This window comes from Schistocerca serialis, chromosome 4, assembly GCF_023864345.2.
Source record: "Schistocerca serialis cubense isolate TAMUIC-IGC-003099 chromosome 4, iqSchSeri2.2, whole genome shotgun sequence".
NCBI lineage: Eukaryota > Metazoa > Arthropoda > Insecta > Orthoptera > Acrididae > Schistocerca > Schistocerca serialis.
Window position 1 is genome coordinate 622,893,507 of NC_064641.1, and position 121,896 is coordinate 623,015,402.

Below are 121,896 nucleotides of genomic sequence, written 5' to 3' on the forward strand. Positions count from 1 at the left end.
GACTGATGACTTTAGCAGTTAAGTTCCATAAGATTTTACACACATTTTTTTTAAAACACACAAGCTGGATGCACGTTCAGCGAATGGTAATAACGTTTGTGCACGCTTCGTTTCTCTCCCTGATGCATATCTCACTCAGAAAAGAATTTCTCCTGCAGTACATAGTAACCATCTGCCCTTGGTCGTTACGAAGTGGAAATGATTGATGTCCAGGAGGAAAACTATGTATCAGTAGTTTCAGAGTCTGCAAAATAATAATGGCAATGCTCTCAACCTTGTAACCCGCAGCACAGACATTTCCGAGGTCAACTATCAGCAGAGGTTACGCTGCTACGGCTCTATAAATTAAAACTGAAGACCAAACACACAAGACTGCGTAATCAAGACTTACCCAAAGCTGTTTCAAGCAGCACGTAAGGTCCCCGCTCACGTGATGTCATGCACACTATTCTTGCTCTACATAATGTGTATGGTGATTACGTTAGTCAGTATCTCCACCCACGGCTGACATTGTAGTGTTCTCAGCTTTGTAAGCGGCCAGATGTCAGTCTGAAACAAGCTTCTTTACCACGAATGCCGGATTCATTTGTGCTTATTCATTTAGTTATCTCCAGGTCTATTCTCTACAATCTATGATCGCTATTCATCATATATTTCAATTAATGTACAATGTTTACTCAACCTTTTAGAAGTTCATATGTTGACAGATGTGAAAATTACCGAACTATCAGTGTAATAAGTCACGGCTGCAAAATAGTAACGCGAATTCTTTACAGACGAATGGAAAAGCTGGTAGAAGCCGACCTCGGGGAAGATCAGTTTGGATTCCGTAGAAATATTGGAACAGTGAGGCAATACTGACCCTACGATGTATCTTAGAAGATAGATAAAGGAAAAGCAAACCCACGTTTCTAGCATTTGTAGACTTAGAGAAAGCTTTTGACAATGTTGAGTGGAATACTCTCTTTCAAATTCTAAAGGTGGCAGGGGTAAAATACATGGAGCGAAAGGCTATTTACAATTTGTACAGAAACTAGATGGCAGTTATAAGAGTCGAGGGACATGAAAGGGAAGCAGTGGTTGGGAAGGGAGTGAGACATGGTTGTAGTCTCTCCCCGATGCTATTCAATCTGTATATTGAGCAAGCAGTAAAGGAAACAAAAGAAAAGTTCGGAATAGGTGGCTCAAATGGCTCTGAGAACTATGCGACTTAACTTCTGAGGTCATCAGTCGCCTAGAACTTAGAACTAATTAAACCTAACTAACCTAAGGACATCACACACATCCATGCCCGAGGCAGGATTCGAACCTGCGACCGTAGCGGTCGCACGGTTCCAGACTGTAGCGCCTAGAACCGCACGGCCACTCCGGCCGGCTCGGAGTAGGTATTAACATCCATGGAGAAGAAATAAAAACTTTGAGGTTCGCCGATGACATTGTAATTCTGTCAGAGACAGCAAAGGACTTGGAAGAGCAGTTGAACGGAATGGTCAGTGTCTTGAATGGAGGGTATAAGATGAACATCAACAGAAACAAAACGAGGATAATAGATTGTTGTCGAATTAAGTAGGTAATGCTGAGAGAATTTGATTAGGAAATGAGACACTTAAAGTAGCAAAGGAGTTTTTCCATTTGGCGAGCTAAATAACTGATGGTGGTCGAAGTAGGGAGGGTATAAAACGTAGACTGCCACTGGCAAGGAAAGCGTTTCTGAAGAAGAGAAATTTGTTAACATCGAGTATAGATTTAAGTGTCAGGAAGTCGTTTCTGAAAGTATTTGTATGGAGTGTAGCCGTGTACGGAAGTGAAACATGAACGATAAATAGTTTGGACAAGAAGAGAATAGAAGCTTTCGAAATGTGGTGGTACAGAAGAATGCTGAAAATTAGATGGGTAGATCACGCAAATAATGAGGAGGTATTGAATAAAATTGGGGAGAAGAGGAGTTTGTGGCAGAACTTGAGTAGAAGAAGGGATCAGTTTGTAGGACATGTTCTGAGGCATCAAATGATCACCAATTTAGTTTTGGAGGGCAGCGTGGAGGGTAAAAATCATAGATGGAGACCAAGAGATGAACACATTAAGCAGATTCAGAAGGATGTAGTTTGCAGTAGGTACTGGGAGATGAAGAAGCTTGCACAGGATAGAGTAGCATGGAGAGCTGCATCAAACCAGTCTCAGGACTGAAGACCACAACAACAACATGTCTAAAGCTCGTTAAAGATGCAACTCGTATGTTCACAAATTGAGTAAGATCAAATATTGTTTTGTACCGTACTTGGAGGGTTGTGCGGGATATTAAGATGCAGTGGAATGTAAATAAAGCGTACGAGCTACAGTAAGGGATGAGCGGAGCAATGAGTATTCGCGAAATAAGCGCCTATCAAATGCAGGTATGGTGCAGTTCTGGCTGCTTTTAATAACCTCATCGATGCCTTGCGATCTGCAGAGAGCAGTTTTCGGTCGCAGCTCCCGTTTCAGTTAAGCTAGTATCTCCGACATATAATATAGCGTATTGCTCTGAATCGCCAAGTTTGTGATGCACTTTGTAGAAGCAAAGATGGAAATTCCTACTCGTAATTCGAGGCTGATGTCTCGTAAGTGTTTGCGTCCTCCTAAGTGGTAACATGCAACGAGAAGCTGTTTAAAGTGATTTCCCGGATTCATTTTATGGTTTGTGGACTCCACGTTTTCTGGAGTATCTTCGACTCATTCCTGGATGCTTTTGTTACTTAACAACCAAAGAACACCGACAGTGAAGTTTTATGCAGAAATTCTTGTAAGCTGCGATACTTTTCAGCAAGAAAGGAGTGGAGGATCTGCTGCTCACGTAATTCTAATTCTCAAAAGGAAAATAATATTTTTGTTACTTTCCTACTATTAGAAACGAAGCTTACACAATTCACATCGAGGTCAACTAAGGTGGAAGTATCTACCGAGGACAATACGTAGAGGATATAAGTAACACAATGGCCAATCTTAATTTAAAATGGCCATATTACCAAGTAGACAACATAACATCGTTCTGTTACACTGAATGAACGGAAATGTGTTACTTATGAGTGGTTAATTGTATGTGTGAAATGGAAGAATGAATTCAAATTTGCTGTGCAACACAAAATCAATAAAGCTGTACTCAATTACTCTCAATATACCTTTATTCAAACGTGCAAAGACCAGGATCAAAGAACATAAATGCACATCGTTCTCTGGCTTTAAATTTGACACAAGTATATAGTACCAATGTTGTTGAATAACAAGTGTGCATGCATCCAGAAATGCAGTCAATCACTCGAAATATAATGAAGCGTCCAATCCATTCGACCAGTATAATATTGTAAAAAACCCTTTCGAAACATGTGTAACAGCCGTTAGTTTCCAAACCAGTATGGGCTGCGGTTAGCGACCAACCGGATCAAAGCACATTTAATATACGTTCGTACGCACGCCCTATAATAGCGGTCAGCAAATGCGTCCACTTCGGTAAATTATTTATTTATTACGTGAGGTATTACAATCTGCGAAAAATGACAAATGCAACGATTGGATGGTTACATATGTGACCACTGATTTATACAAATTGACAGAGAACTGGTAGGTAAGGATGTGGAGCAAACACTATGTTTATATTTTAGTACTGTTGGGGTGGCAATGGAACCGACCTAAGATGGTATTACAGTGGAACAGCATTTTATACTTAAGGATACAAAATGTAACACGTGTATTTTACAGCTGAGAGCTCGAACGTATTCAGCAATGTGTTTTAAAAATCTCCGATAGGCTGGATCCCACCTCGTTGCAGAATTCCGAAATAGTGTGGCGACGATGACGAGCGATGCTGGAAATCGACGATTCTGTATTGAAAATGTCTCCAGATACTTATCTTATTACGAGTCCAGTTACGGACTACAAGTATTCATAAAACAGGTTGTTAATTTCAGCCAACGACGACCATCTTTAGGTCTAAAAATATACATGCAGAGGTAGGTTGATGTAGCAATATAACCAAATTACACAAATAGGGGATAAGTCATGAATTCAGCCACCAGGAAATGTTCCCATACCTGAGTAATGCAGTATACTAAACGTATCGTGTCGTTACATGCATTGATGATACAGTCACAATGAGTAGCCACAAAAAGTTCGTTACAGAGTTACAAAATTTGAGTACCATAACCACCACTGCAGTATACATGTTGACACTTTAAGGAAACTAGTATACGTACTATGCTTAAGAGCCAATGAAACTGGTACACCTGCCTCATATCGTGTAGCGCTCCCGCGAGCAAGCAGAAGTACCGCAACACGACGTGGCATGGACTCGACCAATGTCTGAAGTAGTGCTCGAGAGAACTGACACCATGAATCCTGCAGAGCTGTCCATTATAAGTAAGAGTACGAGGTGGTGGAGATCTGTTCTGAACATCGCGTTGCAAGGCATCCCGGTTTTGCTCAATAATGTTCATGTCTGTGGAGTTTGGCGGCCAGCGGAAGTATTTAAACTCAGAAGAGTGTTCCTGGAGCCATTCTGTAGCAATTCTGGACGTGAGGGGTGTCACATTGTCCTGCTGGAATTGCCCATGTCCGTCGGAATATACAATGGACATGACTCGATGCAGGTGATTAGACAGGATGCTTACGTACGTGTCATGTGTCAGAGTGGTATCCAGACGTATTAGGGGTCAGATATCACACCAACTGCACACGCCCCACACCATTACATAGCCTCCACCAGCTTGAACAGTCCTCTGCTGATATGCACGGTCCGTGGATTCATGAGGTTTTTTCCGTACACGTACAAGTGCATCCGCTCGATACAATTTGAAACGAGACACGTCCGATCAGGCAACATGTTTCCAGTCATCAACAGTCCAGTGTCGGTGTTGACGGGCCCAGGCGAGGCGTAAAGCTTTGTGTCTTGTAGTCATTAAGGGTACACAATTGGGACTTCGGTTCCGAAAGCCCATATCGATGGTGTTTCATTGAAAGGTTGGCTAGCTGACACTTGTTGATGGTTCGGCATTGAAAACTGCAGCAGTTTGCGGAAAGGTTGCACTTCTGTCATGTTGAACGATCCTCTTCAGCCGACGTTGGTCCAGTTCTTGCAGGATCTTTTTCTGGCTGCAGTGATGTCAGACATTTGATGTATTACCGGACTCCTGATATTCAATGTTCACTCGTGAATGGTCGTACGGGAAAATTCCCACTTCATCGCTACCTCGGAGATGCTGTGTCCCACCGCTCGTGCGCCGAATATAACACCACGTCCTCACTCACTTAAATCTTGATAACCTGCCAGTGTAGCAGCAGTAACCGATCTGACAACTGAGCAGACACTTGTCTTATATAGGAGTTGCCGACCGCAGTGCAGTATTTTGCCTGTTTACGTATCTCTATATTTGAATGCGCATTTCTAAACCAGTTTCTTTGGCGCTTCAGTGTATATCTTTTGTGGTTAATGATGAGACTCCATTATAAATCCAATACTGTCGCATCTGTTATCGTGAGCTGGATGACGTGGGATTGCATTTTCTGAGTGTGCGTGATATGAAATACGCAGCTCTGACGTATTTCCGGAGAATACTCGTCTACACAGTGTGCTACCCTTTGGCACCCGCTAAACAGTTTCATTTCAATGACTGATACGTCACACTTCCAAGTTTATTCTCCTGCGGTCACAGTCCTAGAAATGTTCAAATCGGATATTGTATGCACGCTTTGTTCCACCAGTGAATCATCGATTTTCGTCGTCTGGACACACGAAAACTGTCTTGGATCATATATGAATAAAAACGAGGGACACAGTTCACAGTTCGTTCCATATTAATCATTGTCTTTCTGCAGTTCTCATTCACGAGTTTCAAAAATTGATTTATGTTTTATCTTCAGGCAGGTAAAACCATCCCACCGACCACGCCGTCACGCCAATAAACCGCGCCCCCTTTTCACTGACCGACCTTAACACTCGGTTGTTCAGTTTCGATAGTGAAAAACAGTCTCCCTTATAGCAAACATGTGTAAAAATACACTGAAAAATTTATTTTCAGGTAGACATAATATTTGAATGTAGTACATTTTTTTACTAAATGTAACGAACAAAACAAAGTAATAAAAGGAAAAAGAAAGTATTTGTATAGGCTTACCAGAGCTGTAGATTTACCAGAAAGAGAGTTATCTTCGAAACTTTGTTGCTTGTGAGGTGTGAAAAACCACATTGCAACCATCTTTCCACATGAGTTGAGGCTTCTAGGCATTGCTGTTAACCTTCATGTCTGATGCGACGAAAACACGGTGTGAAAGGCCAGCAAATTAACAGACTGACGCGTTGTAATTCTAGTCCCTCGATACGCCTTATTTAATGTAATTTGAGTAACCGGTCAGAAATCATCATAAAATCTCTGTCTACAAACTTCTTACAATTATCTGTATAATCTAGTAGGTTTTTAGAATTGTTTTATCGGATTGTCTCCTACAGTGAGCGCCATTATATTTGTAACTGATAATACAATTCTATGAAATAAAAGGTTTATTACTTTTACTATGTGAAAGGTTACAGACTTGCTAAGGTTGCAGTTTATGTCTGGGAAACATGCATGGATAGCCGGTGACCACTAGTATCCTGCCGTATTACTGCAGCACGTTGGAAAATCGCTTAAAATTATACGAAACCTTTTTAGTTTTGTTTTACACCACATACGGAAGCTACACTGAGCGTTGAGGGTAGCAACCAAAACAACTCACTGAATCGATAGAAGTACAATTGACAACGAGTTTTTCACTCTGCAGTGAAGTTGGCGCTGATATGAAACTTCCTGGCAGATTAAAACTGTGTGCCGGCGGAGACTCGAACTAGGGACCTTTGCCTTTCGCAGGCGAGTGCTCTACCGACCCCGGTACGCAAGCACGTCTGGCGATCAGCCAGCGCAGATTTACTGTACCTCAGCTCCGACACTCCAAACTTCTCAGCAGCTCTCCTGAGAAACTTTGTGAACTAGCTGTGAAGGTGTATGTTTGTTGAGTTTGGGTGGCTCAGCTGGTAGAGCACTTGCTCGCGACAGGTCCCGAATTCGAGTTCTGATCCAATACACAGTTTTCATCTGCCAGGAAGGTTTCCCACACAGATCTGATGGTGAAAGGTGGATTCCAAAACCCTGAGGAAGCTGGTAATCTTATAGACAATGAATGACATTGCACGCTTCTGAGAAGCCATCGTTAAGAATAATGGATAGATTAAGACCAGGTAATCAAGTATTACTAATTTCGCACAATTTTGTATACGTTTTGCTACCTGCTTCATATTAAAGACAGATTTACAATTGCTCTAGAAAGATGTAAAACTTCTAATTCTTTTCTCATAATAACGTCGCTAAAGTTTGTAAGAGGCATTTTGGTTTTATCAGATCTCGCAACAGAGCCTTTGTGGAGTCAAGCCGATTAACGATGGTTGGTGTGCTCTTCATCACTCGTTCGTGACAGAGATGATGTTAGGTCGATGCGGAATGGATCTTTCTTGGAACAGCCGTGTTTGAAGCTCGGTGCTTGTCAGAACAGTGACGCACCGCTATTGAACTAAACTTTGCCATCCTTAGTCTCACATATCTTTCGCTCTTCATAGAAAGTCGATAGCTTGTATCACACGATGACTAGTTTCTCCCTCGTGTTTGGCCTCTTCAGTCAAGATATGCAATTTCATCTCTGCAATTTACTTTTATCCAGCAGAGGCTCATATTCTGATGGGCTGACTTATTCTTCCACCACATTCAGTGATTGAGGAAAGGAAGTGCTGATCTGGTAGCCGAAGCCACGGTAATCGATTATTCCACCTGTTCGTAAGCATATTCGAGACCAAATAGTAATGATGTCAGATTTGGTGCTAGAATAATGATCTCAGGTGGATGTTTTTAATACATTGGTTCCCAGCAAACGTCCACGCATCCTCCTACGCTTAACGGCGCATCGGTGCTGGCAGAGTTTTTAGAAGCAATACAGTTCTTCATTTGGTTGAGGTGGGTGTGCAGAACACATTTCTTGATGACCACACGAATCTTAAATGACATTTTTTACTGGTCTGTGGGTTGGTTGCGAAGGACCAGTGACTCCGCCACCGAAGTTACTACATATAAGTTCCCTTGAATATTTCTTCTGAAGACGCATATTGTACGACAGGGAATCAGAAAGTCTATTCTCATACTTTTAATCAGCCAAAATAAGGTACATAACGCAATTACAAATACGTGTTCTATTCTATGTATCTTATACTACTTTTCCACATGGCCCCTATACAGTTCAGACATTTTTCCCGTTGCGATACTAAATCTGAGATGCCCTTGTGGGGAAGTGGTACGCCTGACTGTGGAACTTCCATCACATTGCTTTCTTGATTACATCGTTGCATCATAATCGTTGTCCCGCCAGTAACTTCTTCAGAGGACAGAAAACGTGGAGTTCGCTAGGGGGTGATACAGACTACATGGTGGGTGGGCCAGACTCTCCCAGTGAAATGACCGGAACTTGTCGACGGTTCTGATCACCACAGGTGGCCTCCCATTGTCGTGGAAGACAACCACGTCGTCCACATCGAGAATCTTCTTCTTGATGTCTGCTGCAGAAGTGAGAGGTTTGAACAACAACTGCACTTAGAGGACCGTTCGTCCCTTTCTCCATAGGAAATGAATCACACTTCGTGTGAAGCGCAATCGCCGTCTTCAACAACTGACAGTAGCGCCATGCCGCGGAGCTACCGGCACATATGGCCGGGCCGTGCCAAGAAGAATGCTCCTTTGGGAGCGGATATGTTGGGTCGCATTAACAGTCGTAATTTGAGTGAAAAAGGAGAGCAAAGACTTAATGATTCGCTATCGTGTAACAGCAGTCTCTTACAACGTAAGACGACATGAAAAAAATGAAGATCCTGTCGAAAGCGAGGTTGTTGGAGGAAAATCTCAGTTAGGGGAGGATATGGTCTGTGTCTCTTGAAAACCACCTGTCCGTCATTTTCCGTAAACGACTTAGAGAAATCGTTGGTCGGACGGGGATTTGAACCAACCTCTTCCCGAATACGAGTCCGATGTGTTCTCACTGCTTCGCCTCGCTCAGTCAGAAAGACTGAACTCGACAATCATGTTGACCGTTCCTATATGCAGAGATAAAAGGGTGGACAAAAAGCCCAAAAAACAACGCATTACCTTGCCTAATAAGGTGTACGAAAGCCGTTGGTATTCAAATCAGCTTCCCGTCGTCTAGGAACGAATAAATACAGATCCCGTACAGTTTTCAAAGAAACCTTACACCACTATGTCTGCAAAATAGTGGCCAGTTCAGGCAGTGGTGACCGATGACCTCAGCAGTTTGGTCCCTTAGGAACTCACCCATTCAGGCAGTGACGATGGAGAAGGATAGCAATCACGCACCCTCCTCTTCCAAGTAGAAAAGGAAAACTCAATAATATTGAGTTTTGGTGACTTTAGTGTTCAGGAAAGATGAGAGAATGCATCCTCAAACTCACGAAACCAGTCCTGGGCTATGTTAGCTCTGTGAACACGGACCCCGTCGTCCAGGAAAACAGCATCACCATTCGGGAACGAAACTGTACCAAGGGTGGACATGATGACCTAAAATGCTCACATAATCCTTGGCAGTAAAGCGATCTTGCAGAGTAATCATCGGGCGCATGGAATACCTTGATATGGCTGTCCAATTCATCACCAAACCCCGTCATGTTTCACTCGTGAGACGTAAACTCGGCAAGAAGTTAGAAACAGTGTGAATCAAGACTTATCCGACTCTTTGCCCTTGCTCCGTAATTCAGGTTCTATGGCTGCGGCACCAAGTGTTCCGGAAACGGACAATGGCATCACTGACGAGTGGTTTTGGAATTATAGTTGGCCCTGTAATTCCTGCTTCTGGAGCACTCTTCGCGAGGTTTTGGTGCTGACAGAATTCGCAAGTCCGACATTCAGTTCTGCCGTGAATTTTGCAGCTGCCGTCCTCTTATTTTTCTTCACAATCCTCTTCAATGTACGTCCGTCACAGTCATTCAACAGCAGTTTCGTTAGCGTTTTGACTTAGCGGATGTTGTTTTGCTGTTTCCATGTCTGTGGTATAAAGCTTCGATACGGTGCATCTTGAAACACAAAACACTTCCGATACTTCGGTTACGGAAGCATATACCATGAGAACCTATGAACACAAACAGTTTGTCCACATAATGCACTCCCAGTTACGCAGAACACTGTTCTTACCACAACTGACACTTGCAACGAATTGAGGACATTTTATAGGTACCGTTTGTGGTCAAATATAACAGCGTGACCTCCAGGCTTGGCTAGCATATGTATACAGGGTGGTCAAAACAGTCTGCAAAGGTTGTAAGGGTAGGTTGTACTGAGAAATATTGCTCATAAAAAATTCGATACGTCGCGCCGTTACCGAGTTAAGTAGAACTGCAATTAGCCATCAACTCACAGAGCGTGCAAGGTCAAGCGGTCCGCCAGATACCGGTAGTGTCAGTTCTTATAGCGTAGCTGAAAGCGCGCGAGGTCTTAGGAAACCAAACGAAAACACTTTTGACGGCACCGTCTCGGCGAACAGCTTGAGTTTATGCCCGCAACAACCTGATTGACTAACTCCAATGCTAACTAACTCCGAATCGGCGCGTATGGAATTTTTTCTTAACAGTTATTTGTCAGCATAATCTACCCTGTTACACCCTTACAACTTTTCAGACAGTCTGACCATCCGGAATATTTTGCAAGCAGGCATTTCTTGCAGTGTTCCCGTATTTTTATCCAATCCCTCTATGTCGGGGTTCTCATAGTGGCACAACAGTGCTTAGAATAAGTCACAAAAAAATTTTGAACACCTGCTGCCATAGACCGAAACATAAATTTTTATTAATTGCTAATAATTTGTTAAAATTGTGGAACTGCAAGTAAGTTTGAAGTCTTCAGTTTACAGTAGCGTGCATTAATGTGAACTTAACCATTTTATTCTCACGTTTTGGTTTTCCCAAAACACATTTTGCCGGAAATGATGTGACGCACAGGTTCCGAGAAAACGCGCTTACACGGTAAGTCCGACGTAAACAAGTATCAAGGCGAACTCTGCTCGCACCAGAGTCCATAGTATTGTTTGTATTGTAAAACGTAGGTCGAGATTAATTTCAGCAGGAATATCTGCCCTTCTGTCATCTCTTACACGTCTTCCGCCGTGTTTGTTACGAGGACACTGAATGTAGCCTCTGTTTCGAATCCGTGCCTACAGCAGTAGAAAAACATTTCGATGGCTGTCGTGAACGATTTTGATACGTTTGTGCGTAAATCCTTTGTACTTGTAGGAAATACTACCGACATTATCGGAATAGTGTTGTTGTTAAGCAATGATGCGTGTGGCCAGTGTTTGGCTGGATAACCGTCTGGGTACGCCATGTGCTGTACGGCAGACGGGTGGAGGGATAGTGGCGTAAAGTTTTTGATCACCAATACTGAAACAAGCAGGTCTCACACTTCACGAAGGAGAGGTGCTAGTTAGGTGGCTGAACGTGTCCTTCGGAGCCTCCCAGCCAATCATGCCATCGACATTACTTTTTTACTTCTTAAAGGTATCCAGTCGAACTAACTCATAAGCTGAGCACTATTAAAGGATGATATAAAAGCCTACTGGTGTGTAATTATCTGGAAACCAAAAGCCGTCGTGTGAACCGGTTTCGTGGTATTCACACTATCTCTCCGATCTGTGCTCCATATTATTTTTAGGAAATAAATGGCCAGAAAACTGAAGGTTTTGCCTGTCATTTTCTCGCATTTTAATAGAGATGTTTCGGCCATTTTCCAGACTTGAATATCAATTCTGGATTGCACATGAATTACCTACGAAGGGATATAGATAGTCTTTTTTCTCACGCTCCATTTGCGAGTGGAACAGGAAAGGAGATGGCTACTAGTTGTACAAGATATCGTCCCCCATGCACCTTACGTTAGCTTGTGTAACATGTGAGGAGCTGCAAGTTTGATGTATGTTTCACATATCGGCTGAGTCGGTAGCTAATCGTTCCAGTATGCAGTTCACAATGTTTGGCAGCACAGGTAGCGTAGAGTTACTGTCACACAGACAGTGCAGTCTTTTTGTCTTACGTCATACTGTGAGGTATTAACGTTGTTACTTACATATTTGTTTTGAAAACTAAAATATCTCGCCAGTTTAGCATCTGAGATAATAATTGATCTTGCCTTTTGGTAGGTAGGGAGAAGTTAAATCAAATACATAATTTAAAAGGTTAAGCCCTGGCAGCATCTACTGCATGACTAAACTTTGGTGTAAACAGGATATGCCTTGTAGAAACAACGTGTGTAAAGCAAATGTTTGTGTTATCTGTTTCAAGTCCAGACAGCTTCATAAGTGAATAACTGAAAAATTATACACGGATCTGACTGCGACGACACCTCCATTGCCTTATCTACAAGCCCAAAGAAAACCTGAATGACTCACACATTTGTTACTATCTCCACAGACCTCCAGTGAATTACGACCATGACTCACATTAAAGCTTGTACCGCATGTAGTCTCTGCTCACTGAACGTACGTCAAGCTGAAAATTACAAAAATAAAATAAATAAATAAACATCGCTTTCCTTCTGGAGAAGACTGTAGCAGGGAGAGGACTGCACAGTAATTCTTAGAATATTAAGGGGCTGGCATCGGCTTAAGGTGGTCTTTGGTAATGGATGGTGAGAAAATGTTACTGTGATTCAGGAGGCAATCAGTCGACAGACCAAAATTACTTTGTATGTATCTGTTTATGTAAAAAAGAAATACTTGAGCAGGCGCTGCTGACTATGCTGTCACCAACCAGCAATGAGAGTAGCATAAACAATACGTAAGTCCTATGACCAAAGTTCAGAGTACAAAATTTCAGTATCTCACACAGGAATGACAAGAAGAAAACGGTACGATTTTTACACTTAGGGGGAATTAACACAGGGAAACTAACTTCCAGTTTTCGTTGTCTCTCCTAAAGACTTATTCAAAAATGTATCACAGTGTACCATTCACTGAAACACAACATTATTAATTACATATCACAACATTGACTTCGGGCCCGGGATCACAAACTCGTCCACTTGCTGGATCTGTCAGAAAACAATGAAAACCAAGTAAAACCTAACACAAAATGGACTTTGACTCTCCTGTACCATTGCCCAGATGTAGAACTTACAAAGGTGCTCAAAGTTGTGGCCTGGTACCGATGCACTGGTGCACTCGTTGAATGAATGAATTGTTTACAGCTTTCAATGTTGCCTGCTGAAGAGAATTACAAGAAATTCTTACATTTCCTCTGGAGTTGTTGGAATATCGCGATAGACAACGTCTTTAATGCATCGCCAAAGAAAAAAGTGCAGAGGATTTAAATCAGGAGACCTAGCAGGTCAAGTAACTGTTCCTCATCGACCAATCCATCTGGCAGGATACCTTCGTTTCAGAACACGATGTGCACGCAAGGCATTACGTGCTGAACATCCATCGTGTTGATACCACATAAGCATTCTGCATCTTAGCGGCACTTGATCCAAAAGAAGAGGAAGAATTCGTCTGAGAAAGTGGTTCAAAATGGTTCAAATGGCTCTGAGCACTATGGGATTTAACATCTATGGTCATCAGTCCCCTAGAACTTAGAACTACTTAAACCTAACTAACCTAAGGATATCACACAACACCCAGTCATCACGAGGCAGAGAAAAATCCCTGACCCCGCCGGGAATCGAACCCAGGAACCCGGGCGTGGGAAGCGAGAACGCTACCGCACGACCACCTGAGAAAGTTGACATTCGCTGTGCCGTTTAGACTACTATTGATGAAATAAGGGCTAATAATTGTAGTACCAAGCATCCCACACCAGACGTTAACTCTCCACTGACGCTGACGTTCCACTTGTCTAAGCCATTGTGGATTGTGCAATAATGCATGTTCCATGTATTTACCTGTCCTTTGCTTGAGAAGGAACAGTCGTCGGTAAAGAGAACATTGGGAAAGAAGTTCTGATTGGCGTGGATTTGCTGCTGTGCCCACTGACAGAACTGTACGCGATTCTGGAAATCATTCCCATGCAATTCTTGATGTAGGTGTACATGGTAAGGATTGAACCTGTGACGTGTAAGAATACGATGTACACTGGTTTTAGGAATACCAATCTCATATTCAAGCTGTCGTGTGCTCACATGTGGATTCATAGCAACGGAAGCGAGAACAGTAACTTAGCAGCTTCGTCTGTGCGAGTGCTACGACAATTGAGTTGTCGTGGGTTGAAACTCCCCGTTTCCTGAAGCGTCGCATCAAGACGAGAAAATATCCGTCGGGAAGATGGGTTCTTGTCGGGATATCGCTCTCTGTACAGTTCGGCTGCCTAGGTTGCATTTCGCCTACCTTCAACAACAACAACAACAACAACAACAAAAGAAACGTTATGTCGATGTAGTTTGTAGGAAGGATAGCCTTTACTGTATGCCTACTCTACACAATAGTATTTAAAAGGACTAAACTACTGTACTAAATGTACCCATACATACGAAAACAGTATTGCAATTACTGTTATGCTAACTTACATTCCTCATAGATGAGTAGCATTTCTACCTTCTCTTCGTTGGTGTACATTCTACTCACACAACTCATCAACTAACGATGGCTGACGGAATGACGGGTGTGCATTCTACTTATGTTTACATTTGTCCTCTGTCAACGTCAGCTCGTGGATGTGTTCCATTACCTGCACTAAGCTCCGGAAGCGTCAACGTCAATGTTGTGTTATCTAATTAATAACGCTGTGTTTCAGTGAATGGTACACTGTGATACTTCCTCTTTAGGAGAGGAAATGAATTACCGAATAAAAAATACATTTAAAAAAGTCATACCGCTGTTCATATCTTTGTAGAAAAACAAAGCTACAACGAAGGCAGCCATGCTCATTGATGTCCCCCTGACGGCTAAAGAACATTTGCTTGAAACATTTTGTAATTTGCATCTGGACAAACAGTTATTTAGGGTGGTCAAGACAAATGGGACACCCTGTATATTCCTCATGCCATTAGCTGTCCATCATTAATCTTTTTAAGTTAAAATGGACTCAGTTCATATATTTTTATTTTTCTGTTACTTTTGTTATCTTTTTATGAGCACTCATGGCTGAAGAGTGGAGTATTGTACTGCTGACAGCCCATCTCCCGCCCGTATTGGGGCATGGGAGATGAAATAAGAATAAAGAAAAAAATGGCTTTGTGATGTTGGTTATCTTGTTATTGCTAAATACCCACAGTCCATTGCAGATACAATTTATTTTTGTGTGAATTTTACAAGTGTAGTACCTTAACATAGCGTCCACGGTAGTGGTAGGTTGTCCAATCAGTAGCACGCGCGCAGTGTTCCTGACTTTGCTTGCATAGTTCATTTTGCTTGTTGCTGGCAATGACGGACTGTGAGCTGACTACCAGCAGGCAAACTGTTATGTTTTGGGCGGTACAGAGACTCCTGAAGACGACGCGGCGAGGCCTGCGGCCGTGTCTTCCGACGTCGCAGTGGTGCATGGTGAGACGGCTCTTAGCGGCATTAGCAGACTTCTCGAACTTTGCGGTCGCGGAAAGTGGACTTCTCCCCAGCCTGGTATTTGCTTAAACAGTGATGAATTGTTATTGTTCTATTCCCTGCAGTTATTTAAAAAATAGCACATTCGTAGTTAAACTTAAGCCAAGGAGTGTGGTAGCGGCGATAGGCTCCACTTTGCATGAGTTAGATGAGTCAGCAGTATGCATGTGACGTTTCTGTGCATGGAATTTTCTCCGGTGAGACTCCTGGGCGATTTAGTAAAAGCAGTATGCACGAATTCTCCATACTTCTCGGAGGGAGAGCCTTTCACTCCCAATGTGGTGTTAAAGATATAAAGCGGAACGAACCAAACTTAGAGGTAGGAGGAGCGATGACCACACACCACTGAATGAATAGTAGCGGAGAAAATCACGTCGCAGGGCTCGACCTGTACAAACATCCTTTGTCTCAGACGTCGTATTGCCAATATTCCGGAACTTGGATTCTGATGCCGTGGAGACCGCTACGGTCGCAGATTCGAATCCTGCCTCGGGCATGGATGTGTGTGATGTCCTTAGATTAGTTAGGTTTAAGTAGTTCTAAGTTCTAGGGGACTGATGACCTCAGATGTTAAGTCCCATAGTGCTGAGAGCCAGCCATCTGTCCCAGTGGTCCAAGTCAACCAGCATTACAATGCACTATTTTGAACTTCCCGCCAAGTTATACTTTATACGACGACAACCCTAATTCCAGACTAGAGCAGCTGGTGCCGAAAAATGTTGAATTTTCCACTGAAATTTAAAGTCTTGCCTTTTTATACATACGGTAATTGCCTTTGTCAGAGGGTTGAAGGTGGGGGAGAGGAGGACAGCCCAGGCTCATCGATGACTTCCCTTCCCAGCCCACTTAATAACAAATAGATTGCACTGTATTGGCCTTTGTTATCAAAAACATTTAAAGCGCATCTAAATGTCGACCATTTCAATTCAGTTAAATGAATTAACTATGTATGGAAATACTTTAACAACAGCACTAGTATGGCAGTATTCAGGGACGGTGCTATCGACGCGAGCACAGATGAGGTACAATTTCAAACCGGCAGATACATCAGCAACAATGAGGCAGTTTGACATATTTTGAGTTTCCCAAATCACAGTCGGCACCCAAATGTTGTTTATCTTAGTGTTCACTCTGTAAATGGTCAAATAATATATTTCACTTAAGAGAACGCACGACTTATTACTGCCGACAACTCTGACAGAATTTTGGTGCAGTGCCAAGACGATGTAGTTGGAAAAATCATTAAAGTACAACACATGCAATGTTATGTCGAAAAGATTTCAACGACTTAAACAAAACACGCTAGTTCAAGGTAGTAAAACCATCAGAATCTAATATCGTCTGAGGCAATGGGCTGTATTCAAATAATACCTAAGGCTACTACCTGAGAATGCTGTTAATTAATATGAAAGATCCAGCTTCATTTGTAAATTTGAAAGTGATTGATGACTTCGAATCCCAGACATACAGAGGTTGGTTGGTTGATGTGGGGGAGGGGAACCAAACACCGACGTCATCGGTCCCATCGGATTAGCGGAGGATGGGGAAAGAAGTTGACCGCGCCCTTTGAAAGGAACCATCCCGGCATTTGCCTCAAGCGATTTAGCGAAATCACGGAAAACCTAAATCAGGATGGCTGGAGGCGGGTTTGAATCGTCCTTCTCCCGAATGCGAGTCCATTATGTTAACCACTGCGCCACCTCGCTCGGTCAGAGGCTGGTATCCCACAGCAATCCGGTGTGTCTCTAGACGCATCTTTTGCCTGGAATCTCATTGAATGGAGTATAATTGTTTCCAGTGACGAGTCCCGCTTAGAACTGAGCCTCGATGACCAACGAAAACCTGTCTGGAGACGTCCCAGACAGTTATGGGATACCAACCTGACTGTCGCCGGCCATACTGCCTACAGCCAGGAGTGATGGTCTAGGGAGCCAATTTATCTTCATAGCAGGGCCCCTTTGGTTGTCATCCGTTTCACCCTTACAGCACAGCGATATGACAATGATATCCTACTCCCCGTTTTGTTGCCCCCCAGGGCAAACCATCATGGGCTTACATTTCATCAAGATGATGCCCATTCGCAAACGGCCAGAGTTTCCACTGCCTGTCTCAGCGTTTTCCAAACCCTACCTAGGCCAAAAAGCTCATTGGATCTCTCTCCAGCTGAGAACGTTTGGAGCATTATGAGCAGGCCCTCTAGTGAGCTTGGGATGGGAAAAGTACTGCAAATTTTCTATTTGCAGACAGATTGTCTGGATGAAACCGCTATAACAGATAAGCGCCTTATCGAACCCTTAGAGATTTACGAGGAAATGCACAACCGATCGGTGGAGCTCTCGTTTTCATAGCAGACGACACCCGACAGACACTAACCATTGTACCAAAAGCGAGGACACGTGCATGCACTCACATGAAAGACCAATATGTGAACACATCCACGCCGGAATGAGCTGTTAATTGAAAAGTTTCAACTGATGCCGTCGTAAAATATATTTCATTTGTACTAAACTTCTATTTTAGTGTTTCGTCTATCGAACAGTTAAATGAGAAATATTTTCCAGATATTGCCACAATTTACAAAAATCATCAATGACTTTGGAAACATATTTTTTTTAGCAGAAAAAACGCCGACATCAATGCGATCAACTACATCATCCATGAACAAATTGTGCGCGACTCTGTCTCCTGCAAATCGATTTACAGCGTCATGAATGCGGACGACATTTCAAAACATCCAATTGAGTTTTTTTAATTCCCACTGCATACCTTATCTCTCAAATTCAGGGCATCAATAATTCTTTTGCCCAACATTAACCCAATTCTGCCGGTCGGGTTGGCCGAGCGATTCTAGGCGCTACAGTCTGGAACCGCGTGACCGCTACGGTCGCAGGTTCGAATCCTGCCTCGGGCATGGATGTGTGTGATGTCCTTAGGTTAGTTAGGTTTAAGTAGTTGTACGTTCTAGGGGACTGATGACCTCGGCAGTTAAGTCTCAAAGTGCTCAGAGCCATTTGAATCATTTGTGAACCCAGTTCAGTTGTGCAATGGAACCAGGCTCACTGTCAAGAAAACGTATGCCAAACATAATCGAAGCGACAACTCTGAGCCGGCCGCGGTGGCCGAGTGGTTCTAGGTGCTTCAGTCCGGAATCGCGCGACTGCTACGATCGCAGGTTCAAATCCTGCCTCAGGCATGGATGTGTGTGATGTCCTTAGGTTAGTTACGTTTAAGTAGTTCTAAGTTCTATGGGACTGATGACCTCAGATGTTAATTCCCATAGTGCTCAGAGCCATTTCAACCATTTTGACAACTCTTAATGACAAGTCAAACGGAGATATCATTTCAACGTCTACAGTTTCCTGTTCACCTAGCATTTTGAATGACTATCAATAAAGCAAACGGTCAGTCGCCTTAAGTGTACGGATTACATATGGAAAATCCACGCTTTCCACATGGTCAGTTATATGTTAAGTTCTCACGAGTGGGACAGACGAAAAATTTGTCTTTTCACAGGACCTAAAGACCATAAATATTGTCTATGCCAAAGCAGTTGAAGAAACTTACTCACATATAACGCAATGAAGAGGAAATCATTGTTTTATATACTTTCTTCATATATAAGTGAATGTTTCGTTTATGTTTACCTACTTCCAATAAATTACAGCACAATTTAAAGAGGCATTGAAAGGCATGCTGGCCATTAGATAGTGCCTGATCTAACGCTCGCTGAATCTCAGACGAATATCTACAGATCATTTGCGTTAACGCCTCCTGTGATGTGGAAGGCGGAGGCGCGCACCGACGGTGCCGTGTAGAGGGGTTTGACCCACACACTAATACGTGTCGCTACACAGAGACAGTAGCTGCCGTTATCTCAGCCTCCAAACGCCACCGGGGCAATTACATAAAGCTACCACTATTTGGCGTGTCAACAAACAACGAAGGAGGTGGGATTGGTCCTCAGTGTCTACCCAGAGGTTTTAAAGACCACAACGGCCTGTGAGATCCAGATACCACAAGTCTCCAGTAACAGACACCGGATCTCACGTAGCGGTCACCCCTGACTGCGACCACCAATAACGACTGGTAAGCTATCAAGAACCACAATTCATTATGGAGTAATTAAGCATTTTGGCTTGCAGAGAAAAAGAAGTTTTGAAAGTAGCTGAGTACCCTGATCATCTCAGAAAAATGAAAGTGCTGCTAGATTCTCGTACAGCCATGTATCATACATGCCAAATTAGGGATGATACTATCAGAATCAGTAGAGGCATACGTTACTATAGCGGATACAGTAACAAATTTGTAAATATATTATTATCGCTGTGTCAAAAGTTAGCAAATGCCACCATTTTACGTAAGCAGGAGAATAATTTCGAACCCTTTGACTCCATTGCCAGATAAACGAACGCCCCAATGAGTCTAATCAAAATAAATAGCGGCTCTCCCCGTTGGAAGTTCGAGTCCTCCCTCGGGCATGGTGTTTGTGTTGTCCTTAGCGTAAGCTAGTTCAAGTTCGATTAAGTAGTGTCTAAGCTTAGGGGCAGATGACCTCAGCAGTTTGGTCCCATAAGATCTTATAACAATTTCTAATTTCCAAAATAAATAAATAAGTAAAATAAAGTAAATCAAAACAGCAGACAGAAGGTATTTAGACATTCGGGAATTCATAAGAGTATGGGGAAACTATGCGGAGAGCCTATAGAAAAATCAGTTATTTTTGTAAGACGTCTGTTCCATTCCTATTTCGATATGTGATGTTGCGCGTGAGATCAGAGACTGAAGTAATACAAAACTGAGCTGCGACATAGGTTGCTCTTAAGTGATGGGCTACTATAGTATTTTCTAACCATACTGCAAAGAGTAGGCGGTATGTCGTACGACAATGAGAGAGGATTACTGTTTCGGGTTATTGTGGCTAGTGGGAACGAATGGAGGGGAAGGACAACGTGGGAGAAAGTTCTTATTTGACGAAGTTCTCCCTTAATATAGCTACTGCATAGTGTTACACACTCCAGTGTCTATGTTATTATTGCAGATTGCTTTCATAAGGGTTCAGATATATACTCGTATGTGCGAGACTGATGAAATTATTATCCCAGCATGTTCCAGTAGTGAAAGTCTGGAATACGTCCGCAGCTCGTGGTCGTGCGGTAGAGTTCTCGCTTCCCGCGCCCGAGTTCCCGGGTTCGATTCCCGGCGGGGTCAGGGATTTTCTCTGCCTCGTGATGACTGGGTGTTGTGTGATGTCCTTAGGTTAGTTAGGTTTAAGTAGTTCTAAGTTCCGGGGGACTGATGACCATAGGTGTTAAGTCCCATAGGTCTCAGAGCCATTTGAACCATTTTTTGAAAGTCTGGAATAATGTGAGGAAAGTGTTTCATTGAGGTGAAAAGGAACAGAAAGAATAATTAAATGAAGACATTGAGATTATTATACTGTCTGTTATATTACATGTCTTGTTTCTATCTGATGTGATCTTGGAACATAGTTAGTGAAAAGACAGTGATTTAAGTAGCAATTATTTGACACGACAAATATGAGTTTTGCCTATTTGGTACCGCCCACACCGTTAAAGGTTTGACGAACAATGGTTTTCTGTAATCAGTTAACACGATAACATTATTCAACTGTAATATCGTGGAAGCAGGGCTAGTTGCAGTACGAAACGTAGTGTAGTAATGGGTAAAAATAAAGACTTGGCGAATAACATGAACTGGCCTCTGCGAAATCAGATTACTTGTAATTTCAGAGTTCGCCATAATTTTTTAAAGTGTTTGATCACTGCGTAACACGATATAATCACGAATAGAAGTAATAGCAAAATGCTGATGGAAGTGTTACAGAATTTACTGTCAACCTATCGCTTGTCTCGAACTCAGTAACTGTCTGACAGAATGGCTCGTAAGTTTAGTGACCTCCAACTTACTGTGCCGTAATCCTTCGGATACACTTGTTTTCGCATAAAGCTTTTGGCATTAACCAGGAAGTGATCTGATAAAACTTTGACTGCGCTATTATTCGCTAACTGTATTAAACAGACTAAGATAACGTTTATTTAGTGCATTTCTATCGTAAGGGTTATCAGTAAAAATAAATAAACAATTTTAAACAACCTGCATATCGGTGAATTTTTTCTGCGCCGAATTACACAACAAAACGTTGCTATCATTATTTGTGGTTGATATTAAACTGTAGAATAAAGAGTTGTGCATACCAAATACTCGAACAGTGCTCAAGAACTGGTCCCACTAGCTTTCTATACGCCGTCTGCTTTATGGATGAGCTACACTTTCCCAAAATTCTCCCAATAAGAAGAAGTCTAGCATACTCCTTCCCTACTACCAACCCGACGTGCACATTCCATTTCATATAGCTTTGCCTTACTAGACCTAGATATTTAATGGATGTGCGTGTGTCAAACTGCCCCCTACTAATGCCATATTCGAATGTTACAGTACTGTTTTTCCTACTCAACCGCATTAACTTATGTTGTTCTGCATTCACAGTAAACTGCCATTCTTCACATCAACTATAAATTTGGTCTAAGTCAACTTGTACATTCCTACTGTCACTCAACGACTATACCTCCTCATACACCACAGCGCCATCATCAGACGGCTGTAAATTGCTGCTCATGCTCTGTGTCAGGTCGTTTTTGTATATAGAGAATAAAAGCGGTCTTATCACACTTTCCTGGGGCACTCCTGATGTTACCTCTGTCTCGAATGAACACTTCCCGTTGAGGACAAAGTACTGGGTTCTGTTACTTAAAAAGTCTTCGAGCCAGTCACGTACCTGGGCACCTAACCCGTACGGTCGCACAGTCTGCACTTACTTGGCCCATATTCCCTGTACGACCGTCGTACTGAAGCTCAACGATGTCCATTCACTGTCTAAGTGGGACGCTAACAATTGCTTATCTGCTTTTTTGTAGCATAAATACTCTCCCTGCCTTCTAGTTGAATTTATTAACTTTGGTAACCACCGTTGCTATGATGACATCACGATCTGTAAAATTTGTCTCCATACTGAAATATGATGGACGGATATGACAGGCGAGAGAAGGTCGATATAAGAAGCAGACGTGCGCAAGCGAAGAGAGGATTACCTGCCAAAAGAAGTCTAGTAATGACAAACGTAAATCTTAATTTGAGAAATAAATTGTTGGGATTGTATTGATGTCACTCAAGGATGTGGGAAAACAAAAAAGAATGTCGAAGCGTTTGATATGAATTGTTAGGAAAATTTCGAAAATCCGCAAAATCGGATAGGAAAGGGATTTGTAGAAAACCGTGTCTAGATGCAGGAACAGGATTATGGGACATGTATTAAGTTATGACTGTATTAAAGGGAGCTCCAGGGAGCAGAAAATGGAACTTATATGAGAAACAAATAAGGACACTGATGTAAGTACTATGATGAAGAGGTAGGTATAGGAGTGGAATTCGTGGTGAGCGGCATTTAACATTCAAAAGACTGATCAAAACAGATAAACGCACTCTAACTCTCCCTAATGAATGACGACTTAAAAAAGGAACACTTTTGGACAACGTTTGTTTCTTGGAGAAACTACAGGCTGCAGCAGCGGCTGGCTACAGGTAGCCAGCATAAAATACTCGTAAACAAACGGACGCAGCTTCATCTGGCACTGTGCCGTGAGTCTGTTGTGAAAGCATCTGTTATCTGTAAGCTCCCAAACAAGGTTCAGACTCCCTTATATACCCTTTGGTATGAGTACGCTGTGTAGGTATACGCATTTGTAGCGTACCGCTGGGTACTGGAATCGGTGCGGGAATTTGTATCGCGTCACTTCGCTCACTTGCTTAGCCTCTGCACACTACTGTTACTGGCGTAGCACATGTAAAGCTGAGGAACACATAAAATTTAAGAAATTGTTTTCCTCTGGTGGGTCACTACTGGGTGCTGCAACTCAGAAATTAGAATTTACCTTTTTTTGAAACTCATTATCTGGCGGTTATCTATAGCTTCTAGAGGTTGTGACCTAAATAGACAGTGATCTTAACGGTAAAATTAGGTTTATTTTCTTAAGGTCTTAACAAGTACGTGAGTTTAGAGTAAGTTGTCTCACGAGAGAAAAGCTGTCATGCACCGATCTAGTTCAGCGATTACATATCGAACTATAAATTATGTTTAACGTAATAGCACCTACATCTGTAGCTGCTACGTTAGTGTTCAACACAGCTCTAGAAGCACGTGCACAATTTCATTAAATAAGTAGATGCCCGTTACGAATATTTCACGAGAGCTAAGACGTGCAAAGTACGTTCGACTCTACAAATTTAGTCCACTATAGTCTCAATGCAAGTTACTGAAAAAAAACATGGTTCAAACGGCTCTGAGCACTATGGGACTCAACATCTGTGGTCATCAGTCCCCTTGAACTTAGAACTACTTAAAACTAACTAACCTAAGGACATCACACACATCCATGCCCGAGGCAGGATTCGAACCTGCGACCGTAGCGGTCACGCGGTTCCAGACTGAAGCGCCTAGAGCCGCACGGCCACACCGGCCGGGTCAAGTTACTGAAAAATGAGTAAATTTGCGTCTTTTTTCTTAAAGACAAGTGATCTTCCGACCCCCTTCCGTACCTCTTAAAAGTTACATAAAATAATTATCGTTTTTTCCTTGTGGACCTGCATTCAGCAGGGCTTTTATTGTTTGATGGGGATTAATTTCAAATGCAGCAAGTCTGCTATTACACACAGGCTTTCCTATTATAATCCTAAACAAGCCTGAAAACTGTCACTGAAAATCGACGGCAACAGATTTCAGCGACCCAGTTCATACCTCGGCTGCCCATTTAGTAGTGAAAGCTGACACAGTGCACTTCCACCCAATTCACAACGCTCCAGGCATTTGTCCGTATTCTGTTAGTCGTCGGTCGCCATAGGAACCGGCACATGAATTTCAAAGTTTTACACTTCAACAAGCAGTGAGGATTACGTCGTGATGTCACACTGTCGTTTATTGGAACTTACTGTAGTCTGGCGTAGCGCCGGCCTACCGTTAGGTGGAGCCACTGGACTCGCCTCGTTACAACTGGAGTCCAAATCTCCATAGGGCTGTCCTTTGGTAGATTCTTTCCTTCTTTTCCCTAGATTACTTAGGGAGAATTCAAGATTGTTCACACAGAAAATATAGGGGCCGATGTTCTACTACAACACAATCTAGTGCTCCGTTTCTAATGACCTTATCGTCGAGAGTAGATTAAACTCTAATCGTCCCTCTTAATGAGCGTAAGGAGTGTAGGTGACTAATTGCTGAAACGACTCTGTGGGCAGTTAGTGAGTCCAATCTTGTATTCGTGATTCCTAAGAGAACGATAGGTAGTGGGATGTGGTATATTCACAGATTCCACAAATAAAGATGGCTCTTGAAACATCGTAAATAGATTTTATCTGTTTAGTTTGCTTCTCTACTAATGGGTCGATTAGTTCAATATTTTTCAGTATCTCTGTGGTATTCTCTCATGAGCCAAACCTGTGACCACTCGTTCACCCCTTGTTTGGGTACTTCAATATTCCCTGTTAGTACTATCTGATATCGGACCCATACACTTGATCAAAGTTATACGATAGGTCGTCCAAGCGTTTTGTAAACAATACTCTTTATATCCAGAATGAATTTTCACTCTGGAACGGAGTCTGCGCTGATCTGAAACACCCTAGAAAATTAAAACGTTTTGCCGGAACAGGACTTGAACGCTGGGCTTTTACTCTTCGTGAACAAGTGCTCAGCCGAGCTAGCTATCCAAGCACGGCTCACGACCCACCGTGCATAGATAGCTCAGTTGGTGCACCACTTGCTTCGGTACACAGTTGTAATCTGACAGGAAGCTTCAATCTCCTTTGCAGACTGACTGCATTTCCGTAGCAGTCTACCTACCACACGAAGTCTGCCACCTTCACCTATGACCGAGACTTTATGGTGGTTCTATTTCATATCCCTAATGTGACATTACGTAATCGATGTGCTACTGAGTAGCTGATTCTCTCCATCCAGCATAACACATGAGCAAACCAACTACGACGTTACCTGATGTTACTCGCACTTTAGATAACTGGGTTATGCATGGTCCTGTTTACAAAAATAGCTCGATAATGCCGTAGAGTTGAGCCACACACGTCATTTTTCATGCCTATCAGCAAACTCACTGTGAATAATAGCCTGTAGCTGTGATCCTGCAGTCAAATAATGGCTACAACTGGAAGTTAATAAAATAAACAGAAATATTAAATAAAAAATAAATGAATAATTAATAAAAAGGGTTCTATTCCAACGTCTGTAAATGATGTAGATGACACTAGAGAACTAAGATGAATAATCATCACTTACCACTTCCGGGCTGAGATGCCGTGGTCCATACATAAGACTCTCCCCTGACGTTTCGCCTTCGACTGCTGAAGGCATCCTTCGAGATCAATCGGCGAACTGCGACGAGAGCGCGAGTGAGCGTCGTATATATAAGACATCCAGAGGGCGCCGCTGTCAATCACGTGACGTCGGCTGTGCTATGATCTCTGATATTGCCAGCTCTCTCAATTGAAATTAATCGATTGTCACGCTGTTGCTGCAATGTTGACATCCATATCTTATCCAGCTTAACGGCTTCATCTTTTCTATTAAAATTATTGCAGTGTTTGGCAATCTCAATGGATTCTCTGTACATTCGCGCATAATAATGCGACGTCTTTGCTATGACGGTTGTCTCACTAAACTTTATTTAATGATCACCTCTCTGAAACACACACATGTTCCGCTACAGCCGATTTATCAATATGTCCGAGGCGGCAGTTCCTTTTATGTTCGCCCAGACGGGTGTTGTCGCTTCTTTTTGTAGTAACTATATAGACCTTTCCACAACTACACGGAATTTTATAGACGCCTGGTGTAGCTAGAGGATGTCGTTTATCTTTTGCGGATCTTAAACATTCTTTTATTTTAGTGGTGGGTCTGAAGACAGTTTCCACATCGTACTTGCTTAAAATTTATCCAATTCGATCAGTGATCTTACTGATGAATGGTAAGAATACTTTCCCCTTGGGTTGGTGTCGATCCTCGTCCGTCCTGGTTGTCAGTCTAGGGCGTAGTGCACGATCTGTCTCTGTTGGAATACCCATTCTTCTTGAAGGTCGCTCTGAGGTGTTCAACCTCATCATCTAAGTCAGGGGCGGGCAAACGTTGCACGCGGCTCATGAGCGCACAGCGCTGCACGTGTGCTGCTCGTGTGCAGGCGTCCACCGGGGCTGTGGCGACAGCCGGCAGGTTGCGGCAGTGTAGTGCCAGGCTAAGCTGTGGACGTTGATGCGAAGCGAGCACTATGTAGTGAACGTTGTATTTCAATAAACGGAGAAGTGGAGATTTGCTATCTTTTAAAAAGTAATGAGAGAATCACTTTTTCTTTATGCAAAAACGTGAAAATTCGAAATGTTTAATATGTGGCAGTATTCTCGCTGGTCAACGGAAGTTTAGTATTGAAGGCCATTATAATAAATTTCACAAGGACGAGTACAATTTATTGTCGGATTCTGAGCGGATGGGGCATTGACTGAGCTTAAGAAGACCGATCTGACGATACCAGATGAATCTGTCGTAGTTGGCTGGCCGGAGTGGCCGAGCGGTTCTAGGCACTATAGTCTGGAACCGCGCGACCGCTATGGTCGCAGGTTCGAATCCTGCCTCGGGCATGGATGTGTTTGATGTCCTTAGGGTAGTTAGGTTTAAGTAGTTCTAAGTTCTAGGGACTGATGACCACAGCAGTTAAGTCCCATAGTGCTCAGAGCCATTTGAATTTGTCGTAGTTGCTGTTGTCACGAGAGATCTGCGACTTTCCCTCGTCATGTCTCTCATCTAACTGATCTAACATTTTATGGAGCACTGTTTTCAAGTTTTCAGGACGACAACAATAATAGCCCAGCGGTATGTGCAAGTTATAAGACTGCGCTTAATATAGCGAGAGCTGGAAAACCATTTGCTGAATTAATAAGTCTCGGTTAAGAGCAAACATCAGTGATGAAAATTTACGTAACTGTTTGTGTTTGTCTGTATGTAGAAATTTTGTTCCAGATATTAAACGTATTGTAAACTCCACCTGTGATAATTAAATAAAACGAATCGTAGGTAGTAGGTACTCTTTCAAACCATGATTTCTTTCAAGCACTCCTACTAACCTTATTCATTCACTCAATAAAGCAAGCTAGGAAACAAAACGCATTACAGAGGAAGGAGCGGACAGAAGGTATGGTGGGGATGGGAGATAAGCGGGTGGCCAGCTTGCCCCTGTGTGCACGCGGAACACCTGTCAACTGCACGCGTGCAAGTGCACCGCACTTGTGCAGCATTCCTGCCCGCCCCTGATCTAAGTGAACTGGTTCACATATTTTGTGCGGCCTGTCTATTAATGTTTTAATCACTCCTCTTTTATGTCTTGGGTGGTGATTGGAATCTTTCCGCAGATAACGATCAGTGTGTGTGTCTTTTCTGAAAACCTTATGACCCAATGATCCGTCCTCTCGTTTGATTCCGGTTACATCTAAGAAGTTCAGGTGACCATTGATTTCCTTATTCATAGTGAATTGAATTCTTGGACCACAGCATCTCAGCCCGGAAGTGTTAAGTGATGACAACACCTGACGTGAAAGCCTTCATTCTATGATGAATAATGTTTATTTAAGAATGTTAATATCAAATATATGGAAAGTGGTCCTACGATAACTAATTGTAATACCTACAGGGAATAACCTTACGACGTGCAATGAAGTAACATTAAGAGAGGTCTGAGAAAGGCAGCAGAATGCCCTAGCTAAATAGTCATCCAAGATACGCGGGAAACTAAGTCCATTTAGTGATCGCAATAAACGAAAATATTCGCAAGCTCACAATAATTAAGAGTTCGGCATGACAATCTATACATTAACACGTGAGAGATAACAAGTACGAACCCATACTCAGTGTATCTCTATTCTGTACTGCAAGTGGAAAAGTTAAAAAAATTCTCCATTGGAGTATATTTGAACCTCACGAAAGTCCATGAAAAAGTTAAAGTATTTAGCGGTCGTTCATCGCCCAGAATCACCCACATGACCGAATAACCCATGTTACCACCGACAGGTCTGCCTTCCGCTACACCTCAATGTAAGGTGTCCCAAATCGCTCCCTGACTGTGGCAGTGTTCTGCTACTGTTTAACTCTCATTTTCTGATGGCCATTTCCACCATAAATACATAGTTCTTTTGTTCTAGAGACGTGAGATCTCACTTGACCACTTTCCATACTACAGTATTGTTTTACAACACTATTTAACTAAAAAAATGTTATAAACATTCAGTCACACTCAGACCATTCACAGTACATACAAATAAATGTTTGTTCAGAAGTAAATAAGACAGAATCCCTGATCAAGAGCCCTCATGTTAAATTACAACAAATTGTTTTTTAAACAATTATTTACGTCTGCTTGATAGAAGCGTCTCTAGACACTCTTTTCAATAGCAATGTATAAGACTTGCGACTGACAATTTCTTAAGTTACCATGGCTTTTTAATACCGATTGTAATCATATATAATGTTATTGTAAAAAATAGTAAGACGTTCATTAAATAATTACAGAAGTATGACAAGATATGAGGTATTCATGTCATGTTCAGTTGGTGTGTTATTGTGGAGGATATGTTGTTCTGGCAAATAAGAGTATTTGCATAAAGAAAACATATAAAACATAATACACTCCTGGAAATTGAAATAAGAACACCGTGAATTCATTGTCCCAGGAAGGGGAAACTTTATTGACACATTCCTGGGGTCAGATACATCACATGATCACACTGACAGAACCACAGGCACATAGACACAGGCAACAGAGCATGCACAATGTCGGCACTAGTACAGTGTATATCCACCTTTCGCAGCAATGCAGGCTGCTATTCTCCCATGGAGACGATCGTAGAGATGCTGGATGTAGTCCTGTGGAACGGCTTGCCATGCCATTTCCACCTGGCGCCTCAGTTGGACCAGCGTTCGTGCTGGACGTGCAGACCGCGTGAGACGACGCTTCATCCAGTCCCAAACATGCTCAATGGGGGACAGATCCGGAGATCTTGCTGGCCGGGGTAGTTGACTTACACCTTCTAGAGCACGTTGGGTGGCCCGGGATACATGCGGACGTGCATTGTCCTGTTGGAACAGCAAGTTCCCTTGCCGGTCTAGGAATGGTAGAACGATGGGTTCGATGACGGTTTGGATGTACCGTGCACTATTCAGTGTCCCCTCGACGATCACCAGTGGTGTACGGCCAGTGTAGGAGATCGCTCCCCACACCATGATGCCGGGTGTTGGCCCTGTGTGCCTCGGTCGTATGCAGTCCTGATTGTGGCGCTCACCTGCACGGCGCCAAACACGCATACGACCATCATTGGCACCAAGGCAGAAGCGACTCTCATCGCTGAAGACGACACGTCTCCATTCGTCCCTCCATTCACGCCTGTCGCGACACCACTGGAGGCGGGCTGCACGATGTTGGGGCGTGAGCGGAAGACGGCCTAACGGTGTGCGGGACCGTAGCCCAGGTTCATGGAGACGGTTGCGAATGGTCCTCGCCGATACCCCAGGAGCAACAGTGTCCCTAATTTGCTGGGAAGTGGCGGTGCGGTCCCCTACGGCACTGCGTAGGATCCTACGGTCTTGGCGTGCATCCGTGCGTCGCTGCGGTCCGGTCCCAGGTCGACGGGCACGTGCACCTTCCGCCGACCACTGGCGACAACATCGATGTACTGTGGAGACCTCACGCCCCACGTGTTGAGCAATTCGGCGGTACGTCCACCCGGCCTCCCGCATGCCCACTATACGCCCTCGCTCAAAGTCCGTCAACTGCACATACGGTTCACGTCCACGCTGTCGCGGCATGCTACCAGTGTTAAAGACTGCGATGGAGCTCCGTATGCCACGGCAAACTGGCTGACACTGACGGCGGCGGTGCACAAATGCTGCGCAGCTAGCACCATTCGACGGCCAACACTGCGGTTCCTGGTGTGTCCGCTGTGCCGTGCATGTGATCATTGCTTGTACAGCCCTCTCGCAGTGTCCGGAGCAAGTATGGTGGGTCTGACACACCGGTGTCAATGTGTTCTTTTTTCCATTTCCAGGAGTGTACATCAATTAATGAAATAGTTACAGATGCTTAGCTTTCAGGGTTGATAGCTATAGTGCAATACTGTCATTTGAGATATCGTTTGTTGAAATCGCTTAAGCGTTGAAAAGGTGTTAATCTTAATGTTCATTGTGAAAATATTTAGTCACTATAAAATATTAACATCTTTAGTATTTGAGATATTGAGGACATATTGCTTGACTGGTGCACCTCATTTCTCTGAGATCGCAGAAGTATTCAGATTAGCTTAATTGTTTAACTGTGATTTATTGTAAGTAGCCATATTTCAGACAAACTTACACTCTTTCATTTCTCGTGTATCCGGCTATGTGAGCAACCGACGTCCACATGCTCTCTAGTGTCCCATTTCCAGCTATGCCGACAGCCTTTGTAGCTGGGCAGAGCTTTGGCAGTCGCTTCGGCTGGACCGGCCGCGGCGTGCCCAGTGCCCTGGGCCCGCTGGCTACTATTCAGCTGCGCAAGGAAATTCTTCTCCTCCCAGTTGTAGGTGGCAGAATGATTCCCCCCCTCCCCCCCCTCACATTACAATACGAAGTGTTACAACTTGGTATTTCTATGAGTAGGCCGCACTCAGTTGCGACCCGTTTGTATTGTAGCTGCAATATACTTTGCTTTCTCGTTTTATTAAGTGCACATTTTTACACATATGAACATTTAAGCAAATTGGCAATCTTCGCACCACTTTGAAATTTTATCAAGATCTGATAGAATATTTGTACATCAGTTTTTAGACTATACTTCATTAAAAGTAACTGCATCCTCTGCACAAATCTGAGGTTACTATTTATATTGTCTACAAGGCCATTAATGTACAGTATAGTGCATGAATAGCTCCCTTGGCACTACAGTGTAATACATGAACAGCCCCCAGTTCACACTTGGCGTTATTTCTTCATCTGTAAATGACTCTCCATCCACGGTATCATGCTGTGTCAGCTCTAGCGAGAAATCCTCACTCCAGTCACAATTTTCGCTTGATATCCCGTATGATCGCCTATTCGATAATAAATGTATGTGTGGAACTAGGTCAAATGATTTTCGAATCTCAAGTAATACTGCATCTACTTGACGGCCCTGTTCATGTAAGAAAAATGCATGTTGGGTCACTCGTAATCGATGTATTCGGAATATGTTGTACATTACTTCGTACACAATGGTAAGCAGAGGTGGAGCAGTCGCTTTCATCGTAGAGAAGCTGGAAAGGTGCAGAAATGATCAGCGAACACGTAAATATGGTAAATAGAAGTTTTACTTAACTTGCAGCTTTCTCCAAGTGTTGCGAAGGAAACCAAACGTCGAACAGAAATAAAGTCAAGATATTATAAGCAGCAAGATTCATGCAGTGCAAGGCTTCTGCCACTAATGAATGAGCGAACTGTCAAACGCTAAGACCAAGACTGCTGAAGACTGTCACTGAGAGTGTCCCGTGTAGCTGCTGTTGGCAGCCCTATACCTGGTAGCACAGGAGCCACTGAAGGCGTGGCTCAGTGGGCATGCATCATTGGATCCACCAGGTCCCCGCGAGACCGCTGTCGACGTCTGCCGCAAACATGCGTTTCCGTTGCCAATTGTGAAACGCCAGCGGTGCTGGTATCGATCTGTGATACCACAGAATCCATGCTGGTCGGCATGGAGGAGATCATTTTGTCCGAGATACGCTACCTCACTACGTTCGAACTCAGAATTTGTTCTAAGTTTCTACAACACTACTGATCGCTAATTTTGTAATTCCCCTCTTTCACCCTTCTTGTAAATGGGTGTGACCCACGATTTTTTCCAATAACAGGACATGGGGCTTTGTTCAACGGATGTACGGTATACTCTGGTTAAAAGAGGGGTTAAATCAGCTTCAAATTGGATACAAACTGTGATAGATTCAATCGGGCCCAGTAGCCACATCAGCAGAGTCAAGTGGATGTGCCACAGGCAGGGGCAGTTTCTGTTTATACACATGATTTAGTTTAGTTCTTCTTCTCACGAATTACTGCAAATAAGTTCAAAAATGGTTCAAATGGCTCTGAGCACTATGGGACTTAACTTCTGAGGTCATCAGTCCCCTAGAACTTAGAACTACTTGAACCTAACTAACCGAAGGACATCACACACATCCATGACCAAGGCAGGATTCGAACCTGCGACCGTAGCGGTCGCGCGGTTCCAGACTGTAGCGCCTAGAACCGCTCGGCCACTCGGCCGGCTTGCAAATAAGTAACTTGTATATATCTATTTTACTGTGTAGACAAGTGTATACTAACTTTTTGCAAGTTTCAGCGTAAATGTTAGTGCATGTGCGTTGCGTGAGCTGACTGTAGAGTGCAGTAAAAATCAAAAGTAGTATGGTAGCAGTATCTACAAATACATTGTAGCCAGCGGCTTCTGGGGTTAATGTTATATTCCTTGTGTTATAGACGAATATTGATTAAATCTGGGTGAGCCTATGCCCGTTGTGTAAAGGTGCAGGGAAACTGATCACTGTCTATAAACAGCTGGAAGCTGTGTTGGTCACGGTCGACAGACTTCTCGCTGCTGCCCTGGAAAGCGGTGGTGTGGAAGCTCTAGAAACGAATGCTCTAGCACCTCTAGTACCGGCAGCTTTACCTATGATCGCTGACGTCAGCACTTTCTGATTCCATCGACACTTTTCCTGACAATGAGTGGCTAAAAAGCACGTTTGAGCATAGACGGGTTATATGTCGGGAGTGGCGTCGATATTCTTGAAAGGTCTGGACAAGAGCAGAGGGTTGGATTGCTTGTCACTGGCAGCTCCAACGTGAGAAGAGCGACGGTACAACTAAAGGAAACAGGGGACAGTTCACGAAGGAAGACCAGGATTCATTCTGTTTGCTTGCTAGGATGTCATGTCAGTGTCTGGAGGAGACTCTGCCGGTAGTGAATAAGCGCAGCTGCAAATCGTCGCTCATATAGGCACATATGAAGCCTGACTCCTGGGTTCAGAGGCCATTCTCGGTTCCTACACGCGGCTGTCTCCTTTGGTGAAGGTGTCTTGCACGGAGAGGCAGCAGACCTCCGTTTAGCAACATCGTTCGAAGAAGCAGTCGCCATCCTCTGGTTAAATCAGAAACTCAAACCATTCTGTGGGGATCTTAGAAGTAGATTTTTCGACCAGCGGTATTGGGTGGGGATTTTATGCCGCTCTTAGTATGTCAGGCGTGAACTACATGCAGGAAGCGTTGCTAGTGTAGAAGAGTGTTTGTGGCGTGCAGGTGTGGGTGTTTTAGGATAGAGAAATTCCTCCGCAAGCCCGAAAAGATGCGTTCTAATTTCAGGCAGGGAAGAATACTATCCATTAATTAAAGACAGCAGCGTTCGTCACAGAAGATCGGAGAAAGAAACTGGCAGGAGCGCCCATGTAAGGTTCCCAGAACTAGTCTCTCTTATAAACGTTAACAGTGATGTAAGGGACAGAAAGGTGGCTGAAGCAGGATGGTAATAACAGTGAAATTTTAGATATGTATCGCAAACGTTGGTTGGACACCGTTGGTGGAGTCTATTTATAACTGTAAAAATTACGATAACATCTAGTGAGGATAGTACAGATAGCGAATTCAAAACAATTTGGTGAAGATATGTACTGAAGATACATCAAACAGTTAAGAGTATAGATCCCCTGTCTCAGGAGCAGTAATAGTGAAATTTTTGCCAGGAAACGTGGAAGAAGAATTCACGTAAACTTCTACGTCATGTTGTGGTATTAAATGGAAATTTCAACTAACCAGCTACAGATTGCGGGACTGAAATGATGAAGGCGGGTGGTAGGAACAGGAAATCGTGTGAAATTGTCTAAATGCCTTATCCCAAATTTACCTTGAGCAGCTAATCAAACAACCAACTCGAGTATATAAAATATCCTGGTCAGTGAACTTTCCGGCTCAGTTATCGTGGAACAGCGAATCAGTTAACATAAGATCGTTACAGCATCACTAAACACACCTGTAAATGGAATGTAAAGAAGTGTAGGAAGAGACTTCTTTTTATCAGGAGCATGGAAAACAAATTTCATATTACTTGATCGGTCAATATGAAATGTTCTTCCCAGGACCGAAAATTCTGAGTATCAAAGGCCAAAGCTCAATAGTGTTATACAGTACGTCTTAGGCAGTTATGTGCTATGCAAAGTGGTGAGGGATAGGAAAGAACCGCCTGTTTTGTCATCCATACTAGAAAGCTGCTACGGAAGCGTAGAGAGCTGTGCTGCAAATTTGAACAATAGCCAAAGCCTCACAGACCAAGAAAAACTGAACGAAAGCAAAACTGGCGTAAGGAGAGCCGTGTAAAAGCGTCGAACGAAGTCGAAAATAAAATGTTATCTACCGATTTTACAGAAAATACTGAGGTTTTATGTTAAATCAGTCAGCTGATCGAAGCCACCGAGGCCACCTTTCCAGACAATATGTGACCACAATGGCAACGAAAACAAAACCTAAATATTAAAGCCTTTTCCCAAAACTGTTTCACTGAAGAATAGCGACTATGCTTCCTCCTTCAAAATATCTCACGAATATCAGAATGTTAGATACAGAAATAAGTAGCCACAAGACAGAAAAGCATCTCAAATGGCTCAGGAAAGGTAGTGATTTAAGTGCGATTCTGCTCATGGTATGAGAAAGTATTTGCTCCTGTTCTAGCAGCAGTGTATCGCAGGTCAGTGGACGAGCGGGACATTCCTGTTCGGTGTAAAAATGCACAGGTCATTCCTCCGTCTTTTCTAGGACTGTCGAACAGACCCACAGATCTACAGGCTCATATCTCTAACGTAAGTGTGACGTAGGATTTTGGTACCTGTTTAATGCTCGCGTATTATGGCATTCCTGGAGACCAAAAATCTATTCTGTTGGAAACAATATGAATTTTGAAAACAAAGATCGAGTGAATGCCAACTCCTTACGTTCCTCCGCGAGATCCAAGAAGTATGGATATCGGCGCCCAGGTTTATGTCATGTTCCTTGACTTCCGAAAGAGGCTCAATATAGTTTCACCTATCACCAATAATTCTCTTTTGGTAAAAACGAGGTGTCACAAACAGACAATGCTTTTTTCAAATTATATGACGAGTTAATCATTTGCTTTTAAGTGTATACTGTCACTTATGAGAGATATTTTTTCGCAAGATATTCTTGCCATTTGTTATTTTTCTTTAATTAATATAGTTTCAGAATATAGTTCATCTTTGCAGATACCGTGTACCGCATTAAATTTGTTATGACAATGACTTTTTATCCAGTCATATGATTTCTTCCATTTCCACGCCACTGACATTTCGGCAGTCTGCTCCAGACACAAACTTCACTACTATGAAAACGCGTACTGATAAACGTGGACGAAAAATTGAAATAAAAGCGTCTTATTAGCACAATCAGAAGCACATATTTGAAATGTAATAATAGTGACGACAGGCGATAAGAAAGTACGGTTAACAATAATGATATAACAACGCCAGTCTGCTCAGGACTCAATGCGTCCGGCTTTGTCGACTTGGTTGGTCCCACAGACTGCTTTTACTCAACAGAAATCGGTGAGTAATTCAACGGATACGTAAAACTATAACCGACTGTAACCAGTAACCAACTGAATCGATTGTTTTCATTTGGTTGTTCCTATCACTATGCTAGTTGTAAGTCGCCCATTCCTTTAGTTGCCGGTAGGGATCTCCCTGATGGAGCTTGATCCCTAGTTCATTGAAAAACTGCGAGAATATGCTGAAAATTTAAATTTTCAACACAACTGAAAACCATCGCACTGGCATCAGCGTGTAAGAGCATTTCTTAATTGCCCTTAAAGAGCTCAGTTAGACTGAACTACATGGCCAGTTCCTCTTGCTGCCTTCCTTGCTGCCCAAACTTCCCTCATTCGCTCGCTGTGTTTCTGTTTCCGGTCCTCTGACCATGCTTCTTGTCGGCTTCGTATCTTCGGTTTCATCTTGGTTGCCTTTTTGGTTGCCCATACTTCTATCATCTTCCAGTTGTGGTCTTGTTTGCGTTCTTCGGTCTATTTTACGCCTGTTCGTTTGTCACAATGTATCTAATGTAGTTTACTTTTCTTAATGAAGTTTCTGAATTTTGGCCTGTCGTTTATTGTGTCTGGTGTCATGCTGAGTTGGTTCAGGTCGTTTTTTACCTCTGCCACCCATTTGTTGTTTCTAGTGTTTACCCGGTCAAAGATCTGTTTGGTCAGTCTGTGTTATGGAGTTTGACAATCATATGACCCTTTTTTTTAAGTGCATCTCGAGGAGGGCACACTAAACAATCTGAAAGGTGAACGAAAACTTTGAACATAAACATAAATGCAAATATTGCCCCAAGGTTGTATGTGTATGTGTGTACCTACGCAAAATCGGATGGTTCTTTTGAAAATAAAAACTTTGTAGTTGCAAGCGTAACTTAAAATTTTAAATTCACCCCAAGCTTCTAACATCACTCATGAAGAAGACATACTTATTGAAAACGGTTACATAGGACACCAAAATAAATATTTTTCTCTTTGTCATACTTGCCTGTGAGCTGTATTTAATCCTGTAGAGAATGTATTTTCTTTTCAATCGTAATGACTGATTTGTTGTTCTAACGGCTCCTGTTGCACAAATAGAGGGCGTACTTCACTCTTCAGTTATAGTAGCTGTTCCACGTTCACATTTATTTGTATGTCTTGAACCACCGCAGCATTTGTTTACTATTGGAGCGATAGACCTGGAGTCAGTACACCGATGTGGATGGTGCTTACTACATAGCGATGGGGTCTTCTATATCAACAGTTCACACGTTTGGAGTTAGTTTAATACACCTGACACATTTATCCGCACTCATCAAGTGCGGTACTACGTGAATATGTGGGTTGGTGTTGTGGGCGATTTTTGATTGGGCCATATCTCCTACCTAGTCCATTAAACGGTTGTCGTTATTACAATTTCCTCGTCAGAGCATTGCCAGAATCTCTAGATGACGTGCCACTCGCTACAAGACAGCTTATGTGGTTCCAGCGTGATGGGGTGCCGTCACATTTCAGTCTAGTTAGTCGATTCTTGAACACACTTTCAAGAAAGGTCGATTGGCAGAGGGTCCTGTGCCATGACCTGCTCTGGCCTTTTTTGGTGTGGGAACAGATGCGCATTCTTGTTTACAAAACTGCTGTTGAATCCCTGGAAGATCTGGTTTCCCAGATAGTAGCAGCAGCAGGAAATATTAAAGACACTGCTGCAGTCTTTGACCTTGCTAGGCAGAACATTTCCATCAGGTGTAACCTTTGTTTACAAATCAGTGGGGGCATTTTTGACCCCCCTAGTGTACATGAAATAATCGTGTCTTATTAACGTTATTGTCTCTTGGTAATAAAGATTAAAAATTGTTTGTGTTAGTTTTTGTCTACTGTAGGGTTTGATGTCCTGATAAAATTGTGGTTCATAGGAAAACTTATTACAAGTGTTTTAGATGTCCCTTGTAAACTCGAAGAGTTTGTTGGTTTAATTAATTTTCATCCAGAGGATACTGCTTTTACAGGTTTAAAAAAATTGACACTAGAGAAAGATACTTATTTTGATACCTCGTTCAACTTCCCAGAGTCTGTCGGTTTAAATAGATTTCGCCCTGCTTAGGGTACACATAAAGCACCGCTATCCTTCCAAAAGCCATAATTTTATAACTGTTAGAGAAAGAGTATCGCGTTTGGTTGTAAAACATTTAGCATCTCTGAAAGTTTCTTTCAGCTATGCCAGATATTCAATGTGATTCCCACTCGTCGCCCGTAGAACAACAAGGCAATATTCGAGCTCTGCCCTTGTACGATTCAGCCTTGCACCATCAACAATTCTAATTTCTGCACTGATTCTTGCAATAAGGGTAGCAATGTCACTTACTGCTGTTGTGTACACGCTTAACTCCACAAAAAGAAGTGTAAGGGGATGACATCGGGAGAGAGCGGACTCCATGTCATGGGACCATCACAAACCATCCATCTATCAGGAAATATGTCATTCAGCACATACCTTATGTTAAAAATCCACTGTGGAGGTGCACCATTACGCTGGAACATGTTGGAAGGCTGCAGCCTTTCAATATATGACAGCAGGAACTGCTCGAGCATGTCCACGTAAACATTCTGGTTTTCTCTCCGAGGAACCACCTCATTATGCTTGTTTTTACCAATGGTGTGCCATCATGCTGGCGTCGATAATTCCGCAGTACTGTTGTCACAGATTTTGGTTCTGCATTCCAGATGATAAATTGTGGCTTCTCCTGGTCTGCCGCCATTTTGATGCACTCCAAGTCAATCTGCAATAAAGCACAAAAGGATTAAAACACTTTTGGAGCTGCTTAACGTTTTACAAGAAGTCACGATGCTCTACCCGTAGTAGTTTCGAAATTATAATCTTTTTAAAAATGATGCCACGACTTTATGGACATGCTTCATGAAACAAACCGAGCGAAGTGGCGCAGTGGTTAGCACAGTGGACTCGCATTTGGGAGGACGACGCTTCAAAGCAACGTCTGGCCAATATAATTTAATTTTAATTTTAATAATCAACAGCCTCAGTTGCACCGTTTACCTAGGTTTCAGTCGGGATAACCCAACCTTCTTCGAATAACAGTAACTACTGTTTGTCCATAGTGGACATCGTCAAGCTAAAACGACAAATCCATAAATTATCGTCAAACTATAAAACTTATCTGGAACTGCCTCGGCCCCACTTCGCGACCGCGATACGCAGTTCCAGATAAGTTTTATAGTTTGACGATAATTTATGGATCTGTCGTTTTAGCTTGGCGACGTCCACTATGGACAAACGGTGGTTACAGTTATTCTGAAGAAGGTTGGGTTATCCCGACTGAAATCTAGGTACATTCTAGTTAAACGGCGCAACTGAGGCTGTTCATTATTAAAATTAAAATTAATATTTATACAGCTGCTGACAGGGCCGCGAAATGTTGACAATATAATTTAGGTTTTCTGCGATTTCCCTAAATCGCCTCAGGCAAATGCCGGGGTGGCTCCTCTGAAAGGGTGTGGATTTTCTTCCCCATTCTTCCCTAATACGAGTTTGTGATCCGTTTCTGATGACCTCAATGTCGACGGGACGTTAAATACTAATTTTCTCCTCCTACTCTTTGAAACACCTTGTGACCTTGTGCTTTTATTTCATTTCGTGTTATGAGAATACCCACTCGATACTTAAATCTAATTTATCAAACATTCGAAGTACTTCCAACAAGGCTATTTTTCAAGTGTTGACATTTTCGTCTGCTTCATTACTGCTTCAGAGGTACTAAAGAGAGTCAATACTGAAAAGTTCCTAAACTAAAAAGTTTCTCTTTTAGCAAGCTGACTCATTGTGTGTCCATATTATGGAACAATGCGTACCCAGTGCAACAACCTACATTCACAATAGTGTGTTGTGCAAATAAACGCCAACACACAGCAGTTCAAGGTAATAAACATCGTTATCTTGTTTTTCATCGTACGGAACAGATAGCGGAAGTGACTTTTGGTAGCACAATTAGCTACAAGGCGGTTGCTGTATAGGATTCTTATTAGCTACAGTACGAAAGTATACTCCTTCTGCTGCGAGGAAATATAGAGAGATTAGCTGTTTATAGGAACAAAATCGGTGTTCTCTAACGTTTTGACTCTATTCAGGATGCTAAATTGCTATTACAAAAGTAATCGCGTTAATTCAAGATCACTTTTGGTTGGAACAGTGGAGATCGTACATGTATGTGCTGCATTCGGCATCCTAATCGGGTTGTAAACAGCCTCTCCCCGTGTCTGTCATACAAAGAATGCTTCAGTTAATGTGAAATCCAGTCACAATCAGGTCGTTGTAGGCCTACACTTATTGGAGCACACTAGTGTTATGAAGAATGTGTGAACCTGGAAAACCATACGAAAATAAGATCAAAATCAAACAAGTCAAACGTTTACAGTAACAAGCAAGAATGATGTCGTGAAGACAATATTACATTGCGAGATGTTCCGTGATTCACTCATACAAAAGGTTAGTAGGTAATCGCAATGACTGCCATGATCGTTTTCGTGGTGATATTTCAGTACATACAGGGAGAAATTATTCTCTAACCCATGATGGCTACTTACAGATATTACCCCCAAAATTCAATCTATTTGTAGAGAGGGCTATATGTGTTTTTTGGATACGATGTCCGACCGGAAAGAATAGAGACTCCACGTGTTGCTAAGGAACTGTTAAATGTGAGCTATCAGAGCCAAACTGTTTCTAAATCTTGAACTGTGTTCTCACGCTGTGAAAAGTTCCAACTGGCACAATTTACTTGATAGAAGCGGACGGGCAGTTTACTGAGGACGTAAAACAGTGGAGCTGTTAGCACACTCACGAGAAATAGAAATGCAGGCATACACTGCCTGACAAAAAAAGTAAAGCATTTAGAAGACATGGTCGGATGGAAACGTAACTTCTTACAAATACATGCCATCCACGGCAATTACAATACTCTGATGATTCCAATACTAAGACAGGTAGAACGGCCACCAGAGTGCATTATTGTTGGCAGTGGTTAAGATTGTTACCAGGCCTATATAAGAGGTGATTATGTCGTCCAAAACTTTCAGGGGTTATGGAGAAGGACAAATATGTCAATTTGAGGTAAGGTACCCTGGTCTAGGAACAACAGAGGTGTAAGTTATAAATGAAAATCGTCCAGATACCTCCGACAATGGAATACATGTACTAGTATTGTTTTTACTAAAATTACAGACTCAGGCAACTTTTAGCTGTGGTAGATGGACCAAAACAAGAATAAATGTCTAGTTAAATGCATAAGAGTTATGAGCACGTGTTCAGCAGAAGAGCTGTTTCATAGAGGAGACGAAGAAGTCCTCATAGCTCACAGCACTTTAGAGCTCACGTTTACTGGTCTTTTTTCCTTATTTTGGTCCATACTACTACGTATCAAAATATGAAAAACAACGAGCCTTCAGTAAAAAAGATGTTTCTGACATTAGCGAAGATGAAAAAATAATTCATAGTGCATGTGTACCAGACGTTACTTTCTTGTTGTAATCGATACTACCACATTTGAAAGTCTGTTGATGGAGCCAAAAATGGTTCAAATGGCTCTGAGCACTATGGGACTTAACTTCTGAGGTCATCAGTCCCCTAGAACTTAGAACTACTTAAACGTAACTAACCTAAGGAGATCACACACGTAAGTTCCCGAGGCAGGATTCGAACCTGCGACCGTAGAGGTGGCGCGGTTCCAGACTGAAGCGCCTAGAACCGCTCGGTCACAACAGCCGGCTTGGTGGAGTCCTGGTGCACCGCGTATATCCTGGTGTGCAAAACTAAGGACAGAAGTAACTTTCGTGTGATGCTTGACTGCCAAGTGACATAGCTCGATGGAACTTGGACCACACATAGAAGGAACTACTATAGCATAATGCGCCCGCCCGTTTAGCCGTGCGGTCTAACGTGCGGCTCGGACGTGTGTGGAAGTCCGGTGAGCCGGCCAGTCTGTGGATGGTTTTTAGGCGGTTTTCCATCTGCCCTGACGAATGCGGGCTGGTTCCCCTTATTCCGCCTCAGCTACACTATCTCGGCGATATTGCGCAAACAAGTCCTCCACGTACGCGTACACCACCATTACTCTACCACGCAAACATAGGGGCTACACTCGTCTGGTGTGAGACGTTCCCTGGGGGGGGTGCACCGGGGGGCCGAACCGCACAATAACTCTGAAAGATTGGTTCGGTGTGGGGCGGCGGAAGGGTGAAGTGGAGTGCGGTAGTCGTCGTGGGGTTGTGGACCTCTGTGGCTACGATGGGGACGGAGCCTCTCCGTCGTTTCTAAGCCCCCGGTTAATATGCAATACATACAATACAAGAGTATAGTGCAGTACAAAAGGTAACTGATATAAATACTCAAGGAGATGAACAGAAACGACATTTTCGCTCAAAGGCAACAATTACACTGAAGTCACCACGTTTCATGATTGCCCCTGGACATCACAAAAGGCCAGATATCGTTCTTAATACCGTTGTTAATGCCCGCTCTGCTGCGTTCTTCTGTTGCTGGCCACAAAATTGATAAGGAGTTCTTACGGTAGGGCGCTCGATTACTACACTAGTGTGGTTGGCAACTGCCGAATGGCCGTTGATGGATGTGAACATCCTGCAATACATCCCCCCCCCCTCCCGCCCACCCCCCTTCCCTGGGTCCCACAGGTATTCTATGGGATTTCAGATGCAAGAACGGGCAAGCCGATCCATTCGTCCAATATCCTCTCCACCTGCGCAGTCGGATGTGGTAGCGCATTGACATCCACGAAAATAAAGTAAGGGCCGAATAACAACCCCGAAAAGACACACATGGGGAAGTGTACAGTGCCACAATAAGGTTGGCCAGTGAATGTATTGTGTTCAAAGATTTCGAGGTCATTACGCCCATAAAACACACTGCCTCTTCACACCATGGCACCTGTATCACCGAAAACGTCACGTTCGACAATGTTCCTGGGTGCATCACATGCTCCCACATTTCGCCGTATAAGGGTGACTTCAGCGTAATTATTGCCTTTGAACTATACTGTTGCAGTTCTTTCTATTTATGATGTGTGTTGGAGTGTTGCTTTGGGGGAGGAGACCAAACAGCTAAGTAATCGGTCTCATCGGATTATGGAAGGAAGACGGCCGTACCCTTTCAAAGGAACCATCCCGGCATTTGCCTGAAGCGACTTAGGGAAATCACAGAAAACCCAAATCAGGATGGCCGGATGCATGATTGAACCGTCGTCCCTCCCGAATGCCAGTCCAGTGTGCTAACCACTGTGCCACGTCGCTCGGTCTATTTATGATCTAACTTTCATTGAGCTATGTTAATTGGCAGTGACAGGTCATGCTCAAGGGGAAACGACAGGGTGACAGACGAAAATATTTTTCTCATTCAGCATTTTTTTCTCCATACTGGAATGTAGTAGACAAATGAGGTTTCCTGCAGTGAATGAAGCATTCATTGAAATTTTTTGTATTTTTTATTGAGAAATGTAATGTATTCAATGTGTAATTGGGATTTTCCCTATGCAGCTCTGAAAGGAGGTAGATCGACGGTTGTCGCTGTAATTTCAGTTGTGATTATTTGAAACTTGAAATTAATATTTCACCGTTATCTGTACAGATGCAATTTTGGTTCATTGTAGAGATTTGCAAGGTAAAAAATTGGCGAAATTATAGATATTTGAAAAAATGGCAAATATTAAATATCAGCATAAAAAATCGGCTATGATGACCTGAAGAGAATTCAGTTTGTTTCAAGAAAGACCAAAAATCATTAAAATCGGCTGAAAATTGTAGCGTCGGCGACAACCATGCCGAAAAACATGGTTTTGAGTACAACGCGTTTTAAGCTTCACAACTGTTTGCCATGTAAGAAAAAGGGGCAAAGCTTGAAACTTACGGGATATCATTGATGTCTGGTCCGTAGTAACTATCGCCCCGGCTAGTGGATGGTCGCTTTCTGGTACTTTGAAATGATAAGCCCTCATTTTCGTCCTCAAATCCAGTTTCGTCGCTGAGCGCATAGCCGCTGGCGTCTCTGCCTTCACATAATCTGAAACAAAATTGTATCCTTTTTTGTGAAAGTATCATTGATAAGATTGTTCTAAATTAATTATTCAGCAAATCTGCATCTGACTGCGTCTGTGAACTTGTTTCTTGCACTTCTCCATTTTGCCAAAAATGCAACATGTATTTGACTCAGCAATCAAGTTTAAGAGAATATTGCAGTTTGTGCAATGGCATTAAGATGGTACTGGAAAATTAACTTTTGGCCCTGATGTTTACTTGGTTCTTTCATTGGTGGGTAACTTTACTTTCTTACTCATTTTCATATTCAGTACAAGCAAAGGATGTGGATTATGATTCAGGCTGTTAGATTTAAACACAATGTTGATCTCAATATATATATATATATATATATATATATATATATATATATATATATATATATATATTGTTAAAATTTGAAGTCATACACAAAACCTACCATTTCAAACATTTTTGTAGCTCGAATCACTCTTACAAAAAATTTTACAAAACGCTTACTGCGTCAAACCTTGGACATACAGATCCTAACTATGAACATTATCTAACAAAAACCAATTTGAAATGATTATCTATCTTCTCTCATTTATCTGCTAAAGTTTGGTCAGGGGCAGCGACCTACCTTAACGCTGCCACCACACGTCTGCTTCCTCCGGGCACCTACCTGCGACTCTCCAGTTTTTTTAATGCGCGCGCCCGGCTCTCTTAACCATCAAAGATCCTCCTACTCAAAGATATTATACTTGTTCCATCTTGCGGTTGGCAACAACCGACTATTTTCTGGAGGTACCCTGATCGGACCTTAGCACATATCTTTCAAACCGGCGCATTTAATCACCAATTTTGATTTGAAGGGCATTTGCCACGTGCATTAATGCAGTATGGCCAATATTGAATAGACCGGCTGACAAATTAAAAGCAATGTTGACAATTTCTCTCCCGCTGGATGTTATTTTTAGAGCGTACCTCCAAATGAGACTATTGAAACTTTCGTTCATTTTGAGTAAAACCGCGCAAACAACACTCCAGCAAATCAGGTTTACTCAAATAGGTATAAACAGGGATCATGGCAACGATAACGACTTGTGGCAGTCGCGTTTTGTGTTTATAACTTTCCATTTCACCTTTTGCTTTAGCTTCAAACTCTCACAGAATCATTATTTTTTGGAGTTCGCTCGTAATATTTTGGGAAATAATTCTTCAATGTATAAACATTCGAATTACGTAATAAAAAATTTTCTTGTTTTTTTTTTTTTTTTTACCGTCACCCTATCGTTCCCCGTTAAAGTGTGAATATGAGTATAGTTAACGCTACAGCCACGTTAGTTTAGAACGAGTTAGAAGCACCCCAGTTTGTAAGAGGGTGTATGTGTCACGTCCGTCCCCCTATCTCCCTTTCCCTCCCCTTGAGAACACAGGAAAGGTGCAAAATTGCAACATAAGGAAGGGAAGAAAACATCTGATTATTTGCGCGAATACAGTACGGAGAAGAAAACATTATTAAATTTATACCTGTTCGTGGCATGTACAGAACGCAAACTTTAGTATACAAAGATGCCACTTTCGGCAGTAATAATGACTCTGACAAGGCTAGGCATCAAAGCTAATTCGGTTATATGCCAGAGGTCATCAATCATAGTGGCTGAAAAGTAGTGGCTTGCCTGCTTCTTGGCAACCCATCTCTAGATATTTTCAGTTAGCGAGAGATACGGAGAACGTGCTGACCAGGGAAAAAGTTGCGCGTTCAGTGAGTCGAGGTAGGTGAGGGAGGATTACTGGCAACATGTGGTTTCGCTTTGACCAGTTAAACCGAAATTCGTATGAAACGACGGTGTCGTGATACTCCAGTCCTCCGTGTTCAAATGGTTCAAATAGCTCTGAACACTATGGGACTTAACATCTTAGGTCATCAGTCCCCTAGAACTTAGAACTACACTCCTGGAAATTGAAATAAGAACACCGTGAATTCATTGTCCCAGGAAGGGGAAACTTTATTGACACATTCCTGGGGTCAGATACATCACATGATCACACTGACAGAACCACAGGCACATAGACACAGGCAACAGAGCATGCACAATGTCGGCACTAGTACAGTGTATATCCACCTTTCGCAGCAATGCAGGCTGCTATTCTCCCATGGAGACGATCGTAGAGATGCTGGATGTAGTCCTGTGGAACGGCTTGCCATGCCATTTCCACCTGGCGCCTCAGTTGGACCAGCGTTCGTGCTGGACGTGCAGACCGCGTGAGACGACGCTTCATCCAGTCCCAAACATGCTCAATGGGGGACAGATCCGGAGATCTTGCTGGCCAGGGTAGTTGACTTACACCTTCTAGAGCACGTTGGGTGGCACGGGATACATGTGGACGTGCATTGTCCTGTTGGAACAGCAAGTTCCCTTGCCGGTCTAGGAATGGTAGAACGATGGGTTCGATGACGGTTTGGATGTACCGTGCACTATTCAGTGTCCCCTCGACGATCACCAGTGGTGTACGGCCAGTGTAGGAGATCGCTCCCCACACCATGATGCCGGGTGTTGGCCCTGTGTGCCTCGGTCGTATGCAGTCCTGATTGTGGCGCTCACCTGCACGGCGCCAAACACGCATACGACCATCATTGGCACCAAGGCAGAAGCGACTCTCATCGCTGAAGACGACACGTCTCCATTCGTCCCTCCATTCACGCCTGTCGCGACACCACTGGAGGCGGGCTGCACGATGTTGGGGCGTGAGCGGAAGACGGCCTAACGGTGTGCGGGACCGTAGCCCAGCTTCATGGAGACGGTTGCGAATGGTCCTCACGGATACCCCAGGAGCAACAGTGTCCCTAATTTGCTGGGAAGTGGCGGTGCGGTCCCCTACGGCACTGCGTAGGATCCTACGGTCTTGGCGTGCATCCGTGCGTCGCTGCGGTCCGGTCCCAGGTCGACGGGCACGTGCACCTTCCGCCGACCACTGGCGACAACATCGATGTACTGTGGAGACCTCACGCCCCACGTGTTGAGCAATTCGGCGGTACGTCCACCCGGCCTCCCGCATGCCCACTATACGCCCTCGCTCAAAGTCCGTCAACTGCACATACGGTTCACGTCCACGCTGTCGCGGCATGCTACCAGTGTTAAAGACTGCGATGGAGCTCCGTATGCCACGGCAAACTGGCTGACACTGACGGCGGCGGTGCACAAATGCTGCGCAGCTAGCGCCATTCGACGGCCAACACCGCGGTTCCTGGAGTGTCCGCTGTGCCGTGCGTGTGATCATTGCTTGTACAGCCCTCTCGCAGTGTCCGGAGCAAGTATGGTGGGTCTGACACACCGGTGTCAATGTGTTCTTTTTTCCATTTCCAGGAGTGTACTTAAACCTAACTAACATAAGGACATCACACACATTCATGCCCGAGGCAGGATTCGAACCTGCGACAGTAGCAGTCCTGCGGTTCCGGACTGCAGCGCCTAGAACCGCAAGACTACCGCGACCGGCTACTCCGTGTTGTAGCCGGTGCTGCGCTGTCGGCTCACCTTTCTCTGCTCCCGCTTCAAGAGGAGCCGCAGCTGACAGTCCACGGTGCTCCAGGTGCCACCGCGCCGAAGTGCGGACATTTGTCTAGTTGCAAACAATATCACTATTCAAGGTACTTTACTGGCTGTCCGATCCTGCACGGCTGCACAAGCAATAAGTTATGTCCGTTCTCTCAGGCGCTAGTCGTGTGAGCGTGGCGCGTATGGCTCTCCTGAACCCGCCCTTACCATATTCGAATGTCAGGAGCGGAATGGCGACCAACGAGAATAGCAACATCACAGAACGTTATCCCTATGAGTACCAATGATTTCTTGAGCTCGTTGTTTTAAACTACGTGCAAATGCAATCACATTTCCACATTTTAAGTGAAATGAACTGCGGTGCCTGTAAAATACTTTTGCTCAATATGACGACCGCTTTCAATCAATTGAAGACTCATCCTTACGTGATCTGTACAGAAATTGATAAAGAAAACTATTAATTTTTGTACATATCACTTTAGGACGCGTCTTCAGTTCATGGATAACTGGTCGTGACTTTAAATAAAACTATTTTACAGTCAGTAGTCTCCGTCTGAAGCTACTATTTTGTATTATTTATTTCTCTTTAAAGTGGCGTTGCCTTTGCCATGAAACCACCGATGCTACTGCAAGACAGAGACATTTAGTGGTACACTGAGTTTCCTCTGTGTAATCATTCTTTTTTCTTTCAGTGATTGTATTGAGGAAATCATTGACAGTGAAAGTAAGTGTATTTACAGTAACTGTAAAGTAAGGTTGAGTTCGTTCTATTGCTGTTATGAGTGGTTTAGAAATGAAACCACTGGCGCAGTATGTAATTTTGATACAAATTTATAAATTTTTGGCTCATTTTTGCTTATTGCGTAGGACTCTAATTTGTTTCAGGCACTATGAATACTTGGAAGTTTCGAGATGTGTGTTTGTAACTAGGAAAAAAGCGACATTGTCTTCAGATATATCTCAATTGATGGATGGTTGAAAACTTTATGTCCAGTGGCTACAAAGGGATACCACAACTTTAAAGGCATTGATTGTTTACTTTCCGCCTATTTCTTCTTGTATTCGTTGTCTGCTGTGACTATAAGGGTTACCCCTTGCAAACTTTTAAAATTCAATTTTTTTTAAATATTTGTGACTCAAAGGTTAAAGTGCAGTTTCGTCAGACCACTGGCATTGTCGAACTCCGACGTGTGTTTGTAGAAGTTCCTTCTTTCTGCACGAGGCATAACACTGTCTTTTCACAACCAAATCAACATACTCATTCAATTTCTGAATGAGAAACCCGTACGTAAATGCAGTTGCCAATACTTATATGAAGTTCGCTCTGTCGCAATGCAATTTTATCATTTGCGCAGACTAGCACACATTATACGCCATGCCATTTCGACGTTTGTTGCATACGGTATACACATTGTTCCAGTTTTAATGACCAGCGGTGCAGTTCTTTGTGTTTTATGTCTGGGTTTTTCTTTCTGTTACAGCTGTCCCGCCATAGCGACAGACAAAGATGCTGATCGACGCACAGAAACAGCAGAAGAAGGAAGCTGAGGATCAAAACCATGAGAACGGAGGTCTGCAGCAGGGACCGGAGGCCCCGGAGAGCGACAAACTCCAGGGGAAGGCCAAGACGTCCACTGGCCACAAGCAGAAGGAGGGTCCGGCCACGGGCGGCGGACACCCTCCGGCTCCCGACGGTGGCTGGGGGTGGGTCGTGGCCGCCGCCGTCGCCTTCAGCGCCGTGAGTAGCACAGCGCACTGAACCCTCGCCTGCTCTACTCACAACCACACCAGCCTCGCTCTGTAGCGCAACCAGCCCAACCACCTTTCCTAAAGGCAGTGCCACTATTCAGCTATCTGCGTGGATAAAAGGCAAAGTCCCTACTCACTGACTCACACACTGACTCATCATCGCCCATCCCAAACCACTAATGACGGAAACTTGAAATTTGCACAGGGCGCTGATCTCATACTGTAGACGTCATGTAAGAAGGGACTTTTCGAAATTCCATCCCTATCAGTGTCAAATAGGGGTAGAAATTTTTTTGAATATATGTCGCTTTTAAGGCAATTTTGAAGCCAGGCCTTTGAAAATTGGTACTTCTTTTTCAGTCTGTAATAAAGAAATATGTGTTTCAGCAGTTTTGTAAATTTAACGTCTGTAAGTGTAAAGTATATTTTGAAGATAAGACATTGTTAAAGAACTACTTTAGTAGTTTTGAAGCTAAATCAAAGAAAATTGGTATTAGACTTCAAAATTGCAAATAATAAAATGCGTCCTTCAATGTTTTTGGAAATTCAAACCATGAGGGGGTCAAATAGGGGATGAAATGTTTTATGAAAATATTTCATTGTGCAAATATTTTTAAAACCAAATCTTCGAAAATTTTACTGTTTTTGGATATTCATCTTCTAAAGGAATGAGGTACAGGCAGACTGATTCGCTGACTCGTCATTTTCCAGCCCAAACCGCTAAGTGTAGAAACTTGAAATTTGGAGAGAGTGTGCATCTTATACTGTAGGCAAAGTTTAACAGGGGATTGTTCGAAATCCCATTCCTAAGGGCGTGAAATAAGGGCTGAACATGTTTTGAAAGTATCTAAAGTATCTCTCTATTAAGGTAATCTTGAAGCTAAAACTACGAAAATTGGTATTTGGTTCCCGTCAGAAATAAAAAATTACTTGTCTCAGAATTTTTGTAAGTTCGACATCTAAGTGGGTAAAACAGTGGGTGATACCTTTTTAGAGCATAAATAATTATTAAAGAACAACTAAAGCAGTTTGAACTTACTGTTATGAAAGTTAGTATTTGACTTCTCGATTAGAAATAAAAAATACGCGTCTCATTGTTTTCGGAATTTCAGTCCCATAAGGGAGTGAAATAGGGGGAAAAAAGTTTTATGAAATTATTTAATTACGAAAACATTGTCAAAGCTAACATGAAAATTTGTATTTGGCTTCTGTGTTAGAAACAAAAAAATATGAGTTTTACTCTTTTTCGGAAATCCAGCTCCTGATGGAGTGAAACGCAGGTTGAAAATTTTTAAGAAAATATTTCGTTGTATGACATCATTTTTAAAGCTGAGTCTGTGGAAACTGGTATTTGACTTCTCGGTTGGATACAAAGAAATGCGTGATACAGGATGAAAGTTTCTGTGGAAACATTACAAGAACTCAAAAGGGATGATTAACAAAAACCTCGGACTCCAACTACCATAATCTCTTTTCATCATAAATACATTCAGAAAAGACCATGCTTCTTTGGCATTAATTAGCGTGAAACGTTTACAAGGCGTTGCAATTTGTAAACATAAAAATTCGATTAAAGAAAAAATATGTGTGCAGACCAATCAGTCTAAGCGAGCTAAGCTATGGACAGTAAGCTAGTTGTCACATAAACACATCGGTCAATACATTAGTCATCCCCATGAGATATCACGCTGTTACCGTGTAACATCGCCCCTAGCATTGGTAAGTGTCTCACTTCTGTGACGAAGCGAGTCCACGTACTTTTTCTCTTTTTCAGCTAAGCCGTATCTTGTTGACACACTCATTGAAGACTTTCTTTTTTTCTTTTCGTCACCAGTCTTCTGAATGCTTTGATGCGGCTCCCCAAGAATTGTTACATTCTCTTCATCTCAGAGTAGCACTTACGCCCTACGTCCTCAGTTACTTGTTGTAAGTATTCCAATCTCTGCCTTTGCCTACAACAGCTCCCTCTAGTACCACGGAGGTTATTCGCTGATGCCTTAGCACATGTCATATCACCTTATGCCATCTTCTTATCTACGTTTCGCACACTTCCCTTTCTTTGCAGGTTCTGTGGAGAACTTCATTTCATATGTCTGCCTAATTTTCAACATCCTTCTCTAGCTCCACATCTTATATGCTTCGATTTTCTTTTTTTCCGATTCCCACAAAGTCCATGCTTTACTACCGTACAATGCTATGGTCCATACGTACAGTCTCAGAAATTGACTTCTCAAATTATTTCTTTTCTGCTTGACATTATCAATTTAGGGAGCGATCGAGATTAATGTCGAAACAGAAGTGCAACTTCAAACAGCTAAGATCACTTGTGTGCAGTATTTATTGCGATTACCGGTTTAGTAAAATACGTTGTCATCATCAGATCTGTAAAGCATAGATGAACATATTCAAGCACACTGAGATCAGATGTGCAGGGTCACAGTACAGTGTTACATAAACATGGACTATACCATGGAATATAACATATCCTTTTCCGTACATTGTTTACTTGAGAATCCCAGTCTTCATTCTGCTAACATGAGTTCGTGTAATCAGTGCAATATATACGTTATTTTATGTAATAGTTATTGTTCTTCAGTTCATGAAGTATCGTTATCATATGACAGGTGTAATATGCATATGATGAAAATTCAGTGAAGTGTGCTGTACAAGGCATGTTATATTCCATGGTATAGTTCACGTTTATATAGAACTGTATTACGACCTCTTCCATCTGATCACGATAGCCTTGAATATGTTGATGTATGATTAACAAATCTGACAATGCAAACGCAATTTGCTGAAACTATCATCACAATAAATGCTATACAACAGCGTTCTTGGCGGCTTGGAGTTGTGTTTCTGTTTCTACTCAAATTATTTCTTGTGTTTGATACTAGTAGAATTCTTTCGGCCATGAAAGCCTTCTTTGCCTGTTCTTGTATACTCTTTATGTTTTCCTAGCTTTGTGGGACATGTTTTCCAAGCTAGCAGAATTTCTTAACTTCATCTACTTCCTTGTTACCAAATTTGATGTTAAGTTAATCGTTAATCTCATTTCTGACATTACTTATTATTTTCGTCTTTCTTCGGTTTACTGTGAGCCCATCTTCAGTACTTAGATTGTCCATTCCATTCAACCCGCCCTTAATTCGTCTTCACGATCACTGAGGATGTCAGTGGCCATAAGCAAATATTATCATTGACATCCTTTCACCCTGAATTTTAATCCTACTCCTGAAACTTTCTTTCATCACCGTCATTGCTTCTTGGACATATTCGAGCACGACATTGTTAGTCTAAAAACTTATTGCCCCCCCCCCCCTGGTTATTATACATATCGTATGTTACCAGTCTTTCCCTATGATTTATTTCTATTTTTATTAGAATTTCCAACATTTTGTAGCGTTTTGCATGGTTTAAGCCTCTATCCAAGCCAACAAATTGTATGAACGTGTCATGATTTTTTTAAAACCTAGTTTCCATTGTCAACTCAGAACTTCCTCTCTAGTGCCTTTACCTTTCCTAAAGCCAAATTGATCGTCAACTAACTAGTCCTTCTCCATTATGCTGTATATTATTCTTGTCAGCAGTTATGATACATGAGTTGCTAGCTGGTAGTCTCATACTTGCTGCCCTTGCCGTCTTCAGGGTAGTTTGGATGATATTTTTTGGGAAAGTCTGATGGTATTTCTCGGGTATTGGGTATTCCACATGTCAACTTGGGTAGTCGTTTGGTTGCCACATCCCCAAAATATTTAAGAAATTTCGAAGCGATGCCTCTTATACCTTATTTCATCACAAGTCTGTCAAAGTAACGTTGAACTCTGACTAATACTGGATTCCCAATGACTTCCCTATTTACTGCCATTTCTTCTTGTATCAGGCCATCAGATAGTCCCTCCCTCTCGTAGAGGCCTTAAGTGTACTCTTTTTCCCTATCCGCTCTCTTCTCAGTGTTTAACAATGCATCACCGATTGTTAGAAAGGCTAAATTGCAAGAATGGTACTTGTGAATATCAGGGTTCCACATTAAAGTCTCTACCGCATACAGTTTTCAACTTATTACGAAGTATTCTCTGCTACAGAGAAAATTCATTGTAGCTCGGTTTTTCTTGCTGTTTAAATATCTCTTTACGCTGATTTTTGATGTTCACTGCTTGGAATTTGATTTCGGTGCAGCAAACGTCTTACAGTTACAATTTACAAATACTTCCCATTATCTCCTTCATCATTTAGAAACTACTTTTACTGGCGCATAGAGAAAATGTCTGAAGTTTTGCCTTAGAAATGACATTATAGTTTCACTTCCTTCTTTGATTCTGGGTGCTTCTACCTTAGTAGAAGATGTACTTGCACTGCTACACCATCTTTCATCTTAATCTGTTCCTTCATATATATATATATATATATATATATATATATATATATATATATATATATATATATATAAAGCAAATAATCGTACTGGCACCGCATTTCCTCGTTTCCAGGCTGTTAGACAGTGTGTCCTTCAGACATAAGTAATCTTTGAGTATTTTCTATTTATTAGACACAAACCTCTTCTCCGCAGCCTCACCTGTGTACTTATTTGACACATATATCGAACACACCTCCTCCTCCCTTCTGTACATTCACCTATTCCACTGTCTGTTCACCTCATCCTCCTCACTTCCTACACCCCCTCTCTCTCTGACCATATCTTTCTCCCTCCTTCCTCAGACGACATCCTCCTTCCCCTCTCTTTTTCCATCTCTGCCTCCCCCTTTTCCTTTTCCGTCTGCACATTATTGCTCTAACTTACTGCCTGCCTCATGTTTCTCCCCTCCTCCCCCTCTCTTTCCTCTTCGCCCTGCTTTGTTCATCACCTCCTCTATCCATCTCAGCCTGTCCCAGTCACGCTCATCAGCATGTGTAGCCCCTGCAATACTTTTCAATAAAGTAGGCTGATACTACTCCCACAACACACATTTCATGCAGGATAAGTTAGACATTAGGGGCTTGAAAATCATTTATTTTCCCCTGACATACAGGCCACTATGCAAAGCACGTTGATAAAGCAGGCTCATACTACTCTAACACAACACACCTGTCTTGTATGACAGCCTACATGTTACGTTCTGGAAAACTGTTTCTCGCCCAAGACATGTAGGCTCTCCTACAAAGTAGACTGATTTGGCAGAGCAAACCCAAAGTCAGATGTCTGTCATGCAGGCGAGACTATATGATAGGGACTGAAAAAAAAATTTGTTTGTATCTGCACTTCTATTGGAGAGAGGAAGTTATAAAGCCCACAGTGCTCATACTCGTGATACCTGTTGTTCCTTTGCCAAATTTGGTTAAAATCTATCTACGGACTTAACAGCTCAAACATACACACATACTTACACCCTGATTTACTTCTGTAATGGGTTTTTGCTGAAGTAGTTTAACCATCCATTTTTCTAATGTCTTTCTTTACAATACATCATAATTTAGTAATCTGAGGCTTCTCATCTCCTAGGGATAGTGTTTCGATTCTATGGAGGCTGGATGTCTTGCTAGTTTTCATCCCAGTCTCCTAGCAATATATTTCACAGTTAAATTCGTTAGAGACAAAGTGCGTGTTCAGTTGTGGGTGAATGGGTACTGGAAGAACAGATAAATTAAAAAAAAAAATATCCTGCTGTCCACCTAGAGCGACTTAGTGTCAAGATTCCCTGAAGGGGATTTGAACCACTTTCCTCTTAAATATGAAGACTACCTCGTAACTGCTACACCACATCTTTGGTTTAATACACAGAGATGTAGAACTATCTACTTCATCTCTTCAGTATACGATATATGGATGGTGGCAATACAATTTATTTCATTGTTTTCACAGTATCATATCAGAATAAATAACACTGACTTAACGCCGAAGAGAGAATGTAACGGGAAATCATGAGTAAGAGGTGAATATGCTGTAGTACAGTTCCGTAACTCTTTGTGATCGTTAACTGGAGATATGGCAACTAGACATTAGATTGAGAATGTGCTATAAACCTACATCGTACACCAATTTACGGTGTGTGGTGAAGGGTGCTCCATATATCACTGTCCCTGTCACCTTTCCTGTTCCAGTCGCGGATGGTCCGCTATATGAACAATTAGCGGTAAGCCTCCTCTTGAGCAAGAATTTCTCTAATTTTACCTTCGGGATCTTTTCGCGAGAAAAGGAGGAAGCAATATATTGCTCTTCTAGGAACGTAGTTTCGAAACTTTAACAGCAAACCATACCGTGTTGCAGAATGCCTCTCTTTCAGCATTCCCTATTAGAGTTGGTTGATCGTCTCTGTGACGCTATCGTGCTTACTAAATGAACCCGTAACAAAATGTGCTTTTCTTCTTTGGATCTTCTCCATTTCCTCTATCAGTCCCATATAGCACAAATCTCAGACTGGTGAGTTGTTTCAAAGTACAGGGCTATTACAAATGATTGAAGCGATTTCATAAATTCACTGTAGCTCCATTCATTGACATATGGTCCCGACACACTACAGATACGTAGAAAAACTCATAAAGGTTTGTTCGGCTGAAGCCACACTTCAGGTTTCTGCCGCCAGAGCGCTCGAGATCGCAGTGAGACAAAATGGCGACAGGAGCCGAGAAAGCGTATGTCGTGCTTGAAATGCACTCACATCAGTCAGTCATAACAGTGCAACGACACTTCAGGACGAAGTTCAACAAAGATCCACCAACTGCTAACTCCATTCGGCGATGGTATGCGCAGTTTAAAGCTTCTGCATGCCTCTGTAAGGGGAAATCAACGGGTCGGCCTGCAGTGAGCGAAGAAACGGTTGAACGCGTGCGGGCAAGTTTCACGCATAGTGATGTGAAAGATTCAGTGTTTAAACCTCCTCTACCAAGAAACGTGCCAGAACTGCGAGCTCGCATCAACAATGCTTTCGAACTCATTGATGGGGACATGCTGCGCCGAGTGTGGGAGGAACTTGATTATCAGCTTGATGTCTGCCGAATCACTAAAGGGGCACATATCGAACATTTGTGAATGCCTAAAAAAACTTTTTGAGTTTTTGTATGTGTGTGCAAAGCATTGTGAAAATATCTCAAATAATAAAGTTATTGTAGAGCTGTGAAATCGCTTCAATCATTTGTAATAACCCTGTATTGGTCGAAAGAGTGTTTTGTAAGCTACCTCCGTCGTAAGTGAATTACACTTCCTGAAGATATTTCCATTGAATATGTCTGGTATCTGCCTTACCTGCGAGTGGAGAACACGTGTGAACCCAAGACAGCGGTTTTTAATTTTTTTACACAAAAAATAGAAGTTATACAGAGGAAGTAACTACAAAGGTGGATGTAGCACTTGTCTACATCAAACTTTTATTTGCGTCATATCACATGACTTGAAATTTCGCTTGCCGTGTTTCGTACTACACAAGTTGTGTGGAGCGATTAGTTTTATGCTATCATTCTACTTTAAATCACTTTGTACGCACAATTCCATGTATTTTATGGATGTGATCGTTTGCACGGATTCTTCTGGAATCATATAATTAAACAATAAAAGAGCTTTCTACCTATTTGTCCATAATACGTTAAATTTGTTGATGATGAAGTCACTCATTTCGGCACCTGTCATTTTGACTGTTGTGTGAAAATTTAAAGAAGGATGCACAGTACGATGTTTCTCAATGAAACCGTTTTGGAATCAACAGCTTAAGTTTTTCGGATTTTACCTGTCACTCACCGTGTCGAGCGTCTAGACAAATGCTTTAATCCGTTTACTGATTTAACATCAGACCAAACCTTATTAGGATTTTCTGTCAGAACGGTTTTACTTTCGGATTCGGTGAACGCTTCACGGGAGACCATCCTCAAACTACTTTTGGTTTCATTCAATTTTTGTTTGTCTATGAGACTTCAATTACATTTTCAATGAAACTCTTTTCACTCAGGTAGAAGCTATCCAACGCGGCTGCCAAAAACTGATAACTTTGCTTGGCATCAATATGTCTACAGCGTATTATACAGAACTGTTGAACTTTGCCCTTGTGTACTCACCGGTTTCATGTTGGTCACTCAGATAATGTGAAATACATTTATTATTGCAGTTGTTAAGCAGAAATGTAGGCAATGGCTGATGAGTTTAACGCCAGATAAGATGATATTCTCTAAATTGTATCGAGGATTTTCATTTGCAGGCGTTGATGATTATACCCATCCTGTCATTCCCGTTCGTCTTCGCGGACTACCTGCAGCAGCTCGGCGAGGGTGCCGAGGCGATGACCACCATTGTCAGCGTCTGGACCTGCGTCAGTTCATTCATAGGTATGCTGTTCTCTGCTGTGTAAATGCTAAGCAGTCGAGGGTGCCCACTTTGCAGGCCATTATATATATATATTTTTTTTCATATCAGGCAGTTTCAGGTTCAGCAGTCACCAATTACTGTATGAGGTGAGGCTCCTACTTCACTGCAATTACAGGCGCCCATCCATAACAGATTACAGCATTGACCCCATGGTGCAGAGTACACTGAGGTGACAAAAGTTAAGGGATAGCGATATGTACACACACCGACGGCGGTAATATCGCGAACACAAGGTAGAAAAGGGCACTGCATTGGCGGGTCTGTCATTTGTACTCAGGTTATTCATGTCAAAAGGTTTCTGGCGTGAGCATGACCGCACGGCATCCCTCCCAGCTGGCCGCGCGGTATAACGCGCTGCTTTCCGAGCGGGAAGGCTTGCCGGCCCCCGGCACGAATCCGCCCCGTGGATTAGTGTCCATTGGCGGCCGAACCGCACCATAACTCTGGGTTCGGTGTGGGTTGGCGGCGGGGTGGGTGGACTGCTGTGACCTGTTGTGGGGTTGTGAACCATTAAGGCTACGGCGGGACGAAGGTTCTCCGTCCTTTCTATGTCCTCGGTTCAATACACAGTACAATGGCCGCACGGTCGACTTTGAACGTTGAATAGCAGTTGAAACTACACTCCTGGAAATGGAAAAAAGAACACATTGACACCGGTGTGTCAGACCCACCATACTTGCTCCGGACACTGCGAGAGGGCTGTACAAGCGATGATCACACGCACGGCACAGGGGACACACCAGGAACCGCGGTGTTGGCCGTCGAATGGCGCTAGCTGCGCAGCATTTGTGCACCGCCGCCGTCAGTGTCAGCCAGTTTGCCGTGGCATACGGAGCTCCATCGCAGTCTTTAACACTGGTAGCATGCCGCGACAGCGTGGACGTGAACCGTATGTGCAGTTGACGGACTTTGAGCGAGGGCATATAGTGGGCATGCGGGAGGCCGGGTGGACGTACCGCCGAATTGCTCAACACGTGGGGCGTGAGGTCTCCATAGTACATCGATGTTGTCGCCAGTGGTCGGCGGAAGGTGCACGTGCCCGTCGACCTGGGACCGGACCGCAGCGACGCACGGATGCACGCCAAGACCGTAGGATCCTACGCAGTGCCGTAGGGGACCGCACCGCCACTTCCCAGCAAATTAGGGACACTGTTGCTCCTGGGGTATCGGCGAGGACCATTCGCAACCGTCTCCATGAAGCTGGGCTACGGTCCCGCACACCGTTAGGCCGTCTTCCGCTCACGCCCCAACATCGTGCAGCCCGCCTCCAGTGGTGTCGCGACAGGCGTGAATGGAGGGACGAATGGAGACGTGTCGTCTTCAGCGATGAGAGTCGCTTCTGCCTTGGTGCCAATGATGGTCGTATGCGTGTTTGGCGCCGTGCAGGTGAGCGCCACAATCAGGACTGCATACGACCGAGGCACACAGGGCCAACACCTGGCATCATGGTGTGGGGAGCGATCTCCTACACTGGCCGTACACCACTGGTGATCGTCGAGGGGACACTGAATAGTACATCCAAACCGTCATCGAACCCATCGTTCTACCATTCCTAGACCGGCAAGGGAACTTGCTGTTCCAACAGGACAATGCACGTCCGCATGTATCCCGTGCCACCCAACGTGCTCTAGAAGGTGTAAGTCAACTACCCTGGCCAGCAAGATCTCCGGATCTGTCCCCCACTGAGCATGTTTGGGACTGGATGAAGCGTCGTCTCACGCGGTCTGCACGTCCAGCACGAACGCTGGTCCAACTGAGGCGCCAGGTGGAAATGGCATGGCGAGCCGTTCCACAGGACTACATCCAGCATCTCTACGATCGTCTCCATGGGAGAATAGCAGCCTGCATTGCTGCGAAAGGTGGATATACACTGTACTAGTGCCGACATTGTGCATGCTCTGTTGCCTGTGTCTATGTGCCTGTGGTTCTGTCAGTGTGATCATGTGATGTATCTGACCCCAGGAATGTGTCAATAAAGTTTCCCCTTCCTGGGACAATGAATTCACGGTGTTCTTATTTCAATTTCCAGGAGTGTAAATGCAAGAGACATCGTTAGGGAATCCAGTATTCCGAGATCGACAGTGTCAAGAGTGTGCCGAGAATACCACACTTCAGGCGTTACTTCTCACCGCGGACAACACAGTGGCCGCTGGCCCTCAATTAACTACCGAGAGCAGTGACGTTTGCATAGAGTTGACAGTGCTAACAGACAAGCAACACTGCGCAGAAATCAATGTGGAACGTACGACGAACGTATTTGTTAGGACAGGGCGGCGATATTTGGCGTTAGTGGGTTATGACAGCAGAATACCGACGCGAGTGCCTTTACTAACAGCACGACATCGCTTGCAGTGCCTCTTCCGGTGTCGTGACCATATTGGTTGGACCATAGACGGACTGGTCAGACGACTCCTGATTTCATTTGGTAAGAGCTGAGTGTGGTGCAGACTATTAAGCCAAGTTGTGAAAAAGGCACTTTGCAAGCTGGTGGTGGCTCCATAATGGTGTGAGCTGTGTATACAAGGAATGGACTGGGTCCTAAGGTTCAGCTGAACGGATCATTGATTGGACATTGATTATGTTTGGCCACTTGGAGACCAATTGCAGCCTTTCATGGAATTCATGTTCAAAACAACTATGCATCACGTCACTGGGCTACAACAGTTCGCGACTGGTTTGAAGATCATTTTGGATAATTCGAGCGAATGATTTGGCCATTCAGATTGCCCGACATGAATGCCACTGAACACTGATGAGACAAAATCGGGAGGTCAGTTCATGCACAAAATCCTTCACCGGCAACACTTTAACAGCTATGAATGGCTGTACAGGTGTGGCTCAGTATTTCTGCACAGAACTTGAAACGACTTGCTGAGTACAGGCCACGTCGAGGTGCTGCACTACGCGAGGAAAATTGATGTCCGACACGATATTAGGAGGCTCCCATGACTTTTGCCACCTCAGTGTATATTACTGTCTCCTAAAATTATGAATATCAGAGTCCAGACATGGCCCACCATCTCCAGTGACTCAATCCTCTGGTGAGGACTATGCGTGCATCTCGGACGACTAGGCAACTTCAAAATTCGTAGATCAGTTATTAACGACACCAGACCGGTATTCCTCATTCATTTGTGTGTAGGGCTTTTTGACTGCGTGGTCTCCGTTTCTCCATGCCTTCTACGACACCATTTAATGCCCGTTTGCTGTCATTGGTCAGATGCGATGTATCATTCCGCCAAGCCGTTACGGTAGTTTTCATGTGACACGGGTGGTGCGAGACCCGGAAGGATGCAGAATACTTTGCGGTGTCGCCTCTCCAGTGTCTGTCTGTACCACGCCTCGCGCCCCAGCCGTTGCCTACCATGCTAACTGGCAACGCTGGGGAGAGCGCCACGTTGGGCCACTGTTTGTACTTCTGACTCTCTCTAGTGTTCCACATGGTGTAGTCGAGCGATGTTTGGGTTATTAAAGTACGGAATTACAACTCAAACATTTATTAAGTAAACACTTACAATTTATAAGTGAAAAATTTAAGGGAAAATCTTAATTCCTACGGAATAGAGCAAAAATATTACATAAATACAGTCATATGAAGAGTATCACTGGCAGCTACTTATACAGAGGGTGCGTCCACAGGCTACAAGACGTCAGTTGACATAATTTGTAGTCAAATGTACAGTTCGATTTTAGAAATGGTTTAACAACTGAAACTGTTATATTCTCTTTTCTCTAGGGGGCTCTGGACGGATTAAATAAAAGGTTGCGAACGCTAGGCGTCTTCTATGATTTAACTAAGGCGTTCGTTTGTGTTGACCGCAAAATATGGCTGCAGAAGTTGGACCATTATGGAATAAGGAGAGTAGTTCACTACTGGTCACCTCTTACTTTAAGGATAGACAGTAGATGGTCATCTTCTGGAGGTTTGCGACTGGCTACCACGTACAATCCCAACGGGGCACAGTTAAGGGGGGGGGGGGGGGGTGGATGGTGGGGTGACCTGGGGTCGGTGCTGGAGCTGTTACTGTTACTTATTTATATATAAATGATATGCCTTCAGTATTACTGGTGATTCTAAAATATTTTTGTTTGTTGATGACATCAGCTTGGTAATGGAGGATGTTGTGTGCAATATTGACACAGTATTAAATAATGCAGTTCAAGACATAAATTCAAAGCCTGTAGAAAAGAAATTGATACTAAATTACAGTAAAACTCAGTTTTTGCATTTGGTAACAAGGAATTCAACAATTCAACAAAATCTTTTGTTTGATTATACAGAAGGGGCATGTGATTGGTGAGACTGACCAGTTCAAGCTCCTGGGCGTCGAGGTACCTGTCGTGGAAGGCTCATATTCAGAATCTTGTTCGAAAACTAAATTCTGCCTCATTTACTATTAGAAGAGTATTATCTTCCTTCCTGCCCCTCCCCAGATATGGATATTATAGCCCAGTTCAATCGAAGTTAGCTTTTCAGAATACATTAATAAACCCACAAACTACACTCTGCACAGTAATTATTCTACACAAGACAATATGCCTTACAACAGAACTCTTTCAGAACAAGGCTCAACATGTAACAAGCATTTCCATAAAATAACAGAAAATTACGCCCCATTAAACCACTATTATGACCAGCCCCACTTACGTTCTGGAACCCCAAGGCAAAGTGGCAAAGATAGAACTACTAACCACTACAATATCTGTCTTAAAATACATTACATGAAATTTTAACATCACACTCTCTGGCCACGACTATGGTCCAGGATATTAAATCAATTTAATACATGAAGCACTTGGGTAAAACTTATGTTAATATGTCACTTCTTACAACTGGACCGTACAAGATCAACGCCCAACACCCACAGTGGCAGCAACTTCATAAACTTCAGCTCCAGTGCTCAGCTAGTTATGTCAGCAACATCCACTGCCATACGGAAGGCTCTGTTACGTCTGCAATCTCAGAACAATTTTCCTTATTTAACCCCGTACACACGAGTTCGGAAACGAAACCTCAGAACAGCGAGTAAGAAATCCACAATCCCGGAGGACACAGTATAGATTAAACAAGCCACATTAGGTAACAGAAGAAACATACCGCATGTGTTTAATACTCCTTGGAATGCCGTATAACTAATCGAAAAGATTTCCACTCCTCGAAGTTCAACCCACTCTAATACTCCAAGGTGTCGTAGCTAATTAGACAGCAATTCGTAGAATGCTGGGCGCTAATTCGGATTCCAGTAGAAATGCTATCCAGCAGCGTGCCGCAGAAAACGTGGCCGAGAGTCAAACGACTACGACGCCTAACTTCCCGTTGCTGCATCAACTAACCGGAGCCTGCAGTTTTCAAGTACAGTATTCCGACATGATCACACCAGACTGCCTGCTCTGGCTGTCCGGTCGCCCTTCAACCAGTCGCTTACAGCTGGCGCCACCGCACGAAGTCGAGGAACCTCATGACTACTAGAATCTGAAGCCAAGCACCACACTAGATAAACTTATATCTGCTCAGCAAACTGTCGCTATTGCTTCTCAATTTCATACCTGCGTTTTTTCATGGCAGCTCTAACGAAAGCTACATTCTTAAAGTACCTCGATCATACCTATACTAATATGAAAATCAGCGCTAAATGTTCCACGTCATCCAGAAAGTGCACGCTTCAGCGAAACGCAGCAGAACGACGTTTCTGGTATTGGTAACGGAGCGTCACATGCTACACTGCCCTATGCACCAAGCATCACCCCGTCACCTTTCTCCTTGCATGCACAAAGCCAGGATGCTACCAGGCAAAACTGTAATAAGTAACACCCAAAAACCTCTAAAGAGCACTTTTTTATGTAAAAGCCTTTAACGCAGCAGTTAAGGTCTTATTTAATTGTATAGAATTTTACTATACGATTTAGGGTCTAAGTAGTGACCTTCCCTGGTTTTACAAGAGTAGCACTAAATTACCTATGGCTGGTAGCGGTAATAAATTATAGACACAAACCTTCTTCGTGAACCAGTCTGTCTATTGGTGAAAACCTGTCACAGTTGCCACTGTAGTACCTGAAATTAGCCTTTACATACAGATAGAAAAACGCAGCGGGACGCTTTAATTTACTAACATACAAAGATGAATTCATTAGATGACAAACTGAAATGAATATAAATCATGAAGATATTCTACATGATATATTAACATTGATTTGAACAACTATATTTTTTAAAGAAATGAGCGAAAAGTTGAGATTCATGTTGATGCAAAGACCAGTAATTCAATACTGAATTTCAAATATGTAACCAAAAAGTCGAGATGTTTGTTAGGAAAATGTAAAAAGGACGAAAGGAATGCATGAGAAAAAGGAGTCACCTATATTTCATTAAAATGCATTTTCGAAAATAATCAGCCTTAAAATGAAGGTTTTATGTATTCTTATTGCCGAACACGATGGACTTCGCTCTGGGTAGTTCCTCGTGGTCGTCTGGAGCCCGGTCTGCTTGCGACATTCCCGTGACCACCGCTGCCAATAATCATGCACAGTAGCTACATTCCTACCAAGACTTCCTTCAGTATCACAGAAGACACACGCAGCTTCTCTTAGTATTATTACACGACCTCATTAAAACTCAGTCAAGTGTTGATAAAGGCCTGTTTATCGTCTTAAAGGCATTCTTTACTAACATCAACTCACCACGTCCAATCTCAAAGATAAATAACGGTTACGACCGTTACAGCGCGTATTCAAAGAAATCTGATTTGCATCTTTATATTGGCGCTACCAGTGCCGCTCTTATGCGACTCTCGCGAAATCTTTCAGATGTTGAAACACGCCTACCAACTTTTGTTTATGTCTTACAACTCCTTCATGGTGGTTCAATCCTTTTTTCCATCAGTGCATATTCGAAGCAGGCGCCACCCGATCTTCTGTTCCCTATGTCTAACAAGGGCATATTCCAGTATCGGTTCGTAATATGTAATCTAACAAACTTAAAGGTATTATAACATTTCTTGGGGACGTCATGCGAAACATACTGTTACGTAAGCATGGGGATATTGTCTTGACAACGTTACCCATATCCTTAAATAACACTTTGTACTTTTTCTAGTAAAATACGGCTCTCAGTACTCAGTGAGTCTTTTCTACAACAGATAAAGACTGAAAACAGAGTATTAGTTATGATAAAAAGCTGTTGGTATCAGAAATTACAGTTAAATCTGAATATGTACCAAACAATAAGTTACATGAACAATAGCGGGAGAGAGAGAGAGAGAGAGGAAGAGGGAGAGACAGAGAGAGAGAGAAATACGTAAGCAGTGTGAGTGCTCACTGATCTGACCTAACTCGCATTTACTGTAAATCCGTTTGCTGAAATGTTGCTTACTTCATTGAAGCGGCTACCAGAGACAAAAATTTTAACGGATTGAGAAGTGTCTTGCGTTAACCAGGGCATTAGGTTAAACCCTGCGTCATATCTGTAATAATCAATTGATTTCTATCAGGCACAAAAGACGACCTTTCATCGAAACGATGCAGTCACCTCATTTCAGGTAAACCACACCACAATGATATACTGTGTCTTTAGGGTTGGTTACTTCCACGCAAGAAAGGCATTTTGTTTTGGCAGATTTGTAATCTATAATCGAAGAATATTTTGCCTCTGCGTGTTTCAGGACTCTTATGCAACACACTCTTCAGGAGATTCTCCTTCAGACAGATTGCAATGATGGGCGGCCTGCTATACGGATTAGGAAACGGGTGCATTGCACTTGGGACGTCTCTCGTGCAGTTCATACTTTGCTCTGTTATCATGGGTAAGTACAATGATTGCCCCAGTAACTATCTATATTACATTGCACTTGAATAAATTAAAAATGGTAGAACTTTGTGATTATCCTTCATCGTGAGCATTAAGGCATATATGATACACTAATGGCATGTAGCGGGATGCGTGTGTGACACACTCACACGTACTTCAATAGTTGATTGTTTAAATGTCTTGACACTGTCTGAAGTTTCACTTGTTTTCTTTATTTGTTGGGCTATTGCAAAATTTCGGTTTTAGGCTATTTTCAAGGATGCTAATAAAAGGAAGCTATACGAACTCAGTGCCTTAGTAGTAGGTTAAAAGTTAAATACAGTATAAAATCAAATCCTTAAATATGTTAGGACTAATTAAAATTCACCGCACAAAAATTCAGCAGTGGCACGTTATCCCATACTGCTGTATGCGCATGTTATATACCAGGCCACACATATTTATTATTAATCCAACATGACGGTACAGTTAGGAGTTGGGATATTCGTTATACTTAACGGCCATGAAAAGCGAGCGCTTACATCGTGAAAGCCCCCGTGTTCACCTTCACAGGATAGGTCTCGGCCGGCCGGTGTGGCAGAGCGGTTCTAGGCGCTTCAGTCTGGAACCGCGTGACCGCTACGGTCGCAGGTTCGAATCCTGCCTCGGGTATGGATGTGTGTGATGTCCTTTGGTTAGTTAGGTTTAAGTAGTTCTAAGTTCTAGGGGACTGATGACCTCAGATATTGAGTCCCATAGTGCTCAGAGCCATTTGAACCATTTTTGATAGGTCTCAACTTGTTGGAGGGATTCAGAAGACGATGTAATCACACGGTTTTCTCATGTAGAAGGTGAACTGGGACCATATGCTGTAAGTTGAGCGCTGCGTTTGGAACTGAATGAATTTAGACTAAGCCCCAGTTCATGAAGCTAAGTACTGTTACATGAATGTTCATGATCCAATTATCAGTTTGTAAATGCTACCTGACTGCGAAGTGAGCAAAAGAACTAATCACAATAACAAACACATACAAAAATCCACCCAACGTCAAACAGATATGTGTAGATTGTGGAACTGAACATCCAAGAGGGTGTAATCACTTATAAATGCCTCTCAGAAATGTAGAGTGTAAATGTGGTTAGCTTGCAGCTAAGCACGGTGAGATGGGCTGATTCTCCTTTAATGTAATCACAATATTCTTATCTGAAAATAAACCGGAATGATGTAGCACTGAAAATAAATATCTCACCAAAGTAATTGAATACGGTACTGATGTAGCTCAGGGAGAAATCTGAACGTGCTGTTGCAAAAGCTAGATGCCTCATATTATGTTCTGTGCAATTACATGTAAACGTCAAAATACATTCTATAAAAATCCGCCACAGCAAATCTCCGTCCCGGCGTCATCGACGAAACTCTCCTTGATCTGACCTGAAAATTATACATGTAGAGGGTGGGATATTTATTAGTAATTCATGGGAGGAAGTGTGCATGACTGAACTACTTCATTATATGAACCGTAGATAATCAGTTAATTAACAGTAGAGGATATTAGCAACACGTGTATCCAACATGGTGTCGCGTAACACGTGCTTCAAGATTACTCACGAAAATTACGAAAATGATTGAAGAGAGCATACATGAGAACCACTAATCAGAAAACTCCAAATAGTCAAACGGTTCATATGCACCACTTGGGCTTTACAGTACGTGAATGTGAACGTGAACAGGATTTCTGGCAATCAAAGAAATGCGAGTTTTCTATATACGCCTTCCAGTAACACAGTAAAGAGCCTGAGATGCAAGAGAGGATGACGGAAATTGAGTGCGCAAAGCATTAGATTGAATCACTACGACACGGTACTGTAAACAGCTTCCAATTTGCGAAAAATAATCTACCTCTGGACCTCTGAAATACCACGTGACTAAATACTAGACCGCACTCGCAATTGATCACCACTGCAACAAACGAACTGATAGCAATTAAGAGTGCAAATACCAATATCTCCCGGCTGAAATATATTACGCGTCGCACACTAACAATCACTGCAAATAACGGTGACTAAGTAGTTAACCGTGCTCGCAATTCATTATGGAAAGTACGCCCGAGTCTTCTTGCCCACATTTCACCCCTTCTTGTGATGCCTACGTGATGGATCTCATAACCACGACGCTCAGGGTTGAAATAACGCCCTTTTCTTATGAGTGGTCGACGAAAATATTCCAGATTCACCGCCGCTCAAAATAGACAAGAGGATGCCCCAGGCAGTGCTCGTAAAGGGCATCAATAAAATCATTCCTTACCCTGGGAAGTTCATTCCCATGCATTTCGCAGTCGAAAACAACAGTTCACAAGCCGATGAGCAACAGGACGATATTCTTGACAACCTTTGATACAATTTACACCTCCTTGATGATTAAACCCTTCTCTAAAGGTATTATGGGGCTGTAAACCCACTGAACATTATCTCACCCCTTTGGAATGTAGCGTGAGTGCACATTTTGCTCTCATGTACAAGTTGGAACCACAAGGGACCGTACAAAACCATTCGTCGAAATTTGAGCATTAGCTGAAACAGCAAACGGTACCTATACCTTTTCAGCCCTCCTGTTCGGCGTATACCTGTGGCGAGATAACAGGAAGAGATGAAGGAGGGTGCGACTTGTGCACAAGCGTGAATAAAATGGCGTGGAGTACCACTAATAAGAGCCCCCAGTTCACCAAAAGCCCCGGTGACTCGCGCTCACCTTTGTTGACAATTTTAGAAGTGAACCTGTAAAGGGAGAACCTGTGAGACAGCGTAGCCGCCTGCAGGCAACACCACTAGAATGCGCTGGTGCAGACTGTCTGTGCCCGGACGCCCCTCCAATTCCAGATGTGCTCCAAGAGTATCCATCCCAGCAGTAAGCATTCGGTCTCTCTCTCTCCTAAGTAACAACATTGTTAGATTCTTACTGTAATTATTACAGTATGTGTGGAAATTTAGTATCAGTTTCGGGAAGGTGAAATACTACACACATCAAAAGAAGTTTTTCATCACCTCGTTTCCGAGAGTTCTGGTACCTGTACAGAAAATTATAATAGAGATCAACACAAACATCATATTGCTCATGAAAAACACTCATTGCATGTTGTACCACCATACAGCGAGACCTTCACAGGTGGTCGTCCAGATTGCTGTATACACTGGTACCTTTAATACCCAGCAGCACGTGCCCTCTTTCATTGATGCATGCTTGTATTTGTCGTGGCATACTATCCACAAGTTCATTGAGGCACTGTTGGTCCAGATTGTCCAACTCCTCAAAGGCGATTCGGCGTAGATCCCTCATAGTGGTTGGTGGGCCACATCGTCCATATACAGCCATTTTCAATCTATCCCAGGCATGTTCGATAGAATTCATGTCTGGAGAACGTGCTGGCCATTCTAGTCGAGCGATGTCGTTATCCTGAAGGAAGTCATTCACAAGATGTGAACGATGGGGACGCGAATTGTCGCCCTTGAAGACGAATGCCTCGCTAACACGCTGCCGACGTGGTTCCATTATCAGTCGGACGATTGCATTCACGTATAGTACAGCCGTTACGGCGCCTTCCATGACCACCAGCGCCCTCCGTCGGTCTCACATAATGCCACCCAAAAACCTTGCTGCACTCTCTGGGAAGTGTGTCTAAGGCATTCAGCCTGACCGGGTTGCCTCCAGACACGTCTCCGACGATTGTCTGGTTGAAGGCATATGCGACACTCATCGGTGAATAGAACGTGATGCCAATCCTGAGCGATCCATTCGGCATATTTCGGGCCCATCTGTACCGTGCTGCATGGTTCCGTGATTGCAAAGATGGACCTCGCCATGAACGTCGGGAGTGAAGTTGCGCATCATGCAGCCTCTTGCGGACAGTTTGAGTCGTAACATGACGTCCTGTGACTATACGAAAAGCATTATTCAGCTTAGTGGCGTTGCTGTCAGCGTTCCTCCGAGCCATAATCCGCAGGTAGCGGTCATCCAGTGCAGTAGTAGCACTTGGGCGGCCTGAGCGAGGCATGTCATCGACAGTTCCTGTCTCTCTGTATCTCCTCTATGTACGAACAACATCGCTTTGGTTCACTACGAATCGCCTGGACACTTCCTGACACAAAGTAACAATCTGGACGCAATCGAACCGTGGTACTGACCGTCTAGGTATGGTTGAACTGCAGACAACACGAGCCGTGTACCTCCTTCCTTGTGGTGTGCCTTGAACTGATCGTCTGTCGGACCCCCTCCGTCTAATATTTGCTGCTCTTGTATGGTTATTTATATCTTTGGGTGGGTTTAGTGACATCTCTGAACAGCCAAAGGGACTGTCAACGTCTATCTTCAGGAGTTCTGGGAACTGGGGCGATGCAAGACTTTTTTGATGTGTGTATATTAGATTAAATAACAGTGTTTTACTGTTTTCGTCCAATGTATTCGTTCAGTAGAAAAAAATCATTTATCGTTATTTTGCAGGTGCTGGTTCTGGACTCATCGCACCAGCGATTTTCACCTCAATCAATTCATATTTCGACCGCAAAAGGACTTTTGTCATGGGCTTCGTACAGTTCGCAATAGGCGTGGGAGGAGTCGGAGTGCCCTTAATGACACAAAAACTAGTTGCTGCTCTCGGCTTCAGAACCACTCAGTTTATAATCAGCGCGCTTGTACTGTTGATTATACCCGCAGCTCTCCCTATGAAACCTTTAAGATATGAGGGGAATGACGGGGGTGCCGACACCCATCGTAAGTCGGCAGACCAGGAATCCGGACCTCATGTTGCCGGGGAAGAAAGGAAGGGAATTATTGGAAAGATGGCAGGAGTGGATTATGTGAATGAGGAAGCCAATCAAGTCAGTGAGGAGCAGAAAGAGGCTTCCAACGGCCCTATTAATCTGGACGAAGAGGAGAGAATGCCTGCGGATGACCTGGTGACGCAGCGAGAAGAAGAAAAACGGGATCTTATCGAGAAAAGCAACAATTCTAATGTGAGTACAATGACCCTGCCACACACAGTTTTCTATTTCTTTATTTACTTGAAATTTAAATACCAAAATCACAGTATAGTACTAAAGCTGTAAGTAGTAACTACTTACGGATTCCTTAGTCCTAAGGCTTAGCATAATCGTAAAGAAATCAATAGCTCCTAGCGGACTGGTAAAGGATTTCATTATTGTACAGTTCACTGTGAAATGCAATGAAAATTTTACTTTATGTCCCGCATAATATTTAAACATAAAGTAATGCATATATAATTTTCTGGGTGGCTGATCTTTATAGCTTTCTTTTATATATATATATATATATATATATATATATATATATATATATATATATATAAAAGAAAGCTATAAAGATCAGCCACCCAGAAAATTATATATGCATTATATATATATATATATATATATATATATATATATATATATATATATATATATATATATATATATATATATATATTGCATTTAAGAAAATCGCAACCATTTTCAGGCACTGTTCAACATCTTTTGTAGATAGGTAATACATGATCTAAGCATATTGCAGTCGTAGTCAAATTAATCTTCCTAGAGAAAATATATGCTAAAATGCTGTGTAAACAGAAAACTAGTGCAAGTGTAACATCGTTTTCTTCCTGATACTTATATATAAATGAAACAAGTAGAAAGTAGTAAAACTATGGTGTTACATAATTCTGTAAAAGGCATACATGACGGGAAGAAAAGTTTGGGTCAGGCTTGTGAGGCTGCCAAGAATGGAACAGTCTGTGGCAGTATATACCATAATTTATAAGGACAATTCAAACAACTATAAAACACTATAAAAACAGCTACTGATAGTACATATCACTTCTTGACAACTGTAAAGGAACAGAGACATTATTGGACAGGAATAATCAGGGGCACGACGTAAAACACTGTACGCGCGTGATAGCTGTAGAGTGGCATGCTCGTTATGAAAAATGGTACAGATTTCAGCACATGGGAAAGCAGGATAACAGGCATAAATAACGTACATGTTTGACTCAAGTCAGAATTGCACATTTTGCACCTGTTATGCAGGCTGCCTACCAAGTTGTTGACGATTCATTGTGGGATATTGATCCACTTCTCTCTATTGTGCGGTTAGGAGAGGGGGTGTTCGCCTGCGTAGAACGTCCCAGGCTTGCTCTATAGGTTTAAGGTCCGTGGAGTAAGCAGGCCATTCCATATGTTCAATAGTTTCACTTTCCAGTGTGTCCGACACTTCAGGGGTACAGTCGTCCACAAACAGGAAGTCGGGACCTACAGCGCCCCTAAACAGACGGACATAAACCAGAATAATCTCCCCTTGCAATACAACTGTGTTGTAACGGTACCTCTGTCAAAGACATGCAACGGTGTTCGGCCGTCGTGGATAACGCATGCCAACACCAAAACGCCAAGACCATTCCGATAACGTTCATGAGCATTCTGTGGTGTGTAACGTGTTCCCCTCTTTTTCCACACTAATTGCTGGCCAGAATCACTTGCCACAGTGAAGCAGTATTCGTCGGAGAACATCACTCTGGACCACTGTTGCTGACCCCAACAAACATGCTCGTTACACCACCGATCTCTTTGTCGGTGATGGCGTCGTTGAAGTGGGATGCATTTAACAGGCTTTCGAGCATACAAACCAGCCTGATTTAATTGCCGTGACACGGCTACAGTAACTGTAGCAAAGTCTGCACCTATCTGCTTAGGAGTGAGATATCTGTTCCGCTAGGGCTACGTATCGATCCTCCTGCGGTGTGGTGTTCCGTGAACGGCCACCGACATGCTTTCGCATAGCATATCCATCTTCAGCGGCCGTTTTTAATAGCGAGATCACACTTTTGAAAGCAGCTGTTACTCTGGCCGCACTAGTGACACTTCGATCGGCTACGAGCCACGCAGCTGCTTATCCATGTTCGTAAGCAAGCAAATGATGTCTTGTAGACATGTTGCCGTACCGCACCAATCGGTTTCACAATAACTTCTGGCAAACACCGTACTGCATGAACTGTCGAACGTAATACAGAGCGTTCATGCACAGGCTTCGCTGTAGTTAACACGTCACGACCTCTACATTTCCTTTTGTTATAATTAGCTGGGTGTTCGTAACAATTGGGAGTTGTTTCTTAGGAAGTGACAGTTGTTTCTTATCATTTCTACTAGAACCTTATTCACATCTTAAATCACTTCTGTTGTGGCGTAACAAGTTTGCTACGCCACACTGGGAAGGGAGCCGAAAGAAAGGCACGCGTACACACACGCCGACTGGCGTCAAGTCTGGAACAGGATAACTATTGAATGGTAGCAAGAAAAGTACGTAGCTGCTTTATACTTAACTTTTATTCTTTGATGAATACAGCGTTCTTCTTGAGACATTTATACGATAACTCTCAAACTAGGTAAGGCTAATGGCGCCTTGCTAGGTCGTAGCCATGGACTTAGCAGAAGGCTATTCTAACTGTCTCTCGGCAAATGAGAGGAAGGCTTCGTCCGTATTGTCGCTAGCAATGTCGTCGTACAACTGGGGCGAGTGCTCTATCGTATATCGAGACCTGCCTTGTGGTGGCGCTAGGTCTGCGATCACACAGTGGCGACACGCGGGTCCGACATGTACTAAATGGACCGCGGCCGATTTAAGCTACCACCTAGCAAGTGTGGTGTCTGGCGGTGACACCACAACTTCATTCGTAATTCTTCGTTTGGTAGTCGAAGAAATTAAACGTCAGTCAATTGCTCTTATAACCTCTCATTTTATAATGAATCTATCCTTAAACAACCGTAAGTCAGAAAATGAAATCACATTTCACCTCCAATTTTTGTTCATATCGACGGTTTTAGATATAAAACAAGCCACAACTAAACATATAACCAGCAATGAATAAACCAACAGCTGTATTTTCATCTCCGACTTATTCCAGGGGCAACCGGTTATGGCATTTTATTATGTCATCATAAGACCCTATGTGGTGGCACAGTGACTGAGCTTGTACTGCCAGAGAAAGTATCAAGCAGAACCGAACTAAAAATCGGTACCAGCGTATAGTTCGCTTTTGCATGATACTTTCTCTGGCAATATAAGCTCAGCCACTACGTTACCATCGAGCGAGGTGGCGCAGTGGTTAGCACACTGGACTCGCATTCGGGAATGGTTCAAATGGCTCTGAGCACTATGGGACTTAACTTCTGAGGTCATCAGTCCCCTAGAACTTAGAACTGCTTAAACCTAACTAACCTAAGGACATCACACACACCCACGCCCGAGGCAGGATTCGAACCTGCGACCATAGCGGTCGCGCGGTTCGAGACTATAGCGCCTAGAACCGCTCGGCCACCTCGGCCGGCCGCATTCGGGAGGACGACGGTTCAATCCCGGGTCCGACCGTCCTGATTTAGCTGTTCCATGATTTCCCTAAATCACTTCCGGCAAATGCCGGGATGGTTCCTCTGAAAGGGCACGGCCGACTTCCTTCGCTAATCCGATGAGACCGATGACCTCGCTGTTTGGTGTCTTCCCCCAAACAACCAACCCAACTATGTTACCGTAGAGGGTCTGATGATGGCACACTGGAATACGGAAACCGGTTGCCTTTGGAATAAATCAGATATATAGTAGTACCAAACTCTATGGTTTGGATTCGTATACCAAATAATCTACAGATTCTCTGCAGCTGATGCCTGTTGGATGTCCAAAGATAATCTGATCATTAGGACCAACAATTCGTATGTGCCACACGCATTACAACCAGCTATTTCAGAACAGCATATAGTTATCGCCAGATGCGTCAATGTTGGCAGTTTCTATAATATGACGCTGTTGGTCTGTCTACTGGCTCGCAGCGTCGTTGTCTACTAAGACAGTGCCAATGTATTGCTCACAGCGGCTGATCAGTTTTCAGCGTCGTACACAGCTTTTTACTGGGAACCATATTTGCTTTTCGCAAGGAACACTTGCTTTTCTCTTATAATGAAGCGGTGCTTAACATTAGAGAACTCACTATCTTATTAACTGTGTTAACATAAATGAACAGAAAAGTAGAGTACAGACCTCAATTAACAACGATCAATATTTACACTTCTTTCACGTTAGCTGTCCCACAGATAAAGACAGTATAGTCACTAAGATACCGCACATTTTTTAAGCGTGCCTGTATCGAATGTTGGTGCTACCATGTAGACCACTGCAAAACATCTTCTTTCACTCTGAACTAATGGTTTTTCGCTAGAAAAAGGAAGCCGTACATCTTTCTCAAATCGAGGAAACATGGAAAGAGAACTGACTAAGCCGTTAACTCTCCCTAGTAAAACACAATGGGGACTGATGACCTCAGATGTTAAGTCCCGCCGCGGTGGTCTCGCGGTTCTAGGCGCTCAGTCCGGAACCGCACGACTGCTACGGTCGCAGATTCGAATCCTGCCTCGGGCATGGATCTGTGTGATGTCCGTAGGTTAGTTAGGTTTAAGTAGTTCTAAGTTCTAGGGGACTGATGACCTCAGAAGTTAAGTCTCATAGTGCTCAGAGCCATTTTTTTTGTTAAGTCCCATAGTGCTCAGAGCCGAAACACAGTGTGGGCATTTTGTGTTAATGTTATTGTTGGGAGGATAACTGACTTTGTTTATTTCGCTACACATATCCGTTCTATAGTAATGTGAATCGAAAATAGATCAGTACAACGCATCTCTGATTACTGTAGTTTATGAACAATAACAATCAGTTTAATAATTAATTGTTGCAAAATATTAATACGACTAGTTGACGCTATCCTGAAGGAGAATGATTTAGAATTCCAGAGAAACGCAAGAACACTAGAGGCAATATTGATCTTACGATTTGTCTGAGAAGATACACTCCTGGAAATTGAAATAAGAACACCGTGAATTCATTATCCCAGGAAGGGGAAACTTTATTGACACATTCCTGGGGTCAGATACATCACATGATCACACTGACAGAACCACAGGCACATAGACACAGGCAACAGAGCATGCACAATGTCGGCACTAGTACAGTGTATATCCACCTTTCGCAGCAATGCAGGCTGCTATTCTCCCATGGAGACGATCGTAGAGATGCTGGATGTAGTCCTGTGGAACGGCTTGCCATGCCATTTCCACCTGGCGCCTCAGTTGGACCAGCGTTCGTGCTGGACGTGCAGACCGCGTGAGACGACGCTTCATCCAGTCCCAAACATGCTCAATGGGGGACAGATCCGGAGATCTTGCTGGCTAAGGTAGTTGACTTACACCTTCTAGAGCACGTTGGGTGGCACGGGATACATGCGGACGTGCATTGTCCTGTTGGAACAGCAAGTTCCCTTGCCGGTCTAGGAATGGTAGAACGATGGGTTCGATGACGGTTTGGATGTACCGTGCACTATTCAGTGTCCTCTCGACGATCACCAGTGGTGTACGGCCAGTGTAGGAGATCGCTCCCCACACCATGATGCCGGGTGTTGGCCCTGTGTGCCTCGGTCGTATGCAGTCCTGATTGTGGCGCTCACCTGCACGGCGCCAAACACGCGTACGACCATCATTGGCACCAAGGCAGAAGCGACTCTCATCGCTGAAGACGACACGTCTCCATTCGTCCCTCCATTCACGCCTGTCGCGACACCACTGGAGGCGGGCTGCACGATGTTGGGGCGTGAGCGGAAGACGGCCTAACGGTGTGCGGGACTGTAGCCCAGCTTCATGGAGACGGTTGCGAATGGTCCTTGCCGATACCCCAGGAGCAACAGTGTCCCTAATTTGCTGGGAAGTGGCGGTGCGGTCCCCTACGGCACTGCGTAGGATCCTACGGTCTTGGCGTGCATCCGTGCGTCACTGCGGTCCGGTCCCAGGTCGACGGGCACGTGCACCTTCCGCCGACCACTGGCGACAACATCGATGTACTGTGGAGACCTCACGCCCCACGTGTTGAGCAATTCGGCGGTACGTCCACCCGGCCTCCCGCATGCCCACTATACGCCCTCGCTCAAAGTCCGTCAACTGCACATACGGTTCACGTCCACGCTGTCGCGGCATGCTACCAGTGTTAAAGACTGCGATGGAGCTCCGTATGCCACGGCAAACTGGCTGACACTGACGGCGGCGGTGCACAAATGCTGCGCAGCTAGTGCCATTCGACGGCCAACACCGCGGTTCCTGGTGTGTCCGCTGTGCCGTGCGTGTGATCATTGCTTGTACAGCCCTCTCGCAGTGTCCGGAGCAAGTATGGTGGGTCTGACACACCGGTGTCAATGTGTTCTTTTTTCCATTTCCAGGAGTGTAGATTGAAGAAAAAGCATTTGGCTATTTGAACTGGAACACACTCTTTGGAATTCTGAAATTATCAGGGATGAAATAAAGGGTGAACGATTATTTATGACATGTGCGGAAACCAGAAGCGGTTATAAGAGTTGAAGGACATGAAAGGGAAGACTTAGTTGAAACGTCAGTGACATGGGTTTGTAGCGTGACTCCCATGTTATTAATTGCCTACATTGAACTGGTAGTGAAGGGAACTGAAGACAAATTTGGAACAAGTGTTAATATTTCAGGCATAAGAAATAAAGTTTTTTATCTTTCAGTAAGGGTCCACAGCTTCTACAGTTTTTAAAGAATTTCAATTTCTTTTCAGTATTTTATCATGCAATTGCAATTTCGGCATTAAGCCATTAAAGTATGAGATTTTCAGAATGTACTTTATTACCGATATTCCAGACAAGTCGTTCGAGCATACTTGTAGATACGTACTTGGTATTAACCTTGGAATGAGGGGCGAATCGCGAATCGAATATACATTTAAATGTGATGAATAACGCACCCAGCCACACTAGGTTAAATAGTTTACAAGACTTTTGTTTTAACTGAAATATTCTTATACACTGCCGGAGCTGAAGCTGCTTTTGAAAACACTGAAGTAACTGGAAACTTTAGCCATCTGAAGATGGGTATGAATGCCCGAAGCTGTTTATGGCTCTAATATAAAAACATTTGTGGTCGGTAGACAACATTCATTAACGGCTGCGGAGTTCACAAGATCTAGCATGGATAAAATGACCATTACATTTAGATGTTGGTAAGCCATTTCTGAAAGTTGTTGGGTAGAGCGTAGCCATATATGGAAGTGAAATTTGGACGATAAACAGTGCAGACAAGAAGATGTATAAACTTTTTAAACGAAATATTACAGAATACTGCTGAAGATTAGATGGATAGGTAGAATAATCACTGAAGACGGCGTTGATGACACAGCCTGACGCAAAGAAATGTTTGTTGGATAGGACAGATCCTGAGGCATCAAGAATTGTTAATTTGGTAATGGAGAGACGTCGGGGGACAGAGAATGATTTTACTAGGCGGTCAAGGTTCGAGTGTACCAAGAAGGTTCAAATGGATGTAGGTCCCAGTAAGTGTGTTGAGATGAACCGACTTGTACAGCGCTAACTAGCATGGTGAGTTCCATCAAACAAGTCCTCGGACTGAGGACCACAGCAGCACCAACAAAAAACCGAGTGAGATGAGTCAGTAGTCAGCACAAATGACTCACGTTCGGGAGGAGTATGACTCAAAGCCCTGTGCGGGCATCTATCTGTAGGTTTCACTGATCGATCAGGGGGAGTGCTGGAACGATTCCTTTCAAATGAAAGCGTCCTATTTCATTCACTACAATGGCCTTATTCCAGGTAGTGCTCCGTTTCTAATGACCTCTTGGTCGACGGCCCGATTAATTTTTTGAGTATCGTTCCTTCTTTGATCAACAAGAAATAATCATGGCCGGCTACATACTGATGAAGGAAACTGAATAAAAATGTAATACATCTGATGAAAAATACAATTTCAACTTACTTTCCTAACAGCCTAAGTACTGACTTTAAGGATTAAGTTAAGAGATCTTCGAAAGAAAAGAAAACTGTAGTTTAACGAAATGTTGGTAACGTGGTTATAAGAGTCGGAACATTGACTCATATTGGGCAGGTTTTTTATCCTTTTGCAATGGGATCACATCGTCATATGCACCTTAAATGTCTTAAAATCTTCCACGGCCACCAAACAACATGTGACACGGCGATAATTAGTGTTCTGGAAGTCCCTTGTCAACATTCTGTATCCCAGGTGAGAGGGTGATAATGAGGTTTCTCCAGTATCGCAAAAAGTGTCAGTAGGATGTGTGGTGCCAATACAAGGAATAAATTAGGCACATATCTCGCCTGGGTTGTGTCAGTATGGCTGCTCTCTTGAATGCACTTCCATTTATGCACAAATAATTTATGGAGAGTGACATCGCTGGTGGTGTTGTTAGCGCTGCACGCCTTCCGGCTGGAATCGAGCGAGGTAACGCAAAGACAAGACACTGGATTCGAAAGAAGAAAGGTTAGAGTTTAATGTCCCATAGCCAGTGAAGCCATTAGAGGCGGAGTGCAATCTCATATTAGACAAGAAAGGGGATGAGTATCGCCCTCGTAATTTACAGAGGAACTATCTCGGTATATACCTTAATCGATTTAGGGTAATAACCGAAAACCTAAATCTGGATGGGTTGAAAAGGGTTTGAACAATAATACTCCCGAAAGCGAGTCCACTAACCCTTGCCCCATCTCACTCGGTACATGACACGTATTTGGTAGGACGGCCATCCATCTACGTCTACAGCTACACCTAATACGCAAGCCAACGTGTGGTGCGTGGCGGAGGGATTCGTGTACCACTACTTGTCATTTCCTTTCCTGTCCCACTCGCAAAAAGAGCTATGGAAAAACGGTTGTGTATATGCCTCCATATGAGCCCTAATTTCTGTTATCTTATCTTCGTGGTCCTGACGCGCAGTGTTTGTTGGCTGTAGTAGAATCGTTCGGAATTCAGATTCAAATGCCGGTTCTCTAAATTTTCTCAATAATAGTTCTCAAAAAGAACGCCGTCTTCCCTCCAGTAATTCCCATTTCAGTTCAAGAAGCATCTCCGTAACGCTGACGTGTTGTTCGAACTTGTTGTTGTTGTGGTCTTCAGTCCTGACACTGGTTTGATGCAGCTCTCCATGCTACTCTATCCTGTGCAAGCTTCTTCATCTCCCAATACTTACTGCAACCTACATCCTTCTAAATCTGCTTAGTGTATTCATCTCTTGGTCTCCCTCTACGATTTTTACCCTCCACGCTGCCCTCCAATGCTAAATTTGTGATCCCTTGATACCTCAGAACATGTCCTACCAACTGGTCTCTTCTTCTTGTCAAGTTGTGTCACAAACTCCTCTTCTCCCCAATTCTATTCAGTACCTCCCGATTAGTTATGTGATCTACCCATCTAATCTTCAGCATTCTTCTGTAGCACCACATTTCGAAAGCTTCTATTCTCTTCTTGTCCAAACTATTTATCGCCCATGTTTCACTTCCATACATGGCTACACTCCATACAAATACTTTCAGAAACGTTTTCCTGACACGTAAATATATACTCGATGTTAACAAATTTCTCTTCTTCAGAAACGCTTTCCTTGCCATTGCCAGTCTACATTTTATATCATCTCTACTTCAACCATCATCAGTTATTTTGCTCCCCAAATAGCAAAACTCCTTTACTACTTTAAGTGTCTTATTTCCTAATCTAATTCCCTCAGCATCATCCGACTTAATTCGACTACATTCCATTATCCTTGTTTTGCTTTTGTTGATGTTCATCTTATATCCTCCGTTCAAGACACTGTCCATTCCGTTCAACTGCTCTTCCAAGTCCTTTGCTGTCTCTGACAGAATGACAACGTCATCGGCGAACCTCAAAGTTTTTATTTCTTCTCCATGGATTTTAATACCTACTCCGAATTTTTTTTTGTTTCCTTTACTGCTTGCTCATTATACAGATTGAACAACATCGGGGATAGGCTACAACCCTTTCTCACTCCCTTCCCAACCACTGCTCCCTTTCATGCCCCTCGACTCTTATAACTGCCATCTGGTTTCTGTACAAAATGTAAATAGCCTTTCGCTCCCTGTATTTTACCCCTGCCACCTTCAGAATTTGAAAAAGAGTATTCCAGTCAACATTGTCAAAAGCTTTCTCTAAGACTACAAATGCTAGAAACGTAGGTTAGCCTTTCCTTAATCTTTCTTCTAAGATAAGTCGTAAGGTCAAATGGTTCAAATGACTCTGAGCACTGTGGGACTTAACATCTATGGTCATCCGTCCCCTAGAACTTAGAACTACTTAAACCTAACTAACCTAAGGACATCACACAACACCCAGTCATCACGAGGCAGAGAAAATCCCTGACCCCGCCGGTGAGTCGTAAGTCGTAAGGTCAGCATTGCCTCACGTGTTCCAATATTTCTACGGAACCCAAACTGATCTTCCCCAAGGGTGGCTTCTACTAGTTTTTCCAATCGTCTGTAAAGAATTGGCGTTAGTATTTTAAGCTGTGGCTTATTGAACTGATTGTTCGGTAATTTTCACACCTGTCAAAACCTGCTTTCTTTGGGATTGCAATTATTATATTCTTCTTGAAGTCTGAGGGTATTTCGCCTGTCTCATACATCTTGCTCACCAGATGGTAGAGTTTTTTCAGCACTGGCTCTCCCAAGGTCGTCAGTAGTTCTAATGGAATGTCGTATACTCCCGGGGCCTTGTTTCGACTCAGGTCTTTCAGTGCTCTGTCAAACTCTTCACGCAGTATCATATCTCCCATTTCATCTTCATCTATATCCTCTTCCATTTCCATAATATTGTCCTCAAGTACTTCGACCTTGTATAGACCCTCTATATACTCCTTCCACCTTTCTGCTTTCCCTTCTTTGCTTAGAACTGGGTTTCCATCTGAGCTCTTGATATTCATACAGGTGGTTCTCCTTTCTCCAAAGGTCTTTTTAATTTTCCTGTAGGCAGTATCTATCCTACTCCTAGTGAGATAAGCCTCTATATCCTTACATTTGTCCTCTAGCCATCCCTGCTTAACCATTTTGCACTTCCTATCCATCTCATTTTTGAGACGTTTGTATTCCTTTTTGCCTGCTTCATTTACTGCGTTTTTATATTTTCTCTTTTCATCAATTAAATTAAATACTTCTTCTGTTACCCAAGGATTTCTACTAGCCCTTGTCTTTTTACCTACTCGATTTTCTGCTGCCTTCCCTCCTTCATCCCTCAGAGCTACCCATTCTTCTTCTACTGTATTTCTTTCCCCCATTCCTGTCAATTGTTCCCTTATGCTCTCCCTGAAACTCTGTACAACCTCTGGTTTAGTCAGTTTATCCAGGTCCCATCTCCTTAAATTCCCACCTTTTTGCAGTTTCTTCAGTTTTAATCTACAGTTCATAACAAATAGATTGTGGTCAGAGTCCACATCTGCCACTGGAAATGTCTTACGATTTAATACCTGGTTCCTAAATCTCTGTCTTACCATTATATAATCTATCTGATACCATCTAGTATTTACAGGATTCTTCCATGTGTACAACCTTCTTTTATGATTCTTGAAACAAGTGTTAACTATGATTAAGTTATGCTCTGCGCAAAATTCTACCAGACGGCTTCCTCTTTCATTTCTTTCCCCCAATCCATATTCACCTACTGTGTTTCCTTCTCTCCATTTTCCTACTCTCGAATTCCAGTCACCCATGACTATTAAATTTTCGTCTACCTTCACTACCTGAATAATTTCTTTTATCTCATCATACATTTCTTCAATTTCTTCATCATCTGCAGAGCTAGTTGGCATATAAACTTGTACTACTGTAGTAGGTGTTTGCTTCGTGTCTATCTTGGCCACAATAATGCGTTCATTATGCTGTTTGTAGTAGCTTACCCGCACTCCTATTTTTTTTATTCATTACTAAACCTACGCCGGCCGTAGTGGCCGAGCGGTTCTAGGCGCTTCAGTCTGGAACCGCGCGACCGCTACGGTCGCAGTTTCGAATCCTGCCTCGGGCATGGATGTGTGTGATGTCCTTAGGTTAGTTAGGTTTAAGTAGATTCTTAGTTCTAGGGGACTGATGACCTCAGATGTTCAGTCTCATAGTGCTCAGAGCCATTTGAACCATTAAAACTACTAATGCATTACCCCTATTTGATTTTGTATTTATAACCCTGTATTCACCTGACCAAAAGCCTTGTTCCTCCTGCCACCGAACTTCACTAATTCCCACTATATCTAAATTTCACCTATCCCTTTTTAGGTTTTCTAACCTGCCTGCCCGATTAAGGGATCTGACATTCCACGCTCTGATCCGTAGAACACGTTTTTTGATAACGACGTCCTCTTGAGTAGTCCCCGCCCGGAGATCCGAATGGGGGACTATTTTACCTCCGGAATATTTTACCCAAGAGGACGCCATCATCATTTAACCATACAGTAAAGCTGCATGCCCTCGAGAAAAATTACGGCTGTAGTTTCCCCTTGCTTTCAGCTGTTCGCAGTACCAGCACAGCAAGGCCGTTTTGGCTAGTGTACAAGGCCAGATCAGTCAATCATTCAGATTGTTGCACCTGCAACTACTGAAAAGGCTGCTGCCCCTCTTCAGGTACCACACGTTTGTCTGGCCTCTTAATAGATAACCCTCCGTTTTGGTTGCACCTACGATACGGCCATCTGTATCGCTGAGGCATGCAAGCCTCCCCACCAACGGCAAGGTCCATGGTTGATGGGGGGGGGGGGGGGTGTTCGAACTTACAGGTAACAAATCTAGCAGCCCGCACCTGAATTGCTTCGATGTCTGCCTTCAGTCCAGATTTAGGTTACTCGTTGTAGGCGTATTGTCATATGTCTGGCTTAGTTGTGGAGAATCTTTGCGGGCATCTGCGTCTGTACTGAGTCGAGGGTGGGACACGGCGTAACCTCCCCACAGAATTCCTTCACATTTGGCGTAACCTCAAAACAGAAAAATTCCTAAACTTCTCAACAGTAAAAATTATAATTAAGTCGTTCACATTCAGTGTAACGTCTCAACAAAAAATTAATTCAGTAACCTGGTGATAATACAATGTAACTAACCTCTCAATTAAATTGTCGCTCACTTGTAACTTTTCAATAATTGACTGTGAATTTAACCTGGTAAATTTTGGACGTCAGCAGTGCTGCGTCATGGCCCTGAAAGATCATTCTGAATAAAAAAAAAAAAAGAAAAATTCTTACCTCAATGAAGTCGCCGGATAACGCATATATATCTGCTCTTACAATAAATTTTTCTGGCACAGCCCTGTGCAATGCTGGCCGATAGATTTGTCATTTATGAAAGGAAACAACTGATTTTTCTTTTGCAATAATCGGGATGATCATGGATTGGAGAAATTAGCAAATTCTTTAAAATTGAAATGAATGGTTGTTAAAAGTTATTTTCTTTTATGAGAAAGATTATTATTAGGACATTTTTAAAACATTTACATGGGAATTGAGATAACAATACTACTTATGCGCGAGGCTACTTTTTTACCTTATACAATAATGGTCAGGCTCCGGCATCGCTGCACCACGACCGGCCCAGCCAACACGATACACCAGACCAGACTGCTCGCTAGCAACAACTTACTGCTACAGCTACACAGTTCCTCCTGCAGTCAACACTGCTCTCTGGTCTGAGATTCTCTTTTACCTTACATATCGCAGGCAGCGCGTGAGCAATACATCGAAATTACGTCTGCTCGGACCTCTTACAACGGTACTGTTATGTTGTGTAGTGTGTAGCTCTTCATGTAGAAGCATTGTTAGTATTCAGATTGAAGTGTTGCTACAAGTGCTATTACAGTAAAGTGATGACATATTGAAATGGTTCAGAGGAAAGTGCGGCAAGAAGTAATTGAAAATGAGCAGTCGCGTTAATAACATATTTATGTATCCTCTCGTTGCGTATCGCATAGCATCGATCATCCGTGCCGTGTTCGGTCTCCAAGAATGAACAAATGTGAATCAGTAATACTATTTACCACAAAAGAGTGCAATCATGTGCCAATGATTTTTAGCGAGCGTGAGAACGTGCGTTCGATCATCGCGTTCCGCATCATCAACCATCAGCCGCGCCGCGACGGTTACGCGCACGCTCGTACAAGTGAGAACTGAGAACTGAAAAACTAACTTTACGAACAGTGTTATATCATTACAAGGAGGACGATTACCAGATATCTGTATGTGCGACGAGCGTAAGAACTTTCGTTCGATCATTCGGCTTTCGCATCATCAACAATCACCCGCGTCGTGTCGGTTACGCGTACGCTCGTCCGAATGATATTTTGGACTGTTAATCATCAATATTGTTAATTGGGATAACATTTACTATTTAGAGTGTAAAGTTGTAAACAGTGCAACCTGTGGTTTCCATATCATCTCAGAATATAGATGTTCATACCAGACATAGGACAGAGTTGTGTTTTAACGTTGAGTGGCTCCCCTAAACCCGCTTGCATATTTCGATAGATAATTTCAGGCAAGCTAGCAGCAGTGTGGAGCAGAACATTACGACCGCCGCGGGATTGCCAGGCACGTGGTGTGAACAGGGCGCACGGTCAAGAAAAGTAGGAACGACACCACCAGTTTAAGGTACCCCCCCACCCATTTGTACCCACCGGCGTGTTACATCGTGGTCTCCTTACAGAGATTAAGCCCAAAGCCGGGAAGGCGCATTCGAAAGAGCACGACGTATTTCCTTCTCCGACCTTCCCTAATACCAGCTTCATCAACGCCATGTTACACTTAGAGGAAAGAATCCTCAACAAGATTTAAGATGAGGGAGTACGCTCGTCATTCTGGGGGAACCATGTTCCAATGATCATCCTGTATTCATCCTTGCTTAACTGGACATTATTGTCTATCAGAACTGAACCTAGGGCATAATATATCAAGAACAAGACACATATGCTGTTGAAGGCTGTCATTCTCAGTCATATAAACCGCAGTACCAATAGCATTCTTTGTAGGCACATGGACTGACAATCGTGCTCCGCTCCTAACATGATACTACCAGAAATCACTACTCTTGCGGCTCCACGTCCGTCTCCACCCATTTCCAAAATAATGGCAAGCTTGTAACGAGTCTCTGGTGTGTCAGATGATTCACCCCTCGGGGCAAACCTTGACTCAGCCGTGAAATGGACGCTTCCCTACAGCTCATAATTGTACTACAAAGGGCAAGACATCTGACCACATGGCTCTCCTGCGTGAGGGAAGGTGAATCTGAAACCTTACCCTGGATGCAGCGCAACCTTCCCAGTTTAATCAGCTACTACTGAAGCGCCTTCTGTGTGTGATGTATTTTTGCAGGAGCGGCGGCGCAGCAGCAGCGTGGCAAGGATCAGCGACGCCGTCCGGCGTCCACGCATCTCTATCGCCAGCTTCAACAGCATCCCTTTCCCGGAACAGGCCATGCAGACGACGGAGAACCAGTCCAAAAGGTTAGAGTGCTCTCTGTTCTCATTGGTACGTCGTCAGGAAGCAATAATCAATTGACGACACCATCATAAGAGACTAACATCAAGGGAAGTCTCAACAGAAGTATATCCACAAGAAAATATTAGATTACGTTTGACTAAAGAATCGGTGAACAAACACTAGAAATCGATTGATGTCAAGTACCTGGGATAATCTGTGTAGAGCACTTTAACGTGTAACAAGTATGTATATCCCTCGATGGGCCAGATACAGATATTTGATATACCTTTCTACTATCTGATCAGAAGTATCAGGACACTCCCAAAAACATACGTTTTTCATATTAAGTACATTGTGCTGCCATCTAGTGCCAGGTACTCCAAACCAGCGACCTCAATAATCATTAGACATCGTGAGAGAGCAGAATGGGGCTCTCCGCGGAACTCACCGACTTCGAACGTTGTCAGGTGATTGGGTGTCACTTGTGTCATACGTCTGTACGCAAGATATCCACACTCCTAAACATCCCTAGGTCCACTGTTTCCGATGTGATAGACGTACAGCACAAAAGCGTACAGTCGGACTTCGTCTGTTGACTGACAGAGACCGCCGACAGTTGAAGAGGGTCGTAATGTGTAATTGGCAGACATCTATCCAGGAGCGTAAACAATGGGCGATTGATCAGTGGAAAAACGTTGTATAGAGTGATTAATCACGGTACACAAGGTGGCGATCCGACGGCAGGGTGTGGGTATAGCGACTTCCCGGTGAAAGTCATCTGCCAGCGTGTGTAGTGCCAACAGTAAAATTCGGATGCGGTGGTGTTATGGTGTGGTCATGCTTTTCATGGAGAGGCTTGCACCCCTTCTTGTTCTTCGTGGTACTATAACAGCACAGGCCTAAATTGATTTTTAAGCACCTTCTTGCTTCCCGCTGTTGAAGAGCAATTCGGCAATGGCGATTGCATCTTCCAACACGATCGAGCATGTTCATAATGCACGGCATGTGGCGGAGTGGTTACACGACAGAGACATCCCTGTAATGGACTGGCCTGCACAGAGTCCTGAAAAAAAAATTTTCAAATGTGTGTGTAATCTTATGGGACTTAACTGCTAAGGTCATCAGTCCCTAAGCTTACACACTACTTAACCTAAATTATCCTAAGGACAAACACACACACACCTATGCCTGAGGAAGGCCTCGAACCTTCGCCTGGACCAGCCGCACAGTCCATGACTGCAGCGCCCCAGACAGCTCGGCTAATCCCGCGCGGCACAGAGTCCTGACGAGAATCCTATAGAACACCTTTTAGATGTTTTGGAACGCCGACCTCGTCCCAGGCCTCACCTACCGAAATCGTTACCTCTGCTCAGTGCAGCACTCCGTGAAGAATGGGCTGCCATCCCCTAAGAAACCTTCCAGCACCTGTTTGAACGCATGCCTGCGAGAGTGGAAGCTGTTATCAGGGATAAGGGTGGGCCAACTCCATATTGAATTCCAGCATTACCGATGGAGGGCGCCACGAACTTGTAAGTCATTTTCAGCCAGGTGTCCGGATACTTTTGATCAAATAGTGTATGTGTGTGTGTGTGTGTCACTTCTGTGGGTCATCAGGTGCATTTTCTCTGATGTTTCGGATGTAGTGGGAGTCAGCCCAAACAAATCGTGCTCCCCTCGTCTTTCATACGATGTCCTGCGTCGAAGTAAAACGTCTGTATGTTTGCCATCACAAATAAAACGATTTTTGAATGGCAATTTTACGTGCACATTCGATAGAGTGGGGCGAAATTAGTCCAGTACATTATTCGTTTTATCCGTATGTATTAACAGAAACTCTAAAACACGAAGAATAATCAGTACTCCATCAGCGACTCTGCAGCGCTTCTGCATGGCAGCAGTCAGTGTGGGCCAGGGCGGTGGAGTCACTGCAGGAGTACTGGCTATTCCTCGTGCTTTACTGTCTCTGTTAACACACATCGATAAGACGAATATCGCCCTGTCGAAAGAGCGCGTAAATTTCCACTTAAATGAATTTGTTTGAAACGTGAAACAAACCGATACTTTCCACCTACGCTGGGAGCAGCATGGAAGACGTGATGAGCTGTATTTGTTTGGACTGATTCGAACTATCTGCTGAAACAAAATGCGCCTGACATCTCCTAGGAGAGACATACACTCTGTGTATATAATTAAAGGGCCACTTATCTGAAAGCTTCTAGCTGTCTCCCATTGCATGCGATGTTTAAAATTTGACTTTCTCTGTAACGGTGCAAAAACATGGTGCCCTGCAACGTCACCTTCAGGCTCGGCGACGCTTCAAACAGGAAGATGTGAAAGTAAGGACAGAGGTCGAAGTTCATGTGAATTGTAAGGTGAGCAAACGATATCACATTGGCAGCCTGTTTCTCACAGTTCTTTCCAACGCCACCGTGGACGTGTCAGACGACTGGAAGTTAGTCGCACTCCGAATGTGATGCCTAGTGTGGAAATCACGCGGGGCTATTTGTGGGTGGCCCAGGAAAATATCTGAGACACGCTGCCGTTCAGAACGAAAAGAAAAGTCCTCAAGAGGTGGCATAAAGAACGTCATTTTCACACATTTTGCGGTCGAAAAGGACAGTTCGCATTCTGATGAGCAACAGGACGGCTTTTTTGACAACCGCCGGCCGAAGTGGCCGCGCGGTTCTGGCGCTGCAGTCTGGAACCGCGAGACCGCTACGGTCGCAGGTTCGAATCCTGCCTCGGGCATGGATGTGTGTGATGTCCTTAGGTTAGTTAGGTTTAACTAGTTCTAAGTTCTAGGGGACTAATGACCTCAGCAGTTGAGTCCCATAGTGCTCAGAGCCATTTTTTTGACAACCTTTGACACTGTTGACACCCCCCGAACGATTCAGCCATTCTCTAAGGACATCGTGGACCAGCAACACCACTGCACGTGATCTTCCTCCTCTGAAGTGTAAAGCGACCGCAATTTTGCTCTTGTATACAGAGTGGAAGCGGTGGGGACCGTTCAGACCATTCGAAGAAGTTTGAATGGGGTCCAAATAAAGCAAAGAATGTTTATGCTTTTTCAGCCTTTCTGTTCCCACCTACTTGTGACATGTGCACGGGGGGCTGTGAAATTGAAACTGGCGTGAATATACCGACAATGGGTCCCTTTAAGACCTCCCAGTTCTATCGACACTATCTGTTCCACTTGCACACCTTCCCTGGGCACCTGAAAAATGTTACTTTACGCAGACAGGCCATTCACCGACATCTAAGGGTCGGCAGTATAGGGAACCCTTTCGACACCTATCAGAGTGTGCATGTGGCCAGAACGCGCTAGTGCCAGACATACCTGATGGCTCCCCACACCAATAGTATTACCTCTGTGCCTCTCCTAAATGATGTCAATGCAACCTTTCCCCAGGTCGGAAACGGTAGGGAAGAAACGCGGGTCATCGCTGAACACAGTGCGATAGCATTTACCAGCAGCGCTTCAAACGCAGTCATTTGTATTGTGGTGTTGGCGGTAACCTAGGCAGGGAACAGAAATTCCTTAAACCGTTACTGCTTGCCTTTGACTAATCGTATGGGGTGATACAGAATGTAGAACTTTTCTTGGGTAGCAGGCGCAGACGTGAAAGGGTTAGGATGTTCGTGATGGACAATACGGTGATCCTCCGACATGATCGATCGGAAGTTTGATGACGAGTATGCCCACCCTAACGTTTCCAAGCAGACTTGTATCAGGTCACTGTCCCCCTTCCAAATCTGAACACTGCAAGTTTCAACTATCCGACCAAATGGAGACCCACAATAAGGCCCTTTTAAATCCTCCCTGGTATTGATAACGGTATCCTACGCAAGTACCTGGAACAACAATGTCCTTCACAGTAATCATGCAATATCTAATGCACTTTATGCCTCTTAATAGCCTACTAGGCCTGGTACCTAGGTTAAACACGAACAACACCAATCTAATTCGCTGGTCATTCTGCCACTGACTGGGAATTGCAATTCCACTCATTTACGTACACACTGATGGTGTGCATATGTATGAAGTTAGATTGAAATCTTACCAGGTGTTCTGGACGCTTCATTTTTTCCCCAAGCAGTTTACTTTGCTCTCTATTGCAATGTAATGCTCTGAAACAACTAATCTCTAAGCAGATGTTTCTCTGCAGGTACCTTGAGCTCAGTGAACACTGAAAATTTTAAATAAACTGTGAAATCTAGGTGAGTTGACACCATTGGAGCAATGTAACTTGGCTGATCAATATTACTGAACATGGCTGGTGAAATTTCAGAAATATTGGTTTATTCAGACGGTCACAGAATAAAAAAAGAAACGCAAAATCCCATTACACTCTAAACTTGCACTTTTCATTGCCGTTTCTAGCCAACTCCACAACACTCTCCAGCTAGTTCCCATTCCCATCCGATAAATAGGTTACATGAGTGCTACTATTTTTGCAATATCCGATCGCTTGCGAAATTAAAACCACAGTTAAAATCCGATGACCCTTTCTGAGCGTACATAGAGCACGTAAAGGTGCCAAACAGTAAAGAGTCCCGCCAAATGCGAAGCGCGTACTGTTATTCGATTTCTTCATGCTGAGTGGTTCAGGCAGCCCACATTATGCAACTTTCATGCATGACAGCAAAGTGCGGCAATGGTGCAGGAACTTTTAACCAGGAAGTACATACCATATGTTTATGACGCAGGCGGTCAGGGAAGTAAGCGAGAGTCAGCCGATGACGTTGTATAGCTAGTAGAATTGGCGATTCGACAGAATCGCCTACTAAGGGCAATTCAGAAGTGAAGAGGAATGTTGTCATCAGGCATCGTCCTTCTTCATGAATGCTGGGTGGCACACTACAGCAATAAAAAAGACGCTCCTGCAGATTTCTCTATACGGAGTGTTTGGTCACCCACCACACAACCCGCACTTGGCTCCCTTTGATTCTCATCTCGTTGACCACATGAATGCCTGGCTTTGATCGCAGTATTTTCCCACAGACGGCGAGCTGCAGACTAGCATAGATCAGTGGTATAAAGCATAGACTGCCTTCTCTGACGTGGGTTTTGGAATGTTGGTACCACACTTACGTATATGTCTCCGAAGGAGCGGTGACTATGTAGAAAACTATCTGGAAGGTGTAGGCGAATGTTTCAAATACAATATTTTTGATTTTCACTGTGATTTCCATTTCGCGACCGATCAGACCTTGGAAAAAAATATCCCTCATAGAATGACAACTACTGCAACTGATAGTTTGTTCTCCATAAAGTGTAATCAGGCTTTTGATGTCTCTGTCAACACATTGAATTTCATACATCAGGCTTTTGATGTCTCTGTCAACACATTGAATTTCATACTATCAGAAGCCGGTACACAACAAAATGTGGACGAAAAAGAAAATTAAAGATCACTACTTCACTGAAATATCATCGATCCAAATACAGCGCCTGATTTTTGTTAAATACATTACTTGTGAGAGAAATTATAGAAACGTGGTCTCGTCAGTCAAGTAGCCCAGTAGACTGAGAGCAGGGCAAATGGACTCCCACTTAGGAATATGTAGCAAAGGATTTCCAGTTTCACGATCCACCTGATAGTGAACTAGGGAATAATACTGAAAACTTAGGTCGAAGCCAGGGGATCAGACTTACTTTAATCAATTTTTTTAACAATGTTGTCCTTTGTAGCGAGATGTGTGTGTGTGTGTGTGTGTGTGTGTGTGTGTGTGTGCTTTCCTACTACAAACCATCCAAACCTCAAATTCTACTGCTTGCACAACTGAGAGCGCCAGCTCTATAGTAGAACGCACACGTACTAACTTGGCCCGCACCTGCCCAGACAGCGTGTTAGTGGTGGAGACAGCAATAGTAGTAGGGTCTCCGTTATGAACGAAGACAGTGCGGTACGGGACGTGCTGTTCAACAGCTGAAGCTATGCAGAAAATTTTATCTCATATAACTTGTAAGCTACAGCTCGCGAGCATGCACACTATTGTATTAAAAAGCTATGACAGTACACTCAATAATTCGATAAATTTTGAAATTCAATGTACAATCTAAGACTATTCGACGATATTGCCAGCAAAGCTTGAACAATGGCCGAACGAGAAGTCTAGAAGGAAGTAGTCGACCTAGACAGACGACAGAACCTGAGCACCGAGCAATGGTCAGAGAGGCAGTCGGAGCCCCGAATTCATCGTTATCATCGATCAAACGCGCAACTGGTGCTTCAGTGACCACAAGGACCGTTAATGGACGGCTCACAGAAAGGAGGCTGAGCGCAAGGCTCCATTTGCTCCAACTATCATTGACCCTGTACACCAACAAGGCCGCACATTCGCCCTGGAATCTCAGTGACTGCAGTAGAACTAAATGACGGTTCCCGTTCCGAATCGATCCCTGATGACCAGTGAAGACGTGTCTAGGGACGACTGGACATAGGTGGAATACCAAGCTGACTGGTGGATTGCCATACATTCCGACAAGCAGGAGCGATGGTCAGGGATGGTATTTCATTTCATAGCAGAACTCGTTGGTTGTCATCCGTGGCACACTTACAAATGTTTCTAATGGCTCTAAGCACCATGGGACTTAACATCTGAGGTCATCAGCCCCCTAGTCTTAGAACTACTTAAACCCAACTAACCTAAGGACATCACACACATCCATGCCCGAGGAAGGATTCGAACCTGCGACCGTAGCAGTCGCGCGGTTCCGGACTGAAGCGCCTAGAACCGCTCGGCCACAACGAACGGCCGGCACGCTTACAGCACAACGGTACGTCGACGATATTCTACGCCCCGTTTTGTTGCTCTTTATGGCAAGCCATATTGGTCTTATATTTCAACAAGATAATGCCCGCCCGCACACGCTTACCTAAGTTCTTGCCAAATCATACATCGGCCAGAAAGGTCGCCGAATCGCACCCCAATTGATAATATGACCGTTGTGGGCAGGGCCTCCAACCAGCTTGGGATTTTGACGATCTAACGAGCAAATTGCACAGAATTTGGCTGGACATCCAACAATCCTATCAGTCAATACCAAGCCGAATAACTCCTTGCATAAGGGTCAGAAGTGGACCAACGTGTTACTGACTTCCTCTATTTGTGAAGCTCTTTCCCTTGAACAACTCGTACAATTTTTCTGAAATTGCAATTATTTGTTCGTCTGCAAATGTGCAGCACATCTGCCGATTGTCGTTCCATTCGGGTAACTCCATCGTGGTGCCTCGTTTCACTTGCCTTAGAGCAGGGGTTCTCAAACCTTTTGACCTTCGGACGCATTAAATGACCTCAAATAATTATGGGTACACTGCATACACATTTCTGAGGAGTATTTGACAACAATCAGTACAGGAAACAAATACTGTGAACTTTATTTTGAATTTCGCGTCCAGACTACAGAAAATACAACTTGCATCAATAAAAAACATACATTATCACAATACGAACAAATAACTCTGTATAAAACTGTAAGAGAATCTTGAAGCACGAGTGTCACCCAAATGCCTCTTACCCTGCCAAGACGAAAGGCAAGAGAAACTATTAAACAAACATTCCGAATAGGGAGAATAAGCCACCTTATTTCCTTAACCTAACTGAATAATCCGACAAAACGTAAGGACTCGTTCCGTGTTAAACCTGACGTGAAATGAGTAAAATTGAGTAGCTATATGTTCTTTTATATTTGGGCATATGTTTTCCTAAAATATTACAGGGAGCACCCTGAAATGTTCTAGTGCGCACCAGTGCACCCTGCCGCACATTTTGAGAACCACTACCTTAGTGTGCAAATAATTCCTAAGTATGACAGCGACAAAGAATCAAATAAACAAATTATTAACGAAGCAAAAACCCATCGATCGTGCGCTGCCAGAAAGGAGTGTTGTGAAACAAAAAAGGTGTGAAAGATGTAGTATTGTGGTGTGTATGGCTTTCTAATATATCAACAAAGTAAAATAAACATGTGCCATGCAGAAATAATATGTAAGTCCTCTGACATCTTGTTTGTTCAACTACCTAAAAGCAAAATTTTCGTGGCCTTCTTCGGTGTAATGAAGCGTTGAAAAGTGCAGGCGGTGAACAAAAATAGGGAAACACCAAACGCGCAACATATTACTATGCCTAAAACGGTGTAGGAAAACCGTTGGTATTCAAAACAGCTTTCAGTCGTCTCATAATGGATAAATACAGGTCCTGTATGATTTTCAAGTATATCTTACACCGTCCTTCCTGCAAACTAGCGGAAACTTCAGGTAACTATTATCTGTCTCTCCAAATAAACCACAAAGGCTGAACAATTTTGAGATCTGGTGATTTTAGGGGGTAGAGAAAGTGTGACAGTTCATTCTTCAGTTCACATAACCAGTCCTGCACGATGCGAACTGTGGAAAGGGGGCCCTGTCTCTTTAGAACACAGCCTAACCATTGGGGAACAAATATTGTAACATAGGATATACCTGTTCAGCAGCATATCTTAGGCAGTAATGTGACGTTACAGAGTAACGACAGAGCCATGAAGTATATGGTTGCCTGAATCGTCACCAAACACCCGCCACGTTTCACTGTTGTCAGCGAGCAGTCTGCGTCGTAGGCTTGGAACGGTGTATGACACATGTAAATTCGAGAACGTGGTTCTCTCATTAGAAATAAAACCACATTATAGAAAGGTTGCATTGTGTTGCAGGAGAAGTCATTTACACTTTTTATTTGATGAACAAAACAGACGTTGGAAGCTATGAGCAACAAGCGTCAACCGACTAAATTCCGTAGCTTCTTAGTTCAGGTTTTTTGGTTTGCGTTTGGTTTCCGTGTTACGAGCATTTGGAACAGTGTGCGAGGTTTTGGAAATCCAGTTCACCTTGCAGTGTCCCGCTTATGGAGATTCCTATGCGTTGATTTGATGCTGGCAAGATTCGCGAGTGCGATATTCAATTCTGGACTGATTTTGCAACTGTCGTCCTCTTATTTTTCGTCACTCGACACACGCTTTCATCCGTGATTTGACTAAGAGGGTGATGTTTTTCCGCTTTCCCTGTATGCAGGATAAATCTTCGATATGGTGCCTCTCGAAACACGAAACACTTCGGCTGTATTGGTTACAAAAGCCCCCACCATACGAGCACCAACAACTTGCCCACGTTCGAATTCACTCAGCTCCGGAGTAATTCACTCACAACATGACAGAACACTGTTCTGGCCGTAACTGACACGCACAAGGTATTGTGGGTACTGCACAGGTTCGTTGTCAAATACAACAGCACCACCCGCAGTGATGAGTAGCGTCTGCATTTATGTTCAAGCATGCATCGCTCGCGGTTTTTTTCCAACACCTGTACTCGCTGCGACGCTTTATTCGCGTTATAGAGCGGCTGCAATAGTCAGTGGTTCCTGCAAGAACAATTTCTAAAGAAATCTTCGCTTCCCCATTTGCCTCTTCGGATAAAAATTTAACAGTATAGCGTATGATCACACGTGTCCGATAATGAAGCGACTAGAGCACTCGAAGTGAGTAGGTCGGCTAGAGGCAGTCAACTGACGCGGCCTTTCCTTGGGAACAGCGGGATGGACTCGCCCAGCGTTGACGAGAAGGTGTTTAAGCACCGGTGCCTCGTTGTTTTGCGTGAGCTCTAACTCAATTCTCGCGAACGTGAACCGATCAGAGACAATCATTCGCACTGGACAGTCTTCAGCTTCAGTAGAGCAGCTGATAGCCCACGGGGCGAGACCAAAACGACTCAGTTTCTAACGACAACTTAAAATATCTTATCCAAATCGGATATTTTTTGTAATATGAAGAACAGTTCGGATAAGGTTTTATGTAGCTTTTACTACCGCTTTAGGCCGGGTTTGGCCTTCTTAAGATGTTAACCAAAACACAGTAGCCTACATTTGCTACAGGTGGTGTCAGTTGGTGTGTATCATGGCGCACCAATCATAACAGTTTAATAAAACGTGACCTACACTATTTTGTTCACAAAATAACAAAAAGGATCAACGACTTCTCCTGCGACACATTTCAACCTTTCTAAGGATATCATCAAGTTCTTAGTGATGGTGTTCGTAAACTAAACCCAAGAGATTTTTCTAAAGCACTATGAATATGACGAGAAAAACTAGAAAATATAATGCTGTGGTCAAGGTTTTTTCAATTGTGCTGCTTTTATCAACTTCAAGACATATTTATATATAATTGGTAGAATAGAATCATGCATAGACACAAAAAAATTCAATCACTTCATCCGCAATCCTTCATCAAATTACTTAGTAAACAAAACAAAAACTATAAAACAACTGAGTCATCCAAATTTGGTTTCGAGTGTGATGTTCCATCATAAGATGACATTTCGAGCCTTCATGAAATTTAAGATTTTCTCTTAGTACAACTAACGTTCTTGACCCCCACCGCCAAAATACACAATAAGCCGTACAAGGTATTTAACACACATTATATTTGTAGGATGGAACTACTGTACATAAACACTATGTGATCAAACGTATCCAGGCACCTGGCTGAAAATGACTTACAAGTTCGTGGCGCCCTTCATCAGTAATGCTGGAATTCAATATGGTGTTGGCCCAACCTTAGCCTCGATGACAACTTCACTCTCGCAGGCATACGTTCAATCAGGTGCTGGAAGGTTTCTTGGGGAATGACAGTCCATTCTTCACGGAATGCTGCACTGAAGAAAGGTATCGATGTCGGTCGGTGAAGCCTGGCACGAAGTCGGCGTTCCAAAACTTCCCATAGGTGTTCTGTCGGATTCAGGTCAGGACTCTGTGCAGGCCAGTCCATTACAGGGATGTTATTGTCGTGTAACCACTCCGCCACAGGCCGTGCATTATGAACAGTTGTTCGATCGTGTAGAAAGATGCAGCCGCCATCCCCAAATTGTCCTTCAACAGTTGGAAGCAAGAAGGCGCTTAAAACATCAGTGTAGGCCTGTGCTGTGATAGTGCCACGCAAAACAACAAGAGGTGCAAGCACCTCCGTGAAAAACACGACCACACCATAACACCACCGCCTCCGAATTTTACTGTGGGCACTGCACACGCTGGCAGATGATGTTCACTGGGCATTCGCCATATCCACACCCTGCCATCGGATCGCCACCTAGTGTACCGTATTCGACACTTCAAACAATGCTTTTTCAGTGTTCAATCGTCCAATGTTTACGCTCTTTACACCAAGCGAGGCGTCGTTTGGCATTTACCGGCGTGATGTGTGGCTTATGAACAGCCGTTCGACCCTGAAATCCAAGTTTCCTCACCTCCCACCTACCTGTCATAGTACTTGCAGTGGATCCTGATGCAGTTTGGAATTCCTGTGTGATGGTATGGATAGATGTCTGCCTATTATACATTACGAACCTCTTCAACTGTCGGCGGTTTCTATCAGTCAACAAATGAGGTCGGCCTGTACCCTTTTGTGCTGTATATGTCCCTTCATGTTTCCACTTTACTGTCACATCGGAAACATTGGGCCTAGGGATGTTTAGGAATGTGGAAATCTCACGTACAGACGTATGACACAAGTGACACCCAATCACCTGACAACGTTCGAAGTCGGTGACTTCCGCGGAGATCCCCATTCTGGTCTCTCACGATGTCTAATGATTATTGAGGTCGCTGGTTTGGAGTACCTGGCAGTAGGTGGCATCACAATGCACCTAATATGAAAACCGTATGTTTTCGTGGGTGTCCGGATACTTTTGACCACATAGTATACATATAACGTAGTCCAATAGATTTGGTGTCAACTGAAAATAATAATTGTATGTGCCAACTTTTTCCATCATAGAATCTTTCCCAGGCGTTGGAAACGGTTCTTAGTATAATGGTTCAGTAGAAAATTGCGCTTAACAGTGGAGCTATATCACTGGCAAATTCACTATATAAACGGACAGAGCTCCCGTCAGAGTCTGTAAACTGTCGTAGGTTTAACGCTTTCGGTGGCTTCTCAACGTTTTACGTTAGCTCCAGTGGCTAGTTACGCGTTCCTTTTACACACAACAAGGGTCTGCGAAGTAGTGTAGAGTGCCTAGATTCGCTGTCCCCGCCCAGATGCTGCATGGAATCGAACGTAAGTTTATATCGGTATGTTGAAAGCTCATCCGATGTTACACAACGCTGTCAGTAGAAGCCGAAGCTTTCGCTGAGAAGTATGCTTTAAAGCAGTGAAGACTTTTGCAGCTGTCCTCCTCATAGCTCCCATGGAGTGCTGACAAAGTGATTCTGATTAGAAAGAAGGTTGAATACGACTGCTTGTTGTAAAGAACATGTGAGTGTTTAACTGAATAACTGAAGCCGTGCCTCACTGACGTTAGAAGTAAAGACTATCACAACAGGAACAACCGCGGTGTATCACCAAACGAAATATGTATACGTTTAAAGAGTGTAGACCGCAGATAGCTGTGAGGAAAGTAAAAACGAAATAAAAACTCTACGTTAACATCAGTATTGAGAAAGAGATGTTATTGCGGCCTTGAAGAGACTTGGTGCTGGCAATGAGGATGTTTGCGTACTAGTAGTTTTTGAAGGATATTGATTAACCATTGGCATGGATTCTTACAAGGGGACCGCGTTCACTCGTCCGATCGATTTCGTCCAGATTTGTGATATTTGAGGGCCTTGGCTTGAAATGAAAGTGACAGAAATAGAAGCCCCAAATTCCCAAACTTTCAGAAAAAATAGAATTTTTGGCTCGGGTCGGGCGAGGTATGAACCATTTATGGCAGCGTATTTGCCAGCCGCTGATTGTTGCAGCGAAAACAGTACAGAACGGTGATACGAAGGCCACGGGGTCGAGTTCCAGTGCGGAAATTTCTTTTACTTCGACGTCTTACGTTACTTACATTTCAAATAACCCGAAATAATTCTCAATATATTTTATTTGTTACTATTAACAAGAAAAGGGTGAAAAGGAAAGGCAAAGGAAAGTTACGACTGAAAAATAATTTCTAAGAGCTGTATGTAATGCAGGTTTTGTAATGTTTACTGAGGTTCTACAAAAACTGTAACTGATGAGCGAATATTCATAAAGATGTTTACTCAAGACATTCTGTGAACTTGAAGCACAAATTGACATGTATTTTCGCGTGTTTCGGACTTCCCATATAAATCTCGTATGTGCGAGTCACGTCACCTAAGATTTGGTTGATCTCCTGAGGTATAACCCATTTTCATACACTGGAAGGATACGTTAGGTTTCGTAGTCCTTAGTCTTAGTGACGACAATGCGATCTCTCCATAGCTCTCTACAGGGGCAGCTTAGATGAATGGTATCGTCAACTGAAAATGATTGGAAAAAGCACTCACTCTGTCTCCCTACCAGCAGTCTCTTTCAGGTATTTTCCCTGAAAAGCAACTCCTGCTTGCAACTCATTGACAGAAACACTTTTAATGGGTTGGCAACTGTCTACATGAAATGAAGCACAACTTTAGATATACGATGTCTCTTCAAAAATTATCGGACCATCATCTTTCCTGCGTAAATCAAAGGAGGGCGGGAGACTTCCTTCGCTGGAGTTGTGGCTGGGAACAACGAACGCAGCTACGCCTTTGTTCCCGCCTACAGAAATCTTCAGTCTCTGGCAGCTGGCCTATGAGTGACGGCGTGTAGTGAGCGCTCGGGAGATAGTTGCCGTTGCCAAAAGATTGTGCAATCGGAGTAAAGAGGGAAATCTTAGCTATATCACCTCATGATTATTCCATAGCCAGGGTTTTGAATGTGGTGATCAGTACCTGTGCAGCAACCAGTAGAGCATGAATGTGATTAATGGGAACCATTCCGATTTAACTCTTGTGATCACTTTTACTTACTCCTACCATCTCGGAACACCAGGGGCTGATGTCCAATACTGTTCTAATATGGAATCACGTCCGTATGAAGTAAATGATCCGGGACTGAAGTACCATGAACCGAATGAAATGAGCAAAATGAAAGAGAAGTAATCAGTCTTTGCCTCCGCAGTATAGCAATACCAACAACAGTGACATTTAGCACAAAACAGTACCCATTCCCCTCTACAGGTCCAACTGATGTGAGTCTGCTTTCTAAGGATAGTAGACGCGAAAAAGAGACTGAGCGGCTGCAGAGGCGTATTTGTTATGGTACCTCACGCCACTTCTTTTTAACGGCAGTCTTCCAAGAGATCCCTCCGCACAGTGGTCATTTCTGTAATGTGAAGAAAGATAACGCTTTTGAAATGAACCGTCCGCCAAACTTACTTAACGTCTTAAATTATAGAATGTGAGATGATAACTGTGCAGCAACCGGTAAGACAGTTCTGTAGTTCCTCAGGAACATACTGGTATGGATAGATGAACTTTAATCATTTGAACTGCAGTAAAATTATCCTATCAATTAATATGAATTATTAATACAAGTAATCCGCAAGCATTCCTCAATCATTCCTTATAATTGCTAATTTCCTTTAATGGTTCGCCATCTCCATTTCTCACATCATAGTTTCCGAATCACGTTCCCACTTATATTTTCACTGGTGTCTGTAACGCTGCAGCTTGAAATTTTACTCATGAAGACATTTTTACTGTTTTTGTTTAGTCTTTACCTGCAGTGCTATTTCGCCAATTACATTGATATTTAATGTATTATAATTACATATTCATTTTTTATGTTATCATTGAGTTCACCACACCATTTCTTAATTACATATGTCACTCTAATTAGAAGACATATATTATTCATGTGCCGAGAGAGATCATAATTGGCAATTCATCCAAGTTAGCTTTGTGGAGTGCTTCGTTGGAAATAACAACTAACCAGGCAAGAGATTACACTGGGTACAATAACCAATTCAGTGCCCATACTTACAATAGGCTGGAAATAGCACAACTCACCTTCAGAAATTCCACCTGTAAATCTTTTATACCATCGCTGACCGGTCGCTATAGGGCAATTATTTATTTTATGAAGTAACCAGGTGACCAACTGTGATAATTCTCATTTATTGTTCCGTCTGATTTATATATATTTTATTAGATTACATGGTTCGATCACTCTAGATCGTCCATAGATCTAAGTACTTGTGTCTTGTCTATTCAGAATCACACTTCAGATATTTATATCTGAAAATGATTCAGAACGACCAAAACATGAAATCTAATAAAAATGTGCAACTGAGACAGAACAATAAATGACAATTATCTTAAATATCTAAAACTGTTGCTGAATCTTTGGAGATGATTATGTAGACTATAGTGACAACTAACTATCGCTATTCTCTGTTGCACAGCTTTTAGATTATAATAATGATCAAGATGGTGAAGCAGGCAGTAACTTCCTATCCATATGTCAATACCAGATATGTTCCGTCATAAGAAAAATAAGTAAAACTTTGATGTGCTGTTAGAATGACAGATTTAGTTCATAATTTCTATTCGAATCGTATATGACGTAGTAACAGGTAAAAGTATTTCCTTTATAACAACATCCAAGAAAATGTTACTGATATTTGTGCGTTACTGATAGTTGTTTTCTAGTCTAACCTTAATTACACTTGTACGAACAGAGATTTAGATACCACATTAAAGCTGAATGGGTTAAGCCTTCACAGCTCCTTTAACGAACTGGGAAAGATGTTACATTTATAAGTCAAAACTAAACTTTCTGCAAAACAGCATAGAAATGGGAAGTAATATGTGTAAAATACAGATCTCAATAACTGCAATGTTAACATTACAAAAGTCGGATGTATTTTCTTGTTGAAATGTGATAGGCACATAAAGGCAGCTTTTCTTCTTCACGAAACTAAAATAAGTATGTGTAATGTTGTCCTAGAACAACTGAAAATTTCTATGCTGCTTCCAATCAGCAGACTGCAGTAGCTTTAGATCATCTGCAGCAAGTCATACCCAAGCTCAACACGACAAGTACGGCGGTACCAAATTCATATTACTCCCACTGCATTGAATGCAGCCTTGTATTATCAGATTATGGTCAGAGCCTTAACATGGCTTGTGCGCCTCCTTATTCTTCGACCTGAGGCAGTTTAACATCAGTTGTTGGATTTTTCACTACTTGGGACCACTGCAGCTGTTTGAAGTTCACTGAATTCAGCAGTGGCTACACGGTGACTGATGATGCTCTTCCTGGAAGCTATGTGCCAGGAGGTGCAAAGAGTGGCAGTCTTTATCGTGGTAGAAGACCAAGTTCGAAAATAGTGTTATTTTTCTCTCCTGGCAAGATTAATTCGTACAGTTTCAGTTCATACATACCTAGTTATGATTCAGTTTCATTAAATGTTCACGATGTTTCCTTTACAGTGTAGAAACAATAAATTCAAACGTAAGTAATACTGGCAATGCTCAGTAATCAATCTCCCAAAAAGAATAGATAGACATTGTTAACATGGATAAACAACGTCAGAATATAAGTGCGTATAGCGCTGTTGCGTTACAACTTTTTCCCGCATATCGAGTTACTAATAATACATATTTTACTAGTTAGCTCTCACCTTGTACAACTTACGCCAAGTATGCAAAAAATGCTAACAAGAAAAAGTCAACAAAAAGCATAAGCCGTAACTTGGATAAAGTTTCTTGAAATAGTATCATATTTCTCCTGTTGCAGCAAACACATTTTACTATGAAAATCTTTTAAATTGTGTATTTTTCTTTGTAGGTGGTGGTCAGTAATTATAGACCTGTTGGATCTGCGGCTAATGCAAGACCTCCGATTCACTAACGTCCTGATCGGCACGTCGCTGGTCTTCTTCGTAGACATGATGTTCATGACGTTGCTGCCGCTGTACCTGTTTCACAACAACCTCAGCCGCGAGGAATCCGCATTCTGCATGTCAGTTGCGGGCGTGGCGGACCTGCTAGGGCGATTCACCCTTGTAGTAATAGGGGCCTGTTGCGTCCCCAACAACAGAATCTTATTCCTCATCAGTGCTGCTGTGTCTGTTCTCCTCAGAACAAGTGAGTATATCAGCGAACCAAAAGCTTACGATTTCATGATCCACAACTCACAGGTATTGTTGCCATTTTGTGACATGGTACACCGCTGCTTAAGAACGAGTTGACCTATAACAGCTGACAGAATTATTATGTCTTATACCAAACACACAGAAAACACTAACAACTAAAAAAAGGAGCAGTAACGAGATAATTTCTTTGATACTTGATAATATTATTTTTCTAGTGTATATAAGCATTCTGCGATGACCTGTGCTGCGTACGAAAAAAATTGTTTGGATTTATTATGTCAGAAGGAATGAATGAAATTTGTCTACGTAAAGAGTGTCGTTTTCATTCGAATACCATCTGTTGGTCGCATCATAGAAGGAAATTTAACGTCTACGATGAATAAAAGGCATTCGATAATGTCCTAATGGCCGAAGCACCTGCTCAGATAGACTTCGTAGCGCTAGAAGATATCATTAAAATCAAACATCCATTGTATTTGTTGTATGGTATTACTTTTATTGTGTTAACCGATTTTCGGCTTACAAGGCCATCTTCAGTCATTTACTGAGTATTGTCACTAATGAAGTTACAATGTTTGTAAACTACAGTGGAAGAGAAGTTACACATCTAGATTGAAGCAGAAACGTGCAGCAAATAACATCTTTGACAGCTGCTGGAAATGCAATGTAAAAAGTAAAAATTTGAGCAGTAAATAAATAAAAACGAAGTATACAGGAAAAAACTTTAACAAAAAACAGGAACAACAAACCTACATAACAGTTTAAATTAATAAACAAAACCAATAAAATCAAATTAGTGTATTGTTCAGCTTTTTTACATTTTAAAATACAGTACCACCACACTCTCAAAGATAGCATTTACTGTATGTTCCCTCCACTCCCCCAGTTTCCTGCATCTACTCCTTTCTATTTATCTTTTTGATATTGCTTACGTTCCTGATACATTCTGTAATTAAATTGATAATTCTTTCTTCTTGTAGTTGGTTTGTGTATTACTGTCCATGTATTATACCTCCTCAAGTAACTTTGTGAAGTATTAGTTATATTTTCTTTTATTGGCTTTGTTTGTTAAGATAACCTTATGTGGGCTTCCTGTTCCTGTTCCTGTTTTCCCCTTTTAACTCGGTTTTTATTTATTTACTATTCAACCTTTACATTTTACATTACATTACCACCACACTGTCAAAGATGTTATTCGTTGTACATTTTTGCTACAACCTAGATGTGTAACTTCTTTCCATTATTGTTTAGAAACACTGTAAGTTCTTTGGTAAATGTCTGGAGATGGCCTTGTAAGCCGGAAACCGGTTAACACAATAAAAGTAATACTGTAGAACAAAAGCAAACTAGCGCTTTTGATTTATTATAATGTTGTTCTAGCAAGAACCGACGGAAGATTCAGTTAACATAGATTGTATTTTGCGTAGCTCTTCGCACGTGTCTTCCCATTTTAGTTCTCCTCCTTACAGGGCAGTAAATGAAAAAAAAAGAAATAAAAGAAAAGAATACAAGATAAAGGTTATGTAGAAGGGTCAAAATAATGCAATACGTATTTTTTCGTATGTTGTCCAGTCTAACTTTTAATGGGTAAAAAACACACGGCAAGGTAATGTGACATGTTAGGAAAATCTTCGAAAACACGAAATATATGTTGTTGTTGTTGTGGTCTTCAGCCCTGAGACTGGTTTGATGCAGCTCTCCACGCTACTCTATCCTGTGCAAGCTTCTTCATCTCCCAGTACCTACTGCAGCCTACATCCTTCTAAATCTGCTTAGTGTATTCATCTCTTGGTCTCCCTCTACGATTTTTACCCTCCACGCTGCCCTCCAATACTAAATTGGTGATCCCTTGATGCCTCAGAACATGTCCTACCAACCGATCCCTTCTTCTAGTCAAGTTGTGCCACAAATTCCTCTTATCCTCAATCCTATTCAATACCTACTCATTAGTTATGTGGTCTACCCATCTAATCTTCAGCATTCTTCTGTAGCACCACATTTCGAAAGCTTCTATTCTCTTTTTGTCCAAACTATTTATCGTCCACGTTTCACTTCCATACATGGCTACACTCCATACAAATACTTTCAGAAACGACTTCCTGACACTTACATCTATACTCGATGTTAACAAATTTCTCTTCTCTAAGCCTACAAATGTTAGAAACGTAGGTTTGCCTTTCCTTAATCTAGCTTATAACAAAAGTCGTAGGGTCAGTATTGCCTCACGTGTTCCCATATTTCTACGGAATCCAAACTGATTATCCCCGAGGTCGGCTTCTACCAGTTTTTCCATTCGTCTGTAAAGAATTCGGGTTAGTGTTTTGCAGCCCTGACTTATTAAACTGATAGTTCGGTAATTTTCACATCTGTCAACACCTACTTTCTTTCGAATTGGAATTATTATATTCTTCTTGAAGTCCGAGGGCATTTCGCCTGTCGACCGAGCGAGGTGGCGCAGTGGTTAGCACACTGGACTCGCATTCGGGAGGACGACGGTTCAATCCCGCGTCCGGCCATCCTGATTTAGGTTTTCCGTGATTTCCCTAAATCGCTCCAGGCAAATGCCGGGATGGTTTCTTTGAAAGGGCACGGCCGAATTCTCTCCCCGTCCTTCCCTAGTCCAATGAGACCGATGACCTCGCTGTTTGGTCTCTTCCCCAAAACAACCCCCCCGACCCCCCCGGTTCGCCTGTCTCATTCATTTTGTTCAGCAGATGTCAGTAGTTCTTATGGAATGTTGTCTACTCCCGGGCCCTTGTTTCGACTTAGGTCTTTCAGTGCTCTGTCAAACTCTTCACGCAGTATCATATTTCCCCTTTCATCTTCATCTACATCCTCTTCCATTTCCATAATATTCTCCGCAAGTACATCGCCCTTGTATAGACCCTCTATATGCTCCTAAACCTTTCTGCTTTCCCTTCTTTGCTTAGAACTAGGTTTGCATCTGAGCTCTTCTCATTCATACAAGTGGTTCTCTTTTCTCCAGAGGTCTCTAATTTTCCTGTAGGCAGTATCTATCTTACCCCTAGTGAGATAAGCCTCTACATCCTTACATTTGTCCTCTAGCCATCCCTGCTTAGCCATTTTGCACTTCCTGTCGATCTCATTTTTGAGACGTTTGTATTCCTTTTTGCCTGTTTCATTAATTGCATTTTTATATTTTCTCCTTTCATCAATTAGGTTCAATATATCTTCCGTTACCTAAGGATTTCTACTAGCCCTCGTCTTTTACCTACTTGATCCTCTGCTGCCTTCACTATTTCATCCCTCAAAGCTACCCATTCTTCTTCTACTGTATTTCTTTTCACCATTCGTGTCAGTTGTTCCCTCATGCTCTCCCTGAAACTCTGTACAACTATTGGTTTAGTCAGTTTATCCACGTTCCATCTCCTTAAATTCCTATCTTTTTGTAGTTTCTTCAGTTTTAATCTACAGTTCATAACCAATAGATTGTGGTCAGAGTCCACATCTGCCCCTGGAAATGTCTTACAATTTAAAACCTGGTTCCTAAATCTCTGTCTTACCGTTATACAATCTATCTCATACCTTCTAGTATCTCCAGGATTCTTACATGTATACAACCTTCTTCTATGATTCTAGAACCAAGTGTTAGCTATGATTAAGTTATGCTCTGTGCAAAATTCTACCAGACGGCTTCCTCTTTCATTTCTCTCCCCCAATCCGTATTCACCTACTACGTTTCCTTCTCTCCCTTTTCTTACTACCGAATTCCAGTCACCCATGACTATTAAATTTTCGTCTCCCTTCACTATCTGAATAATTTCTTTTATTTCGTCATACATTTCTTCAATTTCTTCGCCATCTGCAGAGCTAGTTGACATACAAACTTATACTACTGTAGTAGGCGTGGGCTTCGTGTCTATCTTGGCCACAATAATGCGTTCACTATGCTGTTTGTGGTAGCTTACCCGCACTCCTACTTTTTTATTCATTATTAAACCTAGTCCTGCATTACCCCTATTTGATTTTGTATTTATAATCCGGTATTCACCTGACCAAAAGTCTTGTTTCTCCTGCACACCGAACTTAACTAACTCCCACTATATCTAACTTTAACCTATCCATTTCCCTTTTTAAATTTTCTAACCTACCTGCCCGATTAAGGGATGTGACATTCCACGCTCCGATCCGTAGAACGCCAGTTTTCGTTCTCCTGATAACGACGTCCTCTTGAGTAGTCCCCGCCCGGAGATCCGAATAGGGGACTATTTTACGTCCGGAATATTTTACCCAAGAGGACGCCATCATCATTTAACCATACAGTAAAGCTGCATGCCCTCGAGAAAAATTACGGCTGTAGTTTCCCCTTGCTTTCAGCCGTTGGCAGTACCAGCACAGCAAGGCCGTTTTGGTTAGTGTTACAAGGCCAGATCAGTCAATCATCCAGATTGTTGCCCCTGCAACTACTGAAAAGGCTGCTGCCCCTCTTCAGGAACAACACTTTTGTCTGGCCTCTTAACAGATACCCCTCCGTTGTGGTTGCACCTACGGTACGGCTATCTGTATTGCTGAGGCACCCAAGCCTCCCCACCAACGGCAAGATCAAATGGTTCAAATGGCTCTGAGCACTATGGGACTTAACTTCTATGGTCATCAGTCCCCTAGAACTTAGAACTACTTAGACCTAACTAACCTAAGGACATCACACAACACCCAGCCATCACGAGGCAGAGAAAATCCCTGACCCCGCCGGGAATCGAACCCGGGAACCCGGGCGTGGGAAGCGAGAACGCTACCGCACGACCACGAGATGCGGGCAACGGCAAGATCCGTGGTTCATGGGGTGGGGGGAGGGGAGTGGGCATTATCGAATATAGTGTTCAAAAGTCTTTCGAGGAGGAGGCAGACTTGAAAAAGACCTTGAGATACGCGAAGATTACAGATGGATAGCCTCACTGTGGCTTAGAAACGAGGTATTGGATAGTAAGGCGTACAGGTATGAGTACAAGGAAGATAACTGCTGGAAACTTTGGGTAATCTAACGAATCAAGTGGACCAGCGGAAGAAGGAAATTAAAAAATATGCATAAAAAGAGAGGAATAGAGCGATATATAATTCAAAAGCCACTTAGTAGTGAAATTTGTACGAAGTGCAAGGAACCCAAGGCGCAATGGCTGCAGGAAAAATGGGAAGAAATAGGAAACGAAATAGTCAATCGTCGTTAAGCACAGAGAAAAGTCAAAACAAACTTCCGTGAATTGAAACGAAAACGTCAAAATTAAGAATGCACGAGGGATTCCATCATTAAACCCAGAGAAGAGAACAGATAGGCGGGAAAAGTACCTTGAAAGCCTCTGTGATGGGGAGGAATTGCCTGATGACATAACAGTAGAGGAATTGGGAGTTGATATCGAAAACATAAAGTATCCAGTTGTACAGCCAGGGATTAACTGAGGTTTGTAAGACTTGCTGTAAGATAAAACTAAGTGGGAGAAGTGGAAACAAAACGACTACTCATGTTGGTTTGTAGAATCTACCAGTCTGGAGACATGTCATCAGGCTTTCGGAAAAGTATCATACACAGTCGCAAAGAGAGTAATGACATATAAGAGCGAGGATTGTCGCACAACTAACAGCTAATGCGTCGACAGTGTGACAAGAATAATATACAGAATAATGGAGAAGAAAACTGACAATCAGTTAAACGACGACGATTTTCGATGTAGGAAAGGTAAAAGTATGGAGGTAGACTTCTGACGCTGTGCTTGATAATGGAAGCAAGATTTAAGAACATCAAGACACTTTCATCGGATTTGTCAACTTGGGAAGAGCGTTCAGCATTGTAAAAAGGTGAAATGATACGTATGAACTGTACGGAAAGAGGGGTAATGTATAACATGCACAAGAATTACGACGCGACACTAATTGTGGAAAACAAAGTGCTCGGATTAGAAAGGGTTTAAGAAATCCATGTAGTGTTTCGTCTCAACTGTTCGACCTGTAGACTGAAGAAGCAATGACGGAAATGAACGAAGGTTTAGGAGTGAGATTCCGATTCCGTGTGAGATGATATCAATGCTAAGATTCATTGATGACGTTGCTATTCTCACAGCAGAAGAACTGCTTAATAGAACAAACAGCTAATGATCACTGGAGACTGATAGACAGTAACCTGAAGAAAGATGACAATAACGAGAAGTAGCAGATATGAAATTGGCATTAACTTAGCAATAACATTGGGAACCACAAAGTAGACAAAGTGAAGGAATTTGGTAAACTGAAAAAAAGGACACATAACAGACAAAGGAAGGTGGACACACAATGTAGACCAACATATACAATGAGGGCATTCCTGAATAAATGAAGTCTGCTAGTATAAATCACAGGCATTAATTTTAGGAATAAATTGCAAAGAACGCACGTTTCAAGCACTGTATGGTACTGAATCATGGACAGTGTGAAAGTCGGAAAAGAAGTGGATAAAAGCATTTGAGATGTGATGGATAGAAGGAAGTTGAAAATTAGGTAGACTTATAAGGTATGGAGAGATTATCTGCAGAACCCGTGAAGAAAGGAACATATGGAAAATACTTAAAAGAGCAAGGAACAAAATGATAGGACTTGAGTTAACTCATCAGGGAATAAATTCCATGGTACTTGACAGAGCTGTAGGGAGTAAGAACTGTAGAAGAAGGCACATATTGTAATATATCCAGCAAATAATTGAGGACGTTGAGTGCAAGTCGTACTCTGAGATGAAGAGGTTGGCACAGGAGACCATTTCCTGCCTGGGTACATCAGTCCAGTCAGAAGGTTGATGACTCAAAGCTCTTAAATAAAAGTTATTTGGATGTACACTACATACAGACATAATGTTTATTTCATTGCATTCATTTGTTAAAATACCTTATCTGTAACCAAAGTAGAAGTAGTCACAATCAACCTGCAGTAGCCCATTGCAAACAGTACAGTAAGGTGCTTAAAAATGTAGTAAAAATGTTTCTGTTACTGATAAATCAGACATATGTACAGTATTTTACAATCATTTTCGGAGCATTCCTGGTGAATTAAATAAAAAATTAGTTTCTACAGGGAATCATATAACTCTCTTGGCAAATGCCTTCCCGAGATTGATATCTGAAATACTCCTTTGTGATACAGACAAGGGGGAGACAGAGTCAATAACTAAATCGCAAAAGACTAAGGACTCTCATGGATAAGATGCAGTGCCTAGCAGAATATTAAAGTACTGTGCTGCACATGATAGCTCTGTATTTAGCCATATTTGTAATTTTTCCTTTGGAATGGTCAGCTTCCTGAACAATTAAAGTGCTCAGTATTAAAGCTACTTTATAAAAACGTAGAAAAGGATAATTTAGACAATTTTAGACCTATTTCTATGACATCAGTGTTTGCTAAAGTTATTGAAAATGATTATACCTTAATTTATCTGATAATTGATCATTTTATATCGCGCAATTTGCTATCAAATGAACAGTTAGGCTTTAGAAGTCGTTTAACAACTGAAAATGCTATATTCTCTTTTCTCTGTGGGGCACTGGATGGGTTAAACAAAAGGTTTCGAACGCAAGAAATATTTTTTGATTTAACTAAGATATTTATTGTGTTGATCACAAAATATTGCTCCAGAAGTTGGACCATTACAGAATAAAGGGAGTAGCTCACAGATAGTTCGCCTCTTACTTTAGCAACAGGCAGCAAAAAGTCATTACCCACAGTGTTGAGAATGGCTGTGATGTGAGTGGGATATTGTCAAATGGGTGGTGCCCCAGGGATCGGTGTTGGGGCCACTCCTGTCCCTTATTTATATAAATGAGATGTGCTCTAGTATTGTGGGTAACTTGAACATATATCTGTTTGCTGATGACATTAGCTTGGTAGTAATGAATGTTGTGTGCAACATTGGCTCAGTTTCAAACAATGCAGATCATGACATAAGCTAAATCACAGGAAGACTCAGATTTTACAGTATCTAACATGTAATTCAACAAAACCTGACATCTTAATTTCTCAGAATGGTCATATGATTAGTGAAACTGAACAGTTCAGATTTCTTGGTGTTCAGATAGAAGAAAACTGTCGTGGAAAGCCCACGTTTAGGATCTTCTTCAAAGACTTAACGCTGCCATTTTTACTATTCGAACGGTATCTCAAGTAAGTGATCGTTGGACACGATAATTTGTCTACTTTGCTTATTTTCATTCGCTTATGTCATATGCTATTATATTTTGGGGTAGTGCTTCCCATCCTAAAAGGATATTTTTAGCTCAGAAGCGGGCGGTTCGGGCAATAAGTGGTGTAAGTTGGCGAACATCTTGTCGACCTCTGTTCACTAGTCTGCTTATTTAGACATTATATTTGACAATATATGTATTATTCACTGTCTTTTCTTGTAAACAACATCAGCTTATTTCCAAAGAATAAGCAGCTTTCACTCAGTTAATACTCGGCAGAAATCAAACCTGCATTTGGATCGGACTTCCTTAACTCTTGTGCAGAAAAGTGTGCAGTATACTGCTGTATCCATTTTCAATAAGCTACCACAAAAATTCAAAAATCTTAGCAGTAATCCACGCGCTTTCGAAGCTGAAGAGTGTCCTCATGGGTCACTCCTGTTCTGTCAAGGAGTTCCTTGAAAAATTAAGCTGATTCTTGTTGTACTGTTGATTGCGTTAAACTAATGGCTTGACTTTTTCGGGTTCATTAACATTTTATTTTTATCTGTTACTACTTTTACATTGTAATTTCTTTAACTGACACGTTCCATGACCTTGGAGATTTGCTCCTCAATTTGGTCCTATGGAACGTGACGTATAAATAAATAAAGTCAAACAAGTAAGTATTCCTATGTTTGCAGTGTACATCTTCTTCGCGGATTACACGTCCGTTATGGTGCTGTCTGCACTTCTGGGCTACTCCAAGTGCTTCATCCTGTGCGTATTCACACTGGTCCTGGGAGAGGTGTGCAGCCCGGATCGTTTCCCCGCTGCCTTCGGACTGCAGAGTGTCTTCACTGGGCTCCTCAACGTCGCCTTCGGGCCTCTCCTAGGTAAATATCTGAAGGGCCTCCCTAAAAGGCTCAGACGATAACTACACGTAGATTTATGTGTTTGGGTTGCATATAAGGCTTTTTTCCGATTAGGCGACTCTCCATCCAGTCCAGAGATTTATAGCTTTAGGATATACTCCATCATCTACTTTTTTTTAATCACCAGTCTTGTGCCAAAGTCTTCATTTCAGAGTTACATGTGCTCCCTTTGTTGGATGTGTTCCAATCCCTGTCTTCTCCTACAGTCTTTCCCTCTATAACTGATTCAAATACGACGAAAGTTTTCCTTGAGGCTTAACACATAGACTATCATCCTTGTCTCCTCTTGTCAGTGTTTCCCATGTATTCCTTTCTTCGTCGAGCTGTGAAGAACCTCCTCGTTCCATATCTTGTCAGACCACTTAATTTTCAACATTCTTCTATAATACCACATATCACATACTTCGATTCTCCTCTTTTTCGCTTTTCCCAGAGTTCATCATTCACTTGCCACAGATTGCTGTGCTCCAAACGCACATTCTCAGAAATTACTTCCTGAAGTTAAGCCCTAAGTTTGATACTAGTAGATGTCCTTTGATTAATGACGCACTCCGTGTTACTCTACATCCTCCTTGCTTCGTCCTCCACATATTATTTTGATTTCAAGGTAGCAAAATTCCTTAACTTCGTTTGCTTCATGGTCGCCAACGTAAATATTACATTTGTAGCTACTCTTATTGCTGATGCTTTCGTATTGCTTCGGTTTAGTCTCAATCCACATTCTGTTCTCGTTTGACTGTTTATTCCATTCAGTAGGTTCTGTAAGTATTCTTCTTCAGTTTCATTGAGGATAGGAATAATATCAACACATCTTATCATTGACAATCTTTCTCCCTGAATTTTAATCCCATTTCTGAAACTTTCTTTCATTTCTGGCTTTGCTTCTTAGACGTGTCGATTCAATAGTAGGGGCGAAAGACTGTAGCCCTGTCTTACATCCTTTCTAATCCGAGAACTTTGTTCTGGGTCTTCTATTTTTATGTTTGCACCATGTTATACTGTCGAATGGCTAGCTGCTGAAATTAATTGATTCTACATTCAGAAGATCAAAATTAAGTAAACACTACATATTGTGTATTTTCTGTTGAAACTGCGAAAAGAAACTAGCACCACGTCTATTTTTGGTTACATCATGTTGTTTAAGTATTGCATATTTTCTCATTCTTAAATTAGATACAGCGTTATCACACTAAATGGATAGAATTTTTGATTATCATGGAAAAAACATTTGTTGATCCACAGTACGGAAATTTTGTAAAATCACACACTTTTCATAGAAAATAAATGTGGTTTATTACTACGTCTAAGAAAACTCAAATACTTCACAAAGACTTTGAGACAGACACGAAGACACTAAGACAGACCTCGCAGTTACTATCTTGATAGTAATGGCATCTTTTTAATAATTAATGTAATATTTTTCATTATCAGATAATTAATCAGTGACAATCGATTTGTCACTTTACAAATGAATTTATAAATTATTATTCATCGTAATTTACTTAACACTTCCTCCAATTATTAATAATATTACAGACACTCAGGGAATATACAGTTTTTTTCCATAGATGCACATTATTTTACATTAATTCACTCTGAATTTGGTACTTGTTTTGGGGATTAACAATTCCTCAAATTATGCAGTGGTTGTTTAATATGGCGTTATTGTGTACAATCATATTCTGAACAAGAATACTTTTGTATAAATTCTATGATATTATGTTATATCTAACAGCGACGTAATTATTGAATGCAAAAGTGTGTTTTAGATTTTTCAATAACATAAATAATACCTCATTCACTTACCAACATGTTAAACATCTACTTATCAGCATCTTGGAATGCCAGACTGTCTACGTCTAGCCTTTAGATTATAGAAAACGCATGTGTTGTATACTTTAATGAGCCTCTGTATTCGCTACTATATTATTCAGCTATTGAGACAATTACGTTTCAAGAAGATCCTGACGTTTTGGTTCACGACACAAAGAAATACATCTTACAGATGAGGTTTCAGTTCCTTGTGAAATTTGATGAAACACATCAAATAGAGTGACGTAGTTTGAAATAGACATAAAAACAGTGGAACAGAAACTGGGCTAAGCGTCGAAATTGACAAAAGTGAAATTGTTGAGGAAAACTGAAGTGCATATAGAATGGATAGGGTAATGGGTTATGGATTACACTGGCGTAGTGAGCTACATATTAATGATATGTCATCTCAAAAGCTTAGTTATTCACCAAGTTTTACATCCCCGGATGAACATACGTCCTAACTTTCAACTTACGGAAATATCAAGTTTTTTAAAGTAATTCATTTCAACAACTGAGATTTTCGTCACTGTACCTAACCTGCAGGATACAAAGAAAGACTTATCTGAGCATATGTGAAGGTCTTTACTTCTGCATCTAGGAAAAAGCACAACAACACAACATTTGATCTGTAAAAAAATGTCGTAAATTCTGCACTATAAATGCTGCAAAATACTGACACGAATTCTTTACAGACGAATGGAAAAACTAGTAGAAGCCAACCTCGGCGAAGATCAGTTTGGATTCCGTAGAAACACTGGAACACGTGAGGCAATACTGACCTTACGACTTATCTTAGAAGAAAGACTAAGGAAAGGCAAACCTACGTTTCTAGCATTTGTAGACTTAGAGAAAGCTTTTGACAATATTGACTGGAATACTCTCTTTCAAATTCTGAAGGTGGCAGGGGTAAAATACAGGGAGCGAAAGGCTATTTATAATTTGTACAGAAACCAGATGGCAGTTATAAGAGTCGAGGGACATGAAAGGGAAGCAGTGGTTGGGAAGGGAGTAAGACAGGGTTGTAGCCTCTCCCCGACGTTGTTCAATCTGTATATTGAGCAAGCAGTAAAGGAAACAAAAGAAAAATACGGGGTAGGTATTAAAATTCATGGAGAAGAAATAAAAACTTTGAGGTTCGCCGATGACATTGTAATTCTGTCAGAGACAGCAAAGGACTTGGAAGAGCAGTTGAATGGAATGGACAGTGTCTTGAAAGGAGGATATAAGATGAACATCAACAAAAGCAAAACAAGGATAATGGAATGTAGTCTAATTAAGTCGGGTGATGCTGAGGGAATTAGATTAGGAAATGAGGCACTTAAAGTAGTAAAGAAGTTTTGCTATTTGGGGAGCAAAATAACTGATGATGGTCGAAGTAGAGAGGATATAAAATGTAGGCTGGCAATGGCAAGGAAAGCGTTTCTGAAGAAGAGAAATTTGTTAACATCCAGTATTGATTTAAGTGTCAGGAAGTCATTTCTGAAAGTATTCGTATGGAGTGTAGCCATGTATGGAAGTGAAACATGGACGATAAATAGTTTGGACAAGAAGAGAAATGTGGTGCTACAGAAGAATGCTGAAGATTAGATGGGTAGATCACATAACTAATGAGGAAGTATTGAATAGGATTGGGGAGAAGAGAAGTTTGTGGCACAACTTGACCATAAGAAGGGATCGGTTGGTAGGACATGTTCTGAGGCATCAAGGGATCACCAATTTAGTATTGGAGGGCAGCGTGGAGGGTAAAAATCGTAGAGGGAGACCAAGAGATGAATACACTAAGCAGATTCAGAAGGATGTAGGTTGCAGTAGGTACTGGGAGATGAAAAAGCTTGCACAGGATAGAGTGGCATGGAGAGCTGCATCAAACCAGTCTCAGGACTAATGACCACAACAACAACAACAAATGCGTAATGACATAATCGGCTTCGAGCCCCGAGTCACGTGACTTAGATGTTGATTTCAGTAAAATGACGTCATGCGCAGTGTCCACTCTATATATCTTTGATTTCACCATAATTTTTTACATTTGCCACATTACGTGAAATGAATTGCAAAAATAGTATTAAACTGTGCAGAGCAAAGCAAATGAAAAAAAGAGAAAAACCCATTTTAGATTGAGCTTTACAATTACGCACTAGTTTTATTACAGGAAATAATGTAATGTTGTTTCAATAATTTTCTTTCAGTTTTTATAGTTCAATCAATCATTAAATCAAAATAGTTTATAACATATTTTGTAACAACAAATTTAAGCCTTCTGAATGTGTAAAACTTGTAATTTAAATGTTAAATTCCGTACTACAATTCACAGGTATCAGCACACTAATACAATTCCGTTTCTCTTTTTCAGGTAAACTAAAGGATTTGACTGGCAGCTTTAGTTCAAGTATCTGGGTTCTTACCGCCCTTGGCCTGCTGTGTGTAATACCGTGGACCCTGGAGCTTTGTGTGACTGAAATAAGAAAACGAAAGAAGAAGGCGCACGTGTGAAAGGAAGCCAAGCATCTCCTCGACCCTACTCTGATCATCGGCAGAAGTCTCCGCCGTACGCCGTATCACCTTGCAGATATCAGGACTAGGCCGTAGATTGTGCTAACTGTTAGTATTTCCCTGCATGTATCACCGGAAGACGCGTGATCTACATATGTCTCGCTAGTAACGTGTTAATTCAGACGAACTTTAAACCAGGAGGTAGATGTGACAATGGGCACTTAGAAGGACGTGAATGTCCATAAGCTCAGCTATTAAGTTAGCGCAGAGATCGATTTTAACTGCGCACTTGACTCTCCATCATCTGTAAAATGCAGCTCGTCTGACGTTTGGCAGTCATGTTATACCAGTGTTGTGGCGACATTCTTCGTGAATTTATGTGTAGCCCGAGTGTCCTCAGGTATCGGCTTAGTAATTCGTCACATGAAATGTGCAGATACACGTACTTTTATGTTTTTACTGTACAGAACAAACATCATTAACTTAATATACGTATGTAACGATAATTTATTTTCATTCGTATACATTTTGTAATGCTTTTAGAATCAATATTGTTCTGACACGGCAGATTTGTTAGGTATGTTGATAATGCTTGCAAGGTTAACAGAGGTTTCCTCTCATGAACTATGTCGTTTTCTTCTTGTTACTCTCCTGTACCCAGTTTCCTACAGGACATCGTTTTCTTTTTGACGAGCTATATCTACATTTCATATATTACGACTGACTACTAGTCATACTGTTGCAATAAAAGTAGACATGTGCACACAGTAGTCCAGAGGTGAGTACACGATGAATTTAAAAGAAATCGTAAGTTTCAGACTAACCTCCATTAACATAAAGTCCTGCAATGTCCCGAGAAAGAGCTTTGGGACTTTGTGAAAGAAATATAGACTGAAAATGGTCCACCTATAATTACTTTTTACCTACAGCATGATTAGAAATTTGAAGGAAGGTCAGCGTTGGCCTTAATATTGATGGTTTATTGATAGCAAAATCGATTTTCAATCACATAGTGATCATCTTCAGTGCTATGGTGTACAAATTAAACTCATAGGCACTGGTATCAAGTTATGATCAGTAACCAAAGCTAAGAAACGATCACAATAGAGTTATTGTGATTGTTTGCTAGCTTTGGTTACTGATCATAACTTGATACCAGTGCCTACGAGTTTAATTTGTACACCATAGCACTGAAGATGATCACTATGTGATTGAAAATCGATTTTGCTATCAATAAACCATCAATATTACTGCCAACGCTGACCTTCCTTCTAATTTCACGTATATGGTCGTTGTGCACACAGCACTCCATGGAGTCGCCAATCACTACAGAATGTTTGTGTTTCATGTAAATACATAAAACTGCAACCAGTCACTTTTTTGAATAGTTATTTATTATTCCATGAACCGGTTTTCGAACTTTCCAGGTTCATCTTCAGATGTTTTTTGGAAGTTACGTCACAATCTCTAGCATTATGCTGGGTGCTGACCCTGTGACAAGAAGATGGAACACGTTTTAATGTATCGCCATGACTATTGTTTATGTGTCGATATGGATGAAAATTTAGTTTTTTACTTACTGCGACAGTATGGGCTTCTTTTTTCGATAGTGTCCATCTGGCTGCTTCCATTTTGATGGCCAGTTGCTACATCACTTCACACACTTTCACGAATACAGATTGTGTGCAGAGACGCGGAGAATCACGTTGTATACCCATCGTGGACGAGGTAGCTCATGGCAGCAGCAGTGTCTGCCCACATGAGACGAGGCAAACAGTAAGCTGTTTGTTCACAGGGGCGGCAGATAGCAGCTGAACAGCCGCTCTGCCCCGCAATCGAACGACAAACTTCCGATATAGGAGTCTGGCAGCAGCTGAGGTAGGACCGGAGAGCACCACCTCCACAATATTGGGTTCAGCGCAAACCGTAGAGCAGCAGCTAACAGCGGCACAGTTTGGAGGTGAAACGCTGTTGATTCACATAGACTCGTAGGCTTTCTGAGTGTCGTAGATCCTCCTTGGAGATGGTGACTGGTATTTTTCCAGAGGGCATGCAGCTTTACTGTATGGTTAAATGATGATGGCGTCCTCTTGGGTAAAATAGTCCCCCATTGGGATCTCCGGGCGGGGACTACTCAGGAGGACGTCGATATCAGGAGAAACAATGTGCGAGGTATAAGAAATGTGGAAAAAGAAATTACTCTGGAATTCTGATTCTGAACTAACTGCAACAAAGAAGAAAGAAGGAAGACATAATTTGTAATGCAGCTATTTACAAATAACATTAATTCATTCAGAATGTTCCATAGATCCCATAAGAAAGTGTCACTTTATAAATTTTAAGGGAGAAGAATAGAAATATCTTATGACCTCTGAATGAACAATTAACTGACTTTAACCGTACCACTACCAAGATTTTCTTGTTTCACTTAGTACCACTCAGTTTATGATGACCCCAGTAGTAGAGGTGCAGTATACGTTCTGGCAAAAAGAACTCTGACTCAGCATCCATTAGCACCTTTTGGCCATTGTCATATTGAAAGCCACTGAAGACATGTGCCGAGGTCACTGAGGGAGGAGAGATGGAGGTTGTACAATGGGAATCAAGCTCCATCTCGGTCCAATAGGAATCATTCACGTTCTCTGCTCTGCTCTGGACGGACCCCTTTGATCCATTTTGTATTGAATTCTGCACTTATAATAAATTATTCCAATTATCAAAATGATCTGAACGATCAGACGGGATCGCACCAGCATTATACTGGCGTTACACACGTGTTATGCCAGCATCGCACTGACATCAATGTCATCATTTGCTCTCCATTCGAGGCCTGTGCTCTATGAGAAGCAGAGTTAAGCAAGTGTCAGGACTTGACGCATATCAGCTGTTGTGTGCGTGATCACGATTGCGTCACCGTCCTGGTTTTAACATTGAAGCATTAAGCGAAGAATGTCTCTTTTTGTGGATGCATTATTTCAAAGTATTTTTCTTACGCGAATGTGAGCTCTTTTATTAAAAAAATTTTTCAAGCTGCCTGTGAGAAACACAAAAAAACGAGTATGGACTGTACATTTAGATCAACAATATTAAAAAAATCAGCTCGTGGCTGAAACGAATGGTAGAAATTCTATTTTCATGTGTTTTATAAAAAGGCAAATTGAATCTCCCCACTTCTCTTGTCTTCATCTAAATAAGCAGAAGTGTCTCTGTAGTAGATATATCTTTGATTTATAATTAATTACGTTTATATATTTGTTACCTTTTACAGCTAAAAGTACTCCTCGCAATTATTAAGTTGTACATAAATTATGATTTTGACATATTTGTTCCAGAAAAACTAGTTCCAACCGAAAGCTCAGCAGGTCATTGCAGAGAGACGCAATGTGCCAAATACAATTCGCATTCAGTCATTGATTTCATTTTGCTATAAGCAAAACGAGCTCTTGAGATTATTTGCGGATCATTTAACAGCGACTTGCTATTATTTTGTACAAGCGCAAATTACGTATGATCCGGCCACTGTCTCCGAACTCCGAATTTACTGCTCTCGCTTCTGTCAGATACAGACCTCACGAAAGTGATGTTCGTGTTAAAGTGCTACGGCTCGTAAATGGTAAAAGCTTCAGGAGCGAATTTTATTCTGAAATCATTGTATTCTTTTTAGATGCGTATGAGATGCAGTAGGAAGAATGCTCGTCACCACCAACAGTGACCGTTACTCTATTTCTCAATGACAAAAGAACTAAATTCATTTCACAATTTGACTTTTACAAATTTTGCTACTTTATTCAAACACCGGAACCTAAAAAAACGCGTCATTGACGTGCACTTGCCTCATATGTAGCGGTAGTGTTTTAGCATACGTCGCGCGACGGCTCTTTGAACTTGAGGGGTGCCGCCGGTACACGCCATGTTATACGAGGGCTTACTGAATGTGGCGTCTGACGGCCATGCTTATTCCACTTCACACTGCACGCAGAGGAACTTTAGCGATAACCTTCATCCATAAAAACTATACAGGATCAAAAATTAATGTTAAGAGCCTCGCCTTGTTCCTCTAGTTCTGATATCCTCAATGCGTATATTTAAAAACTTCGCACAGAGAAGAAATATAAACAGACCGCCTAAAATGCAGAAACACTATGAAACACTATCAGCAGGGATTTGAGACTATCCTATACCACATCGCAGCGATATACATCAACTGTTGCCGCTATCAATACCATGGCATACCTGTCGTATTAAGGTACTGTTATTTTCTAATGACTTAAAATGTAAAAGCATAGATCGAGGGTTCAACGTAGACTGAGACTAATAATTTCACACAACGAATGAGGCGCATTATTCACCAATCAAACAGCTCCTGTGCTACTAGACTACCCTAAAACCGTTAAAGCACATATCAAGTGGAATACTGTGGAATCAAACTTAATGTGTGATAGCCTTCCCATTCAGAGTGCTGTGAGTAAGTGTATGGATTTTTACGAAATGTATGGTATGCACTTACAGAACGGCTCTGAGAACGTTTTTGCAAAGAATTTTGATCGGTATTGTGCCTGTATATGGTATATCATCTCGAAGAGTTTCGTGCACCTGAGGTGGAACACATCGACATTGTGGTATATTCATAATAATAAACGTACAAGGTGAGTCTATTTTATTTCAATAATCTCTGATTTGTGAGAAATAAAACAGTAAATCACCAACATTATTTGCGGAGCGAGAGTACTTCAATCACCGTTGTTGCAGAAAAACTGCCACTCGAGGAGAAGTCGCAGTGTGAGCTGTGGCACACTACTGGCCATTAAAATTGCTACACCAAGAAGAAATTCAGATGATAAACGGGTATTAATTGGACAAATATATTATACTAGAGCTGACATGTGATTACATTTTCACGTAATTTGGGTCCATAGATCCTGAGAAATCAGTACCCAGAACAACCACCTCTGGTCGTAATAACGGCCTTGATACGCCTGGGCATTGACTCAAAACGAGCTTGGATGGCGTGTACAGGTACAGCTACCCATGCAGCTTCAACACGATACCACAGTTCATCAAGAGTAGTGACTGGCGTATTGTGACGAGCCAGTTGCTCGGCCACCATTGACCAGACGTTTTCAATTGGTGAGAGATCTGGAGAATGTGCTGGCCACGGCAGCAGTCGAACATTTTATGTATCCAGAAAGGTTCGTACAGGACCTCAACATGCGGTCGTGCATTATCCTGCTGAAATGTAGGGTTTCGCAGGGATAGAATGAAGGGTAGAGCCACGGGTCGTAACACATCTGAAATGTAACGTCCACTATTCAAAGTGCCGTCAATGCAAACAAGAAGTGACCGAAACGTGTAACCAATGGCACCCCATACCATCACGCCGG

The 121,896-nt window shown here is 42.6% G+C and overlaps 1 protein-coding gene across 1 annotated transcript; it reads left to right on the plus strand.

The window, feature by feature from the left end:
- The first annotated feature begins 19,618 nt into the window (after positions 1-19,618).
- On the plus strand, positions 19,619-116,954 carry LOC126474909 (monocarboxylate transporter 2-like). Its single transcript, XM_050102405.1, has 9 exons — positions 19,619-19,716; positions 49,423-49,679; positions 57,874-58,000; positions 65,699-65,839; positions 70,319-70,830; positions 86,069-86,199; positions 102,831-103,129; positions 111,977-112,168; positions 116,376-116,954. The coding sequence occupies exons 2-9, from the start codon at positions 49,449-49,451 to the stop codon at positions 116,513-116,515; spliced, it is 1,773 nt and encodes a 590-aa protein (XP_049958362.1). The 5' UTR covers positions 19,619-19,716; positions 49,423-49,448; the 3' UTR covers positions 116,516-116,954.
- Positions 116,955-121,896: the final 4,942 nt, after the last annotated feature.

Excerpts from the sequence above, each read along its gene's own strand:
- LOC126474909 (XM_050102405.1), top strand. The coding sequence starts at position 49,449 with ATGCTGATCGACGCACAGAAACAGCAGAAGAAGGAAGCTGAGGATCAA. Across the intron at positions 58,001-65,698 it reads CTGCGTCAGTTCATTCATAG|GACTCTTATGCAACACACTC; the intron begins GTATGCTGTTCT and ends TGCGTGTTTCAG. Across the intron at positions 103,130-111,976 it reads GTCTGTTCTCCTCAGAACAA|TGTACATCTTCTTCGCGGAT; the intron begins GTGAGTATATCA and ends CTATGTTTGCAG.